General features: G+C 40.2%; 6 protein-coding genes across 8 annotated transcripts in view; 3 read left to right on the top strand and 3 right to left on the bottom strand.

Annotated features, from left to right (window-relative positions):
• Nucleotides 1-600, top strand: part of gsg1l2b (gsg1-like 2b) — a 13,963-nt gene extending 13,363 nt beyond the window's left edge. Inside the window, exon 5 of the mRNA XM_014972185.2 lies at nucleotides 1-600. This exon is cut by the window's left edge and continues 334 nt beyond it. The gene's annotated coding sequence lies outside the window, so the exon portion shown is untranslated.
• Nucleotides 601-3,459: 2,859 nt separating this feature from the next.
• On the bottom strand, nucleotides 3,460-19,512 carry hs3st3l (heparan sulfate (glucosamine) 3-O-sulfotransferase 3-like). The gene is made up of 3 exons (XM_014972184.2): nucleotides 18,464-19,512; nucleotides 6,731-6,960; nucleotides 3,460-5,955 (listed from the first exon to the last, which is right to left on the bottom strand). Exons 1-3 carry the CDS (start codon nucleotides 18,928-18,930, stop codon nucleotides 5,567-5,569), a joined length of 1,086 nt encoding a protein of 361 aa, XP_014827670.1. The 5' UTR covers nucleotides 18,931-19,512; the 3' UTR covers nucleotides 3,460-5,566.
• Nucleotides 19,513-45,566: 26,054 nt separating this feature from the next.
• dhrs7cb (dehydrogenase/reductase (SDR family) member 7Cb) lies at nucleotides 45,567-54,601 on the bottom strand. The gene is made up of 7 exons (XM_014972187.2): nucleotides 54,212-54,601; nucleotides 51,945-52,101; nucleotides 50,497-50,609; nucleotides 49,207-49,417; nucleotides 49,015-49,107; nucleotides 47,508-47,669; nucleotides 45,567-47,412 (listed from the first exon to the last, which is right to left on the bottom strand). Exons 2-7 carry the CDS (start codon nucleotides 52,096-52,098, stop codon nucleotides 47,204-47,206), a joined length of 942 nt encoding a protein of 313 aa, XP_014827673.1. The 5' UTR covers nucleotides 52,099-52,101; nucleotides 54,212-54,601; the 3' UTR covers nucleotides 45,567-47,203.
• A 390-nt stretch (nucleotides 54,602-54,991) lies between these two features.
• Nucleotides 54,992-110,369, top strand: mpripb (myosin phosphatase Rho interacting protein b). Of its 3 annotated transcripts, none has more exons than XM_088000918.1 (24): nucleotides 54,992-56,284; nucleotides 67,187-67,264; nucleotides 67,448-67,513; nucleotides 76,068-76,219; nucleotides 76,304-76,388; nucleotides 76,477-76,648; nucleotides 77,137-77,569; nucleotides 86,458-86,584; nucleotides 87,603-87,707; nucleotides 91,068-91,124; nucleotides 91,502-91,570; nucleotides 91,667-91,756; nucleotides 91,926-92,035; nucleotides 93,472-94,024; nucleotides 95,314-95,451; nucleotides 97,846-100,410; nucleotides 103,852-103,999; nucleotides 104,111-104,228; nucleotides 106,070-106,229; nucleotides 106,311-106,424; nucleotides 106,808-106,894; nucleotides 106,998-107,160; nucleotides 107,238-107,323; nucleotides 109,438-110,369. In XM_088000918.1, exons 1-24 carry the CDS (start codon nucleotides 56,162-56,164, stop codon nucleotides 109,507-109,509), a joined length of 5,871 nt encoding a protein of 1,956 aa, XP_087857044.1. In that variant the 5' UTR covers nucleotides 54,992-56,161; the 3' UTR covers nucleotides 109,510-110,369. The 3 variants fall into 3 exon arrangements, with proteins under 3 accessions (XP_087857044.1, XP_087857045.1, XP_087857046.1); XM_088000919.1 differs by having other exon boundaries at nucleotides 55,058-56,284; nucleotides 97,846-97,905; XM_088000920.1 differs by lacking the exon at nucleotides 97,846-100,410 and having other exon boundaries at nucleotides 55,061-56,284.
• Nucleotides 110,370-112,143: 1,774 nt separating this feature from the next.
• LOC106932094 (uncharacterized) lies at nucleotides 112,144-123,635 on the top strand. The gene is made up of 6 exons (XM_088016488.1): nucleotides 112,144-112,449; nucleotides 113,814-116,335; nucleotides 117,847-117,940; nucleotides 118,926-118,975; nucleotides 119,079-119,149; nucleotides 120,938-123,635. Exons 2-5 carry the CDS (start codon nucleotides 113,819-113,821, stop codon nucleotides 119,124-119,126), a joined length of 2,709 nt encoding a protein of 902 aa, XP_087872614.1. The 5' UTR covers nucleotides 112,144-112,449; nucleotides 113,814-113,818; the 3' UTR covers nucleotides 119,127-119,149; nucleotides 120,938-123,635.
• Nucleotides 123,636-126,745: 3,110 nt separating this feature from the next.
• Nucleotides 126,746-130,843, bottom strand: bsk146 (brain specific kinase 146). Its single transcript, XM_015010616.2, has 4 exons — nucleotides 130,637-130,843; nucleotides 130,357-130,559; nucleotides 129,522-129,713; nucleotides 126,746-129,441 (listed from the first exon to the last, which is right to left on the bottom strand). Exons 1-4 carry the CDS (start codon nucleotides 130,806-130,808, stop codon nucleotides 128,686-128,688), a joined length of 1,323 nt encoding a protein of 440 aa, XP_014866102.2. The 5' UTR covers nucleotides 130,809-130,843; the 3' UTR covers nucleotides 126,746-128,685.
• Nucleotides 130,844-144,179: the final 13,336 nt, after the last annotated feature.

Below are 144,179 nucleotides of genomic sequence, written 5' to 3'. Positions count from 1 at the left end.
GTTACGCTCTGCGTGGTACAGTGTGAATACTGTAAAAAGGCTAGCTGAAAGTTTAAACTTTTCTTTTCCTCCACACGACTTTATACGATCGACTTCCTGCTCTGCTTTGCTCTCTGCCAGCTCTTAAGATATGAAGATGGATGCTTATCATGCTGATTCTGCTGGTTTGAATGAAGGTTTAGATGGTAGGTCCAACCGTCTGGTCAACCTGAATTTAACCTTGGCGCTAATCCAAGGTAGCCACTGTGGGACCAATGGGTCTGTGTGGATTTCACCAGCAGCGTAGACTGTGTTATTTCCTTGTATTAAAACATCAGCTCTGTTTTTCAATGTATGCTTTGAGATGCTGTATTTTCTAATGTATGTGGAACATAAAACAGTTGAGAGTCGATACAAATTTGTACCAAATTCTTGGCAGTTCCCAGGATCGCACAGATGCTTTAATTTTTTTTCTTTTTGTTCCCCGCTTTGTAAATCTGCTTTACCAAGCAGACTTTACTGAACTTGGTGTCAACGTGAAGCACAGCAACAAAATGAATCTATTCTGAATCTTCAAGACGGCAACACAGGGTAAGGGGTGCACCCCAAGTCCTTTTAAAAATAAACAGTTGAGTCATAAATTAAACAATAAGTTAGAGTTTTTTAAATATGGATGTATAACCTTTATTTGAGAGTCGAACTTGGATTGTCTTTGTTTTTTATTCACTTTAGCTTCCTAGGGAAGTGAATACTCATGCTAACTAGCAAAAAAACTAGCTGGCTAACATGTACCTTGATGACTATTGTTTATGCTTTTTTGTCTCAAAAGACCAACTTATGTTCAAAGTTTCTATATTTTCCATGCAATTTGACATATGAAAACAAATTGATAGTTAATTTTTTTTTTATTATGAGCAATCAGTATCTTCCCTCCTAGATAGAGTCTGAAAAGTCAATCAGTGCTTTGAAAAAGTGTCTGCCCAATTACACATTTCTTTTGTTTTCATCACAATCAGATGTTTTAGGTGATGGATCAAATGTTAATATCACGCAAGGTTAATCAGAGATGGATAAATAATTTTAAAAATGGAAAAATACAATTTAAACCAGTCTGACCATATGTGAGGCTGTGATTGACCCAAGACATCGTGGCAAAAGTTCTGGCTCATAAATCCACAGAACAATTTCCCATAAGCCTTTGGCATCGTCGAGATTCTTTGGAGAGCAAATGTGAGAGAGCATTTGTGTTCTTTTGAGCCAGGACTTGTTTTGTTTTACATTAGAAACCTTCTGGATGAGTAACTGAAGCGTTGTCAGAGTAATTTTGAACGACCTGCCTTTCCTGCGAAAGTTTACCTGTGTTCCAGGATTTCTCCATTTGCTGTTCCAAAGCCTCATCTATGGCTTTATTACTGACTTTCTGATGTGTTTTAAATGTTTCTACATCAGAGCATAATTGTTGCTTTTTGGGAGCTTTTGTCCTACTTCATGCTGTCAGACTGGTTGGATTTAAGTGATTTATGGATTCCTCAGATCAAGCAGTAATGAATTTGGTTCATTTGGCTCAAATGAACCAAATTCAGTCGTCTGAAACAAAAAAAAGTTGCACCAAACTGGTTGGTTTGGATAGCATTTTCCCCTAGCAAATGAACATTTACTTTTTTTGTTTTTTGATGAGCTGAAACTTTGAAGTTCGATAAAGTAGCAAAACAGAAGAACTCTGTAAAAGGGCAAACACCTTTTTAACGTCACTGTATCTAAGCTGTCTGGAACGCAACATAAATCTGGTTGAACCTTTTGACAAGTTGCTGAGTTCTTCATATCACTTTTCATTAGTGATGTACCTCTACTAAGCATTGTTGCTAAGAAGCAAAACGACTTCTGCAATATGGCTTAATAACTGTCACGTTATGGCACGAAAGTCATGTGAAGGAACAAATTGGATGAAAGATCTACGAATGAACTGACTTGATCACCATCCCAGTAAATGCAACATAATTTAAAGCAAGCACATTCAATAGTTTGGACACCTGACTGATCATTGAACTTTTCCGATCGATGAAACACTGTGAGTCCGTGACTCTTCACAACTGTAGATGCCGATTGCTGACTCTTCTTGCAGCAACTTACTTAACGTATATCTGAGAAACTAAACACTGCCTTCTTTTCAAATGAACCAAATTCAGTCGTCTGAAACAAAAAAAAGAGTTGCACCCGACAGGCTGTGGACTGAGGAGGCATAAGCAATTTCCAAGAAGTGAACTGAAAGACTCTGCTCTTTCACTCTCTGAGGCACGAGAAGCTGGATTAAAGAGAAGCTGCGAGGATGTGGATGGGATGCCTAAAGGAAACGCTGAGTGCCTTTACATCCAGAAGCATCCCTCTGATCACACAGCATGCTGAACAAGGGCAAAGCCGTTTCTCTGCCTAACCCCGATTCCAAAGCAACGGGTAGCCATCCGTGCAAATTGCCAAAACTTTTCCTCTGGAGAAATGCGCCTCTTTCTAAGCTTTCTGTTTGTACTTTCACATTATGTCGATGATGCAGAACTTGATACTTCTAGTCTAGAAGCATTTTAAGTGCATTTTGACTTAATTTTTTGTGTAACGTCAATGACTTTCCAACGTATTCAGCCTAAGATTCAATTATTTTTCCGCAAGCTGGGTTTATAAGGCTAGAGCATGAATCTTTTGTCTTTATTTGTGTTTCATATCTTACAGTATTTAAAGACTCTTTGTGTGGTGTCTCTTTGTTATACTTTTGTGTGTGATTATTTGCAAGCTATTATAATATAATTGAGAATATTTATGAACAGATTTTTTTGAAAGATAAATGGGGAAAAAAAGCATATATCTTAATAAAGAATGTAATTTCATGTTTGAAACAGTTTTTTCCAGACGTTGAATTTAAAGACCACAAGGTGGCAGTGTTGCCTTTGTATTGGTCGTGAGCAATTCCCCACCACGAAGAAGCAAAATTGTATCAAGTCAGTTAGAATCAAACAACATACGCTAAATCGAGTAAGTCCCGAAATTAACATCTTTATTTACATTTTTAAGGCGAGCATCAGGCTTTTTATATTATTTTAGTAGGATTTTATGGACTCATTCAACTGAGGTTCAGAGACTTAGACTACTGTTTCTAGATTTCCTGATTTTTTTTGTCTAATGTAAATGTTTCAGATATCCAAATAAATTAAATAGACAGAACCAAATTATTTCATTTTTGACCAACCTGGCCCTGCATGAAAATAAAACTGCGGTTCTCATTAGATATTATTTAACTGTAATGAACCACATATTTTATTAGTGTTTCATAGCCACAGATTAATTCGTGAGCATAAATACCCATAAATAGGACCTGTCTGACATCGAGTAAACTAAAAAACTCAAAAGAGCAACACAAAGGCGCCCCAAAAACACAGTTTGTTTTTAAGGCTTTCTAACCCCAACAAACCACAGAGAGGTCCATAAAGCGTCTTTGCTTAAAAATATTTTTATTTTTTTCCTGTTGGACAACAACTAGTGCAAAATACATGCAAACTGAAAACGGGAAACCGTGTAAGCGGACGAGGAAGGCTCGGTCCAAACACCGGTTGGCTAGTTAGCTAACTAGCTAGCAGCACGCCGAACTTGCCGGTGTTGATGTTCGGTTTTCTACCCCGCTGCCCTCCGCCGGTCCGTTTGCTTTGCTCAAAGCGGAACACAGCAGGCTGGTTCCGCACTCGCTAACCTAAGCAAAGCATACAAATGAGCCAAGTGATCCATACCAGTTCCCACTACATCCATTTAACCACATTCATTATTCAAGGATACAAAAGCACTCAGTCAAATCTGAGCTCATACACATATTCCCTCACTCCGCCCCGCCTGCCCCTCGACTCTGCTGCTTGCCGCATGAAAGATTCATTCCTACCTTTTTGGAAACAATGCGTGCAGGACATTTTTTCAATATGTACGCCCGATTGCCCTTAAATTCTGAGTCTGGGGAGGAAACGTGGGGAGAAATAAAGGGTCTAGAAACGAAAATGTGTTTGTTGTCAGTGTTCCTACACAGCCTTGAGAAGTCTGGAAAAATGTGGAACATGTCAGGTTTGGATAGATAGTGAAAGAAGAAATGAAGTGAGAAAATTATTGATTTTCCAGACATTTTTCCTTCTTCTAATGTCTAAAGACAAAAAGACACATTGATTCAAATTAAATGGCTGTGCTTCATCTTTGATTTGCTGCCTAACGCCTTGATTTCAGCTTTGCTGTTTGACTTAATGACTGAATCCATACTCATTCAGAAATAATGAGGGGCCATTTCACTACATGTTTGTTCTTCACAGCTTCAATTCAGGCAAAACTGGCCATGACAGCAGAAAAATAAAAAGACTAAACTGTTTTTTTTGTTGTTTTTTTCAAAAGTAACGGATCCAAAGCTCACAAATTGTCTTTAAAAGAACCTGCTTAAGTCTAGGACAGGGGTCTGCAACCTTTAGAGTCTACAGAGGCATTTATTTTCGACATAGCGCTCACTTAGAACTCCAAACGTTACATGACTTCTTGAAAAAGACAACTTATAATTTTATACTAAAGAAAGTGTGTTAAAAGATTCAACATTTTATTTCTTTAAAGTTTTCAAATAATAAAAAACGTCATTTTCCAAAAAGAGGATAAATAAATTTTCTTCTATAGGATGTTGTTATTTGTGGGGAAAAAAAGAAGCAAATTTTCAAACTTATTACAAGAAAAATTGATTAAACAAATATATGTTACTGGTACTAGTGAAAATTCAATGCAGTTATTCCATGAAAAACTTAAAACTTGCAGTTGCTGTTACATCTGTAGTTAAAAACATTAGCCGAGTTATTGTGGAGCCGTACGTTGCCGACCCCCGTTCTAGAATATTCCATTACTAATCTGACATGTCCAAGATTTAAAGACTTTCGAATCTTCAAAAGCAGAGAAATGGTCCAAATTCACACTCTGAAAACCAAAAGCCATGTCCTGTTTTGTTTTTCAGAATCAAAATCAGAAGAATTTTATTGTCAATGTCGGAAAGACAAAATTGCAGTTCCAGTTCCAGTGATTTTGATGAAACTTTTTTTTTTGAAAAACCTACAGCTGACAAGAATAGGCTGGTTTAAAGTAAATAATTTAAAAATGAAATATAAAACTGCATGACTAAAATTTGAGTCCTGAAACGTGTGGAATATTTAGGGGACAACGTGTAGGGACCCTGAGTTCTTCACTTCCTTGTACGACTACAACTGATTGTGAGTCAGACCCTAAAAGCCGTTCAGCTTTCCCCCGCTTGGCGTAAAACCGCATCTTACAGCCACCACGGTCTCACTGCATCTTCCTCAAAAGCACAAAGAGTCTACCACTGACATATAAAGATGTCAACACGACTGATTGATCCAGACGGAACATATTGACACTGGGATTTCGGAGTGCAGTCTGCTGAGATGCTGCCTGGCTGTCTGAAGACATTGTTGACTCTGTTTTGCGCTCTGCGAGTCGTTTCGTCTGCCTCCGTCAGGCAGTAGATTTGCGCCGGACCAGCGTTAACAGAGGCGTCTCGTTCCATGCAGGTTACGGATCAGTGCCATCCGAAGTTTTGCCCCGCGAGCTGGTAGAAGCGCTGGTTGTGAGGCTTGTAGAAATCCCTCAGTTTCTGGATCACCTCTGGGTCTATGGAGACGTGTGTCCTCCCTTTTGTCTTACCCAGACAGTGGGGTTTACTGCTGCCCTCTGGCTTCTTTAGGCAGGGAAATCCTTTTGTTTTGTTGAAGTAGAAGTGCTTGTCTGTGACTATCCTCTGCAGGCCCAGAAAGTCCTGGACTTTGCCCAGTTCTCCAGCCGGGTCAGAGATGAGCCTCTCCCCGCTGACCAGATGGATCTGATTCCTGGGGAACCAAGCCAGCCAACGCTCCATGTGTTGTGCATAGAGGCCGATCCACAGTGGGCTCCACAGAGAGTCAATCTGACCTAGAGATACAGGTAGGGAGAAAAGGGATTGGTTATTATGTGGAAATGTTTTTAGGTTGGGGTCTGGACACGGAAACATTCGGTTCTAGTCAACGGTGTGGCCAAGGTCAAAGTATTTGACTTCTACAATTGCTCCCAGGCAAACTAATCCAGACAGTATTAAATGATTCAGAGTGTAAAATGAAGGTGTTGAAAATGTTGGATTCAATATACAACCATGGAGTGGTCTTGTACTTTGCAATATAGTAGCTTCTTTTGGTAGCATTCTAAGGACCTGTTAGCGTTATATCCAGGGATCGTAAGAAGATTTGACTTAATAAACAGCATGGATTGACCTTAAGTTTTTTTTTTTAATGTGGTTTTCGTGAAAGTTTATGAGCATTCATAGCTGACTTGGATCAGATAAATATGTTTGCATCTTCATTTTTCTATGGATAAAAAGTTCGTAATGCTAATTCTAAAGACAGCTAATGGTTAACTGAGTAGAGAGACAGACACCTAGTTGGATGCATGTGAGCTTCTTGACAATGAGTGATCCTCCTGTAGATGTTACAATTTTGTTGATACTGTTGAAATTTTAGTTTTTTTATACAAACACGCAAAAAATATCAAACAGTCTCTGATTTTTGGTTGCTTTGAGTACACGAGAACTCAAAGTGATGGATGATTTCTCAGGTGATTTCATTTACTTCACATCACCTCCAGAACATACCATGGTCAAAGCTAAGGTCTTGGTAATACTTTTAATGATGAAATGTAATTTCCCAAAGCGTACCTGTGGTGCGGTTCTTGAAAGCCAGGCTCTCAAAGGACGGGATGCCGGGGGTCTTGGAGATGATCTGCGTATAATCTGATATGGCTCGCGTCACAGGGTCGCGAACGACCACTATCAGCTTCACATCCTGCGACATGGCATGGACCCGCGCTGGCGTGTCCACTGTGACGAAGTACCGGGGCGTCTTCTCCATGACTATTTGCCCATCAAGGGCTTTGGGCATCATACTTCTGGAGGTAGAAGACAAAATAATTTAGGTTAGACGACTGCTTTCAAAAGCCTGTACACCCACCTCCACTAAAATAACAGGTTTTTGAAACCAAAGGGTTGAGAAAATTAAGAATTTCAATATAACATTTTGTTTAGCATGTTAGTGTTTTTGCTAACTTAGCTTCCCCTAAATTATTTTATCTTAACGCTAATTTACTTAGCTGTCTTGTAAATTTTCAGCTGAGTAAAGTTTGACATCTGTGTTGAAGTTTTGGTTATTGACTATTAATAATTCTTCGGTCATTTAGTCTGGATATGTTCAAATCGAAGTCTCGAGTTTCCCACAACTTTAAGATGTGTTCCTGGTCTTGAATGACATGGCTGAATTACTTCCTAAACATGCAGTGAAGCTCTCCAAAGTCTTCCTAATGACCTAATTACTTAACTCAGTTTAAAGTTTGAGTCAAGCAATTAGGCTTTCTGAACGAAGCCAACTAGGAAAAATCAGTTAGCAAAATACCTTCAAACTGAAACCATGAGTGAAATGTCTGTTCCAGAAAGCAAATCTGGCACTGTTGAGGGTGATATACAATGTAGCAACACTAGTATTACTGACACATAATGAGTATCAGCGTTGTTGAATTTAGCCTATTAGCATTAGCTTCCACTAAATAGCATGTTTTTATCATTAGTGGAGCTAATGTTTATGAGCAGTGCGTTCAGGTTAGTGCTACTATCTTTTTAGTTTTTGTTCCTGATGAATACCTCTGCATATTATTTATGTCAATTTATTTACACAAATTTTACATTAACATTGTAAAGGTTAATATAAAATTAACATTTACATTAACAATGTAAATGTTAATGTAAAATTAACATTTTCAAATTAAACGTGAATTTTGCAAGGGCAAAAAATTTCACATTTGCCCTTGTATTTTGAAATAAAGCATAGCACTATTAAATCTGGCTTTACCTCATTTGATTAAGTTATATTTACCATCTCACAGAACCGGAGTGTGGATAAAGATGATACAAGTTTTTTCTGTTGTAAATTTGTTCAGTATGTAGTAATATCCTTAGTCAACAGTGAGATCACCCTCTTGTCAGAGCGTACACCCATCCCCACGCACACGCACACACGGTCTGCCTCATACAAGCCCACACCCCATTATTCACTCTGACATTCATCATACAAAACACATGACAGCATGAGCCGTGACAGGGCATCATAACCCTGACCGACATCCAGATGAAAGCAGCGCAACACAAATACAAAGAGTCTCTCCCTGATCCCGTCCAGCGCTGCGCTCCTCTGTCTCCACGCCAAAGCCCAGCAGATGGGATTCATTTAGCAGTAAATGACTCCAGAGGCCCTGCAGGACCGGCTGGAGGCTCGGGGACATCTGCCAGCACACCTGCCATACACCTGGTCGGCCGGCCGAACACGCACAAGTCTGATTCAGCATCTCAGCTCGTACGAACGGTAGGCCCGCCTTACATAACCTGGACTGCTGGATGTAGCTTTCAAACCTTTTCCAAAGAAGTCGTTTGAACAATATTGCAGAGAATGGGCAAAAATTTTATTCTTGGAAGATTTTTAAGGCAAAAACCAACAATGACAAAATAAAACATTTCACATAAGCCAAAAAAAAAAAAAAAAACATCTTCATGGTCATTAAGTCTTAACTTACTTCTTACTTTATTTAACTCTGTCCATCCCATTGTATCTGGGGTAAAACTAGCCCAGCATTTAGGAAAAGAGCATCAAACTGAATTTTAATAATGATGGTTGTCGTGTGATAGTCTGTTGCTGTTTAGCCTCTTTATTACCTGGAGTAATCCAGGTAATAAAGATGACCTGGATCATCTTTATTACCTGGATAATAGGTAATAAATTTCTGAATGCTACAGAAATTCATGCTAATTTCTGTAGCATGAATTTCTGCTACAGAAATTCATGGTTCTGTAGCAGAACCATGAATTTTGTTCTGCTACAGAAAATTCTTTTGACTTCAGGAAAACGATCCAGAACACAACAGGAAGTCCACAGAATGGCTCGCAATGACTACTATGGAGTGGTATAGTCAAAGTCTGGAGATGCTGTGACATAAATTCAGACAGGCTTTTGTTTTTTTTGTCATGTTTGAAAAACCTCCAGGGAGACGCAATTAGAACAATTCAGCCCAGGGAAGCACCACTAGTTATTAAGTTTAGGGGGGGAAATTACTTTTTTCCAACGTAGAAATGTGTTGGTTTGAATAATTTTTCAGGTTATTTTTGTCTGACTGAGGGGAAAACATTTTCCACAGCATTGTAAATGATTTAGTAAGGGCGTTTTTCATGTCCTCTACTGGCAGATTTGCTCTAACAAAGCTAAAAAAAATAAGACGAGGTCATAAAACTGCGCTGATGTTAGGATTCAGTGTGTGACCCTGTGACATTTTTTTTTTTTGCAGGAATCTTTGGTTTTTGTCACTTTGTCCTACTTTGATTTAAAAAAAAACACAGTACTGTTTTACATATTTGAAAGAAAAAGTTTTCAATGAGTATTGAATGTGGCATTAATAAAAGAAGGACAAGCAGAGAGCACACACACACACGCACACGCACACACGCACACACACAGCTGATAAGAGCCATGACAGGAAGCTCTAGCAGCGTTCTGCTGTTGGCTCAGGTTTCAGGTGCTCCTGAAACATAAACCTCCCATCAATATCTTCTCCCTTCAAATCTGACAAACACTCACACACACACACGCATGCACGCACACAGCGATTCCATTTGATCAGATGAGTGTGAGGCAGTTTTCACTGCCGCTTAGCCTGAAGACTTCCCTTTTAACTCTAATAACCCAGAGCAGGAGGAGCCACGCAGTCTGTTACACACACACACACACACACACACCCACACACACACATACACAAAGACCTGGCATGTGCAAGGTATACACACACACACACACACACACACACAATGCAAAAACACAAATATACATTCATTATTCACTCATTAGTCAATTGCTCACTATCTTCCCTTGGCTCTCCCCGTGGACCCATTTCTAGTGGACACACACACACACATAACGAGAGGCATTTTTTAAAATCACACACAGACAATCGGCAGACTTAAGAGGTGGGTGTGATGGAGTTTTACCACAGCCTTTAAAGGGAGCCCGTCTGCGTGTGTTTATGTATATGTGTGTGTGTGTGTGTGTCTCAGATCTGTGAGTGTTTCAAATGAAAGGGGTGGATGACTGATGAAGGAATGATGGCAGTGGACGCAAACGCGCCTCCATTAGCAATCTGTTTGCGAACAGCCTCAGAGCCGAGAGCCCCCATACCATTACCTAAGCACAAAGAGATAATTACCGCCCCCCTAAGAGCACCATCAAAAGAAAATGTCTCTTATAAATATGTTTCTGCTATGAGCTTAGCTCACGCAGGCCGCGCTAATTGACGGACAAAATAGCCGTTAGCTTGTCGAGCAACAAAAACGCGTCTCCCACTCCAAGCTTGAGGACACGTCTGTGACTTCAAATCCATTCAAATGAAAACACTGTGTTGCGTAACGTTTACTCAGCAACACAATGCAGTTTGTTATTCGTGTGTCGGCTGCGTGTCACCGGAGCAGCTCCTAAAATCACCTGCCTTGTGGGTGGCTTTGCAGCGCCTTAGCAAAAACATTCATAACATACTCTTGTTCGCCTACAGCCATAAACTTCCAACGTGTTTCATTATGATCTTACGTCATATACCATCAAAAAGGAACACAATAAATATGACACTTCACTCAGAAGAGGGTAAAAATTTGCAAAATAAAAACTAGTAGCATATTTTTTTTTAATTAAAAATGACTGTGTAGGTTGCTATGTTGTTGTTGATTTCTCAAAATGACTAAGCAGAATTTAATTATATTTTATCAGTATTGAATGAGCAATCGATTCTCCCCAACGGGAACTTTAATTGCCCTACACTTCCGCCCCAGGAATTGCCACACAATCATTATTAAATCAATAGTTTTTACTTAAGGTAGAAGTTTTTAAAATCTACTCGGTTATATGAATTGTCACTTTGTTGGCATACTTTTTTTTCACACAGCTGAAAACACAACATTACCCGATACAGGAGGTGATGAAACACAAAATGTCAGTTTAACATCAGATCTTGTGGTTTTGCCACAGCAGTGACCTCTCCTGGACTTCGTCTGTAAAGTAGGAGGTAAAGCCTCCGCTGTGTTTCGGCCAACACACTAGCAGATCATCTGGAGGCACCATGTGTCAGAGAAAGTCAACTCCCAAAACAGGGCAGCCAAATTAATTGGCAGTTTAAATTCCAGCTTCAGCCCCATCTCCGTGCTCCTCGTTTACTGCTTAGTGCGAGATCAAACGTACAACATGATGGGCAGAGGGATTATCCAGCAGCTTACATTAAGCCTCTGCTTGCCTTTGAGGAACCTCTCTTTTTGTCGTTCATTTTCCAATATCGCGGCGAACCTCCCTTGTGAGTTACCTCGAGCCGGCCAAGGCCACGGGCTATTGATCCTGCGGGGTGGGGGTCCCGAGTGTAGTCGTGGAGCTGGGTGGGATTACATATGTTTATACTGGGAGCGTTATGATGGGGCGTATGAAGCGAGGAGGTGTTAGTGATGATGGAGGTGTAGCGGCGGCGGGGGCTCAGCTGGGACCGGAGAGTGGCAGGTGGAGGCTGAGGTTAGCCAGATCCCTCCGGAGCCCCATCAGTGGCATGCTGTGTCATGTGATGTGTGCCGCATCTGCATCTGTTAAAAAATGTGAAGCAATTACTTTGTCCATCACTAAGTCCGTTAGGGCGTAGTTGGAGGCGGGTGTGGGATTCAGTTTATCGCCGATATCTGTGTCAGGAATGAAATAGCAGCCAATCAAATTACATTTATTCTCCACACCCGACCGCTGGTTTCTGAGCAGATTATGAGATTTGCGTTTGTTTCCTTTTTTTCATACATTTGCATGAGTGTGTGTTACGGGGAGAACCACTCATCCGTTTCCTCTGTATGGGGGACTATTAAGGAATCAGTCCATTGTGGCTGTGCCCTGTCCACTTCCAGGAGACATCCATCATACAGGGGCCCCCAATATACACCCCCACACCCTGCACTTTTGGTTTCCAAAGCCCCAGGGGAGGGCCTTAATGAGGGCTGGATAGCTCCACCCGTCTGGGCCTTATGGTGATCACCATCAGTACAGTACAGTGACACGGCGAGTAGCTAGCACCTGAACCCCAGCACGGACATAAGTGATAGTCTACGCGACATCACATCTGTCGCTTGATCACCTAGAGGATTAACAACGCTTTGAGGTACGCATTGGCAAGAGGTCCCACGTCATACCATCAGAAAATGCTTTCGCACTGGCCGCTAGTAATTTATTTACTAGCAGATTTGTAATCTTCTCCGATTTGGACGCTAATTACAATCTATTGTTCAAGCACAAGAACACAAGAATGTGTTTTGCGTAGCAGAACAAGGTCGTCAACATATAGGTGTGATTTTTAGATCTCACAGGAGGATCTATGGAAATGTTCCACTAGAGCAACTGAATTTGAAAAGAAGAAAAAATCAGCTCAGATTTTTTTACATACACATATAGAGCATATAGAGATATAGAGATAAACCAGGCCCACAAATAATACCAACAAACCCCAGGCCAAAGAAAGTAAATGAGTGTTTTTTTTACAAGATTATATTTCATTGTGACTTCTTTCAAGTAACACAGTAAGTCAAATCTGTGCCTGTACCTCAGAGTCAATAATGTATTGATAAATGGTGTTGTGCCATAAGAGCAGAAACAGTAGCCTGCATGTCTATAGAGCGTAAATCATTCTCCCTAATGTGAAGTGTCCTGAAGAAAAGGTAAACCAAACACCTTCGCACACAACTTGCAAGCGGGTTTGTACAGGTATCTTTGATTTACATATTTGTACAGAGCCTGAATCAAACCCTAGCCATAACCCATGTTAAATCCAAACCTAACCCCTAACCCGGATCAAAGACACGATCTCCTTCCACACGACATGCTCTTGGTCCCCCTGAAGACTACCGGTCCTCACAAAGTCGATGATTGTTACAGCCAAGGTTCTAATGATGTACAAACACTGGAAGACAGACAAACACACACTTATGCAGAGGGCCAGCTCTGATGACAGTCCCCCAGGTTGAAGCAAAGGTCAGCAGAGATGTGTGAGATTGAGGTAACACACACTTCACCTTTCTCACCCCCAGCTCACCCAAGCCTTATCTCGTCTTCCTCCGTTTTATTGACCTTTTTTCTCCTCAGTCACCCGTCATGTCACCTCCGGTCAGGAAGCACTCATAAGCAAGAAGCGAATTTCCACCTGAGTTTCAGTGAATTCCTGTGTAGCTGCGCGAAGGTAAAAGGCTGTGTGTAATATGAGCCCTTTGGGCCCATGCAAGGGAGCCAGGGCGGTTATGCCAACGTAGGATAAAGCTTCCTCCTAATTGTAACAGAAGCTGAGCTGACCAAAGCTAACCACCCTAATGCTGAAGTCACCCCAAGGTCAGCACGAGGAGATAACACAATCGATCCCAGACAGAAAGGGGAAGAAGGAAACTTCCAGTGCATCTCGGGGGCCGTCGCAGTGCTCCTTTCAGATTAGATCTGGGCTTCCAGTGCCATTAGTGGATCTTTGTCGGGGGCTCTGATCTCAATTGCCCCGGTGGAAGCCAAATGTTATTTTACTCTCAAAGAAAAGAAGAGTGATTCAGGGAAAGATACACTGCTGCTGGTCCTCTTTAAATTAAAGCAATGGGGTTTGCGAGATAATCTACTGGCACACAGAATTTAATGACTCAGTTTGTGGTACAGCTGAACTTCAGTTGACCTTTTTATCTGTGCCGCCTTGAGAAATCATGTTTATGTCTCGGAATGTTCACTTTTATATTCATAGTTTGTCATAATTGATATACAAGCAAAATTAATGAGTACGTTTACTTCTACGTGTCAAAAATCCAGTCATTTGGTGCCATTTGGCTTTGGTAAAAAGCCATAATCCATTTCGCCCCTTAGCGCTCGACTCTTGTATTTGTTTTAGTTGCATTTGCAGAATGCCCTGCACTATGGTCCGCTTCCTGCTTCTAGAGCAGGAAGCAGGTCTGCTTCAAAGCAGACTAAATGTGGATGCATTTGGTCTCCGGTCCAAATGCATCCACATATGCATTTGAACTGCGCCAGAGTTCACTTCAAAAGTTCACTTTTTTGGTTGGCGTCAGAGTTTGATTACGCATTCACAGCTTCCCAAATGAACGGAACTTTCTAGACAAATGAATTAAAGTGGGCTAAACAGAGCTACTTTTAATTCACTCTTAGAAATTTTGGTATTATTAGACATTTTGTGAGACTTTCAATGGTGTTTCATCCAGATTAAACTCCAAGCACTTACTTTGAGTAAGTGCTTGGAGTTTAATCTGGAGTTTAATCATAATGAAACACATTATGATTATTGACCGAAGCTTTCTGCTACCTACAGAGCAAATATCATATTGATACCCCTTGTATTTTCTGAGTTAGAGTTCATAGTTTGGGACCTGGTAATGGCAATTCTCAGCATTCATCCATTTTGTCAACATTTTTGACTAAGTTTTGTGCCTTTAATATTATATTTTCAAAATACTGAGTAGGACAGGAATGTCCTCTCTTCGTTCTGATTAAAAAAAAGAAAGATGTCAACCTTACAGGTTAGTCCTGATTATTATTCTTATTTTTTTCCCCTTTGGATTATTCCTGTCATGTTCTTTTAGCAGTGTTTTGGTTTTCTTATTCATTCTCATTAGTTTAATTTTCTGCTACTTAGGTTTGCTGTTCATTCCCTTCTTTAGTAAGTGTTATGTTTTTCTTAGAGTTATGCTTCTTGTGTATTTGTACTTATTTTCTTAATATTGTGATCAGGCCTGTTTCTCAGTTTGGCTTTTGAAGATCCACCATGACACCTTAGGTGGGATGTTTGCATTGACTGAAAGTTTTCAATCCTCAATAGTTTTCCTATACATGTTGTGAAGACTTGATTTTTTTTTTCTTTCCTTCTACTTCTGCCTATTACTCATATTTCTGCAGTTGAACTAAAAAAAAAACTAATGTAATATTCAGCAGTAACATTCAGTGTACAGTTTTTACACTTCATTTTTTTAGAAAATGCAAATATCTATAGTTTCCATTTCACTTATTTTTAGTATTAGTGTTAAAAACGTTCTATGTTTAGTGTTGTTTTGTTGTTTTTTTTTATAACCTCAGAAACAAAGATGTGTGTCCTTTGTCTGCCAGTGTGTTCAGGGCGTGGGCCTCGTGTTATGAAGTGATGTGAACACATCATTAACTCTCAGCGCAAAGTGACCCAGAGTCAGAGGTCAATTGACAGAGCTGACAGTGATGTCAAGTGGTTCAACACACAGCGAGGCCCATCTGGTCTGAGGGAGAGACGGGACAATCTGCTGTCACATGCGCGCAGTACCCTCTGATTTTGGGGGCATTTCAACAAAGTGTTGCTATACTGGTATTGTTTAGAGTCTCATAAAATATATTTACTTCTGGTAGCTTCTGTGGCAACCAAAGCAAGGAAGGTCTGTCTATTTTCTATATGATATGGCATTTAAAAAGCAGAATACATCAGCAGCCCCAGATTATCACTTTACCAAAGCCATGAAATGTTAGGATGTAACTAAAGGCATAACGTATAAGAAGTTCCACACACTACCAGTCAGACCGTACATCGTTTTCCCAAAAGGAAAAATAACTGAGCTTTTGTTTTCTTTCTGCTCAGCAGTGGGGTTGTTTGGCCTTGAATCTCTCCTCTTAATGAGACATTTGCTCAGTTTATTTCTTGTTTTACAACCATGAACACAGACTTTAACTGAAGGTGGTGTTTTCAGTTGTTGCTCTTGGAGTAGTTTTGGTAGAGGCCGGCCACTCCTGGGAAGATTCACCCATGTTCCATGTTTTCTTTGCATGCGGTTGGCTGCTGGCTCTCACCGTGTGTCGCTGGAGTCCCAAAGCCATGGGAATGACTTCAGCTTCAACTTTGCTGCTTATCTTTTCTTGAATGTCTTTATGTGACAATGTCTTGGCTTTTTTTGTCAGCTTTCAGCCTGCTTAAAGTCTGCAGTAATCAAGCCTGCTTGGCTGATCGATTAGTTTTTACCCTAAGGGCCTGGTTGGTTTAATTAGCTTGTTTTTCCCTTAATAAGTGAACTTATTTATTATGGGTTTTTTTTTAGTAATAATCTGAAACTTTCATGATTTTATGTGTTTCGTTTAGGGCCAGGTTGAGCCCTGTATTAACATATACGCTGACGATAACTTGATTTCTCTAGGCTACATCAAGATTGTGAGCCAAAAATGTTGATTTGTTGGAAGATTAACTTCAACTTCAAGTCTTGGATACTGAAAGTTAAGAAGATTAAAATATGATAAATAAAAAGGTCTTGATGTTTTTTTTAATCTTTTCTGAAAAGGTTTCTTATAAGACCAGGATTATTTCTTTATGGGACCCTCATGGTTTGCCATTTTGCTCTTTTCTGCTCCCATTTAAAACCCCTGAGCAAACCATTAACCAACGCAAATCAGTTTTTCCCTCTCTCTCTCTGTGCGTCTGAACATAAATTACATCGTATTTCCACTTAATGTGGTTCTGGTCCTATTTTGGACCAGATGGCTTTTATGAACCCTGCTCAAACCAAAATATCTCCAAACGACCTTCCTCTGGTAGAAAATCATTTTTGAGCTATGCAACCACATTTCCATGCAGTAGAGTAGATTGGAGAACGTTTCTGTAAGCTCTGGTTGTCAAATTTCTTATAAACATACCCTGGAAAGTGTAGAAATGAGTGTGCGGTTGTTGGCGAAACGTCCAGTGGCAGGCGGCTTGATTTCAGTCCAGAAAAGTTATACCTGAGAGGACGAAGAGGCAAAAAAAACCGGCACCCTTTTATAACAGAACCGTTCCAAACTTTTAGCTTAGACGACTGTCCTGATGGGCTTTGTTCAAATAAATATTTTCTTACTATTTTAATTTGAAAGAGAAGTCAGCATCTTAAGATTTTCCGCATGGCATCTTTAAAATCTTTGTACAGTTATCCCGAGTCTAGCGGCATGAAATCCTCCAGTCCACACAGTTGTAAAAACTTTAATAAAGCACTTAAATCTGAGGAAAACATTTTTATATCCCCCTTACTATCTCAAACAGAACTGAGTCTCCATGTGTGCCTTTTCGATGATTTCCAAGTTTTCATTGAGCAGGCCGAAAGAAGAGCCACATGACAACAGTAACATCTGGCTCCTGCTTCAAAGATGATTACTCTGCTACTCTTGGAGAACTCATCCAACAGGCCTGACTCCATGGCTCTCTGTCTCTCCATACTGTACAAACAGGCGCAGACCGCCCAGCAGGCACACACACACACACACACGCACACACACACACTATCTCAGGCACAGATTGGCAAAGCTGCCAGATGGTGGAGTCTCCATGTCACCTAAACCACAATGAAAGAACTGCAGATAATGTAAGGGTATGTGTTTCCACAGGAGAAAGAGGGGAAAATTTAGAATAGGGAAACGAAAAGTGCCCAAACCTTGATTAAACCTCATGTAACACTACAGATATTTTAATTAGTTTTAGTTGTGATGCTAGCAAAGGTCAGCCATCCCACTCCCCACCACACAGCTTTTATTTATTTATTTATTTATTTATTTATTTATCTTTTTTGATTGTCTTTTGAGTCCTAAAATGATGGAACAGACAATAAGGTTAAAAGTTAGTACACTATTTTAAAAATCATAGTCGCAGAGTTTTGTTTGTTCTAAGTCGCCATTTTCTAGCATATCTGATCAGCTAATTCTACACTTGAAAACTAGAATTTACAGACTGTAAGCAATTAAAAAAACATACGCAATTCTATGATTGAAAATCAGAATGTTCAAGTATAGGAAACATATACTATACTTGAGTATACTAGAGCAATAATTTAGCTATCCGTAAGGAATAACAGCTAGCAAAGGTACGTAATAACAGTTAGCTAACAGTGATGCTAGCAAAGGTCGGCCAGTTCCCACCCCCCACCACACAAATTTTATTTATTTATTTATTTATCATTGTTTGATTGTGTCGTGGGTCCTATAGCTCTAGCTGTTGTTTCTAGCAGTTTTTATTGGTCCTTAGCAATAACCATCCCAAGGTGGATATACTACAAACTATAAATATATATATATATATATATATATATATATTTGAACACACTTACATGAATCACCTGAAAGACTGCTACAACTTTTTGTTTACTCAAGATTAAATCTGCCGCCCCTATCCGTCAGCCACTTAAATAAAATAATAAATCCTAGATATACCTCTAGGTTCTAGTCTAATGTTTTTTATAGATGAAAAAGTGCACTACAAACCTTTTTTTAAAAAACATATATACCGTACATAAAAACTTAATAAGAGAACGGCTGAGTTGGATTCCGGTGTTGCGCGTGCATACCTGTACCAGTCCAGCCCGCGTGCGTAATGCCGATCAAAGAAGTGCGGCTCGGACCCCAGAGCGCGGATGTCCGGGTGGAGCCGCAGGAACTCCAGCAGTGCCCTCGTGCCGCCCTTCTTCACCCCGATGATGAGAGCCTGGGGCAGCCTGCGCGCGGCCGTCCACTCCTTCCCCGAGCTGTTGGTCTCCGGCGCGGGGTGGCCGCTTCCCAGCGCGTCGCTTCCGTTCCCCTCCTGCCGCCATCCCGACGCCCTCGCGAGGAAGTCGCGCGCGGACGGCTTGATTTCAGAGTTCTCCGCGAGTTCCGACTCGCAGCCTCCAGTGAGAAGGTAGACCAGGGAGAAGCAGATGATGCTCAGAGAGGAGGCGATGGTGAGCCGGTGGAAGAGCCGCCGCAGGTCGGTGTTCGGGGGGTGGAGGTGATGCTGGCTGAAGTGGTGGTGGTGGCGGTGGTAAAAGGCTGCCATCCCTCGGCTGTCAGTGCCACATGGCCGGCCATTCTACCGCGAAGTTCAGCTCACATCCTAACTCCTGGAGAGGCTCTCTGTCATTGCGCTCAGCTGCTCTCTACCTCCTTCATTTTGTGCGTCTGGAGCGCACCGAGCAGTCCCCCTTTTCTCCCTCCTTCCTGTCGTTTACTCAGCCCCAAAAAGTAATTCAGCCAGACTATTTTTTTTCTTTTTTTGCAATCACTTACTTGCCAAGATGAGAGAAAATGAAACCGTGATATCCGAGCTGCGCTGCCGCGTCTTTGCACTTCGCGGGATTACTCTTGTCTCATCTCACGAAGATCCGCATCCAGGCATCTCTCTATCATTCTCTTTCGCTCTCTCTCTCTCTGCCTCCTCCTGTCTTTCAGTCTGCCTCTTCTTCCTCTCCTCCCGGTTTCATTGGGGGGTCATGGCCCGAGGCGAGTTTAATTCCATTATTATAATATCAGGCAGTCCTCCGACTGAATGAACCGAGTGCGTAAACCCGCTCACATGTTCTTTTGTCGCGCTCGTCTAATGTGACTTTCAGAGCTTTGCAAACATATAACATGCCAACTCAAAAACAAACAAACACAAACTCCGATATATTTCACTGAAATTGCATCAAAAAAGTGGCGCATGATCTGGGTTTCAAAATGTGGCACCTCTTCATCTCTCCACGAGAACTTTGGATTCTCAAATGGATGCAGGTATGCACTTTGACTAGGCAGGTCTAGCACATGAATTTGCTGCAGAGCTTCCTCCAAAGCATGTTTATGTACCACCACCACCATGTTAGATTGGGCTAAATAGCTAATCATTGCACAAAAACAGATAATGGAATGGTTTAGATCAGAGCTGCATGCCTGTCAGAATGGATTAGTCAGAGTTAGGGAAGTTACCACAACTCCCAAGCTATGGAATATAGCCCAAAAATGAGTGAATTCCCAGAAAAAAAAAACACTTAACTGAAATTGCTCATGTAATGTAGCTTATCTTATCTCCATGCTTGTATATAAAACTAAAACTGACTTGTTTTAAGTTGTTTGCTTTGTGTCAAAAAAATTGTGTCAAACAAATAATTCAGGTCATTTTTCAAAAAATAAGAAAACAAAAAATTTATTGCCCAACATGCAATAACATAGCATCCCTTCATGTGCAAATTGTCAGTATTTTTTGTACAGATTTGCTTTAGTTGGGACTGATTCTAAAGCATGAAGAAAGATGCTCTGAGTCCATCTTTCTTGAAGCAAATGGCCTTTTTATAGACTCTGTGTACACCAGTTAACAATTAATCAATTTTTGAATTGGTTGACAATCATTTTAAGAATCGATTAATCACAATTAATTCGATTAATCACAATTAATTTGATTAATCACAATTAATTTGATTGATCGTTTGAGCATTAGTTTAATTTGATATTATAATTAGTGGTTATAAAGTGAGGAAGAGTGAAAACATCTTTGCAAGACTCTGCCAGTGCCTAAAACTCTGACATTTGTGCCTCTTTAAAGCCAACGCAGTGCCAATGCATATGATAGATGGCCACATAAACACCTGTGTTTATGTGGCCTTATTGGTTTAAGGTTATTAGTGCCATTTGGACTTGGGCTTATCGCATACAGCTGACACTCTGCACTCTAAGACCTATGGCATAATTGGCTTAGTAATCAGTCAGTATTAGGCTCTGCAGTCCACCTGCCAATTGTCTTCTAATCCTGACCTCAGACCACCCTCTGCATGCGCCCACGTTAAGTAATCATTAACAAAAGTCTCCAAACTTCATCAGCAAAAAGGCATTCGACACTTTTTCTCTTGTTGTGGCAAGGAAATAAAGGCAAGTTGGTCAAGTTTGCTGATTTAAATCCAGGTAAAAGGTTTGTATACATATGATGAGTGTTTGCTTTAGCACCTGCACCAGGAGAGGAGCAATGCAATCCTCTGATAGGGGAGCCATATCTGCAATGTTGCCTTTTATTATTGCAGAGTGTGGAGCTAAGGTGAGGGTAATAGCTCATAGGAGACTCATTAGTTCTCCAACACTGACACACACACACACACACACACACACACACACGCACTTTATGTTCCATTTGGCCTACCCCTGTCATTATCCCGGTGCAGATGTGACCCGTGCTGTAAAACCACTGCATTGTCCTGCGGTGAGTAAACAGATCCGCCACTCATTTTCTAAAAATAAAAAATAAAACAAAAGAAACAACTAATATAAACTAATATATCGCTCTGTGTTATTTGGCCTCTCCTCCTTTTTGCTGCTGAGGCAGAAACAAACCGCCGTCACAAACTATGAGCTTTATTCGTAATGTGGTACATTTACATAATGTTGCAATCAATTTCTTGACAATGAAGTCGAATTTGCATCTTATACGAGCGTGCTTCACATACCTAAGTTAAGAGAAAAAGAAAATATTTTGTGGTCTGAACATGTGAATATTTAAATATGTCAACATCAAAAAAAGAAAAGAGCAGGCACTCCTAAATGGAGGTTGGATCTCTACTGTGAGGGGATGGGTTAGGGTAAATGAGCTCCAATCCAATTCAATACTATTACATTTAGAGATGATTCATTGCAGCGTGTTTTGCTGCGGTAGTCAAAAAAAGAAATGAAATCTACTAGTCTTTCCTTAATAAATGGAATTAGTGTTTTGTTGGCACTTTGCACTGGGCTTTTAGTCGAAACTTCAAATCCTGATCAAGGTATTTTACAATGTTAAGTGTAAAAGTCCTGGAATATTCTCACTTGTAGTTGGTTTACTGACTGGGATTTTTATGTCAACTATGCCACACAGCCAACTATGACCTGTATCATCTGATGCTGCCTTCTCGGTGTGTTCAGATTTAGTTTCAAACAAAGTTTATAAAGTAGGAGAATGACTTTTTTTCTGTTTTCTACACACAATATACAGCAATATGATACAAAATGTAGCATATGTTGCATCAGAACAGAAAGAAAACACGCTAACATTAGGCTAGCATTTAAGCTAACTGCTCTGCGATAGCATGAGTAACAGAACAAACTGTAGAAATAAGGCTACGTTCACACAGCTCAATCCTGATTTATTTATTTATTTTTTGCTCAATTTTTTTGCCTGGTGGTTTTTACTACTAATTAAATGTGACCCAAATCAGACTTCTGCGTGAAAGTTTTACCCCAAAGTGAATCACAAGTGCAGAAGAAGAATGGCAACGTTTCCTTCTCAACAATTGCGGACTAAGGCACAGTGAGGAAAAACAGCAGTAGTTTTTCTCCATTGTGAACACCAGGGGTCATGTGCTGTAACCCAGGGTCATAAGGGCAAAACATAGATGCACAGAGCATTTGTAAATAATGAGAGCTGACAAAAAGAATCAACTTTAAATTTGATTTGTTGGCTGTAGCAAACCTTATGGACAAACAACTTTTAACAGACTCCAGCAAGTATTTCTGGAGACTTTTCATCCATTCTTGTTACTTTTCTTGTTTTGCTATGTTTCTTGTTTCAACCAAAAACAAAACAGAAAACGTGGTTCCCACCAATAGCTTGTGTCCTTTTCCCCCTACAATGTGACATTTATGACTTTCCAACTTTCTTCCGTTACAGCTATAGATTGCTCTTCCAATTATTTGCAGTTTATTTTACTCCCCAGCCTCCCTCCATGGATCATCGGGCAAGGTCATCAGGTGAGGCTGTGTGTCTTTTGTCTGCAGTGGCCCAGCAGATTGTTCCGTGATGAAGTGGTCGTCTATAAAAGCGTGACCCCCCGGGGTCAGGGCCAGAGCGGAGACGGTGATTCATTATCCAACATGGAGGCGAGGAGGGGTGTGTGTTTGGGTGGGTGACGGTGCAAGATGATTAATAAACTCCTGCATCACAATGTGTGAAATGAAGAGCTTTGAAAGTATCCAGCCTGTCAAATGTGAGGATGAGTCACATGACGGTTCTGATTTCCGTTTCCGCAGGTTTTTCCAGTTTGTGTCGTCAGTTTTTAGTCGTAGAAGTCGTGGCACGTTTGGAGCTACTTACGAGCCGACAGATTTGTCAGCTGGCTTGACTGAATCCTTCATGCCTGCCTGTGGTGACAATCTAATTAGAGTTAAATAAATGGGATATATAATCAGGCTTAAATTACAGCCATTCGTCACTCAGTGGAGGACCTTACACCTGTGAGCCGGTCGCGGTCGCAAACTAAAGAAACACGCCTGACTCTGTCATAAATCTCAACACAAAGAGATGAAATCAACACATCCAAGTAGCATTACTGAAAACGTTATGAGATTCCTCTGTCATTCTAATCAGATAAAAGCTCATGCTGCCGTTTGATAAAGCTTTCCTTCTTTGGGAACATGTAAAATTAGAACAAAAATCAAAAGGTAGAAGATACCTAAGCCTATCCAAAGGTTGTGTGAGTGCATCATCGGGTTCCTACGCAACAGGATCACTGAGGTGAGCTCCACAAACAAAACAGAAAGGCTAATAAACGGACAAACATTCGGAGTTGGGCTGGTTGTTGAAATAATGGATGGGAAATGGTTCAGTTTCCCCAAGAAGGAGACACGCCTGTTCGGCCAAAGTTCACCGAAAGCACCAGGAGTCTGTTCAGGGGTTTGTTTCCTGTCTCGTTTGCAGCAGGATTTGAACAGAAACTGCTGAAAAACAGTGTTTAAGATACTGTTAATAAGCCACAAGAACACTGTCTATCAATACTTCTGCTGTGCAAATCTGTTTTTATATAAGAAAGGTTGCTTGCACTGTAAATTCTGTCTGATTTTTTTTTAAATTACTTTGAACACGCAAAGAAAAACTTTGATTACTTGCCTCTGCAAAGAAAGTACCTCCTTGACTCAGAGAAAAACTTTTTTTTTTTCTTTGGAAACGCTACAACATTTTCCCATGAGATACTTGAATGGTCTAATCAACAAATTAAAGGGAAAGTGTTATGTATTTTCCAGGCACATGTTGCATTTTAATAGCACAATCAAGTAACTATGTTAATTTTAGCTGTTGTAAAAATGCTACATCTATTTAAAAAATATGACTTAAAAGAAATTTGCCTTTGTAGTTTAATATCTCTGTCAATTTAAAAACTCCTGCTCTTTCTGAAACTCCGACTCCTCAGCAAGTTATCGTACCGTCGCTCAAATATCACTGTTTTTTTTTTTTACCAGCCTGAGAAGTAGCATCTCAGGTAAGTATTGGAGATAGTTATCTGAGATGTAGCTCGTATAATGAGCTCGGCAGATGTGCCGTTTCCCCATGTGTTTGCTAATTGCTGCTGGCTAGTCTGAAGGAGCTGAGTGGGGGAGTTTGCAGGAGAGGGCCGCTCTGTGAGGCGGAAACATGGCCCAACCAGGCGTTTTACACAGCTGAACGGTTGCCATGGGAAACTAAAGGATTTCTCAAACATGCATGAAAGAATCAGAGCAACACTCCAGGTATGTTTGATGAGTAAATAACATTACAACGTGATGCAAAGGTCAAAAATAGTCGATTTGTACATACCACTACCCCTTTAAGAAAAGCATCCCATGTGTCACTGTGGTCATGGTGATCTGATCAGTGTACCTCCTTCTAATTGCTGTGTATTTTGTCTTTGATAGATTAAATGTGACTTAATGTGGCTGATTTCTTTCAGCAATTGCTTTCTTTTGGCCAATCTTCCATCCAGAGAGACTAATTACCGTCCAGTTGGCAGATTTTGCAGCTCCTTCACAGTCTTCATAGACCCTCTCAGAGGGCCATATTTTGGTTTGTTTGTAGTTAATATCTCAAGCCTGGAGCCTAATTAGTCTACGACATAAACGAACAAAAATCACATTTCTCTATTTATGAAGGGTCAACTGTAAATCATTTTGAGGCGACTCCTCTAGGTGGCCCCTCATCTGGACCTGTCACAAAGCAGGTGAGGAATTGGCATCTAAGCAGCTGTCCTGTGATTTGTCTCGACGTGCTGTTTGTTCTCCCCGGTTCGGAGGCCCGCTGGGTCGCGGAGTCCTGCCAGAGCCACACCCTCATCAGAGCGCCGCACCTGCTGCTCGCCCAGCGCCGTCCCCACCTGTCATTGACCCACATGCCGGCCAGGAGCGTGCACTGCGCAGCCGCGAAGAGAGGGCGAGCGCGAGTGAGCGTGCGCGTGCGTTTGACCCACAGGGCGCGCGGGGATCAGAGGTAGGTGCCAGATCAGATCAGATCTCTCCTAGAAAGGATAAGCTCTACTTATGCTGCTCTTGGAGGTGTGTGTTTGTGTGTGTGTTCATTTCTTTTGTGCGCCCCCTTCCCTCCTCAGGGCTTTTCTCGCGTATGTGCTTTTGGTTTTAATGAGCAACGTGCTCGTTTGACCCTCTTCCTGTTGTAGTCGCAATGAGGTTATTGTGAGGCATGAAATGCGGGTCGTGGTCTGCTGGGTCGAGTAGCTCTTTCAATTAGGAAAGTCTGTAGGTTATGACGAGTTTTATTAGTGAGCTTTTTCAGGCGTACAGGGAATCAGTCCTTCATGTTGACGGTAGTGAGGCAACAAGCAGCAGCCTTAGTCAGAGTTCATCTTCATGTGGCATAACAACAAACTTAAGTGCATTTGAATGGGATTTTATGTGAGAACCAACACAAAGTAGCTAATAATTCTGAAAATGAATACATAAAATGATGCACGCTTTAAATTAGTTTTCCACTTCATCACGAAATGTAAACAAAAATGGAGTAGTTAGATTTTAGCAGCTGTCAAAAGACCACAAGCCACTTCTGCCGCTAGCTAGCCTCTCGTGTTTGTTTTGGTTGTATTCACCCAGAATGCCCCTGTGCTATAGTCCACTTCCTGTTTTTGGAATGCATTCAAACTGCACCCGAGTTCATTTCAACTGAACTGAGACCTATAGGGTTTTAGACGCTCAGAGTTCGATTATGCATTCTCGCTTCCCAAAATGAACCGGACTTTCTAACAAATAAACTAGAGTTTGATTAAAGCGAACCAAACGGAAGGGGTGTGAATGCACTCTTAGCTTTAGCATCCTGGAAGAACACCTCTGTATTTTGCTAAATAAAGATGATAGGGGAGTCTATGGACAACTTCCACAGATGCTCCTTAAAAATGAATAACTATTCCTTTAATGGACAACGATGTTCTTCATGTGTGATAAAATTCCCTGCCAGCTTTGCTAACTTGAACCACCATTCAACCACATGTTCCTCGAACGGCTCTTGACACAGACAGCTTCCTCTCTCCCAGACCTCACCCTGACCCGTTAACCTGTTTGCATCTGACTGCTCCGAGTCTTCCTCAGCGGTCAGAGCGCTGCCAGGCCTCCTGCAGGACTCTAAAATAGCAAGGAGGGTTTAATGTGCCGACTAGGCCGACCCTAATCTCCCTTAATGCCCTGCTGCAGGTGCTAACGCTGCTATCAGCATAGCTGCATCTTCACTACAGCAGAGTGGGGCTAATCAGCAAAGCCATGCCCTTTAACCTCTTTTAAAAAGCAAGATTAACGCGTTGGATTGGGATGAAGGTGTTTTCCATACGGAATGATGAACAACATTCCTCAGTTTAGCGGCCGGAGTTGGCCCGCAGCTGCCGCCCGCCTCTCCCTTTTTTATCGACAGAAGTGTTCCTCTATGGATCCTAATGGAATAATAATGAATTGTAATTGCAAAGAGCTCCCTCTCTCTTGCTGAGTCTTGATGCACTTCTTTTTTTTTTTTTTTTTTTTGCTTGCTATTGACCGGTCTGCAGTGAGCTGAAGCATGAAACACCCCCGCGCTCCATATCGATTTGGCCTCCCAAACGAGAATGTATTTTTGCTGCCATTAAAACGTATTATTACACACACGCATGAACGAGTGCTAACGCGCACATCCAATGGCACGTCTAACCGCTGGACTCTAATCGCCCGAGACAACAGGTTAATGTCCCGGCACTGCGATGGGGAGAGAGTGCGTCCGATAAAGTACAACAGAGGCCCGATCAAAGGAGGAGGGGAGAGATTAGGACTACCTGCTGGAAGGCCTGTCCTCAATTCCACAGGCTTCTAAACACATCTGCTGGCATTGTTTAACATCCCTGTTGTACAGAGAGGCGGATTACCACTCACCACCCCCCCGGTTTGCTTCCCCAGTGGCGGAGGGGGAAGACTGTGCAGCAACATGGACCTTATCCCAGATAAATCTGTTATCTGGAGGTTTCTGTCAGGAGATTAAAGATGGGGAGGGAGAATAGCAATATGGGAATAATCCCATCCAGTTTCAAGTTTCACCTTTTTCTAAAACCTGCTGCCAGAATACAGTTTGAAACCAGGCAAAAAAAAAAAAAACATTAATCCTGACCACCACTCAGAGGGTTTCGTTTGGGATTATTCTACCTTCTGCCCATCCATGACAAATGTTAAGTGTAGTTCTCTTTATCACATCTGCTCCGTTTATTTAGGCCAGTCTCTTTTTTTTCATCCAGTCTTTCTTAAAAAACCTAATGAAAAGGATTTGGTGCGAAATGCGTTGGAATGAGTACGAAATTTCATCGCCCGTTGATCATAACAGGCATCGTCTTCAGTCAGAGGCTTCTTCACAGTCACTGCAATACAGACTGCTAAAGGAGATCCTTCCTGGCAACAGCCATCAGCATCTACCACAACTAGGGCTGTTGTAAACGAATATTTTAGTAATCGAGTAATCTATCGATTATTCTTACGATTAATCGAGTAATCGGATAAAAAAAATTATAAAATGAAATATTGGTAAATCTGGCATAATACCGGTGTTACTATCAGATATCAATATCAGTCCAATTTTTCATATTTGGCATCCCTAACAGTTGCTTTTTTGTAGTTTAGAAAACTAACCTGTAACAATAATAGCTCACTTTCTAAGTTAACCAGAAGAAAAGTTATAGAAAAATCTGAAATTATATTGAATTTAATAACAAAGAGGCAGGCTCACAAATATGCTTATAAAAATGTCTACAATCCAGCTTTTAGTTTATGTATTCATCTTCAGTGAGTTTAATAGATTAATTAAACTCACCTTGCCACCTAACCTGTCACGCTTTGGGTTTGAAAATACGGGAAATGCCGCCTGGAGTGGGAGGAGAGGGCGAATGAACGAACGTAAGATGGGGTGGAGGGGAGGAAATAGACCAGCGGACTGACGAACCGTTAGACCGGGGGACGAACACGGGGGAAGCAATACGGGATATTTACACACCTTCACTGGTCACACTCAGAAACTCATCTACCAGCCATGTACGATGCGCTCCGCCACCCGTTTCTTCAGACCGGGATATGAAATTTATTGTGCGGTTCGTCGGTAAAGCTACATTTACACGGTAAGCATCAGCTACTCAGCCGCCCGCCCTGTTCAGTCTATCCGCTCACCTCAGCGCTCTTCCCGCCGTTCGCTTTCAACCAGCAGCCCCGGAGGAGAAATGCTGCCGTACTCCAGGCATTCCCCCAGTCATTTTAAGGATGCTTATTGGTTCCCCAAAAACGATAAAAAGTCGGGCATTATCATCAATCAATAAAATCCCCACGGGCCAATCTTGAAGATTGGACTTTATGCCGCTGAGACTTAGCTTTTGTCAACAACTCAGAGGCGGAAGTGAGAGCTCCGCGCAACGCAAATGAAGTCCCGGCCGGAACACGGTGCGCTAACTAATAAAACATAAATTAACGAAGCTTGAGGCAGGTAAATTTTCCTCGAGGAATTTTAGTAATCGAGGTACTCGAATCATTCGAGGAATCGTTTCAGCCCTAACCACAACTCTTTGAAGAATCTTGGTTGATACAAATTACAACAACATTTAATTTCCCTTTGGGATCCATGAAGCATTTTTGAATATGATTTTGAATTAAAACTCATTACATAGATTCATGACACACAGATAGATATATGTACATCTTTTTTTTTTTGCCAATTCAAATTATGATGCTGCATAATAAATTAAAGTTGACAAATAAAACCACTAGAAAAAAAACCTAGTGGTTTATTAACTAGCTAATAAACTAACTACTCTACTGAGAAGTTTTATAGTTTCCGCCAGAGAGGACTGGAATCTTGACTTGGGAACTTTAGGAAGCACAGAAAAGTCCAATAGTCATGGAAATAGGATCTAAGAGAGAACTTGGGCGACTGGAGATTGTCTGGCAGTTTTTTTAATTAATGCAGCAGCCTAATGAGGGGAGGAAGCTCAGGTGCAAAGACAGCTGCCTGCTGAGCCAAACCCTACGAGGAGTGATCAGTGGAGAGGAAAAAACACCAGAGTCGCTGTGTTTCCATTGCAAATGTGCTCAAAACATTGTCAATATTATGCTAATGTAGAAAAAACACAATTTTGCAATTGCTGTGTTTCCATCAAAGGAGAAACACAATTAAAAACATGTGAATAACTTTATTCACTTGACAACTTGTTGAAAAACGCCGCGCCATCATCGTCCAACTTCCTGTCGTTGTTTTCTTCGTGGTTTGCACCAGTGGCATCGTCCAGTTGTTGATCGTGCTAAAAAAAGTGTTTCCATTGCAGTTTTGTGAAATACATTAATGTTAATATGGTCAAAAAAACTCCCCATCCTCTCCCCAACGCTTTCAGCGAAAAACAAATTTGTTTTTTTGAATTGGCATTTTCATTAAATTAATTTATTTTGAAAATGTCAAATTGTGCAATAGCATGGTAAATAGAAACGCAGATAGTATGACACCATATTAGAGCCGTTGCAGATGCCATTAAGGGAAGGAGTAAATTTCCACCAAAAAAACTCAGAAATTTTGAGTGTAATCTCCAAAATTTGAGGAAAAAACAAGGACATTTCTGAGCTCCAAAAGTAAAAAAAAAAAAAAAAAAATTGCAAGTAAAAAAGTTTTCAAAAGTCTGTAATTTTTGACTTTTGAAACTCAGAAATTTCCACATTTTTTTTCTAAAAAATTTCTGAGATTATTCTCAAAATTGTGACTTTTTTGGCAAAAATGTACCTTTCCTTTCTATCTATCATGGCCCCATTATGCCGTCGTTCAGCTAGTGACACCTTAGCATTGGCGCTGCTGCAGGGAGTGGGTCAGGAGATCAGAATGTGGTTCTGCTGCGGTGCAGTGGATGCCCAGGTTGCTCTGATATCAGTCCTCTGTTGTCTCTGGTGTCTCTCATCTTCCTCTTGGCAGAACACCACCGGCCCTCAAAGCAGGTTTAGTTCATGCTAGTTTGCTGACTAGTGCAACACAGTGATACTACGGGTAATAAAGCAGGTATTTATATACACTGGCCGTGTGGCCAGGTGCCAAGACCTGCTGCTTCAATCTGGTTCAGGAGTGGTTGCCATGGTGATAACCCATGTTCTGGCTGTGTGTCTGTGTGTGTGCCGACTCTTAAAACTCAAAATCTTCAGCTGCAGTCCATACTTGGTGCATCTCCACCAAAATCTAGAAACAGATTTTTTGGCTGCAGTTCTGCTGCTGGTTGAGTTTTTTTATGACGTTTTTTCTTACACTCAACTTTCGTTGGATACAATATTTTGTAAACCAGCAACTTGTGGTTTACTCTCATAGGACCACAACACTATTTCTGTTTAAAAAAAATTTTTCAACTGAAACTGGAGACAAATTTCACGAGGCCATCCCAATTGTTTCTCCTGATTCTTTTACTACTTGATTGGTGATGTTTTTGATATTTATCAAACGGCTTTCTATCTTCTATTAACATTTTCCCCCCAACACTAGGTAAAACTGAAGGAAAAACTCTGTGTCGATCCACTCATAGCAGGAAACTGGGCAGCCAGTCCCTGAGCGAATCTTCGTAGAACGCACTTACAAAAGACGAGGCTGCCTAAAAACGCAAAACTGAGCCTGAACAACTAGTTTAAAATTCCTCTTTATCTCATAGTTTTCAAATTAATTAGGACAGTCTTTCTCTTTCTCAATGTCACATGCTGTTTTTATTTTAATTTTATTTTAATTATGTAAAGCAGTTTGAAATGTCTTGCAGCTGAAATGTGCTATACAAATAAAATGTGATTGATTGATTGATTGACAGGTTGTCTTTCTTTTTTAGACTTTTTGTTTGGTTTGTGAATTTCTTTTGTTTAGTTAATTGGTTGTAAAGAAATATTCATTTATATCCAATTTCCGACTCCATTGGTTATTATCTCATATTGATTGCCATCTTTCATTCAGCCAAAATCTAATCTTGAAAAATATATGAATGTCAATATGCTGCCCAATATTATATCATGGTAATGAAAAGGATTCACTCTTCTGATTTAAAACTAATTCATTTATGTGCATTAAAATAATTTGATATGTCTACTGACGGTAATGTCTAACTGCTGTGTCCAACCAAAGTCTCAAATTAGGTTCTTCTCCTAACGAGACCTCTTCATTAACCCTTCATCAGTATCATTTTTTATTATAGCTCCAGGTATTTTACAGTATTCCCCAGTGCTGACTGAGTAGTGTCAATGCCAACCTAAATGTCGCTCACATCCCCCCCAAACCACCATCATCCCCCTCTGTCCACCATCCCCCCTTCCTGACAGCACCAAGTAGCCGGAGACTGATCACCCAGTTCATTTCGCCGGCCCCTTTGGGGTTTCCCTCTCGTTGGCCCATGTAGGACACATATGGAGACGCAAACACACACATGCGTTCAGTTTGGAATCATTCATGGCCGTGTCAATTTTGATTTATAGTTGCTTTGTTTTTGATCAATTGCACAGGCCCAGCATTCGGAGCTGAACAGCCCTGGGGCTTACAGCAAATGAGAGGTATGATTACAGATGTGTTCACACATTAAAACCTTGTGAAACAATGTGAAAAAAAATGTAGAAGTACACCCTGCATAGCCCTGAATGCATCATAGTCGATCATAATATTATTTTAAACAGGCTTCATTATGTTGTAGACCAGAAAAGAATGGCACAAGGTTGGTGTAGATCTTATTTGTCTAAAACATTACAGCTCATGTTTGAATATTCACCAGAATCAGTTCTGGAGTTCCACACGGTTCAGTGCTTGGGTCAGTTTTCTTTATTTATTTTATACAACCCCTTGAGCTTGTCTATATATGTCTGTATTACAAAGAAAAATATGATCTGGATTTTATACAAAAATAAAAATCTGAACTATATCCATTCATGTGTACTTACTCTTATAACTCTCATCGCAATAAATTGCCTTCAAAAGTCACTGAGTTAGCAACATAAACTCGTCTGTGTGTACTTGAATTTTAACATAAATTTAGGTATTCTCTAAACAGCATAAAGGAAGACAGTAAACATGTCAGAGAACAAGCTGTGAACAACTTAATAGCAAAGTTAGGTGATAAAACAATATCCCAATATTTGAAGGTTGACCATTCAACCCATCTCACTGCAAAAGCAGAAAATCTTACCTTGTATTTTTTTGGTCTAGTTTCCAGTGCAAATGTCTTTCTACTCTTGGGAAAGACAAAACTAACATAAGAGTCTCTCTTCAGCATGACATATGAGCTTGTTTTAAGCAAATCATTCCTTAATATTAATTAAAATGTACTAGTCCACTGGCAGATAATTTCACTTAAAACATGGGAAAATAATCTGCCAGTGGAAGTAATACTTTTCCATCAGTAACAAGGAATTATTGACTTAAAAAAAGCTAATATTTCTAGATACAAAAAAACTACTTTTAAGTTATTTTTGCCTTATTTCAAGAGTACTGAGATATTTGCACTAGAAACTAAACCAAATAATACTTGGTAAGATAAAATCTGTCAGCATGGTTAGTGTAGCCACTGTTTTAATGAAAGGAACGACAGTTTGTCACAGATCGACATGTTAAGGATAAAACCAAGCAGCCATGTACAACCAAGATAATGTTCCACATTAAATAATAATAATAAAAAAAATCTGTAATATGCTTTTTCCAGGTGGCATCGTTGAGAATCTATGGCAGAAACTGGAGCTTCTGTAATATTGGCGCCGCATGTTGAGAGCTCTTCCAATGACAACGCGAGCAGCCGAGTCTGGGACCAGCTGAACTTTATTGACAGATTTGTGTGTTGGACCAGAGAGAAGAGAATTGGCTCTTAAAATACAATGCCATAATCAATATGAGAAGTAACAAGAGCACAGATTAGAGTGGCTGTGCTGATGTCCCGTAAGTGAGATCTGAAGTGCGCAAGTGAAAATAAGTGGACTGCTAATATGTTGCTGGGATGATGATTAAAACATCTTGAGTCTGTATGCATTTGAATCACAAAAAAGAAAAAGAAAAAGAAAACATCTCACTGCATTCGGTTTAGATTGAACAAATCTGTTAAAAGTGATCAAACGATAGAAATGCAGTAGTAGGTTTTGGAAGAATTATTCGGAGCAGCAATTACAAATACGGTAAACACCCATGATTATGAGAGAGCTGTGTTTTTGTTTTGACGAGCTTCGTAGCAACACCCACAAAAACAAGCTGGATGTCCTCGAAGTGCTGGCCACTATCATAATTCTGTGCAGGCAGCAGCGGCTCTGCAGCGAGTCCTGGTGGTGTCTGACGTGTCTTGGTAACGTGGTGGGACTGCTCCCACCCGCCGCCCAGCGAAACAAATGGCAGGAAGACTCCCATGGAAGAGAGGCGTTGCTTTAACGAGTCACTCTGGTCATGAAGAACATAGAAGGTGTCTGTTTTCTCACGGCGGTACTCTCCTCTGAAAATGTGTTTAACTTACTCATCTCTGTATGAAGATACAAGTTCACCCAGAGAAGAATGAAGACATCTTATTTCAGCACACATTTTAATATAAAATTGCATAAGTTACTTCAGTGGGTGTAATGGAAAAAACTCCAAGTACACGACCCTGGGGAACGCCACCATTAAGGGTCATGATTGGAAATGGTTCAACTGAATCCGACCGAGTACGATGCAAGATTGTGGTTAATAGTTTACTTAGACTTATTTTAAATGTGTCATAAAATTTTTTGAATTTATTTTTACCAGATCTCTTTTAGTCCAATACAGACTCGGCAAATAAATAATTGATTAGTAGAACTGCATTGAAAATGTTGAAGAAGTGAACTTAAAGTAGAAACAGTTGTCCCATTTTGAACGTGTTTAGGAATTCTAGTCTGAGAAACCGACTCTGATGAGGGCTTTTCATTAAACCCCAAAGGTCCAGATTTTATGTGACACCCTGTCGACATCTAATTATACCGTGAAAACAATCCCGTCTTGTAATCAGTTTAAACATGATGGACAGCTTTACACGTCTTTTGTTCGGTAGTTTGCATATGTGTGAGTGTGTCCCCCCTGGTCTCGTCTTGTGTATATTCCCACTGAGACAGAAGCCCATCTGACTAAGCCGGGACATATGCTGCTCTCATGTAATGGGCCCCCAAATACAGACACAAGTGTCTGTACAGAGCAAGCTGACGAATCCTGGGATCATTTGAACTTTTTATTAGCACACACAGAGGAACAGAAACGGCACTTTTCATGTTGACCAGTGCAGCTAACTTCACTGTGGCGTTACTTACTTTACAAATTACACCCAGTTTAAAACCATGTCACAATGTTAAAAGAAGCAACCTAACATCCTTGTGTTATATGACCTGAATGCCTGCGTCTTAAAACCGGCACAATGTAATCAGATCTAGGCAGACGTCGTGACATTGAGCCACAAAGTGCATGCGAGTTCAGAAAATGGTTTATCTAGTGAACTGTGTTTGGGGTTTAGCGAGAACTGGAAGCAGGAAGTGATGGCGCAGCACTGCCAAGAGAGTTGTAATGACTTAGCTGGAGGAGTGTCAGAGGCGGTGTGAGTGTGATGGGGTCACAGCCCTGGCATGAGGATAATCCTGCTTCAAATTATCAATGACCGAGTCATGGTAGTGCACACATTGTAGCAGGATCATCACCCAGTGGGGAATCACAGCTCCCTTCCCTCTCTTTCTGTGTAAACAAACTCCTGAAATACATCGGGTTTTAATTTTATTAAATCAGATTTGTTTATCAACAAAATGTAGAATCATTTTTTACTGCTTAAAGTAGTTGGTACATTTCTTGAATTAATAGAATTGATCAATAAAAGCCAGAAAAGTGACCTGATACTGAACCTGATGTAAATCATGTATTCATAATGGATATAATACATTGGATGTTTAACATTTTTACTATTATAGCGAAGGAAAAACCTTTTAGGATGTTATATCTAATGTAGGTGGCATATGTGTGTAAACCTTATTGACATGTTTTGTTGTTGCAGAGAACCCAAAAAAAATCCAGAAATGGCAACATGAGAATGGATGAATCATATGGATGAAGATTTATTTTATATTACTTAATAAATGCAAAACAAAACTAACTAAATGCTGAGAAGGTGATTGAGGGAAACAATCAGGTGAGTGTAACAAGCAGAGTGTTTGTCAGCTGAGTGGAGACCATAACTGGTTAAAATGACTAAAAATACTGAAAACAGGAATGATTACAGACAATAAACCATGAAATAAGTAAACAACAGAGATAATTAAAAACAAGACATTTTAAAACCAAAGAATAAGTAAAAATCCTATAATAATTATAACACAATGATTAAATTTCTAACTCTATAAAAACATCAACCATAAGTAAACTGGCTACAATTTATTTTCATACCCATTATGGTTGGGCTTTGGACATTGGTAATATGGCTCAACACCCAGGGTGCCATTCTGTCCAGGGTAAAAAGTTATCAGTCAGTTTCACCAGAATGGGTTTTTAATTGCCCTTTGTGATCTCCAGTGAATGAAGATTAGAGATTTTAAGAAAATATGATAATTAGTGTTAAATTTAAGGTTTCTTTTTTTTTTAAAATCATGATCTTCATTGTATTTAAACAAGCCATATTTATCTGAACTGGATAGTTCTAACCTGGATGGAGGTTCTCTAAAGCACACATAGGTCTAAAACTTATTTATCTTTAATGGGGGTTTTTGCTGTGGGATGCAGCATGAAAGACATGCTGTTGTATTTAGGTTTTAAAACCTGGAACATTTAATTCTAGAGTGATTAAAAAAATAAACAGTTATAGGTAGTGAAACATACTTGTGAAAACAAAAACATAGTTAAAACTTATTTGCCTCCTCATTATATGTGCAGAGGGACAGGTTCACCTGAAAAGAACATCACCGTTCATTGGTCAACAGACTCAGTGGACTGCTTCCAAGTCCATCACTGGGACAAAAGACTATTCACACACACACACACACACACACACACACACACACACACACACACACACACACACACACATTTGCGTGGCTATCTTTGTGGGGGCTTTCCATTGACTTCATTCATTTCTACAGACTAAACCTTACGCTTATCCTAACCCTATCCATCACATACCTAACCCTAACCAAAACTCAATTCACACCTTAGTCCTAAATCTAACCCCTGACCCAAAAACAGGGTTTCCCCTTGTGGGGACCAGGCAGTGGGTCCCCACGACCCAGTATGTCTCAGGAAGATCATCCCCGCTAGGTATTACAAAGAAACACGCACACTGGGTCAACAACTGAGAATCACTAATTGACATTTTTGGACATCATGAGACAAACCAAGGACAGGAAAAAATAAAATAAAATACAGAACTGAACGTCTAATTACTAATAAAGTGACTTCTGAAGGTTGCATTGTTGAGTTTTTTTTTTTTTTTTTTTTTTAAGAAGTCCTGGAATAATTGTAGAAAGGTTCAAAGGGTCCCTGTGCAAGACACAATAAACTACTACTTAAAACAGTCCTGCTATTATCTACGCATGATAATACTCCCACAGAGACCAAAGCTGTCGGCCATTATCCGAGTTGAACAGAGGCGATCACAGCCAGCAGGTCCTCCATTGATCGTGGAAGTCCCCGGAGCCGACGCAGCTCCTGTTAATGCCTCTGAGGTAACCACTGGCAACGCCCCAATCAGGTCTGGCCACAGTCCTAAATTGATCAAATAATAATTGTGCTAATCCAGTGGCATCTAATGTCCTTTCTTACATAGCAGGACACAGCACTGACTCAACCACAGTTCAAGCTATGGGTCTTATGAAGCTTTTTCTTCCTTTCACATTTCTGAGCATTTTCCTCTGAACAGTGGATCTGGAACAAACATCCAAAACACACAGAGTTCCTTTAAATCAAGGCTTTAGAGTCACCTTCGACCCATAATCACTGGAATATTGACCAGCATATTTGATAAGCATCAATGATTTTCTCGTCAAAATGTAATGTTTGTTACTGGTTTCTCCATTGGTGACTACATGTTTTTGTTTTATGTGTTTTCATGATTTAAAGCACTTTGAACTGCATTGTTACTGAAACGTGCTACATAAATAACCTCAACTGATTGACCTTGACCTTTAAACACAACCAAAGTTTAAAGTTTAATGGCATCACAAAATTAATAAACTTCCACCGTTGCTCTTTCTACTTTCTAATGGACACAAATCAGTCTCTAGATGTACAAAACATACTCTGAAAGACAAAAACAAAAGTTTGAATATCTTTCCGTGACAAAGTCGGGTTCTGACTACAGGCGCCGCGTCACTTTCCACATTTTCCACCCGTACCTTGTGACTGGCGCACAGAGATTACCCAACATGCCCTCCATTCACAAATCCAAAATAGCCCTTCCTTACAGCCGGCCGAACACAGCCAATCAAGAGACCAGCAGAATCGCAACAGTTACCAGCCGCTCCTTTCAGAACTACTGATCCGAGACCTGTTAGCATCCACTCCCACAATCGCACACTGGACCTTTCAGCGAGGACATAAAGAAAATGCTGTGAGCCCCACACAACAGAACAAAACGTCTCCTTAGCGAATAATTAGGATTCCTGCCTTCTATACCTTTTTTCTTTCGCCCTGTGTCTCTCTGAAATCCCCCGAAACCTAAGCTGAAGTTTAAGGTGAAGATGTGAAGAGGTGCAATTGCAAAAAACAAACAAAAAAAGCACCTGAGGCTTTGATTAGGCCGAATAAATCTGCAGGAGTTAGGGGCAAGCGACAGTGTGTAAATTGGATATGACACGCAATCTGGGTGCCATAAAAGCCGTTTCACCTTCCGTCCTGATGAGGTGCTCCGGTGAAGACTTGTTTTACGGATGCAATTTTGCCTTAATGTTTCCCCTGCCAGCACTAAGCCGCTGTGTTGCGCTCGGCAACCTGAACAGGGGCCCCTTGTTATCGACAACCTTTATCAGTTCCCAGTATATTACGCGCTCCTCGTCTCGGGGATGGATCGCGCGGTTTCTGAACGCATCTATTTCACAATGTAAGCTTCAGCCGGCTTTGTGGATTACAAATTTTTCAATTTCCCAGAGGAGAATGGATGTCTTTGTGCAACAGATTTATTTATTTATTTTTACTCGTTTAGTCTCTAAATTGAAACTTTTATAAGCAGTGTCAAGTGGGTTGTTTCAAGGAGACGCTGCGTCTCGTTTTTTTTGTGTGTGTGTTTAAATGTTATGTAAGGCAGCACACATGTGCCACCTGATGGGCAGGTTATACATGCAGAACAGACTTTTGTTTCTGTGTGGCTGTAAATACATGCAGGTACAACAATGAGATGCTGGTTTTTTGTATATTTTTTCTTTTTGGAAGGATGTGCAGCTTCAGGTTCTGTGCAGAATTCAGTTTTATTTGAAAGTACGAGCTTTTGACCAAAACAGCTCTGGATATGAAGGCTAAACAGAAAAAAAAATACTTAAAAACCTGGATGTTATCCAGAATTAGATAAAAAGAAAACAGATTCTGTATTTCTGAAGCTGTTCTTATGCTGACAGGTGAACCTCTGCCACAGTTTAAACTCGTGTTCAGCTTCTGACAAGCCTGATTAGAGCGAGGGTGTCAAAACTTTTGTCACGTGGACCAAAAGTATTCATGGGCCAAAAAACAACATCATTTTTAGAAACTAAAGTCACCAAAATGTGATTTTTTTTTTCACCTACTCAACAACTAAAGTAATCATGAACTATTTTAATTAAAGTTTTTGTTGGAACGGGAACGTGGATCCAAAACATCGAATAGTTTTTGCATGTTTTCCTTATTAAATGAAAGGCCTTCATGTTTGCTTTTTGTTTTGGGCTTGAAAAACTTTTTATTTATTTATTTTTTTTTTATATAAAAACGGGATGTAGATCAGTCTTTATTTTAAAACACTTGCTGTGTTTAGTCAAGTTGTGTGTGTGCAAGATGTAGACGTGGTCCTATTTACCATGAACATATATAGGAAACCAGAAAACTTGGAAAACATAATCAATTTATAAGTAGATGTTAAATTAGAAATTGTAGTTTGGTCCTAATCAAATCTTTTTTATTCATGGATTGTTGATGGGGGCCCTCACAAAATCACTCCAGGGGCCGCAAATGGTCCCCTGTCCCTGCTTTGAACACCCTAGCTCAGGGGTGTCAAACTCCAGTCCTCAAGGGCCACTGTCCTGCAACTTTTAGATGTGCCTCTGCTGCACCACACCTGAAAAGAATAATTAGGTCATTAGCAAGGCTCAGGAGAACCGATCTACACAGGGAGGAGGTAATTAAGCCATTTCATTCCACTGTTTTTTACCTGTGGCACATCTAAACACTGCAGGACAGCGGCCCTTGAGGACTGGAGTTTGACACCCCTGCCCTAGCTGCAGAGGATTCTGGTGTATTCATCTTCATCTGACTTTCCATCTATTCTGACCAGCTTTCTTGTCCTAGCTATTCCCCACAGCATGCTGCCGCCACCACCAAGCTTCACTGAGGTAATAGTAGATTCAGAGTGATGTGCAGTGTCAGTCTTGTACATTTTTTTTTTTCTCAGTCATCTTTTTTTTTTTCTTTTATGAAGGTCATAAAAGAAAACGTATTACTTCTTGGTCGTTCCTTTACTCAGAAGTTGAATTCAAAGTGTGTAGTTGGACAAAAGCAAGTGAAAAAGTCCCTGCAGGTCGCATTTCTTGTTGGCGAAATTCACGTTTCTCAAAAACTTCTCAAAAAAGTTTTCTATGCCTTGCATAGAAAACTTAGATATTTAGTCTCTGTGAAAGAGAAAATCTTTTGTCAGAAACAACAACAGCGAATTCCACCGTAAGCAGCCGGTTAAATCACAAAAAGTCCTTTTGGAGGCAGCCTAGTACCCAATAGAATGACCCAGTCAAAGTTCAGAGCTAATTTCAGCTGGCCTGAAAGCAGGTGTGCCGGTCATTCTAGATGAGCAAATGACCTCTCAGGCATGGCTCCTCCTGACGACGGCAGCCACGCTCCGCACACGCAAGCTAATTCCGCATTGTGTGGCGACTCTCTATGAAGAGTCACTTATTTTCTGAGGAAAAATCCAATTAAGTCATTTGAAAAGCTTCTGCCACTCTTCAAGCCTCCACCTGTTGTGGTTTCGGTGGCCTGAGCGTTGCCGAGAGGATGAGGACCTGATCCGGGGTCAGGGCACCCGGCGACTGCAGGCTTTAGAGGCCTCTTTTTGCCTGGGTGCCCCTTCTGTTTCATTAGCCAGCCCTCCTCCTGTTGTCACCCCGCTCTAATTAAGATGAGGTTCAGGAGAGGGCATGAGCCTCACGTTGGGGGCGGGGAACGATGGCGCTGTTTATTTGATTGTTCTGTACGTCCCGGTTCATCTTCCCGGCAGGGGCGTCGCCAGGTACCCCTGAAATCTGATTGGCCGCCCCCACCAGAAATCTCAACCAGTTTGTTAGTTTTAGTTTGTTTATTCAATTTAAAACACTCAGTCATACACATAATAATAATAATAATAATAATAATAATAATAATAATAGTTGTTGTTGTTGCAGTCAATCAACACTCCAACTATAAATCAAAAGAAATTCAAAACAAAGTCAAGTAAAAATAGTTCATGTGTTGCATGAATCAAAAAAGGCGAAAGGGCCTAAATTTACATATCTGTTACACATAAACTATTTCCACACTTCATAGTTTTAGTGTAAGAAAAAGTAACAGAATACACAGAATCACCAATTAAATCCAGACAAGAGAAGAAAAAGAAGAAACAAAATAAAATCAGAAAGATTAAAAAGTCAGTAAATCGTCATCAGTCGTGTTTCAAATACTCATTTCAGCGTTTTGTCCACACTGACGATCGATGACAGAAATGCTCTTTTTGTTCTTTAACAACGGCCACTGTTGATTATTTTAAAAAATAATAATTAATGAGACATCACACATTAACTTACATTTACATGTAAATACATGAGATTATAGCCAAGTGACTAATTCCCATCTCTAAGTTGATGGCAGGTTGATGATGTTAAGTAATAATAGGGAAAATCAGCCTCAGATTACTGGGGAAAAAATCTCTTCATGAAGTGGCAAGAGGGGTATTTAAACAGTTGTTTGCAATTTGTAGTCTGTAACGGTTCAATAATTTTGGCTCTTGAGTTGATTAGCTGCATAGTGTTAGCATAGCTGCATTAAAAATAGAGTTGTATACAGTTAAGCTATGGTAAGCTAAACAAGCTAATCGTTTAGCTCCCTAATCCACTGCAACAAACAAATCTACTGCATAGTTTCCGCTTACTGAGCAGATCCATGTGTTTTGTTTGGTTAAATAAATAGTTTGTCATTCAAGTTTTGACCCATTTTTAATTGTAATTTAAAACTGCAGTGCATTTAGTTGAAATTGTAATTTTAGCGTGCTCCCTTTGTACAGTTTGTGCCCCTGTCAAAAACAACAACAAAAAATAAACAAATGTAGACACGGCCCTGATTCCCGGAAAGGCGGCATTCCTGTCATGCAGCTCCTGTATAAAAGCACCAGACCTAATGACCCCTCCCTAATTGCACAGTGTCAATATTGTTGCATTTAGATTCCCACAGCTCTCATATAATATGCACAGGGAGGAGATGGCTCATCAGAACTCAATACCTCGATGCTCAGCAAGGTGGCCGTGGCCCACCAGCACCGATATCGCATTGCACTGTGTCAACCTGCTTCAGGTTTCATAGTCGTTTGTGATTTTCACTTTTTGTTGTTATTTTGTTGATTTTCTGTGATGGAGGCAGCAGCTAGAAGAACAAAATACTCTGAATGTAGTTATGTGGGACACGTTTAGCACATTTCTGAAACACACGTTTTCGTACGATCACTTTACTCTGATTGTTTAGCACGGATGATAGTTTTGAATTATGCAGCAGGACGACAGTCCAGACAGATGCACACACCAAGCTCACCTTTTAATGGCTAAAAAAGAAAAACAAAATAAGAGTTTTAGAGTCTAGTCAAAGTCTTGAGTTATATCCTCATGAGATGATGTGGCATGACTTTAAACATGGGAGAAAACCCTCCAACTTTTCTTCTTCAGCAAAGAAGAAAAGTTGATTTAAGAGAGAAATATTCACTAGCTTTGGGAAGCTTTTTATCTCTTAATAAAGAAATGATGTTGAATTTATTGCTTTAAAGCTGCTTTTTGTATTTGGTCAGATTGTCTGTGTTTCATTTTTTAACATTTCTTTGATTATCTAAAACAAGAAAATGACACATAAAACAAAAAAGAAAGAAATTGTTAGTGGGTAAGTAGCCTTGTTTTCATAAGAGCATTGCAGGGGTTAATTAAATAGTGTTTTCTTAAACCAAATTAACATTTTTGTGACTGTAAGTAAAGATAAAACTCCATGTTTGCCTTAGCGCTGCTTAGTCCTACTAATTGGTCCTGATTACGAGATTCTTTTGCAATGACCAAGAAATGAGTTCTTTCCGTTTGAGTGGTTAAAAATCAGTCTGGGCTATAAGAAAAGCAATAAGGCAACACATTGACCAAATGGCTGACATTGGACATTGACATTAGCACCACTGTATTGACAGACAATGGGCAGACAATCGATGGAGAGCCTCAAACTTTATTAACATCTCCTACAGGGCAGCGGACATTTTTTTTACACTCAAAGACAGATCCGTCATGAAGACTAAAAAAAACTACTCTAAGCTCTGCACTCAAATTAATCCTATTCCATTTCTTTTGGTACAGAAGTTCAGCATTTGAGCTTATTTTCATACAAGTATATTTTTTCTATATATTTTTTAGTACTTTTGCTTACAAATTTAACTGTCAAAGCTGATTTAAATCTCTATAGTTACATAAGTGCGTGTTTAGGACCCTCTCTATCTTAAGGTCATTAGAAACATTAGTGTGTTTTGTGTCCAAAAGAAATAAAACCAAAGGATTAAATGTGAAAGCTTATAAAATCCAGCTGGCAGCGCAGTTTTATTCTCCCAAATGCGTTTATTGTGGTAAAGGGAGATATTTTAAGTAAAGGAACGTGAGACATGCCGGATCCGTGATTTGCAAGGATTTGTGAGAGATTAAGGAAAAGTTTCCTTTAAGATTGAATATGTGTAATCTTTACAGCAGATTTAGGGATTAGGAAGACTTCTGCAACTAAAAAAAAAAAAATCACGATGACATGTGATGCTGTGATTATTCCTTGACAGAACCGTTTAATCTCACGCAGAGTCTAGGATGTTAACTTTGTCAACTTTTTTTAGTTTAGTTTGCAGTGTGCAGAGTATCTGAAGGATTTCATACGATGAAGGAACTCGTACTTTGTTTAAGAATAGCTTAGAAGGCAAATATGGTTTTTGTCCAAAGTGTTTGCCCTTACAAGCACATTTTATGGTTAGATTTTGCTCATGTCTACACAGTAAATGCTGGGATAGTCAGGAAGAAGAGCTGTGTGGACTCAGGAACTTTTCACTAGAGTGTCATTTCAGGAACTTTTCACTAGAGTGTCATTTTGTATTTTGGATCACGTTCTTTCTGTCACAATCCATACGTCGTTACCTTAGACGAGAGCTGGGAACGCAGACAGAACAGTAAAATGAGAGAGTGAGCCTTTTTCTTCACCCTGGCATCACCTCCCAGTTTACTATAAAACCATTTATCTATCTCCCATTGCTTGTGACCAAGACACCAAGATACACAAATTTTGACTTTGGCCAGAAAACAACCGTCGACTAAGAAGAGGCGATCCGCCAGGACATGGATGTAGAAGTGTTGCATTAAATTCTCAGAAATGGTAAATGGCTTGTACTTGTTTAGAGCTTTATCAAGTCCAGAGGACCTCAAAGTGCTTCACACTGGGCCCTCTGGCCACCACCAGCAGGTAAGGCAGGTGAAGTGTCTTGCCCAAGGACATATCGACTAAGAGAGACTGTGGGTAACCCACTGATTATGGCACAAACTCCTACCATGGTCCTGATATGTCTGCTTCTATGCGTTACTCCAAATCTGTAGCTCCTCTAGCCATTAAGATAAGTAATTGCAACGTTTGTTAGACTTTACCATCTGAACCCAGCAATCCTGCTCAGATCAGCATATCACACCTGTCAGACTTCTTTGCCCCACCCACATCCAACTTTGTACCATTATGGGCTTTCCAAACTGCACATTGTCTAGACAACAGTCCACAAAGGTCTATAAATCCACCACCTGACATAATTTCCATTAAAAGTTCTCCAAAAGATTTAGGGAGTTAAATGGACGTCTTAAGCATGTGGGCGGACTAATAAACTGTTAGCTTTCCAATGTTAGGAAAAGGTTAAAATGACCTTAATCACGTCACGCAAAATGATTTAAACGTCCAGAAAGTGCAGGCTAAATGAAATAGAAGAGAACAAGTTTTTATTTATACGTTGCAAGCAGGGATACTAATATCCAAAGCAATAAGAAGGGATTGACAAAGGAGACATTATACTAATGCTCATTGGAGCAGTAAAGCCTGCCTCCATCCAATATTTTAAAGCAAGAGGCGGCCCCTCTGGTGTTGTAACTGAAAGCTTAGGGAATCATTACCATGGCCTCTCCATAACCTCAATAAGTCAGGTTAGTGTCAATAACCTGGCCTTTAAAAATTGATAAGGGTGATCACTTTGCTCACAGTGAGACAATTTCAGAGCAGCAGACGTTCCCATTTATAAGTCACGTCTTGCATTTAGTAAGCATCAACCCTGGATATCACTTCAGGACAATCATCTTCCTGATGTTTGGGCTTTATCTACATATTACTCACCAAAGAGCGCAGACAGATGATTGAGAGAAACTATTAGGCTTAGATCATTCGCTAATACTGCTGCACACCTCAGTGCTTTGGTGTTTGATTTACCTTCAAGCAGAAATAAATCTGACAGTTCCATGGCTCGCATGATACGGGCGCGCTCTTCAACTATCAGCGAAGTCTTGTTAAACAATAAGTCATACGTGGGGGCAGACTGGTGCCCCATCATCTCACACGCAGCGTGATGATGGTGACATATGGAAATGTGTCTGATCAAAATGCCAATTTGGAGAATCCGGAAGAGTTCTTTAATTTTTTTTTTTCCTGTTTGACACATGGAAATGTCACAGAGCTGCATTTATTCATGTGGACATTAGAGGAGCATTCCTGTCCCGAGGACCCCGGGGACAAAAGAGGTGATCCCCTGAGGAGAGTGACCTGGAGGACACATTCGCGCTTACCAGCTGGACTAGATACCAACCCCCCACTCTCATAGCCCTAAACTCACATACATGAGCAGCAGAAAACTCCCCGATTGGACCTGCTGAATTTACTTTACATTCAAAGATGACCATGGTTTGTGACATGTGTCAGCTTTAAAGATCGAATGTGTTTTTACAGGGAATGTATTTATTTTTAATTCAGATCTTGAGGAAAAAATAGATGACAGTAGGTTATAACTAAAAACAATCGAAATATTTATTCAGTTTTATTTATATATTTCCCAGTGCAGGATAAAAAGAAACACTCCAGTACAAGGCAAAGGAAGAAGAGGAAAACCTTCCCCCTCAAAAAACATGCAGAACTGTCATGAGTGCTGCTGCCATCTTGTGGACATGTCTGTGAATTACAAGATTTTTCTGAAAGTAGTACTAATAATAATGCAATTTTAAGTTAATACATGAAGAAAATTAAATATTTAATTTTCCAACAGAATTCATATTTGCAATTTAACCAATTTGATTCCAAAATCAAAGGAAGACGCTCGTATGTCTTATTCTGTTGCCTGCAGCATTTGTGATGTTTGTATTAAAGTTTGTCCAATCCAGATGATTCTGTTCCAGCCATTTTGAGTATATATAATTTTTTTAATTTTCAGGTCATGTCTTCATTTGTACTCACTGACCTTTTATCTTTTACCTAACAATTTTGCTTTCAAAAGTAGAAAGGAAAGTAATCACAAAACAGACCATTTCTTATCGCACATTCAGATAAAAGTAATGTAACTTCAATAAAGATAAAGACACTTGCAGGCCACTGAAATTCTTATTTTTAAAAAATTATCTGCTCAATAATTAGCTAAATGTTTATCACTGAAAAAAGACTGATTTTTTGTGGAAAAGAGGTCTGTAAATTATCCTAGATCCAGAACACAAAAAGGGTCAGGCATATAGTGTCAAATTTGGATTTTTTTTGTTTGACATTTAAGGTTAATGGTGGAGAAAATTATTTTTGTTGTATCTACTTTAAGAAGATTGTTAGAAAATATCCCTCTTACCAAAATCACAAGGAATCTTTTATCTCTTCACCGCCTGTTTTGACTCCCAGACACTCCAATGGTAACATTATCACCTCGCACATGATGCCACCGCTCAGGCTTTGCTGATTCCTTCTGGCTGCTTTACTTGGTTGTTCTTGTTTGTTCAAGTAAGTCAGTAAATCTCACCAGTTGATAATTGTTCTGGATACATCACATTCTCAGAGGAAATAAGAAAATTGTAAGACTGAAAGCAACAAACTTCATTTGTACATTTAAGTTAAGTTTTCTCACTCTCATGAGCAAAATATTTTCAGTTGTATACCCTCCTTGTTGCCATGACGCCACACAGGTTTTTTCTGTTAAGTTCCAAGAAAGTTCTAGAAAGTTTAGTTGTCAATGAAGATCTTGTAAGATCTCATAATGTTGTCTTTGTTTTTATAAATGATGATTGCTATTGCAGACTTAAATTAAAAATGACAATCAAATAGTTTAACATAAAAATTACTTGCTCAGTCATAAAAGTTATTAGGTTCAAACAACTCTTTGGTTGCCTTTGAAGTAGATGTTGGTCTCTTTTACCAATCTTTACTGCATAATCCACCATGCTGAGTCAAACCCAAGGTTTGGATCATTCAATGAGCATCGCAAAGTAATATAAAATTAATCCAAATTAATTTGTCCTTTTCAACCCAGTAGTTTTTAATGTATTCACTCAATTGTCTGTCAAAATTAATCCATAATTCTGAAAGCGTCAGGCAGTAACATAAAACGGCGTGAAACTCTCAAGACCAACAATATTTTGCTTGATTTCACATCTACCCCCGTCTTCTTTTACTGCATCGGCTCTGCCAACACGGAGTCCTTCACTCCGGCCGCCAGCACAGCGAAGAGAAAGGGAGGAAAGAGGGAACGGAGGTAGAGGGCCACCCTGGGGATGGGGTGGGCCAGCACAACCTCCTTCCTTTTCCTGTTCACCGTCTCCAGAATCTCATTGGCCAGGACCGAAGGCCTCACACCGTGGGTGAGCTGTCTGGCGATATCTTTGGGGGAACAGACCAATCGAGACTCATCCCAAGAGTAATGTAAATGTAATGCAAACATCTGCATCATGCCTTTTGGTTTGCGTCATACTCACAATCAGTTATGACGTTTTGCTTTGGAGCTGGCTCCACGGCGGGTGGCGGCTCGGAGGCGTTGATGAAGGTGTGGCTGACGGTACTGACAACAATCCCATACTCCTCCACTTCTGCCCTTAGGCAGTCGAAGAAGGCCTGCGCCGCGTGCTTGGAGGCCGCATCTGTCAGCAGACAAAACACATGTAGCAACCCAAGCTTGTCTGCAGAGTCTCATTCCATTCATTACACACCGCATTCTTTGTGTAATTGTTTTTTGCCTCATCGGTGGAAGCCCTCAGGTCTAGGGCTCTGGTTACGAGACACACAGTAACTAAATGCTACGAATGAGGAAGTGACGGCACTTAAAATCTAATCGACTCTGGTTGGACTGAGAGCAACCTGGAGATTTTTCAGAGTGTAAACAAATTATTATAGAGCAAAAGATTATGTTTTATTATTATTCTGCTGTATTCTGATTTATTTACAGCAATGAAAAGAAACTAAAGACAGAACAAAGAATGGTTTTGGCTGTAGGAAGTAACGAAAGGTCCTGGCCTTCATTACCTTTTTCATGCATTTTTACAATCTGTAATGTAATAATTAGCCGACATTATTTACCCGCCTGAAGGAAAGCCATGAAAAAAAGCAACAAAAAAAAAACAAAAACATTTTATTAGCATCAGAGTTCTTGTCACAGTATAGAAGCAGTGGACCAGAATGAGAGACATTTCCTGAAGGGTGAGTGACTTCAGAGGACCCTGGAATTAGCTAGATAACTTATAAAAAGCAGTGTTGTCTTTCTAAACTCCAAGGGTGTTCCATTTTTGTCTTTGTAGTCAGGGAAAAAAAATCTAATGGTCATATAAGTGATCCTTTTAAAATAATAACTTTCAAACTTTGGTATACCATGATGTAATAAGCCACCTCATAACTAGCTAGCGATGCAGAGCTAGTTAGCATCCCTAAGTAGGTAGGTAGGTAGGTAGGTAGGTAGGTAGGTAGGTAGATAGATAGATAGATAGATAGATAGATAGATAGATAGATAGATAGATAGATAGATAGATAGATAGATAGATAGATAGATAGATAGATAGATAGATAGATAGATAGATAGATAGATAGATACTTTAATACCTTGTAAATCAATGTTTAAAACCGTCTCTACAAGCTTTGCAAATCCAGATATTGATTTTGTTTATTTGCTTTGTTGACTTCGCATGTTGGCACACAGCTACTGTCAAACAGATTGGGAATTATTCAGATCTTGCCACAGACTTTCCCACAGTAACATCCCAGCTCAGGATGATGCTGCAATCGCCATGTTCCATTGTCTGTAGGGTAATGCACAGGGTTCCTTTTATGCCTACAAATAGTATTTTCCAAGTATTCCAAAAAAGTTCAAGTTTGGTCTCATCTAATCTGAGTGAAATGTCTCCCACCATTTGTGTCACAGGTGAAAATGTGTGCCTCAGATGTAAACTCTGACTTATTTCAGTCTGGAGCCGAAACCTTTAGCTGACAACTTACACGAGCCTCTGAATGGGATCGCCAGTCGGCCCTGGATGCTGTTGACCAGTATAATGTGTCCTGATCTTCTTGACATCATCGCCGGAAGAACACCTGCCACGATTTACAGTTGAGATAAAGCCAGTCTACAAGCCACAGTTAAAACTGATTAAACCCAACCTGAAGCTGGATTTGTAACGGCATGCCGCTCACCTTTGGCGAGGCTGCTCGGACCAAAGTAGTTGATGTCCATGATGTTTCTGTCCAGCTCCAGAGAGACGCTGTGGACGGGGGCTTTCAGCTTCATGCTGCTGTTGCAGATCAGCACATCCACGTAGCCATAGCACTCCATGACCTCAGCCACCACATCCTCCATGCTGTCCATGTCACTGAAATCCAGGATCACTAGCTTTGGGGCGAATGTCTAAGTGGAAACAAGTGGCACTTTGTAAGGTATGGATAATTGATTGTGAGTCTAAAAGATGAAAATGCAGGGTATTTATTAAAAAAACAAATACCCCACAAAAATATTTTGTAATAGATAACACACGTTCCTAGAATAAATGATTTATTCCAATTCTGCACGAATACAGAATGAAACTTGGATCGCATGCACAGAAGGACAGGAAAGGATAACCGAGCTATCAGAAAAGAAAACATCCTTTATGATAAACCGATACTGATTGGCTCTGTGTCGCCCGCACAGCTATCTAAACTTTCTCTGGCCATACGCTCCATGTGCAGTGGTGTGTGTAAGCGAAGAGACAGATGAGGACAGCATGCTGTCAGACAGGATATCCTTCCATTGTGTTGAGCAGAGGAAGTGTTTATCTGAGAGGCGGCGACAGAAGGAGTTTCTGATCAAAACAAGAACGGACTCTGATATCCATGGGCCGTTTGCGGAGCTGTCACACACCTTACAGAAAGCCAGCAGTACACTGGGGTCTGCTGGAGGTCGCAAAAGGTAGACCCAACGGCCCAAAACATCCAGCCAACGCTACTTTGAAGGTTTAAGTCAAAGCATATCTATGGATTAGAAGTGCCCACATAAGATTCAGATCTAAATTTAATTTGAAAATTTGTGGTAAGACTGGAAAAACAATGTCTCATTTTCTTTTTGCTTTGTGTTGGTTTACCACATTAAGTCTCAATAAGATCTTTTGAGGTTTGTGGTTGCTAATTCAATTAAGTCGCATTTATCCATTCACCCATTCACCCATTGCATACCCATTTCTTCCTGTAAGTGTGGGCGTGGAGTGGTGAGCAGACTGGTGCCTATCTCCAGAAGTCATTGGGCGAGAAGCGGAGTACACCCTGGACGGGTTGCTAGTCCGTCACAGGGCAGCACACAGATTTGGCGCTCATGCTGCCCTGGGTAGCTTCCCATATGGACTGTACCAATCAAATGGCTCAGTACAGTTAAAAAGGAGCATGATTCATCTTAAGAACCTGAAGTGACACACTTTCTGGCATGTACCGTTGGTCCTCGTTTCATTTCCTCACCTCTCTTGGATCAGAGGCAGTAGTCAGAGAGTCATACAGGGATTCCAGCTTATCCCAGGTAGTTCCACCCAGGATGAGTCTGGCACCGGCCTTATGGAAGAGATGGGCACATTCTGATGAACACAACAAGAACATGCTATTTAGACAAATATATCTGCAAAAAAGAACAATTGCTGACTGCCTTAGCTAAACTTGATGGCATTTCAACAAGGATTACATCTAACGGAGTGTCTAAAAACCAATCATGAAAACAAATATCTGTGTTTTCTGTGAAATTGAAACAAACATTCTTTTTCAAAATGTAGATATTTATTATTCCTACTGAAAGAAAACAAAACTAGAAAAGAATTAGCCTGGAAATTAGCATAGCGCAGCATCCAGGTAGTTACAAACTAAATTGTTTGAACATTTATCCATATGACAAAATACAAAGAAAAAATTTTATATTTACTTTTGTGCTAATATAAGGAACAATTTTTAAGTTTGAATCAATTGAATGCTAATAAAAGCTTAGCATAAGAGTATCCATTGTCGATATGATTTAATTTAGACAGACCAATTGACCTAATAGTTATGATTTTGGACTGTTGGGGGTTTGGGGAAGCTGGAGTGCCCTGGGAAAACCCACGAATGCTTGGGGAGAAGATGGAAATTTCAAGCAGTAAAAACTCCAGGTCAGGATTCAAACTCGGAGCCTTCTTTTTGCAAGGCAACAGTGCTACCAAGTCCTGCACCATGTCTTGCCTTCCCTTAGCATAAAACTGGAAAAAAGGAGAAATTATTCAGTTTTTTTCACCTTCCTCTATCAAGGAAAAACCCTTAAGCACCAAGTCTGGCTTCCAAAAAGACATAATTTGGTACACATGCGGACCAGCTCTGGTTGTGCATGTGATTCGATTTACAAGGAGCTGGCACATCTGAAACGAGAACAGGAAAGGAGTAAGTGGAGGTCTTATGAGTGGAAAGAAAGTGTTATCGGGTAGTTGCCAGAGCATCTGAAGTCAATAAGAACAGCAACTGGAGATCAGCAGAGACGAAAGATTCCTGATAGATGAAATAGACATTTCATGGAAATGTGACATTAGCTCAATGTTGAAAACAACGGATGTTTTAAGGCAACTGCATGACCTAGCAGGCCAAATAGTGTTGTAGAGAGTTCATCTCACGGTCTGGGCAACCAGACAGCTTCACCCAAACTTGCAAAGCAACTGCTCTCAAACACAGTCAAGTCCTGGAAACGGTAATTGACGTGACTACAATACGATCCTTTACAAGTGATTTTGTTGTGTGCCGAGCCTGGCAACACGATTGCTCCATTCATAATTCCATGACTAAACATACGGTGTCATGTCTCTGATATCAATTCATTGAATCTGTGACAGTGCGTTGCAACTGGCAGAAATACATTTTCGTAGGACTTAAGTGAGGTCAAGTATTTTGAACAGTACCAGCTCCCGCTCCTGAGACGGCATCGGTGATCACCACGACTTTGTTGCGCACTAAGGTCTTGGACATGAACTGTAAGACCTCGTTGTAGATGTAGTACACCCCTGCTGCCACGACTATTAGCAGGGGCAACACCATCACCGAGGGGATGCCCATGTTCTGCAGAGAAGAAAACAGGAGTCAGTGAAGGAGACTCCAGTTTGTTGGTCAAGTCAAACACATAGTCAGCTACTGACACAAAAAGCAAGTCTGAATTCAACTGCTACTAGGACAACCCAATCATCAAAGTTTGCTCTTTATCTTGAACTTTATGAACCCTTGTGAGTCAGAGAAAGCACACTGATACAGAAATGGAGGCTCTTTGTTTGCTGCTGTAAATTAGTGTGAGTCGACATTGGATTGCATCAAATCAGTGGACCTTTGAAAAGCATTTGAGGAATTGTGCAATCCAGGCACTGACACTGTCTGGAGATACGCTGGACTCCACTGACTCACCTGTATTTCATGTGTCCATCAAAATCCCTGTTTTAGGAAAACCAGTGTGTGAGATAGTTCCTTGCCAGATTGTTTGACTCTGGTCGCAGTGTCTAAGGAGATTCTTCCCCCTTCTTCTGTACAATCATAAAACTTAGATTCCTGTCTCTTTATGTCTTCTTGGAAGTCTACCTTTTTCTCCCTTTGCATCCCTGCTGAGTGACTACCTGTCCTTATAGTGTCTGCCTGGTAACCTTCCTTTGAGTAGTCACTTGAAACTCAGACTGGTCTTAGAATTTGAACCTCCCCAGCATTAGTCACCTGGCTGATCATTCCTGGGTCATAGGTCCTGGGTACACTTAATCACATTCTTCAAGCAATCCCCAATACTTTCATTGTTGACAATGTTTAGTCTCTGCTTAAACTCACTTAGTTAATTGTCCCTAAGAACTGTAGATTGATGGAAATGTTCTTTATTGTCTCTTGGGGAAATTCAGGATGCAACTGTGCACTTCAACTTTATTTTCACTTGTTCAAACACTCCACAATAATATACCTGTAATCTCTTTTTCTGTTTGTTGTAAATTTTCTCTGGGAGAGTCCAATACAAATTTATGGTTTTGAAAACTGGTCAACATGATAAAGGCGATCAGCAACGTCTCGTTTTGCTGATTTATAATGGTGGTAGTAGTTCAAAAGTGCCTGTTAGCTTGACACTAGGTCAACAGGCTGAGTTAGCAAGATATGAAACTAGTTTGTTTAACTTGGTTCTTTATGTATTTTTATTTAATTTAGAAATTCATTTGAGAGAAAACAGTCACCAGTGCTGTCCTTATGTCTTACCTACAGGAACTTGCAAAAGTATTAACAGGCTTTAATAGAAATGTATGCCACACTTTTCACAATGTACATGATTTTCAAAACCATGAATTGTTTTGCACTATTTTGTGTTTGTCTATCACATATAATAAGGACATTAATGTAAAGCGGTGGGACAAAGTGTATAAAATGTTCACTTTGTATGTTCGACCAAGAATACATTTGCTTACAACCTAACCTTACTTCTGATATTCTCACATTAGCAAACAGGGAAACTGAGGCTATAAAACGGCTCATGTGTGTCGGCTCAGGGCTATAAAGGGTAGGATATTTAGGTCATCTCCCAGTTTAGGGAACTGACACATTTGCATTTCAAAGCAGCTTTTGGTCACTTCAGGAAGCAGAAGACGGCATCGTCATGACAACATACATGACTCTTCTGCTGGTATTTAAAAAGCTTTGTTTATAAAATCCCAAATTTAACATATTTGTTTTCTAACTGGGTGATTTTGAACTAGGTTATAATGCATTGGGTGAATGCATTTGCATTTTCTCTTTGTGTTCTTGACTAAACTTGCAACAAACATGTTCAACTTCCATGAGGGTTTGCATTTGGACTTCTCGGTAATATAGTTTCCATGTGAAATGAGGTGAACGGCTAAATATATTCTGGACTTGGAGGCTCCACAGACTGTCATCTTTGGAACACTGTCATAGGACACCCTAAAGGCCACAGCCGGAGAGATTCATGTTTAAATGTCCAACCTTTCCCGTCCAATCTAACAAGTGGAAACAGGTTAAGATAAAGGTTAATCCACACTGAAATCTCCTGATCGCTCCAGAGATCCAGTTCCCTGCTTAGCTCCCTGTTTGGACTGACACATGATTAAGGTTAGTCGGCTTGTGCATGCACAACTATAGCAACCAACCGACAGACACAAAGACCTGTAATCTGTGTTATTATTGGTTCACTTACAGCATGGACAGGGAGCTAATCCTTCAGCAGGACTGGCTGGCTGTTGTTCTTTTATGGATTGAGTCGCGTAAATGAGGCCCTTCTCTTCCCCCTCGCCCATTCATACGGTACCGCTCCTCTCTGTGTCTGATTAAGTGCTCTACAGTGGACCCCCCACACACCCCCTTGCTTATAATAGCCTCCCCTTGAGTCAGGCAATAATACACACGCATGCAGTGTACAGTATCTGAAGTATGCCCTCTTGGTGCCAGCTTGAAGAGAGGAGGCACAAGTTTGGGTGTCAGCTCCACTCCTTGCTTGGGGTATTAAGAAGTTGGTTAAAAAAAACTAAAGACTCTGGGATTCAAAATAAAAATAATTAAAAATAAATTAATAAAATCCTTGATTTTCCTTGCGTCTAAATGTACATATTTATATTTAATCATTTGAAATATTTCCATAAATAAATTACATTTTTTTTTTTTCCTGCTGAGTCATTTTGGTTTCTGGTTAATGATTACAACAAATTCTTAAAATGTGATTAATAGGCTCACTCCATTATAACTAGTTATTATGACTAAGGAGTTAACTGATAACAGTGAACATACACACGTCAAAGCTTGATGAAACATTGTTTAAAACAAGCAAATCCAAATAATACTTAAACAGCAACTTGGTTTTTAAATACCACTTCAGTAACCATACACAGCTAAAACCACATATTAACTTTTTTCTTCTCATTGGCAAAATTTAATATAAAAGTATGAACAAATCAAACATGGTAAAAGCACAGAAAGTTTGCTTAAGACTGCATCAAGTTTGTCCTAAAATATAGCAAAGAAACAAATTTTAACATAGTTATTTCATAGCGTATGGCTGCCCACTTTGTTCACATATGAACCAGTTTACATTTTCCTGAAATCCATAAATGTGATCAACTTTATCACATTAAATCCAAATAAAATACACATTTACGGAGATAATGTGATTAATTTGATTTAACACATCGGAATATTTCAGTGACATTGCTCCGGCTGTAGGTGGCAGCAGTGTGCAGTTATCGCGAGATCCCTTGGAATTCCCGGAGCTTGTGTGTGTTCACCTCTCCTCTCCTCCTCGCTCCACTGGGAAAGAAGAAAATAAACCCGCTGCTGCTACAAGGAGGCTAGTTATGGAACCGAACCTTTAAATACTCGTTTTTCTCCGTTATGACTGGCTAAGAAGTGGTTTGTCCGCGTGCAGTGTTTTTACCCGAGAGGAAAACATTTTAACATTTGGACCTTCAAACCCTCGGCGTTATAAAAAATAGGAAAAAAAGTAAAGTTGAAGAAGCGAACCCGAAGAGGATTTCAGCAGCGTTGTATCAGCTTGCTAGCCTCCACCGCTAACCGGGGGCTAAGGAGCACTGGATGAACTTCGCATGGAGCGACTGCTGCTGATGGGTCTGGAGTTTTCTGCCTGACTGTAAGCCTTTCTTTGGGTTTGGAGCTCACGGAACGCCGCTTTGGTGAATGGACTCTACCCGTCTGCTGTTCACGGGCAGCAATTGCGCGAATGCCGCTATTGTGGTTTTCGCCATCCCGCTATTAAGCTTGAGATCCACTGGGAAGCTAACAGGATATTAGCCTCCTTCTCCCCTCTTCTCTTTGTGGTTGCAGGCCAGGGACTGGAAAGCATTCATCACTGAGCTGGGTGCTGGGAATGCTGGCTTGATGGCAGCTAATTATTTATCCGGAAAGCAGCAACTGGATACAGTTTAAGCGGCGAAAAGGAAACGTTTGTTGCGGATGCTGAAGTCCCGAAACTGCGTTTGTTACTTGAAAATGCGTCGGAGCGCTGGAGCTTATTCCAACTCGGGATAAGGGGGGGTGGGACACACAGGAGAACAGCGGGATTACAACTTCAAGGTCTTTGGGAAATTAAGCTAACCCCAGTTCGTATTTTGTTTTTTTCAATAAGTGTTAAAATATAATGTCTGCCGCGAAGGAAAATACTTGTAGGAAATTCCAAGCGAACTTCTTCAATAAAAGTAAATGTCAAAACTGCTTCAAACCGAGGGAGCTGCATCTGCTGACCGACCAGGACCTGACCCAGGTAAGCCAGTTAAAACCCAATTCAGCATTTTAGTTTGTTTATTTTTTAATGGACACTAGTTCAAGGTATACAATCCCAAAAAACTCGACTGAGTTGCTCTACAGTCAGTACGGAATATTTTAATAAAAACACAGCTTGTGATGTGAGAAAACCGTATTCGCGAAAACACACAAAAAAATGCGATTTTACTGCTTTTCGGTATTTTAGCCACTTCAACATCGGGGCAGTTATGCTTGGAATCCCAGGTCTTTGACCAGACAAACCTGAACTGGGGTGTTTTCTTTTTTTACAATAATTACAGAGTTCACATGAAACTATGATTAATGGAAAGAAACACAAAGGGACATTTTTGAAGTGCATCCCTATTTGTTTTAACTAAGCTTTAGATTTCCTGATTTTTATATAAAAAGATAAAAGAACCCCACTTAAAATATTTGTCTGACTAATTTCTGACACGAGTAATCCTTCATTATGTTGAGTGAAGATGAAGTCACGCTTTGTGAGTGAGCGAGCAGTCATTCCTTTTTTTTGTTACAAAATGGAAAAAAGGTTTTATTACAATTATATATTAGCGGATAACTAAGTCTTCTTCACATTGTTATCACTACTACACTGAAGAGTGTTATGTCTGCAAAAAAAAGTGACAGTGCTTGGGTGTCCGTGGTGCATTGACTGGCTGGAAAAAAGGCTAGGACTTTTTAGTTTTTGACCAATGATAACAGACAAATCCAACCACCAACCAATTTCCACTTTTATCTGTACATCTCTTGGGAATGTTACTCCTCCTTTTTTTATCAGAGCAAACCAAATGTTTCACAAATCACAAGTTTTGTAAAAAAAAAAAAAAAAAAAAAAAATGCTAACCAGATTTGATATCTAACATTTTAGATCTCTCTGCATACTCTAGCTTCCTCCCACAGCCTGAAAACATCACGGTTAGGTTAGTTGTTCTCTCTAAATTCTCCTTGAACGTGAGTGTATCTGTGCATAGTCGTTTTCCCTTTGAATCTCTATATGTTTCCCTATGGAAATGTTAGATTTCTCAACTAGATTACTCCTTAAAGTCCCTAGAATACCGTTTTTACTCAAGCTCCAATTTTCCATGTTGTGTGAGCAGATTTAAGTCCAGATGTTTTAAGAAATAAAATGGACTGGACAGCTACACCCTTGTAGCTTTAAGAAAAGGTAAACAGAAGAAGTGTTGATCGGTGGGATGTGAAGGTTGAGTTCATCAACAGGATGTCATTACAGGCAATCGACTTTGTGTGTGTGATGCAATCAGCATGCTTCAGAGTGTTTGCTGTGTGGTAATGAGGATAGAGTTTGGGCTAAGTGTTTATTTAGGCAAAAGTTTAAAAAAAATTATAATTATTTTCCCCCTTGTTCACTGCAACCAGCCAGCTTTCCTTGATGGATTGTGCGATCTGAAGCTGTTTGGTTTGTTGGGAGGTAAAACTCTGTTCATCTGTGATGTGTGTTTGGAGCGTTCCTCTCTCGGATCATTAGTTTACTCTGATATATCCTGTAATCGATGCCAGATGGGCCCTTGAACACGTCGTAAAAAAAAAAAAAAAAATCAAACGTCAGCGTCCTGCTATTGCAATTTGCGCATCTCTTAACCCCTCAAACGCAGACTGGATGGAGGGGCTCGCGGTTACATCACTTCCTCTAATCCCCCTTTGACCCTGTGCAACGGCGTCTCCTGCGAAGGAGTTTGTTCCTCCCTCCGTCGACGTTGCCAGGATTTTTCTGAAAACGCTCCCAGATTGCCACCAATCCCAGCAGTCTGCGGGGAGCCGCCGCCGCACAAGGAAGTTTCTGTGAGCCTTCCATCTGGACAAACTTCAAACCAGTTAGCGGCACCAGACCCTGTTACGTAACACAGTGTAAGCAGGATGCGGCTCCAGAGCCTCGGTTAACAGATCGAAGGTGAGGCGTAGGGGATTTGTAAAGAAAAACAAAAAAAAAAGGCACAACCCAGTTCAGAAGAGATGAACCCGACAACCCCCGGTGAAAGAAAGCTCCTCTAGATCTCCCTAATGCAGTTAGGGCATCATGAATAGGTGATTTAGCTAAGTGAATTTCAGTCCTAAATTAAATGTGAGTTAATCAGAGCTGCAGTTTGCTTTGAAACGGAGAGGAAAGTTGCGCAAAAGAGGACAGTGACCGGCAGAAACAGCCCTTCTCTGTTCAGCAGGAGAATAAAAGGTGGGTTGAGGAAGAGGAGGAGGAGGGGGGAGGGGCGGCTCCTGCTGCCTGAGAGAATTTCCTTTATTACAGACAGTGTGCTCCACAAGGAGTTTTACCCCCCTCCACACCCCTCTCCGTCTGTTGCCACGGTTTTTCTCTCTGTCACACAAATCGTTTGTTCCCACTGTGTTGGGAGATCGGGCCCGTTGGGGGACGAGGGGGCGGTGTGGGGGGCAAATCCCACCGTCCGTCTAGCAGAGAAGACCGGAGGAAGGACAGTGATGGAGGACGCCGGAAGGCCGAGGTTAACGCAAACGTGGGAGAAACGGAGATACGATGGGGATGGAGGAGTGGGAGCAGGAAAGACGGGAAGTGTGTGGTCGAAGGGAAAAGCAGGATCGTTTTCCATCGGCTGGTTAATCCCATCGTTCCAGCTCACTTCCCCATAATCATATAAACGGTTGAGTGGAAATAAGGCTTTCTGTTTCATTTATGCCAATAATCTTACACAGTTTGTTCGTTCTTATGTGTTTTTAGAAGCTTTAAAACGGCTTATACTAATCAGGCATTATTATGACTCCTTACTGGAAACCTGCAACATTTTTATTTATTTTTTTATCTTGGCATCTACCAGTGGGCAGGATGTTCTGTGTGGGTTAGGAGGAGGGCAAATGGGGTAATGTAAGCACTGGCATCTTAGTGCCAGATACCATGGCGCACCTTCGAGGGTCAAGCAGAGTTCACGCCTCCAAGCCAAACTGGATCCAACGCTCTATTAGACAGATGGTTTAAAGGGGTTTTTTTATGCTTAGTAGGCAGTTGAGTTGTTCTCACTGATCCAATTAAATAATGCAGGAATCCTCTGCATTCTGGAAAAATAAAACCAGCTTCACTTGCTAAAGCCAAGACAAATTGTCTGGAATATGTAGACTTTTCGTAAAAGCCTAAAAACAACTTGTATTCAGGAACAGGTGAAGTTTGCAAGTGAGGGAGCGTTTTGTTTTTTAAGGATTAGTGTGATCATTATGGAGGTTCTTGGATCATGGGTAAGCTTGGATTCCCTTTGTGTGAATCAACTTTCTTCTATCAGATCCACTCAGAGCTCACTGGCTTTAGATTGCTTACTTATGATGAAACAGCAATCCCTCCAGGAAGCTGTGATCGCAGCTATCAACGCAAACATTCGCAAATCATCACAACGTTTCCGTAAAGCCGACCAATCACCTTCACGTTTTCTGTATTTCCTTCTCTTTTGACCAATCACAGCAACTTGGCTGAATTTTGACCAATCCTCTCAGCCCCCTATGAATTTAACTTCCTGTTTCAATTTGTGAAACAGGAGGTTGATCATTTTACATCCCTTGCTGGTTAACTAATGCCAGGAATAAACCAAATCCTCTTAAGTTCTTGTACAGAAGTTGTGTTCATGGTTGCTTTCCACATATTTAAAATAAATCTTTATTGTTACAATAGAAAAGAGCAAACAGTCACGGAGGAGACCAAAGGCCAGCAGCAGGACGATGATGCTGGGTCTTCAACTTAATGGGAAACAGAGAAGTAATGGGAAGGTGATGTGCAGCAATATCAACTTTTGTAAGAACATATTGCAGCAAAAATAATCTAAAGAAAATGTGAAACTTTTTGAAAACGGTGCTGCGAAATCAGTCATTTTAGGCAGCAACAATCACAATACAAACCCAGAGGAAGTGAAAGAGGCGAGTCATTATTTCTCATGAAGACGATTCTGCAGCTCCACGGCAAAAGTTTCTCCACAGCTATATCGATTAACCTGTCATTCACAGGTTGTCATTCACAGACACGAGAGGACCCAAATTTGGGTCCTCTCGTGAATGACAGGTTAACAAACACATATGCGTCTGTTTGTCTGTTCTCCTTCTGCTCAGAAGTAGAGATAAAATTTGGCAGCCACTCTTTAATTTGTGGCTCATTAACCGGCCGTTTTTCTTCCTCGAGATTTCAGACATTAAGTCATGGTGAGAACATCTAATGCGACTCCTCGTATTAGGAAATGGAATGAAGCGTATTCAGTTTCTGTTGGGTGCCTTTTTTTTACAGAGCACTTCTTTTAGGTAATGGTTCTTTCATAAAATCAGCATAATCCAGATTATTGAGGTTCAGCTTGGAAATACACATTTTCAAGCATTTCAGCACAAATCGTAGAAATCCAGTTGCAGCCAAAAGTGTGGCAAAATCAGCCTTTTTTTGGGGGGGTGTTGGCAGTTTAATCAGAGCTAGTGCTAGCTCTCACAATTTCCTGTCCAGAGAAAAGAAATGGAGAGGAGGAGGATTCATCAAAGAAAATAACTTTGCACCACTCTCCTGCAGTTCATCCTTGTTTTCCCAAAGACATTCAGTTTGTCCTCAGTGTTTTTGTTGGACAGAAGTAACTTCTTGGCTTCTCCTCAGAATCAGCTTTATTGGCCAAATTTGTGCACACAAGCAAGGAAGTTGACTTTGGTTATTCTTTGCTCTCAAGAAAGACATTTGAAATGTACATTTATGAAAAAGATTCCTAAAAATATTGTTTTTCCATAAATATACATAATGTTTTTGTTATGATGCATATTATCAGGACGCAGAATAGTGAGGTTTGTTGAGTATTGGTGACATTCAGGTCGGATGAATGCGACCTGAGCGTTTGGTCACATTTGAATCAGATACATAGAGGATACCCAAGTGACCTGGGTCGCATTCGCAAAGAATCCGACCGGTGTTGTTCAGACTGTCATGAAAAGATCAGATACAGGTCGCATTACGTCAAAAAATAAAAAATAAAAAAATCGGAATTGGGTCACTTACGGGTGTAGTGTGAACGCAGCCTAAGTTAGCGCTTTAGGATTTAGCTAAATGTTTTTAAAGTTAGCTAAAGCACTAAACCAAAAAATTTACTCTGCTGTTGGCGAATTAGCAGAAGAGTGCCCACCACTACTTCTGATCTATTGCATTGTCCACTAATCTTAGGTGAGTTAAAGACTGTTGTTCTTTTGGCCACATGAAGGACTGCTGTGTCCATTTGTGCATTCGGTGAGTTAATCAGCAGGCACTCAGCCTCTCAGCTGAAACGCATGCAAACCTGGCAACCAAGTTAAGCATTTTCTGCGCTCGTCTCTGTGATTTCTCTTTCATCAGTAAGAGCTGTCACATTTCACTGCGCAGACTGAAGTAGGAGTATGTTCAGACTGGCACAGCTCCTCCATAGTTATTAAAGTGATTGAAGGTCTCTACCGGAAATACTTTAAGTGTTTTATAAAGACAGTAGTTATGTAGCAGTCATCTAAAAGCTGAAAGAATTTGTCAACAACTGAATGTGTTCTCGTTTATTCCTCAAAGTCTGGGAATGTGCTTACCGGCAACCATTTTTAGCATCCAGCTGATGCAAAAATAAAACACATTTACAAATCATTACATAAATTCCCAAAGCATTGTTTCTCATTTCATGTTTCTGCAACATACTTCTTGTGATGCTCTGCTTCCTCGCCAATGGAGGTTTTGTAGAAACCAAATGCAGGCTGAGCTCTTACCAGGGCTCCTATGCAATCTGGAAAAGTATAGGATTAGATTGACGTGTTTTCTAAGTCTAGATAAGTATGAAAAAGAAAAGTTTGGATTTCCAGACTTTATTTCCTGTGTCATTATCTTGATGAGAGGTTTTCAATTCTCTGTAGGACCTACTGTCCTACGTGTTTTAGGTGATTACAAAATATAGAAGCCGGGGTTCTTGAGGTTCTCCTAAAAAATTAATTTAAGGAGTTTTTTTGTATACTTGATAATCCAGTAGACTCTGTTAAATTGGGGACCAAAGGTGAAACATTTGTTCCATTTCTAGCTGGTGTGGCTCGTTTTCACGCTGCACTGTCAAATGAACCAAAACCTCTTAAAAACATGCTCACCCCCTCAGCTGTTGTGGCGCTGAACCATGAACTACTGAAGGAAACATTAAACCTCAGAAGAAGACATGAACGGAACTTCCTTCTTCTCAAAATGTAAACAAAAATGGAGTAGCGTCAGATTTTAACTATCGTAGGAAATATCTCATCGTTGGTAAAAGACCAAGAGACATTTCTTTTGCTAGCGCTAAATATGCACAATTGTTTTGGTTGTACTTACCCAGAATGCCCTGTGCAGTAGCCCATTTCGTGCTTGGATTTCACATGTGCATTTAAACCGCACCAGAGTTCACTCCGACTGAATCTCGGCTTAGGTTTGTAGGTGGACCACAGTCTGATTGATCATTCACACCTCCTCAAACGAATCGGACTTTCTGGGCAAACAAACTAGCGTTTGATTAAAGCGGGCTAAACAGGGCTGGTGTGAATGATGCACCAAAATACCAAAAATGTTGATGAGAATGCATTTGGATTTTAGAAGCGCTGTTTAAAAAAAAAAAAAATTTATATAAAATGAATACATGTGATTATTCCAGTGTTGCTGATTCTAGTATATTTGTTGGTGGAAGGAAGTTCTCCCATCCGTGTCTGAGACGCTGCTTCTGATACTTGTTGTTTGGTCTACTATCACTGATTGCTTTGGGTCAGTTAGCGCATTCATACCTATTCCATCTTCTTTTTTTTTATCTTCAAATAAATCAAAGGGTTTTTGCTAATAAGTTCCTCGGTCTAATAATAGATGACAAAATCAGTTGGAAACCTCATATTAAACATTTACAGAGTAAACTCAGTAGAAGTATATCCATATTGGCTAGAGCTAGACATGTATTGAATGTTAAATCACTTCATATTCTATATAACTCTCTGATTTTACCATATCTATCATATTGCTGTGAAGGGTGGGGAGTTAATTACAAGAGCTCTTTACATCCGGTAACCGTCCTACAGAAACGAGCCATTAGAATCATCCATAATGTCGGTTATTATGAGCATACAAACCCACTCTTCATAAAATCCAGAATTCTCAAATTTGACGAGCTTGTAGAATTTAAAATGGCTCAGTTTATGTTCAAAGTATCTAAAAAGTTGTTACCTGAGCACATACAGAGCACGTTTTCTGAAAGAGAAGGGGGGTATAACTTAAGGGGTCACTCAAACTTCAAGATCCGCAATTTTAGAACAACAAGAAAAAGCTTCTGTATTTCAATTAAAGGTGTAAAGTTATGGAACAAGCTACATGAAGATTTAAAACAAAGCAATAGTTTAACACAATTCAAAAGAAAGTACAAAGAGGTAATTTTCAATAGATACACATATGGGTGACAGAAAGCAATAAGGTGTGTATTGCAGATAACTTGGTGTAAGGGTTTAGAAAGACAAACCAGCATAAAATGGGAAAATGTATAGGTAAATATTAGTAACTGTTACTTCTGACTGCCACTTTGATTTTGATTTTTTTAATGACAGTAGGACTCTAAAGTTTCAAGTGTTTAGGGGGTAGGAGTTTATAAGTTCTCACTTCTTCCTACCCCATTTTGAGCATGATATGTTAACTGAAACAAAAAAATCTGTATTTTCTCTTCTTTCTTATGCACTTCTTGTTACTGTGCACTATTTTATTTTTATATTTGTATCATGTTCGAATAAAATTTCATTTCATTTCATTTCATTTCATTTCAATCATTTTGCATCAGAAAGATCTGATATGAGTTGTGTTTTTATTTCAAGGCTGTAGCTGTAAGTGTCTCTCGGTGGGCCTCATAGGGCCCATTCCAGCTTTTGGACAGCAAATGCCTCAACTATGTTCGCGAACTGATTATATCTTGTTGTTCAGCTCTATGGCATTTGACACCCTATCTAGTGTTTATCTCATGATAACGCGACCGAGCCTCTGCTTCCTGTTTACGCCGCGCACACACTCAGTGTCCCGGAGGGGTCAGGTGATCGAAATGGAGTGGATCTGGTTTGAACCACAAGAGAAACACTGCTTTAGTGTTCAGTGCTGAATCCTCCTTCTTTCTGGAACTGGATGCTTTCTAATACTCCCCCCGACACACACACGCACACACACCTCCAAATAATCTCTTCAGGCTTCATGACATCAGGGCAAGGTTGAGATAGTTTATCATGCTTTGTAGTGCTCCCAAACTCTTGATTTATGAGCTTCACAGCATGCAGTCTCTCCAAAATACCCCTTTCTTCTTCTTTTTCTTTTTTTTTAATAAGTTCAGCTCATTAAGCGTTCCTTAATAGACACGCTGCTACAAGTTGAACCTGGCACGTATGGATTTACTGCAGGCATGCAGTGACAGGGAACGACGCGGCCAGCAGCAGAAATCCCAGACTTCAAATTGCATCCTGCTGCCTTCCAGCTGGTTCATCTGGGTTGGGCTTGTAGCGAGTTAGCGCTAACATGAGAGCAAGACTGCTAATGGTTAGCTGGTAATCCCACTCTATGGGAGAGGACATGCGTCTGAGTCGCTCTGTACTTCTGCGTGTTTTTATTGGGATTTTATGTGATGGACCAACACAAAGCATTGCATAATTGTGAAAAGGAAGAAAACAGATGGATTTATTTTTTTGTGTGTGTTCATCTACTTTGTAGCTGCAAACATTTTATTTGCATATGTAGCTCAGATTTGACTTGGTGGACGTCAGTTTAAGACTCACTATAGATTCTCAGTTGAGTTTAGGTCTATAGGCTTTGACTAGGCCATTAGAGTAAATTAGTATGTAGAAAATAAGTCAGTAACAAAATACATCACGATAGACATGCGATCAATATCAATAGATAGAACAACTGATTGTTCAAGAATTTCACTGAACTTTGATTCAGAACTGCACAGAATTCTGGGTGATGTAGGCAGTGGAAAGACTTTATCCGTTCAACCTCTCACGGCCAGCTAAGGAAATGTGAGTTGCATCAACTAAATCACTCGGGCTTTGGTTACCTAGCAACAACCTGTTGAGTAACTTGTGTTTACCTGGCAACAACCTACTGAGTGACGGCAGCAGTTTCATGTTTTGCCATTGTGCCTCATAACTGCTTAAAAATAAACAACAACAACAAAATGAAAACTGGATAAAATAGGGAAGGTCATGGCTCCAGTTTGTCAGTATTTCAGATATTTAAAACAAAAAACTAATCAATAATTATTGATGTCAACCGATATGAACGCTTACATGGTGATAGGTTTTTAAGCCATATCGTCTACCCCTAATCCAAGCTGGATTAGGACACCAAAAAGTTTGATGTCCAAACTTTTTGGCCAAAAGTGGCAAATTTAAACACTGGTGACCCACAAAATTCATTAAATTAAAAAGTGAAAAATATGTTGTGATTTAGTTTTACCTGCTCAACAATAATAATTTTTGAAAAATAAGATTAAGTATCCAAAACGTTTCATTTGGGGCGTTGCCGTATTATAAGAAGAACAGATATTTACCACATTTTATCGGTCGTCAGTTTTTTTATATTTTGTTGGCCAAATTTTCACCATTTTTGACTTGTGGCCAAACAAAATAATATCAAGGCCAACTTGGTCTAAACCAACCATTCCAGTGTTTATCTCTGGTTATATGTTCAATGTGAACCTCTGACAGGGTCTCATCTAGAATTACTCTTGCGTTTAGCTCCATCCATCTTCCCATCATCTCTGATCTGCTTCCCGGTGCTTGTTGAAGAAAAGTATCCACACAGCATGATGCCAACACAAGCATGCTTCACTGTGGGGATGGTGCGTTAGTTTTCCACCACCCGCAGTGTTTTTATGTTGGTCAAAAGGTTCACTCTTGCTTTCTTCTTGCCACCCTTTGATAAATCCAAGTTTGAGGAGTAATGGTTGTCATGTCAACGGATTCTCTCACGTCAGCCGTGGATGGCCCCCATTATTGTTTTTGTTAATTTTGGGGGTTTTGGAGTAAACGCTGTTGAAACTATATTACACACAAATGTATTTATTTAATGTCAAATGGGGCAGGAAAACCACTAGAGCTGGGTGGTATGGCTAATTGTTTCATACCAGATCTGATTTCCTATTTTAATTGATTTTGATTGATTTCTTTCTTTTTTTTTTTTTTTTTCTGAAAAAGAAATTGAAATGACAGAAAACATTTCCAAAAAGTGTCTTCTATTTCAGTCGTCCCTTCTATGAAGGCCAGTCTACAGGGCATTTAGTTTAATTGGAAGAATTAAACAAAATCAGCAGAATTAAAAACACAATTTTACTTGAACATCTCAGAATTATGTGAAAAAATTGTTTTAATAAGAAATTAACTTTTCTTTTATAAAATTGCTTCTTCCTTTGCCTACTACTACATCTTTTTTTGGCAACATTTATGCTTGTATTACGTCTGCTGCAGTCTTGTAACGACTTTATTTGCGTGAAAATGAAATCATTGGTTGACTGTTTATATTTCGTCGACTTGAATTCAAAGACCAAATAAATAGAAGCTGCAAAACACTCTTGTCAACCAAGATGGCTGCCCTGAACATGACATCACTCGTTGGTGGAAAACAAAATCCAGATTTTCCAAAAAATAAATATTCAAATCAAAAATTTGATTGATTAAAATCTATGTCCTACATGAAAAGTCTGATCACAGACCAGATGTTTAGAACCTGGTTGTGTGCGAACGCTTGCACCATAGCAACAGAGGAACATCTGGATCCTAAAAGGCTTCCTTCAATTAAATTCAACCAGAGTCTTTCTTACTCAGCCTCCCCAAAGCTCACATTCTGCCTCAGCTTTAATAATTATCTAAATTACCCTTCTTTCCCTTTTTTTTTTTTTTTTTAAAACAGGCCAAGCCTATTTATGCTGGATGGCTGTGCTTGGCTCCTGAGGGAACGGACTTTGACAATCCGATGCAGAGATCCCGGGTGAGTACGCCTACACGGACTCCTCTGCAGACGTTTCTTCAGCTCTGTGGTGGAGTTCCTCACAATCTGAAATTAAGAAATGAAAGCAAATGCTTTCGGATATTGTTTTCTTTTGCTCCACGGACGAAGGACAATAGGTCTGTTCTTTGGGCTGCTCTGAAGAAATGTGTGTTGTGCTTTCAGAAATGGCAGCGGAGATTCTTCGTGCTGTACGAACATGGCTGCCTGCGCTTCGCCTTGGACGAGTCGGTGAGTGGAAACTCCTCCCACTTTGGGTTTGTTGAAGCATCAAGCTGGCTCAAGCTTTGGGTTGTTGATTCTCTACGGTGATGATATCAAAGTGGAAGGTAAAGGTTTTTTTACTCACATTTCAAGACATCAGAAAAGGTAGAAACGCTGAATCCTAAAGATCGTTGAATGTTTTCTGTCTTTGACTAATCGATTGCAAATAATTATTTAATACATTGAAGATGCATCTCGTTACTGTTGCAGATGTCTATTGCTTGGGATTAAACTTTTCTTATATCACTTGAATCAGTTTTACAAACACTATCATACTGAGAGACATTTTTTTTTGTTTTATAAGTTATTCTTTGATTTTACATTGTTTGAACACAGAAGAATACAACACATTCAACTACTTGCCTGGTAAAAATATTTACATCTATTTTTCTTTATAAATTGTCTATTTTCTGTCCATTTGTGATTCTTATAGTTTTAACCTGTATGTCAGTTTCTGCATACCGTACTGACAGACATTTTAAAACCACTCTACAGCACAACTTGGACTCTGTTTTTAAACTTGGACAGCAAAAGAAAAATCTTCTGTAACCACTGGATGATTATTTAAAAGATTTCTGTTTCATTATTTGCTTAGTTTTTGCTCACATGTTTACATTTTCAAGTTTCAAACAATTAAAGACAAGATGGAAGAGTCCGTGTGGAGTGGTCAGAGGTTTTCCACCACCTGAAAATCCAATATGGCTACCTTCTTTACAAAACTTGGTGACCCCTGACGTACAGTGTTGCCAGTATGAGCCTAGGGAGGCAGGAATAGTTGGATATGGTTAGGATATATAATTTTTTTAAAATTTATATTGTAATTTAACATTTTAGATATAGATCAAGTTTTATCCTCTAAAATGTTGGTTAGAAAAGCATAAATTGCCTTGGAAGTAAAAGTATGAGAAAGAACTGCTGTGATTTTTATGTTGGTTGTTTCAGAAGATTGATATTTTATCTCTTATTTATTAATTTTACTGTGAAACCAGAGGAATCTGAACTTGAGGCTAAAGCTAATTGCCAGTCTGGTTTATTAGAATGCTGTCATCTTGTTTGCATTGGGTGGTTTTCCTTGAAGCCTGTAACTTTTTAGAGTGGAAGTGGTGGTTGAGAAACGCAACACTGACCGCAACTTTTTTGTTGTTAAATTTTTAAATACCTTGTTGAAAACTGTGCTGCTCCGACATGTTTAGCATTGAGATGCTATTTTAAGCTTGATTAGCTTTGTTGATAGGCTAACTCCTTTTAGCACAACTTGAACAAAGCAATAGTCTTTTCCAGATCAGATTGTTTGTTGAAACAAAAGTTAACCAGCAGTGTACCAAGAAAACCGTTTGCAGTTCTCGCTTGTGCGACAGATTTACGGAGGTACAAGAAACGCGCAAATATTAAGGGTCCGCCCAAAACTTTTATATGTAACAAATGTTGTCAAAATTTTTAACGCATTAAAAAAATCTATATAAATAATTCATAAGAATTAACATGCTAAAGTCCCGTCGCTTTTTGCTGCTGTTCTAAACTGACCATTTTGAGTTTGACTCCTGTTTTACTGTCTGTGGCCTCATATAGATTTGGCCCAAATGAAATTCCCTCGAGACTCATCGACTGCTTGGAGGATATCAACTGTTTTTAACCTTGCAAAAGAAAGTCTTTAGCATCGTTTCTGAGAGAAATCACAGCAGCAAAACAAATGCAGCACGCTAAAAAGGTCGTGGAAAAGTGTCCGGTTCTCCTTGGCAGCAGTATAATAGATTTCTCTGTTTAGAATTGTTAAAAAAGATACGAGATGAATGTGAGAACATCTTGCCAAGTATATTTGGGTGGCTGACGGAGTACCAGGGTGGCCCGCTTTAAGTAAACACAGTGTGGGGAATTTTTGGACTCATAACAATGCTTTCCAGCTCCATTCACTGTTGTTCGCCTTCAGTTCTTTTTCTTTTTTTTGTTTTTTTTGTTTTGTTTTCAGCAGAAGATGTGTTTGGTCGACTCTGTAGAGGATGCATGTAGCTGATTGGTACGCGTTTGTGCCACGGACAACAAACAGCGCGGCTGCTGGAAGCACCGTGGGCTTAATGAGACTCCCACCCGACTCGGCTGTCTTGCTTCCAATCACTCTGATGAAGCCGATATTTCGGCTGGCGTCACGGCGACGCAACCGCGCCTCTCCATCTCCACCGTAGAAAGTTTAGAGAAACACACTCCGCCACATCAGCAGGGGCTTGAAATGTGCGAGCTCAGTGGAAACTGCTTGTTAACCTCAGTGGTGCTGCAGAATAGGAATAATTTCACCTCAAACTTGTTAAACATGCTGGTGAGAGCAGTAGCTGAGGTCAAGGCCTGTAATCACTGCAGCGCTGGCGAGGGCAGGAACACACTCGGAGAGGAAAGTCAGCTTCTGTTTGCGGTGCTGGTGTGTGTCGCCGAGGGAATGCGACATGGGTGACCAAACCCATACCGGCCGATCTGACTGGAGATTAGGTCTGCTTGCGCGGGGCCACACACTTCCAGCTAGCCTGCCAGAAACACACAGATACCTGCTACTGTGTGCCTGCCCTTAGCTTCGTATTTGTGTCTGTAAGAGGCAGTAGCTTCGTATCATCTTTGCCTTGAAGTTGCTATGGCGACTCTCTCCTTCTCTGTCGCCAGAGATGACGGTGACAATGGGAGGAAACTTCGGAAAATACCGTGTGCGTGCTTCCAACTTGTAATGTGTTTCCAGTGACACCCAGGCTGGTGTGCAGTTGTGTTTTCCTCTCATTGTAACGACGATTTCCAAAACTGTCCAACACATTGTCTGTCGGTCTTTTCATCTGCTCCCCACAGCAGGAAATGCGGGTCAGGAAAATGGCCTCTTTGTGCTCCAGACCCCTCAGATTAAACCTTTCCGAAGCGTCAGCGTCGATCCCCAACCTGTTCACACTCCTGATCTCATTGATGTGGCTAACCCAACGACCTTAAGTTATTAGGGGAGGACAGCGAAGGTGTTGTTGAGATGGAAGTGTCCCACAGAAGCCATATCCAGACAGATTGATCTTTTTGTTACTCAGAACACATCAGGTTGACTTTTCAAAGCTCCTATCTAGAATTAAAAGCAGCTGATGAGCTAAAAACAACCTCTAGAAAGTGTTCTAGTAATGGGAACCAGAGATTCATGATATACAGGTCCTTCTAAAAATGATAAAAATTAAACTGTCATATATTTTAAATTTATTGCACACCAACTGAAATATTTCAGGTCTTTTATTGTTTTAATACTGATGATTTTGGCATACAGCTCATGAAAACCCAAAATTCCTATCTCAAAAAATTAGCATATCATGAAAAGGTTCTCTGAACAAGCAATTAACCTCATCATCTGAATCAACGAAGTAACTCTAAACACCTACAAAAGATTCCTGAGGATTTTAAAAACTCCCAGCCTGGTTCATTACTCAAACCGCAATCATGGTTAAGACTGCCGACCTGACTGCTGTGCAGAAGGCCATCATTGATGCCCTCAAGCAAGAGGTTAAGACACAGAAAGAAATTTCTGAACGAATAGGCTGTTCCCAGAGTGCTGTATCGAGGCACCTCAGTGGGAAGTCAGTAGGAAGGAAAAAGTGTGGCAGAAAACGCTGCTCAACGAGAAGAGGTGACCGGACCCTGAGGAAGATTGTGGAGAAGGGCCGATTCCAGACCTTGGGGGACCTGCGGAAGCAGTGGACCGAGTCTGGAGTAGAAACATCCAGAGCCACTGTGCACAGGCGTGTGTAGGAAAGGGGCTACAGGTCCCTCATTCCCCAGGTCAAGCCACTTTTGAACCAGAAACAGCGGCAGAAGCGCCTGACCTGGGCTACAGAGAAGCAGCACTGGACTGTTGCTGTTGCTCTTATTATTAGCAGAATTAGCTTCATTGTACTTGAAAGGACCGTTCGGTCCTCTACTGATGCTTTAACCCTCTGAATCCATGGAGCAATGACGTCTCTCGCTATTTTTCGCCGATTAGGCAGCAGTCTATTTGAAACTCTTGCCCCACATAACTAAAGTATTTTCACCACAAAAAGAGGGGAAAGATGGTCTTCCATCTAAAGCAGCATTCCTCCTGCTATGCCCTTATTTGGTGAACAGCAGCGTGCTTGCAGCCCCGGCACCAGAGAGCTGCGGGGAAAGGGAGCGTTAGCCCCTGAAACCCACAGAGGAAAAGTCAGCTGTGCCCCAGACCCAGACATTCCTCACGAACGGCCCGCCAGAGCGGATGGCGATCCACAACGCTCCTGATATCACAACAGCAGAGGTTTAGCGAGCTCTTTGCGTCTGAGTGAAATGATGGCCAAAGGAGAGCGGCCTGAAGCTTTAGGCTGGAACGGTCAATGACATTGAGGACGGGCTAAAGGAGAAAGTCTTTAATCTACAGCAGGTTTTTTTGTTTGTTTTTTTTGGTCATTTTTAACCTTTCCATTCACAAGTCAAAAAAAGAAAAGAAAATTGACAATGCTGAAAACAAAAACAAAATGAGAAAAGCAAAAGACAAAAACAGCCCAGAAGTAAATATTTAAATTCCTGTCAATGGACCGAAAACAGTGTAGCTAGAAACACATTTTCACTTTTTAATGTATAACATCATCAAAATCAAAACGGCATATTTGTTCCTGTATATTTTCCTTAAACATATCTCCAGGGAATTCCAGCAAAGACTGTAAACACTCGTAAGAAAAACCATCATGATCTAACATTGTTGTATTTGTTTAGCAAATTATTTTTTATAGCTTTTTTTTATTTAAAGATTGAAAAACACATTTTTAAGTCCTCCAAACAATTATTCCACACCTGAATCCTTCTAACTTAAGTCAACAGTGTGACATGTAAAGTCAAAATTTGAAAATATTGCTTGATAGTAATGCATTACTGGAAGATTAGAAAATAAATACCTGAACATCGACTACAAAGTCTTAAAGACTTAAATAAATAAACAATGCTTAGCCTGGTGAAGGCACAAGTAAAGCCTGGTGGCCCACCAGGCTTATAATACACTAAAGGGACACCCTGTAATTTACTATTTTTCTCTTTCTACTGGTTCAGTCTGATACATTGGACTTAACCAGTTTTTTTGAAGGACGATTTTGTTTACAGAGATTTCATAATTCATTTCATTTGTTGTTTCTGTTGTTTTGTTTATTTAGGATATTAAACTGTCTTCCAGTTAAATGTTGATTAGAATTTAAAGTTTATTGAAATCTTGAAAATGATGTCTAAACAACGATATTATCATATATCGCAATAACTTCTGGCACAATTTATCCTGAAATCGCGTTAGTTATGGACATGTTAGCTTAAAAATTAAACATCCGTTCTACCAACCGGCCTCTAGTGAGAATAACTCTCATCGGATGCTGTTTTTTTCTTAAGGCTCTTGGTCTTAAGGCAGCTGGGTTCTGTTTCCTCGGTTTTGATGGATGAAGCTGTTTTGAGGATCCTGCTGCTTAGAAAACAGCAGTTTCCTCTCCACAGCCTGCTGAGGTAAACTTCAGCCTGTAAAAGCCTCCTGGAGGATTTATATCATTTATGGAGTGGATGCACTCCACTTACTTTCAAACTCTTTTATTGTCCACAAGAGTTTTATTGTTCCTTCGGTAACTTTATTATTTAGTCGTCTCCTGTATTTTTAGCGGTTATTTTCATTTAGCGAAGCCTCCAATGGAAGGCCCTGAGATCTCCACGAGGACACTCTTTCCTTCAATATCATCTCCTTGCAGAGTTATAAATAGCCCCCCTTGTGGACTGCAGACACAACAGGAAGATGTAGAACTGGCCCAGTTGCGGAGAAAATGAGAACCAGGACGAACAATTTAGCGTTTGAGCGCTCGTCTTGGCCGACGCGTCTCCCTTTGTTTTGGTGCCAGTAGCGGAGAGCTGTTTCCAAGCAACGATTTTCTCCTGAACTGACAGTCAGCCGGGATCAGATGGACGGCAGGAATTCAGGCTCCACCTCACAGCAACAACTAAGATAGCAAAGTCTGCTTCGTCTCAGGCAGTTGACATTTCTGAAGCCCAGCGCTCGCTGCATCCAACTTGTCTCCATTAAATACAGGAAATCCTTGAAATGTTTTAATTTGAGGCCTTGTTGCAGACGGCAAACTTTTGGAGATCATTTTACCGTCAGGATTAGGCAAAGATGTATGCAGTACAACCTTGAGCAGAGACGCCACCGCTGCTACAATAATCACAATTTTCCTTGAGAGGTTGAAGAAGGAAAAACAGAAGATACTTCAAATCACAACTTTTCAGATAAAATTTATTGTTTCTGCTAGGAGGCCAATTTGAAATAATGTATGGGTTCTTGTTTAGTCATTTGTTGAATCAGATACACACACTGATGTACTTCTATCAGTCCAAGGAAGCAGTGGGGATTTATTGTATCATTTGTCGTGATAAATTTCACACAATTCTGATTAATCGTTGCCCCGATAAATTTCAATTAATAACGTTTGAAACCCACAAAACTCTCTGTATCGTCAGGATTGCTATATTTACTGTTTTCTCAATGGAAGTATTAATAAATATAAATTTGAAAATATGATTAAATTTGGTTACCTGTGCATTTTATGATTAAAAATCACATTTCTTTTTATGTCCTAAAGAAAAGCATTATAAATGAGAATGCATTTTGAGAGACTGCAAACATTTGACACCCAGTATGAAGTAGCTGGTTTGCAGTTTGCTCTACCTGCCACTTTTTCCTGTTTTCCCCGTCTAAACGGAGTGATTATTATTTTGGGAAAATACAATTTTGATTTCAGACATCATAGTCTGTTTTAATTATTTGTTTCTTTTGGGTGTTTTAAAAGTTTTCCAGTTCCGATGTTGAATGTTCTTTCTAATTTTTTTATCTTTGTGTGGGTATGCTTGCATTACTAAATCTTTATTATTATTACATTAGCTGAAAATAGTTTCAAAATGGCAATACTATCTATCGTTTATCGCAGTAATGTTTTTTAGACAATTCATCATCTGGCGAAATTTATCATGCCTAATTACTTGTCTTTTCCTAACTTTAACCCAAACTTCATTCACACTATACTTCTAAACATAACTAGTAGAGCGTATCTGTGTGTATTATATACACACAGATGCATACTTTTTACATAAGCTTCACAGCACACAGTGTGACGTCGCCTCAGCTCTTCATGTGAGAAAATAACCACGCAATATATTTTAAACTCTGATCCTTAAAGAGAAACTGGAAACGGCTCAAATTAGAGACTGGAAAACATCCGACATACCTGTGATCAGTCTAAACTTTCAGCTAATAAATTTAGCCATTTTATTTCCCATAAAGGGCCAGTTTAAAGTAGCTCTTTATGTTCTGCAAGGAGCCACACAGAACACCGACTGTCTCTTATTTATCCTCATAAATCGGCACCAGAATGAACTAAATGTGTGGTTGTTTTATCCTTGAATAGTCTCTGGATGTCAGAAACTGCACCAGTTTTATTTTTTGGGGGGTTTTGTCTTTCTGATTTGGGTTGCGCTCTGGATTCTTTTCTAATAGGGGAAATTCTTCCACAGCATCTGAACACTCTTTACTGTGACGTTTTGTGATTTCCTTATTTGGCAGCTCTTGTGGGTTTGCGCTCCGATCTTAATAAAGCTGGATCTTTGCTCTGTGGCCTTAAAAGGAGCTGGAAGCAGCACCTGTCTAACATCAGTCTGATAAGAGAGTAACGAGAATCTGAGTGGATGCTCAGAAGACACAAAATGTTTTATCTGTAGATGCTTTGATTCTTCTCACACACAGAACAGCTTTACTCTGGAATCCTGAGTAAGCAGTAAGCCTGTCACAATAAGCAATAAATCAATTAATCACTTTATTAAAATGATAATTATCGTTAAAGAAATGCTACCCTTTAATATTAATGTTGAAAAGCCAGCATTTTGAAAAATGCTACAAACATTTGACATTCAGTACAAAGTAGTTCGTTTGAACTTTTTCAGTTTTTTTTTATGTCAAAGCTGAATGATTATTTTTGAAACACAGCTTTGGTAACATACTTCATAATTAATGTAAATTACTACAGTTTTGGTTATTTTGCTAATTTATTTTGGATATTTAAAATGTTTTCCACTGTTAAATATTCTTTAGTCAATTTTTGTGATCTTTGAAGGGGTGTACTTGCATTAATATTCCTTTATTATTATTATTATGGTCTCAAAATGACAATATTATTGATTATCGCAATAATTCCTGGGACAATGTATCGTCTAGCAGAATTTATCGAGTCTTTTCCCCCCATTTTCTCTGAACATATTCTACGGCAGAGAGATGTTTGTTCACCACATCGAACAGTTTAAAACAATTTGGAATAAGGTAGCAGAGATATCTGTGTTTAGTCCAGCCACCATCCAAACATGGACATTTGAAAACAAACCAGAACCGTCCCTTTTCAAATTGTTCCCACATGTACCTGTTTCTCTTTCTCTCGTTGCTTCTGTCGTCCATGTTGTTGTACGCGGCTCTAAAGGTGTCATGCTGTGTCTCCTCCAGCCCAGCACGCTGCCTCAGGGCACAGTGAACATGAACCTCTGCACGGACGTCATCGACGCAGAGCCCAAGACGGGCCAGAAGAACTCTCTGTGCATCGTCACACCTGAGCAGGAGTACTTCATCAGAGGGGAGAATAAAGAGATCATCAACGGGTAGCGTCTCCTGCTGGGTTTCTCATTTAGTTGGTAGGATGGTAACAGGGAAGCATCTGGTGACTTCGCTTTGATTTCCTGTAGGTGGAGTGAACAGCTGATCGTCTACCCCCGAACTAACAAACAGAACCAGAAGAAGAAACGAAAAGTAGAGCCCACCACCTCCCAGGTAGAGTTTTCACACGATGTGACCAGCCAGCGAGTCACAGTCCGTTTCCTGGTTTAAACTGTTTTTCCCTGTGCTTGTCGATGTCCAGGAGCCAGGTCCAGCCAAGGTGGCCGTGACCGGTTCAGGAATCCCCGAAGCTGACAAGTCTCCTGACTCGAGCTCCATCATCTGGCAGGAAGAGCTGAACCAGCGGGAGGCCGAGAGCGCAGCGGCCTGGGCCGGCGCCGACCAACCGCTGGGCTCGCCGCTGCCCTCCGCAGGTTAGCTTGGGTTTTTTTTTACTTTGTCAGACTTCATTGATTTTATTGATTAATATTTTCTGGAGTCCCAGGTAACTGTTCAAAAGTTAAATATCAATTGATATTTAATTAACTGAATTTGAATCAGTTTTATTAACCAGAGCAATTTGGGAGTCTCAGAACAATCTGTGAAACTTTGGAAATATTCCAGTTTCTAGGTTAGAGAGAAATTAGAGGATAGAGAATTTGTATTTTCAGATTTTATTTTCTGTTCCATTGATTAAAAGTGGTAACTGCTCATTACCTTTTCATATGACGGTTTAAACATGTACATCTGGAATATCAGCAGTACATTAAAACCTAAACTTTTGTATTTTAACTTTAAAATTGTCTAAAAAGGACCAAGCAACTTTGGAAATTTGAGTTTTTCCTTGAAACACTCGTCTCATGCAGACACTGTGAACTCTTCATCATGGCCTTTCTCAGTCTCTGCTCTCCTTCATCACCAGGTGACTGTGTGCCTGTGGGTCAGGGCTCTGATGCCGGGTCTGTGAACGGTGACGAAGTGGACCGTGGCGGCCTGCCGCTGCACGGCTCAGCCCCCCATCCCTCCGTTGGCCCCCTCTCTCCGACGGGCTCCTGCTCCAGCTTGGGAGGCGTCCCGCGTTGCCAGTCTCCGGCGCCCAGTGACCCTTTTCCCTCCGGCAGCTCCCTGCTCTCAAACGGCTCCCACATCAGCGGCTCGGTCAGCTCCCTGGACTCGGACGCCAGCGGCAGCACGGTCACCAGCACCGACAGCCACCCGGCGGGCCACAGGGGCGGCCACCACGACGCACCGCGCTCCCGGCGGCTGGAGGCAGAGGCTAGAAAGGCAGAGAAGAGGAGCCGATTCAGGAGCCCCGACAGGCAGGAGAGAGAGGCCGTCCTCAGTCCCGAGAGAAGGTCCGTCGTCACTCTTTCCTTTAGAGATCTAATTTTCAATATTTTTTTCACTTGTTTATTTTATGTCTTTCTGGTGATCTGGCAGTCCTTTGTGGTAATCGGGTTTCCTCATATTATCTGTCTTTAAGGGACATAGTACTATTTTATATTACAATCAAGTCACCATGTTACCTTCAGTTATAAAATGCTGTGTATGTCAAGTATGACTTACTTTAGAAGAAATTTGACTTTGTAATTTATCGCTTTGATATTGGGCTTCTGTCTCTTTAAAAACTCCTGCTCTTTCTGAAACTCCGCCTCCAGGAAGTCATCACAACATCGCTTCTTTATTAATGTTTTAACAACGTTTTTACCATTGGTGTTTTGAGAAGTAGCTCAGCAGATGTTCCACCAGGTGCTTGCTAATTGCTTCTGGCTAGTCTGAAGGAACTGAGGTGAGTTGAGGAGGAGCTTGAGGGCAGAGCTAGGCCCCCCAAGACGTTTTGCACAGCTTGAACGGTTGCCACGGGAAATTAAAGGTTTTCTCAAACATGCATGAAAGAATCAACTTAGTTGATTTTACATAATACTACCCCTTTAATTTATACAATGACGTTTCAGTTAATATGACTTAGAAACAGCTGATTGAATGAGGTGATTCAGCTTTAACTGGTTGAGCATAAAACAAAATGGTTTTGATCAGAACTGGGATCCAATAGAAACCATCTGATACCACTGTTTTCCTCTGATCAGCAGTTCATTTTGTTAAATCCCAAAGCATATAATTTTTGACCAAAGTTGCATCCTCACAGGGAAAATTCATGAATGAAGGAACTAAACGAGCAGACAGGTGATTCTGAGAGGTGATGTAAGACTCGGTCTCCGTGCCCTCAAGTGAAGCCTCTAATCTGTCTCCGGTTTAAACCGCTGAACCGGGTTAGCGGACGGCTTTCTCAGAATCTTGGCTCTGTTCTGCTGACGCCGGTCTGAAAATACTTGAGCTACTGGCTTATCCTTATAAAGGCATGTCTGTACGCAGAGCAGACACACACGAGGCTTTGATGTTTTCCGACACACTCAAGAAATTGATGTGGTTTTAATGGGAGACGAGCGAAAAGGCTGCATTTCATCAAATTAAGACATGTTGACTTAAAAGAGTGATCTCTTCGTATCACTTTCCTTCGTTCCATTGCTTCTCACTCAGACTGAATAAACACCCGGGTTCGTCACTGGGCTTTCGGTGATCTGCATCTCGGTTCCCCACGCACCAGAGAGCAGAACATTTCTAACAAATCCAGTAGCAAGAGGGCGGCGTGACAGGAAGGGGGTCTCTCTTCCCTCTCTTCCTGTGCCATTTAGATCCCTGCACTTGTACCGGGCTCGAAAGGAAAAAAAAGAGGTGGAGTCCAGCAGAAATGTGCAACTTGAGTGGTCAGTGTTTGCCAGTGAAGATGTAGGTGGACACACATCTACTTTTTCTGCACTGGTGGTAGACAAGAAGGTGCCTTGCGGTTTAAGATTTTAGGCTCTTATGTACAGACATGGCCCACTTTTCCTTGTTTTAAGAAATGCAACAATGTTGAGGTTTAAATTTACATTTTTTAAACATGGCATGTCTGGTGATGCGGCTCAGAACTGTTGTCTGACAGATTTACTTTCACAAGCATATCTTTAAAATTTTGTTAGAAATTGTTTTGGTTTTATTTCAAATGTGATGGACACTGAGACAGAAAAGAAAAGGAGAATGGTGAAAGAAAAGATTTAAAGGGAGATGAGATAAGAAGCTTAGAGAGAATACAACACCTTACAAGTCTGCTTCTATACCTGCAAAAAGAGAGAAAAACAAACCAGACAAACTGGAGTAACAAACATGCATATTAGGGCTATGCCAAAAAAATAGATTTATATAAGTGTCGGGATTCTAATTTACAGTTTTAAAATTGATTTTAAAATGTCTCAATCAGTTTTAAAGACAATAAATCAAATCCGCTGTCTGCCAGAGTTCATTTTGTAACTCGGGGCATTATGACATTGCCAGCCATGCGCAAAGCACCAAAACAAAGAGGAAAAAAAAACAACAAAAATGAAAGAGAGAGGGATTCGACAAACTCTTATCTTCATTAAAGGCAAATGTTTGGACGTTTTTTTTATCGAATTCCCTGGAAAACCTAGCTTGACATGCGCTTCACGGTGTGCACGGTTGGCAAAAATGAAGATGGAAATGAACGGAGCCAAGCTACATTTGAGCCACACTGTTACTGGTCAGGAGTTTATTAATATGTTTTATGCAGAAATGCTCTCGGCCAAAGCAAAGTTGATATTTTGCTTCACCTAGTCCACTTCCACCGTCTGGTTTTTACATCCGCAATCGACATAAATACCGAACGTTTGTGACGCTGTCAGAAATTACATACTATTTTTACAATTCTTCACTAAATAACTGCCAAAAAAAACAAAATCCTCCAGAATCCAAACACCAAGAAAAGCATCAAAACAACATAGACAAATTCTGCTGTCCTGTTATATTTTAGTCTGCAAAACAAAGAGAGTAATGGTGTGGAAACTCAGCATCTTTTCAAAGGTCAGCATGTTAGACTTTAGTGGTTCTTCATTTGTACATAAATCTCTGTCAGAATCAAACAATACATGAATGGTATAGATAACATTATTACAGCTAAGAATGTTCCAAGACGTTGGGTCGGTCAGAAACTAAAAGCCTGATTTTTTAATTTTTTTATTTTTTTATTTTTTTTTCCCCATGACGCTCCATACCAAGTCCTGCAAGGTCTGCATTGAATCTGTCACTGAGGGATGAATATCAAGTTTGCTGTTTTCAGTTTCGATGCGGTCCTTTTATAAATGCGCAGTGTGACAAAGGAAACAATTTATCTCCTTGAAGCCATGGAGCTGTTGATTCAACATGAAAACTTCACTTTAGCCTTTTAAGTTCCCATATTTTTCCTGTCTGAATCAAACCCATCTTTCTGGACTCTTACTTACTTACACAATCAATCAACTTCAATGTGGTTGAGATTTTCATTTTCCCATCTTGCGGTTGATGCTTAAAAAAACAAACAAACAAAACAAAACAAAAGGAAGTCAATTGGTGGGCGTTAGACCTCTCTCTGCTCCCCTCTCATTTATTCCCATTTAAGGACAACAGCTCCAGCCTTCGAGGCCCCCGCCCCCGAATAAGGGCAACATGTAGGCTAGAGTTATACAGTATTTCCCACTGGCTTTAACCGCCTTCCTCTCTGAAATGTAGATCGCTGTCACTGAACAAAAGGCCCGTGTGGGCGAGTGTCCGAACATTAAGCGCACTGTGTCACAGATTGAGGACGATTGCAGATGTGAGAGTGGGCTGTTCTTTGATTCACTGATTGTTCCTGTGAGATGGATCGGCACTGCGGCCCTTCGCCAAAAGGCCTGCTTCAGTGTGTCCAGATGCTGATCACATATTGGGAGTCAGAAATGGTATTTACCATTTAACAGCCAGCAGAAGCTGTAAACAAGTTATTTTAAAAGTGTAGGAATTTGACTTTTTCTATCATATCTGCCTTTTAAAGCCTTCGATCAGTTCCACTGCTGGATCTTTTGAATTATGTCAGTAACTAGGAACTCCCATGTTGATTTAACAAGCGGGACCAGGGACGAAATGTTCCTCTTTTCTCTTCGGTCTTTTTATTTTGACGCGCGCTGCATTTGTTTTATTGCTTTACTAAAGACTGTGGAAGTATGTGGCACTCATTACTCACAAACGGACCTGGGCTTTTACATAATATGTTGTGGTGCAGCTTAACAATGGTTTGTTTTGTTTAACTCTGCCACCTCAGCCAAGGTTCTGAGCAACTGGCTGCTAAAACTCCAGCCACAGATTTACAAATATCTCATCCCTCTGCATGCAGGTTTAATCTCACTGGCACAGCCTCATCAACGGCCACATTTGTTTTTTCCTCCGACTGGAGTTGAACTGTGTTTGTATAGATTTAATGTTAAGATCTTTGGTTTATATGATTTTCAGAGTAATCTGGACCAGTACCTATAATGTTAGTAGTTGGGGCCTGCTATAGCAATGCATAGCCAGGCACCTATTGTTCTACACCTCAAATTTTATTTTGGAGCCCTCTATATCTGCTGTTAACGTGGATTGCTACAAATCAACAGGTGATTAGATCATTCGCACAGCTGCTATAAACTCATTGCATCTCCTACATGCATATAGTCTAGTGGTGGCAAAAGCAACAACAACAAAAAAACTAGCATGCTTTGGACTTGAGATGGAGTACATGAACACATATTGATGACGTGCTTTGATTAAACTAATTTATCTTTGGTGTAATTCCAGTACTGAAAAATTAACTTTATACCAGGTGAGTCTTTGTCACCTGAGAATGTGAACCTGTACTGGGCTGATTCTGTGCCTTCAAATAATTTTAACAGCTCCTGGAGAAGTTTCATAACTTATAAGGAACAGGTCTGAAACAAACTGTGTGTTACACTCAAGAGAGAGATTCCTTTGATGTATCAACGAGTGATGTCATCACTGCTGATGTCATTGTTACCATAGGAACTGAACATTGTAATGGTGCATCCACACCAAATACATTTTGAGGGTCAGGCGAGTCTGGTTTACATTCAAAGTCTATGTGGAGCGTCCAACGTTGCGCTAGACGCTCTAAAGGCGCCGCAACTTCCCTCGACGCGCCTCCACATAGACTTTAAATGTAAACCAGATGCGCCTGACGGTCAAAACGCATTTGGTGAACGCACCATTATATGTCCAGTGTCTTATCGGGTCCATCATATTAGGACCAAAGCCTGGTCCTAATATGATGGATTCATTGCTTTGGGTCAGGGGTAATGTTTAGAGGTAAAATGCAAATTAAGTTTTAGTTAATGTTTGGGTTAGGCAAAATCGCAGCTACTAATATGAAGGGAAATCAATGCAAAGTTCTAATATGGGTCGAAATAGTTTTGACAAACCTGTATAGAATTTTGTTTTCTAAATCATTCTATAAATGATAATAATGTTAGGTTGTTTTTCTGCTAATTGCATAGATGCAGTACACTAGTAGTCTAATGCAGTGTTTCCCAACCCTGGTCCTCAAGGCACACTGCCCTGCATGTTTTAGGTATTTCCTTCCTTCAGCCCAGCTGATTTCAGTCGATTACTGATTAACAGGCGTTTGTTGAACTGCAATCAGCTGAATCAGGCACATTAAAGCAGGGAAACCTCTAAAATATGTAGGACAGTGTGCCTTGTGGACCAGGGTTGGGAATCACTGGTCTAATGTGTTGAATGTGACACATTCAACGCATTAAAAATCAATCAGAACCAAAAGTCTGCCTTTTGGTTCTGATTGGTCGTTTCTGGACAGCAGCAGAGCCAGATGAATTTTCACAGATTCTCTGTTTCATATTTTACTGTCATGGATGGATGAATATTTGTTTAGGCTAACAAATATTCATCCATCCATCGTCTAACACACTTATCCTTGCACACACACATTCATACCTTGGGACAATTTAGAGAGACCAATTCATCAATTAATTTTTGAGAATTTTTACATGCTTATAGGAAGGTTTTAATAATGTTTCTTCTGCTGTTTTGAACTCTGAAACTGATCTTGTTTTTTCTCCATTGATTTTGGAGTCAGGGATTGTATTTGCGTCGAGGCTTGTGTCTGTTTTTATTTCCTAAATTTGTGTAAAGCCTCAAATTTACATAATGCCCAGTGTTGGCAAAACCTGGGTTTGAATAGTGATCTAGGTTAGTGCCACCTGGGTGTGGGTCGGTGTAAAGGCCGCGCCGGGCTTAGATTGGCCTTCATTCCATTGCCAGCATGAAGGCCCTCCATGCAACCAGTGGAGTTTGGTCGCATGGATGTCCGGCTTTCCTCAGACCTCCATGTTTGATTGGAGGTCCATCTTCCTTCATACCTCCCTGATTGATTGGAGGTCCATCTTTCCTCGGACCTCCCTGGTTGATTGAAGTTCTGTCTTTCTTCAGACCTCCCTGGTTGACTGGAGGTCCATCTTTCTTCAGACCTCCCTGGTTGACTGGAGGTCCATCTTTCTTCAGACCTCCCTGATTGATTGAAGGTCCGTCTGTCCTCGGACCTCCCTGGTTGACTGGAGGTCTGTCTTTCCTTGGTCTCCTCTGTTTGTCGGGAGCCTTTAGTTTGCAGGGGGACCTCTGGTTGGGTGGAGACTCTCTGATGGTTGTTTTCCAGAGCAAGCTTCAACTTCTCCTTCAGGTCCGCAACCTGACCCTGCAGAGATTTTACAGTTTCCTCCTGCTTTTTGAATTTGGAAGCTTGCTCCGAGAAACTTTTGAGCTGCTCCTCGTATTTAAGTCTCACTCTATATTCTTCAATCATTACGTCTATGAGACCTTTATTGCGGGAGGCATATTTTTCAGCCTCCCACTTGAAGTGCTCCAGCTGTTGAAGAACAGTCTTGTCGGCTGTAACTTTAGAAGAGCTAATAACCTGTTCACGTTTGACTTGCAGTTGACGTTCTTTTTCCAACAGTTTTTGCAGTTTCTTGATCTCCTCCTGCTGGGATTTGACTTGAGCCTGGTATGAAATCCTTTGGTCTCTTTCCTCATGGAGATCAAAAATTGAACTCTGCAGTTCTGTTTTGAGATCATCAACCTGCTTAGTCAGATCTCTGACGTGTTGGTTTGTCTCTTCCACTAAGGAGGTGATCTTGAAGTCAGCAGATGGAGATGTTTCCCGCTTGACTTCCAATGATCTTGGAATCTCCAAGTCACTGGAAGGACTTGATTCCCCCTGGATCTCTGCTGACTGATCTTCCGACTCAATGGAAGATGAATCAACAGATTCAACAAAATCGCTGTCGTCTTCTAAAGGGAAAACGATAGCGTCGTAGTCAACTTGGATGTTGAGCTCCATCATTTCGACCCATGAAAGCTCTGCTGGAAAAGCTTCATGTTCACATCCAATCTGTTGTTGCTTCATGTTTAAACTCTGGTAAATTCTTGCTTCTTTGAAAGGCGTGAGAAATCGATATCTCGCTCTTTCCGATAAACTTCGAACGTGCTCTGAAGAGTGATCTGCCGCAATAGAACTGTGGAACAGGTCTGAGAAAACGCTGTCTGAGAGCTACATTCAAGAGAGAGATTCCCTTGTGATATCATAGAGTGATGACATCAATATTGATGTCATTGGAACTGAACATTCTATTCACCTTATTCCTGGGAGGCTTATGGGGAAACGATTATGGGTCTTCCGGCGCCCACCGGAAATAGCAGTATTTCATTGTAATTTATAGGATTTTTGGCCAGTCTATATTCATGATAGACTGGCCAATTATACATAATGTATAATACATTATACATTAATATTGTATAATGTATTAACATTAGTACAAACATTAATGCATTTCACTGCTCCCCATTAGCATTAGCCTTTTCCCTAAAAATAGCTTTTGGATATTTTTCTTATTTATTAGTCACGCTTAGTATACTGAATGGTGAAAGTAAATATAAGACAATATGCTAGTGATGTCCCACATACTATTGAGAGCATTTAGGCTAATGTTAGCAATTTGTCTCATTTTAAATTGTGCACTCATTTTAACATGCAGAATGGTGTAAGTCCATGTTACTCAACATTGCAGCTTACTTTAGCATTGATGCTAATTTGTAGCATCAGAATGCTGGGTTCCAACCGATGGGCACACTTTGGCAGGCCCCGTTTAAATTTCTTCTGAAATTTTCTAGTTCAGACCCGTCGTCGTTCACCTTTGTGAGTCAACGGTCAGTAAGGTTTCTGACCTTTAAACTCCCCTATGGATACCACTTTTACCAAGTGTCTGGCTTACTGTTGAAACATGAACAACTGAGGCAAGTGAGGCGTGCCACGTTTTTAAATGTCGCTCATGGTTTTCTCGTGACCTTCTCGTGAAGTTTCGTCAATTTGATCTTTGTCAGCCAGCCTCTCCTATGAAGGTTCGCAACCTCCATAGGAAAACCTTCATGTTTTTCTCTTGTAAATTATGGCTGTCAATGTGGTTAACTGGAGACCTAAAGTGGTACAAACGACTCAGAACGCCAAAGCCTTGATTCTCAACCGTTGGCATTGAATTTCTTTAGCGTCGGACAGAATGTGTTTTCCTTTGAGATCTTTTGTCCTCCTTCATGCTGTTAGACAAGTTTCTGTTTGAGTGATTTATTGATTCCCCCAGTCATATGGTAATCAGACCTGTGTGTGACTATTGAAATTGATTATGGCTAATTGTTCCCAGTGAATTCACGATCTAACAACGGGGGACAATTTTTTTTCACTTAGAGCCATGTTGGTTCTGGGACTTGGCCGCATTGTCATAAAGCATCTCTAATTGTCATTGTTTTAACAATCTGTTAGATTTCTTTTTCTTTCTTTTACTAAGGCTTCACATTATATTGCTGAGTATTACAATCATGATATTGAAAATGATAAACCCATATTTTCCTTTTCAATTAACCATTTATTTACCAACAAGCAGGTATGGGCGTTTATCGTATCGTTTATCATTTATCGTGATGAATTTATTATTTTGAATTTCAATTTAAAACTCACCAAAATTATCCATGTTGTCTGAATTGCTATATTATTTCTCCACCTTGTTCAATGTGCGTATGAACACATCTAAAATATGATTAAATGCAGTTACTGTGTGCAGCTTAGTGAAATAAATCACACTTCTTTATGTGCCAAAGAATAGTGTGTTAGAAATGGGAGTGTTTTCCAAGAGCTGTATCAGTTTTTGTGGGGCTATGATTGCTGCTAAAGAGAAGTAATAAATATCTTTGTGACAATAGTATCACAAAATGTTGTTATTGCGATAAAACTTAGTCCATATTACCCACCCAAACTTACAACTGTGTGCTTGTGTGTTTTCAGTCGCTCCGGTGTTATTGAGAAGCTGGAGGCCTTGGAACTGGAGAATCCCGAGAAAATGGAGGTGGAGGAGACGGAGAGGAGTCGAGTGAGACAGGGCCGCAGCGAGCGCAGACGGTTCTTCAGAGAGGTAACAGCAGATCCACCAGCAGGCCGAGGTTTACGATGTAAAGGGTTAAAGAGCTTCCTTCCAGGACTGCTTCTACTCTACTTCTCCTCTTCTGCTTCCCATCTTTTCCATCGCTCATTGTTTTGCTTTCAGGTCAGAGGTCAGCAGCTAGCGCTGTATTTATTTCGAGTTTCCATTCTTCGTTGAGATCTCCCCCAGTGATTACGTTTCCCTTTTCCCATCCCGGACCTCTGTGCCGACTTAGAAAGCTGACTCAAGCAGCACGGAGATCCAGCACAGTAATGCTGATTGTCTTGGCCCCGGATCTCTGTTAGTCACGAACCAATGAAAGCGACACAAACAAACACAGATAAAGCTGTGTGGACTGCTGGCGTTGCTGACTAATGCACACAAGTAATTCTGAGTTCTCACAAGGATCCAGATGAGCTGACTTGGTTGTTTTTACTCCCACCATGCATCTGTGATTTTGTTTCTGGTTTCTACGCACCTCTGAGGGCAGTGATTGTGACAGCAGTGATCAATATGTTCTGGAGGCGGGTCTTTAGCTCAGTGGGTGGAGCTTGTCCCTTCCACATGTGGATTGATTAATAGTATTAAGTCTAGAAATATTTAAGAAAACATTTGAGACTCATAACAGCAGCTGTGTTTCGATTACAGATGGAATTTCACAATCGTGGTGTTTCCATTAAATAAAATTATACGTGAATAAGTTTTATGCACATATGAGAAAATTATTAAAAAACATCCCAAGTCGCTTCCTGTGATCTTCTTTCTCATCTTTTCCACCAGTAGCAACATCCGCTTGCTGACTATGTGATGAGAAAAGTGTTTCCATACAGTTTTGCAAAATAAACCAAAAGGTTTTATATAACAGAGTTGTTTTTCGAAGTCGACGTGTTTTCAAAATGTCAACTTGCTCGATCGTATAGCGAATGGAAACTCAGCTGCTGTTTACTTGCCATTTAATTGTTGAATTACAGCGCCGTGAAACAAACCCTGTTATCTGTTTGCTGTTTAGGAGCAGAGGCAGGACAATGACGAAGGCCTGGACTTTCCCTCCAGCCTGCCCCCTCTGAGGAGAGCCAAGTCTTTGGATCGAAGGACCACGGAGTCCGTCATGACGGTGAGGATCCTGCTCAGCTCTGGAGTCTCATCTGGCTCTGTTGCGTCGTTTGCAGCTGTGTGAATTAGTCATTATTTAAACTTTCCCATAATATAAACAAGTTGACTCGCTGAAAGCTGGGACTCATGGGGGAAATCCACTTCCCTCGTTGTTTATTCGTTTTATTAGCCCTATTTATAGGTATGTTTTAGGTAATGTCTGTCTTATGTGGCTGGACCACAATTAAACACTGGTGTTTGTTTGTTGTGTATGTAGGTGGCCTCAATATAATCCCAGTCAAAACATTTTTAAATAATTCCCGATGAGACCTAACTACATTACATGTTGTTGTGCTGACCAGCTGATGCCTTTTACTTGTTTTCTTTGAGGTTTGACCTAAAAAAAAAAAAAAAAGTTGACAATTATATTTAATTTATTGAAGTAACTTTTAAATTTTTGACTAATTCATTAGCTTATGTTGTTTCTCTTAATGTCCTGCATCATAAAGTTGAGAGAGAGTCTTAAAAACTCTTGAATTTGACGCTACTGAAACTACAATTGCATTAAGAGAGACTGTATTGGCTGCTGCAGCTGCTAATCATACAATTAACTGCAACTGAATTGAAATGTACAACGAGTCGAATTATCAACGATTTACATCAAAACAGAAATTAAACATGCTAGCGTTAACCTAGCATGTTAGCGCTCCCTATTGAAAAGTTGTCCACAGTAGCAACATGTGATTGTTTTGAAGGCCGTATGTTGTTGGTGTTGAAACAAGTTTTCAAGCTGTTCCTGTCAGAAAGTGATGGCAGCTTTTTAAGTGAGTTATCCTGGGTTAGAGGAACATGTCGAGGTTGATCTGCAGAAACTTTCAGGAAAAACGCGCAGAAAAGAGAGCAGTTACAAAAAAAATTTTAAATGTACGTCTGAAATCTAAAAATGCTTATAACCACCTATTTTAATAGTTCAAACACCAAAAATGCCTCAATATGTGCTAATACACTGAGTGGAAGCTTGCTGCCATGGTTTTCCTCACCTCTGCTCTTTAGGTCACAGCCAATCAGCACCAAGGCAAATGAATGTAACTCCCGGATTGGCTACTTTGCAAAACCTTTTTCTAGTAGCATTGTGGCGTCACAAGCTGTGTTTTGCTGTGAATATTTTTGATAAGCTCCATGAAAAAAATCTACAAATAGGGCAAATTCTCTGCAAATGATTTGGAGTTAACCTTCCACAGCAGATTCTGTGAAAAGGCTCAGATCCACTGGTCTAATACTGGTTGAACATATGACAGTATTTTATTGTACGGTACTTTAAAGTTACACTTTAGGGCAGAGAATTGAGTCAGTCGATGTTCTTTAGTGACTTTGATTGATATTAGGGACAAAACCCTCGATAGCGACGTCTTGTTTGACCCGACCTCACCTTTGGCTATTTATGTAAATAGCCCAAAACTGAAATAACCTGATCTTCTGGTTTCTCTCTTGCTTCTGGGTTGATTCCCATCTCCTCTTGAAAAGATTTCCAGTTCTCGACCTTGTTTTCAGTACATCAGTCTGCTGCCCGCTACTACTGTTCTACTGAAAGAAGCTTCAAAGTCCTGCAAGGCCATGAGCGATTTTTTTTTATGCAACACATTCTTTTTTTAGCACATTACATTGTTGACGGCTGGAAACCGCTTGTTTCCGAGCAGCATACAGATTTTATTTTCCATTTAATGCCTAGTGACTAATAAATGAGCAGGTTTGGATTTGCTCTGATTAAGAACTGCAAGCAGGACTCTGGTTCCCGTACGTCTGCGCTCTGTCCGAGACAAAGCCTCCCCTGTTCTGCTGTGTCCTGCTAAGCTGCAGGATCCAGGGTCAGCAGCAGTGCCAGGGCCTCAGCAGAGCGGAGAGAGAGGTCGCTGGGTTGTTGTTGTTTGGGCTGAGAGGCCAGAACTGGTTAGGAAACGAGAATCAAACCTTGAGAAATATCTCGGCGGGTATTAACCTCTGGTTTCTTTTTACCCAGGAAGTGTAAAGTTTAGGTAACTGAGTCATTTCTGACATTCCCCCCACCCGCTAACCTGTGTGTGTCGGTACCAGGGTGGGGTTGTTGTTGGCCACGCCTCCCCTCTGCAGGGCGCAGCGCCACCCATTCTGTACCCTCTCCTTCTGTCCAGGTTACACCGCTCTTTATAATCCATGTGTGGCGGTTTTCAAAGATGCATGCGACCGTTTCACTCCGCTGCCTGTGTTTGTGAGGGGAAAAAAAAAAAGACAATATCACATCTTGGCACTGCTTCCTGTGGTCACCAGTTAAATGGATGTGTGTGTTGTTGTTCCCACGGTTTGGACTCGCAGCGCACCACTGCAGGCCCGAGCACTGAGCCACACTCATGGCGGAAGCTGTCCCTGTTCAGTGGGCGACAATTCAGCAACCTGGGCAGCGAAGCTGTCCGTCCCACTGATGGGGGCTCAGCTTCCCCACACAGCTTACCGACTGGGAGAGTGTTGTGTGTCATTTATGGTGCTTTGTAAAAGTATTCACACCCCTTTATCTTTTTTTTTTTTAATGTCATGTTGAAGCCACAAATTTCTGTATTTTGTTTCGAGTCTAAAGACGGAGAAATAAAACTTTAGAGCCTCAAATGTTGCTTGACGCTTTTGAAAAGAGAAGCTACATTTCTGCTATAGGAATTTTGTTTATTTCAGTTTTTAGCTTTTGAAATGAAGAAAAATGTGAAACTTTGCAAAGACGGGTCAAATTTTCTTCTGTTGGATGTTGGTATTTGTGGAAAATATTTTAAAAAATCAGTTTTTAAAATCTAAAGACAAAAAAATAGATCTTCTGTTGTGAAAATTCAATGGAATTACTCTGACAAAAGAAGAAGTAGTACTGAAAACCTCCGTTTGTTTTTATATCTGTATTTAATAACATTAGTCGGTAAATGTTGGTAATTTACCAACTAAGTTGGTAAATTTACCAATTGGTAAGTTACCAACTGATTTACCAATTCCACTAATTTATTGTAGAATTGTAGAAGGTCCAGTTGTTCTTAATTGGACTTTCTACAATTAAGAACAATTGTAGAAGGTCCAAAGAGCCACTTCCGTCTTCGTAGCCACAGATTGCCGTTGACTGAAATAGATTCTGAGCTGCTTTTTGATGCTCTATCATATAAAATACATATATTTTTGTGGTTGTACTTTGACAAAACGTAAAAGTTTAAGGGGTGTGAATACCTTAGTGAAGAACTGTGTCATTTCAATCAATTTTAGAGGGTAAGTAGCAATAAATTAATGCTTTAGCGCTGTCCTTCAGATTGCCCTGGTCAGATCGAATGTTCTTTGTTGCTCATTTGTTTTTCTCTGTGCTGCTTGTTTCCTTGTTTAGCCGGATTTGCTTAACTTCAAGAAAGGCTGGATGGTGAAGTTGGATGAGCAAGGCCAGGTACTGAAAGTCACCAATGAATAACAAAATGAAATTTTTTAAAAATCTGTGGGAAATCAGCGTTTTAGGCTCATAGAAAGCAAAATGAGTCCAAACGGGATCCAAACTAAAGCGCTCCAGTGTCCGTGGCTTTCTGTGGCCTTCACAGAGCTGCAGCCTCGCTTTCATCTTCCACCTTCAATGGACTTAAAAGACGAGGGTGGAGCGCGGCGGCTTTAAATGATTCGCTAGATGATGTAAATAGAAGCAAACTGCTGCCGCCGCCATGTAGAGCAGGTTTTGACTGCTGGGGTTTTCCAGGATTTTATATGAATGACCTTTTTTTAAATTGTGTCTGTGGACTTTGTGGCAAAACATTTCTATTTTCTTTAATTTAGTGGAAGAAATACTGGTTCGTCTTGACGGATCACAGCCTGAGATACTATAAAGACTCGATTGCAGAGGAGGTGAGCTCGTTTGATTCATGCTGTCACTACTTTCTTATTTGTTATGCTCTCTTTTTGTAATATTGGTCTGTAAATCTTTTTATTTTCTCCTGTCAGGCCTCTGACTTGGACGGTGAAATTGACCTGTCCACCTGTTACAATGTAACTGAATACCAGGCTCAGCGCAACTACGGCTTTCAAATTCATGTAAGACGCTTTGAAAGCTTTTGTTCTCCTGTGATATCCACTGCTAAAGATATCTGAAGTTTTTACAAATGTTACATCACAGACCACTAAGCTGGATGAAGCAGATTTGTTGAGCAAACTACCTGAATGTTTGTGGATTTCTGCTGATCCTGTGGTGATCCGTGTTCAGACCCAGGAAGGAGTTCACACTCTGTCAGCCATGACGGCAGGCATACGCAGGAACTGGATCCAGGCAGTCATGAAGAACGTGAGACCTTCCACCGCCCCGGATGTGGCCAGGTCAGTACCAGCTGGGCCAGTTTGGGTGTATTTCTGAGTAAAGGTTCTGTTTGGCTGAACAAAATCAGCTGAACAGCAAAAACCTGGTGCTCAAAGTTGTGGGAAATGTCTAGTTTCCATGGAGACACATCAGGTGTTCATTTGTAAAGTTGCTGTATTTTCTCCTTTTTGACCTCTGTCTGTGATTCATTATGTTTCATTCTACAATGTTGGAAATGTTATTCTAAGGGTGTTCATTGTTGAATAGAAACATGCAGATGTAAGGGCCAGAAAATGTTTAGAGCTCCTGATTATAACACTGAAGATGGAATCCAGCTTTGAAAGTTAGCAGCCTCAGTTTTGTTTCAAATATGGCTGACATGTCTGTACAATGAAGTAAATGCTGCAGATATAAACTCTTTATTAGATGGTTTGTATTCCATTATATAGTGTTGTTGGTGTCTATATTATCGTAGCTAGCTGCAACAATTAACAAGAGTCGCTGGTCGGCCGACTCTCAACCACAATTATGAAATGTCTTCATTGTCAGATCTGAGATCAAACTTCCGAAACCAATCAAACGCAGAGAAATCGAGGTCAAATAAAACCAGCATTAGTGGTGGGCAGCCTCAAAGCACTAATCATGAACATTAGTTTTGTTAAAGCTAAAAAACTACCACGGTTTTTAGTGAAAGCTAATGCAGAAGCGCTAAATTCAACCATGTTGATACCCACCATGACGTGTTACAACATGTCATATCGCCCTCTACAGGGTCATATTTGTTATTGCATGCCTTCCTGTATGGTTGCACTTCAGGAAGTTATTAAGAACAGACATTTAACTCATGGTCATTGAGTTTTGCTAACTCTGTTGCTAATTTAGCCTAATTGCAGACGGTAGGGCTTTTGTCTGACTGGACATGAGAAGATGATGTAGAACTACAGCGATGCATTCTGAGTACAAAATAAACGTCATTTGCTGCATTCATAACGGGTGGAGAACAGGAAGAGAGGACTGCAGCGTAAACAGTCTTCACCCACTTCAAAATAAGAGCATTAATATAAACATCTAGCTACTTGAATAGTCCATGACCAAAATTTTACAAACAAAGTAAATTGGTGCTCCAGAAATTTTTCCAGAAAAATGTATTTAGGTGAAGCTATGTGTGGTAAATGTTAGCAAAAGTGCTAAGCGAAAAATTAGCTTCGTAGTCAGCGGATTTGTTGGAGTGTACCCACCTCTGGTCAAAGATTTAGAAGAGCTTGAAATCTAAAAGTCGATACTGGGAAGAAATAATGCTGCTTAGACCTGCACTCACTATGTAACAGGAAACAGGAAGTCCTTGCCATATCTGTTTAGCTTTAGTCTGAGTTAGTCTTCTGCGTTCGTACCAGAGGTGGTAGCCTGAATCCAAGTTAGCACAGTGGGGTTAACGTTTGATTTTCCTGCTTCTCAGCTCAACAGAAGATCACGGCTCCTTCTCGGCATTGGAGGGTCTCGTCAGACCAGACGTAGCTCAGGACTCGCCCTCCTCCGAGGCGTCCTCAGTGGAGAGGGAATCTGCTCCGGGAGCCATCAAAAGCCGAGCACGAGAGCGGAGGCGAGAGGGCCGCTCGAAGACGTTCGACTGGGCAGAGTTCAGGCCCATCGCGCAGGCGCTGGCTCAGCAGCGGGCGCAGGAGGCCGAGAGCCTCCAGGCCGACCCGGATCGCAGCAGGCGGAGGGAGGAGAGGAGGAAGAGATACGAGTGCGCCGCCGGCCCCGAGCACGCGTTTGCCACTGACGGAGGGAGGATAGACTGCGAGGGCGGGGACGGAGTCATGCACACAGACTCGGTCAGTACCACGTGTTTGGAGAAGCAGCAGCGCGTGGAGGAGGTGATCGAGGAGCACTGGCGACAGGTGGAGAAGACGCCCATCCGGGAGGAGCGGAGGGTCCCGCTGCCCACCTCGGCGCAGTCCGGGGAGACCACAGAGCTGGAGAAACTACTGGACAGTTACAAGCAGGGGGTACGTTTATCTGGATTAGCTTTGTTGTCATGGCTACATCGGCTGCAGAATCAACCAGACAGATTAGTTTGGTTTCATCCATTTCTTACAGGTGTTGCCCTCTGAGGCCTTTGGCAATGTAAAAGTATGTTTTACATTTTGTCACATTGCAGCTTAAAACTTTAATGCATTTAATATTTTTCACGTGATAAAGCAACACATTGTTCATAAGCATGAAGGGAAAAATTTGTAATCTTCAAACTTTTTAAACAAATGAAATTCTGAAAAATGTAGCTTGCATTAGTTTTCCATCAACTTTACATAAAGAATAAAATTTACTGTTAGCATCCACCTTCAAAAGGCACCAAATTAGCAGATAGAGATCATCTTTGTGTAATTTAGTGTCATAAACTGTTCTCTGAAGGAAAGTTTAACAATAGAGTTAAATTTAAGCATCTCACAGAGCTTTGTTCAATCCATCATCTGGAAACTGAGTACAGAACGACTCCAAACCCTCCAAGACAGGATTGTCCACCTGAAATTAATGTTAGAAAATTTCAGTCTAAAGCTGGCAGAAACATGCAAATAAATGGCACGGTTTTCCTATTTTTATTTGTGAATAAACTGAAAACTATTAATCATTTTCTTCCTTTTAACAATTATGTTGCATTGTGTTGATCTACTATGCAACACAATGCATTGTAGTTTAAAGTTTCCGTTTGCAAAATGTGTAAGAAAAGCTTAATATTTATTGTCTTTATGAAAACTTTTTAGCAACCATCTCCCTTTGAGTTTTTGGTTTCTTGAGCATCAAAAATGGGCACCAATGGAGAACTAAGATAACTTTCCAATTATTTTTGCACATTTTAAAAGAGCTTAAATGTCTTGGCTAAGGTCAAACAGAGGCTATGGTGTGCAAGGTAAACACTGGATGACAAACCAAGTCTTCTGGTTTTGACTGTTTTGATTACACTCTGTAGGAGCAGCTTTGTCTGACACTCTTCCACCTCCTTCATTTAAAGGCTTCAGCCATCTAAGAACATGGACAAAGTAGTAAAGCTGTAAACAAGTCTGAAGCTCAGCCTCGGTTATGACAAAAACAGAGGAAAGTCGGGGTGTGGCTGTGCATTGTGTGGTTTTATAGCCGATTTTAAAATAGATTAAAGTTGGTATACCACCCAGTCCTGTTAGGTCATTGTGTAATTTCCACAACAAAAGAAGAGCTGAGAATGTGCGACTGAGGTCTAGCTAATCTGGTGACAAACCGAATAACCAGTGCATATGTGTTTTACTCTCTCCTGCTGGTGCAGATAGAGAACCTGAAGGCCCAGTTGGAGAGCTGTCACCAGCAGCTACTTGACTCAAACAAGCACAAGCAGGAGCTGGAGCTCCAGCTGAGAATCGCTCTGGAGCGAGAGCAGGACATCCGCTCCGGTTACATCTCCCCGGTGAGTTAGCGGCGCTGCACTACGCGGCTTCATCGCATTCAGTCAGCTCTGCCGCAGCAGCAGGTTCAAGAGTTCAGTAGCTTCCACTTCATTTTGTAACATCCTTTGCATGTCGTGTTAATGTAATAAAACCAAACAAACTGACATCAAAACTGCAGATTCTCCTGGTATGAGGCCTTGCATGAGTTCATTGCATGTGTCAAACAGTAAAATAATGTTTCTACGCCGGCTTTCTACTAGTTAATTACCTGCTCTCTGCGTTCTGTCTGTCCTGGTTTTTTGAACTCATTCTACTCGTTTCAGAAATGCATCGAGTTTGGCGCAAAAGACCATAGCGTGCTAGCTGCTAATGTGACTTGCAGAGGATTATTTCACTCTAATGTGAAGCACAGGGACAATGAATTTTCCTGAATTGCTTTCACAGGTTTAGGATTTGTACACGTAGGTGTGAAAAACCAGCAACTTTTAAGTTTGCTTATAGAGGCAAAAACTACCAACAAATTTGTGAATTTGAGTCCTTGTCTCCATAGCCTTGTGTATTGGAAGTTAGCACAATTATCCCTGATATGGTGACTAAAACAGTAGTCTCCATCTGTATTTTCAGCAGATCTTAAACTTTAACCTTTAAAAATGCTGCCATTGTTTCCAAATCTGACATGTTTCAACACCGACGGAAGTTTAACAGACAGATATTTAATGAGGAGCGGCAAAAGCAAATGAGGTGGATTAGCAGCAACTAATCCACCTCATGATGATGTCATCCAGACACGCTACTGTAAGGCATTGTCACTCTGGATATTGAGCTGTTAACATGTCATGACATGGGGTCATTACAGGGCAGCATTGTCTTCAGTCGGAGACCTACTTAGAGTTGTTGAAAAACTGACTGACACCGGAGATCCGTCCTCCCAACAGCATCGTCATCCTCCACTGTTTGAAGATACTTGGATGATATGAGTTATGACAACATTTAATTTCCCTTTGGGATAAACGAAGTATTTTTTAATTTAAGGCCTGCGTTCAGCCTTCCTGCTAAACTTGGTTCCAGTCAACTCACTTCTTTGCCAATTCGATAAGACATTCCTAAAGCGGCTACAAATTACTACATGACGCAACACAAAAAGTCAGGAAACAAGAAGAACGTCCAAAGTGAGAAACGGTGAAGATGCAAAATGAGTGATCTAAAGTAGGAACCTCAGTTTGAAGCTGCTGATCCCTTTTTATAGAAGGCAGTTTCCTTTTTCTGTGCTTCCTTTGGTTTCATTTATAAGGCTTGTTCCATCAGCATGACCTTCCTCGCCTAAGTGTGTTGTGGAAGTGGAAGCTGTTGGCAGGTAGATGGTTACGCAGTCTAGTGGAAAATCAGATAATTCCAGTCACCAGCCAAAATATCACTGCATCTCAATTTGAAAACGGCAACAAAAAAAACTCAAAATGAGTACTAAGAGAAAATGTTGCCCTTTGTTTTAAGTATACAAGCCTTCCTCCCTTTTATTACTTCTGACAATTGTTTCTCGATTTTATCCCGATAAAGTGGTGACCGCACATGTATAGTCGCATAAACTTCAGCACTTTTTTTTTTTAATTTGACCTTTTCTCTTTTCACCATCTACATTTCAGATATATTTGTTTAAAATGCTAATGTGTACTTATGAGTTGTACTTGGAGTGAAATATCCTTTGTAAAGATCATTGACATGTTGATTCAGACTGAAAATAACGTTTTGTATTCTAATACTTGGCATGGATGCCAGATTCATATCTTCCATTAATTTATGCATATATCATCTTTCTGTTAACATTTTTTCTGTTGAGCTACATTAATACGTTGAGATAAATGTGTCATGTTGGATTTCTGTTTGTTGATGTCTAGATGATATTGGACTGTTTTTAATGATTCTACCATATTTAAGACTGAAGCCCCAATGCCATCTTTGTGTTATTTTTGTGTTTGTAATCTATTGTAAAATACACCAGAAGAATGAACATTTAGCTGGAGGATCCAATTTGCTGTCTTATCAGAAAAGAATTGCACCGGTTCTAGGAATATACCTGAAAAGGACCTTGTATGCCTTCTGCTCTTGGAACTAATACTGCATTACTTACAACATGAAGTAACAAATAACCATTTAACAAGCATGCTTTGTTTTGATTAACTAACCGCAGACATTTGTTTTTCTTCCATTTCGCATTTTGTTTGTACAATTAATTTGAAAGAAAATTTGAATTAGAATGGAATTCCTTTTTATTTGGTATGAATATGTGGAAATGGGAATATAACATTTGTTTTTAAAGTGACAGCAAAATGATTGGTAGATATAACGCTGACAATTATTAGCAAGCTTTTTGTCTCCCCTGCTGTGTGTTAACCGACTGTCTGGTCCCCTTTTCCAAGCTGGAGCACCCTTTGGGTCTGGAGGCTGATGTGACGCCTCAGACGAAGAGGCCCGAACCGGTTAGTTCCCAAGCACAGAGTTTAACAAAGAAGTACCAGGAGACCAAAGAGCTCCTGAAGCTGCAAGAGCTGAAAAAGCGCAACATGCAGGCACAGCTTGGCCTTTCGCTTTCTCACTCCTCCATCAAGGAGCCTAACCTTTCTGATCAAACGCCACCGATGCCGGAAGGCGCTGCCACTGAACTCATCCAAAAACGAGTTAGTTTCTTGCTCGAGGACAGTTCAGATGCGATTCAGGAACTCGAAGATCTCCTGACCGAGGAACCTCTGACTCTGAAGGAGCTCGGAAGAGTGTTGAAACTCCACAGCATTGCTCAAAGTACCGGAGGAAAACACGAACTTCAGAAGCTCCTGGAGGCTTGGCAGTGCCAGCAGGAGATTGAAAACGAAACTTTTAAGAAGAGTTTGGCCAGAGCAGGAGAGAGCATACGAGAATACGAAGAGCGTCTTCTAACCATGGAGGATATGATGGAGAAAGTTCAGAAGCACAATTTTGAAAACCTCAAAGGCCCCTACAGTTCTTTGTCCAAACTGGACCACCATTCAGAGACGAGTGATGTGACAATTGCTTCACTCTCTCAGAGGGTCGAACTTCTAACAGGAGAAAACGGCGCCTTAAAACAACGATGTCAAGAGATAGTAAACCAGCTAACTGAAGCCGATAGAGAAATAGACCGACTAAAAGCTGAGCTTGTTAGCCAGCAGGGTGGAAAACAACATCATCTAGTCGTAGAGGAGCTGAAAAGACTGAAGGCCGAACTGGCTGAAAATCAAGCTAGCGCTATAGACCGCGAGTATTACGAGAGAGAGCTTAACGAGAAGTCTTTGAGGCTCCATGAAGCGTTAGTTACGTTGGAGGAACTAGGCAACACCCTTAAAGACACGGAGAAGAAGCTCCAGCTGAAAGAGGCCACACTAAGAGGTCTGGGCTTCCAGGCAGACTACGAGGATGAGGAATTACACCCAGAAGAGGAACATCTCAGAGACCTACTTGAATCTTCTCAAGCTAAGGTGCTTGAGGCCGAGAGAAGTCTCCGAAATACAGAGCAGCGCTGTATAGAGTTGGAAGCCCGAAACAATGAACTAGTTGCACTAAATCAGGAAATTGAGCAAGCTAGCAGAGAGAAGCTAGAAGTAGCAGAAAATGAGGCGAAGATGCTGCGAGAGAGATTAGAAACGATGCGTAGAGATGAAGAGAATGTTGGTGAGGGTGAAAATGTAGAAGACAAGCAGGTTGATGATGGACTATTCAAGCAAGTGATAACCGAGTTGAAGATGAGGTCTGAGGCATTAGATAAAGTCGTAGAGATGTTAGCAAAGGTAGATACTGATGTAGAAAAGATGCTTGGTCTTTTAAGAAGCACTTTATTTGGTTCTTGTAAGGAAGAACCTCTTTGCATTGGTGGAAAGGAGATGAGGTCAGTGCTGGAGTGGGAGTTCTGGAGCCAAGTGTTGAGCAGTACCAAGTTAGAACCTGAAGAAGGCAAACAGATTAGTGAGTCTGAGCTGCTCCAGCAGATAAAGGCAGAGAAAAGCCTTCAGCTGCTGGGGAAGGCAGAGACTGAAATGCCAATGGATTTCACAAAAATGTACAGCTGGCTTGATGATGAAACATACGCTGTGATTCTTAGACAGTTAATAGAAACTTTGGAGGGAAGATCCCATGATTTGAAGCAGATTGCTTCCAGTCTGGAACAGAACAAAGACCAGAAACTTCTCTCTTTTGGTCTAACAAGCTTTGGTCTTGGACAGACACAGTCTTCTAGGTATCTTTTAGATTCTCTCAAGGAAGCTTGCCTGTCGTATTTGATTGTTAGGCTTAAAGTACAGCATGAAATAGAGAGTCAACAGAATAAGACTGTAGTGCAGACGGGGAGCTTGAATTGTCCAAATTGCCCTAAGCTGAAAGAAACTGCTAGTGACCTCCAGTCCAAACTGGAAGATCTTCAGAATCAGCTTTCTCTGGCCTCTCTGAAACTTTCAGAAGCACCACAAACTTTGATCCAGATTGAAGGAGAGCCCATAGATTCTGTGGATAAAGCCATTGAACTTCAGGACTTGGTGGCGAGGCACAGGAAGGAGTTACGAGATATCAAAAACAACTACGAGAAGGAGCTGGAAAAACTAAGGCAGGAAGTAAAAAAAGCCAATGAAACGATCCGCCTTCATTCAGAGGAAAATATTAAAGAGATGGACTCATTGACGAACTTCATGGAGAACCTGAAAAATAAGCATGAGGATGAAAAGAGGAGACTCCTTGAGAGGTTTGAGCGGGAAATGGAAGAGCTGAGGAGCATGCTGAGCCCAGAGAGCCGAGAGAAGAACGAAATTGATGAGCACACACCGCCGCAGGAAGCCTCGGCCCAAACGTCAACCCTGCGGGAACGCATCCAGGAGCTGATGAGCCAAGTTTCAGTCATGGCCGAAGAGATGAGGCGACGGGATGAGCAGGGTGACACAAACACCCTGCGGCTGAAATACGAGAGAGACCTGGAAAACCTTAAGGTGGAAGCGCTCCTTGTCCTTGCCGTCCTACCGTCTGTGATGCCTTGTTTTCCTTTGTGGCATTCCCAGATCCCATTCCTTCCCCAACCTAACTCCCTTCCCTAACCCCGATCACTGTTCTTTGGCTTTGTGCCGTAAACCACGTTTCCTCTGTGTTGCATGAAAACTAACCTCCCGTAGGGTTCATGTGACTATTCCTTCAGCTTTAGCTGTAGAGCTACCAGTAGCTGATAAACTCTAGCAACCAAAGAAAAGTTACGCACATGAGCCCACATTTATGTTTTTGCATGAGTTTTATTATTCATGTTTCCACAATCCAAAGTTACTCTTTTAAACTTACAAAGTTGCAAACAGCTTAAAAATTGCTTCTTCTTTTTCTTAGATGAATATTGGCTGTAATGAAATATATGTGTTCAGTTGTTGAATCCCTCTGCTTTTCCATACTAACAATTTAACTTGATGTGCCGCTTTTGCTCAGTGACGAAGATGCTGTTTTCAAGTATTTGACAAAGTAATCTTAACTCGGTCTACTTGCTAGCTCTTTCTGGAACTCTGGTGCATTCAGAGCTCTCTATAGATGGTATTCAGCTCATTTCTCATTATTTTGTCCAATTTATGTTCAGTGTTTTTATAGGACTGTTTTCTCCCTTGATAAAAAAAATGAATTGGTCTAAATATTAGAAACCATTTGCCATTGGAGCCATGGAGACAGCTAGAAAGTTGACTGATTATTTTGCCAATCAACTTGAGAATTTCATTTGACTCTAAAGTCGGAACTTGGTCACACCCAATCTGCTGTGTTGAGATTGCAAGTCAGAGACAAGCTCAGTTCTTCTGCTTATTGATAAGTTTGGGTTACTGTAAGCAGCACGAGCCACTAAGAATGGCTCATTCAGAAGTACATTTCTATGTGTACTACAGATTTATAGAGATATACTCTCTCAAAAGTGCAAGTAGTGCACTGTCTGACAAGTGTTTATTGGGGTTATTTTCAAGCTTATCTGGCGGCCAAACAGATTTTAAGGTCAGTATTAATTAGTGAATGCTTCACTCTCTAAGTTGGACTTTTGGGAGCGCTCAATTTCATTTTTATCAACTTGGAAGTTCCGACTTCTGCGTACAAATGGAAGGTGCCAGTGCTTTTTATGTTACATTAGAAGGTCACTGTACCCTGTTACTTATTTTTTGGAAATTACTTTTCAATTATTATGTAAAACTGATATGTTGTTTTTAATAAGGGTTGCACATGGAGCAAAAATTTACTTAAGGCACTTTTTACTCCAAAGACAGCATTTCCCAACATGTCTCTTGCTCCAACCTTCACAATCCATTTCACAACAGAAAGCCTAGACCTCTCTGTCTGACTAGAACGTCAGAGGATCACTGATTTATTTTAATAGCCTCACTCACATACATAAGTTTCCCAGCTTTTTCTTTTTTCCACTAAAATCGAAGCAGAGGACTGGGTGGTTCACAGTAGTAACTGCTCATCTATGGTCTTTGTTTGCATTTCATAACAAAAACACCATTCAAATCCCTATTGGCTATTGAGGATGTGCTGAACTTGGTGAAACATTATTGTAACTAACCTAAAGCTCTCTTCTCTTGCACTTTTCTTTTTAAATTTCAACGAATAAATGTACAGGGAAAAAATAAAACATGGACAGTTGAAAACAGGGTATAAACAAATAAGGCAATCATAGAACATATAAATTATGTTGTCAAAATTAAATTGGTGCTCGAGGGTTGTAGTCTTTCAAGGGCAGATGCAATTTGAATCAAAGTTAGCACTTTAGCATTAGCTTCCACCAAATACCACAAGCTAGTGCTTTAGTGTCAGCAGAGCTAATGTTTATGATTAGTGCTTTAGGGTTAGCACTGCTAACTTTTTAGTTAGCAACAACCACCACTGTCTGTGGAAAACGATACCGCAAAAACCACGCAGACAATTTTTTTAAAGTAATTTGAAACTAGAAAAACGGATTTACTAAATAAACTAGTAAATCCATCTCCTTTCCTACTTTAGCTTAAAAAACTTGCAAAGCAGATAATTTGGAAAGAATTTTAGTGTTTCACTTGAAATAGTAATAACTTTGCTCATACTAAAATACGGTATTTGATTTAAAAAAAAAATATTAACAAGTTTAAAACCCCTTTAAGTTAGGAAATGATGTGCAGCTGAACAGCAGAAGTGGCGTTGTACTACTAAGATACTCATTGAATGGTAGCCTTGAGTAAATCTGCCAAAGTATTTGCACATAAATTTAAATTGCAAATGGGTTACATGACCCAACTGCTTTTATACTGTTAGTTTTTTTAAAATATCTGTAACAGAAGAGCAGCATTTATTGCATCTGCTGCTAAAATATTGCATTTTGATGACGACAGTTATGATTGTGTTATATGTATCATTATTTCCAGTTTGATAAACAAGAATTTATGGTAGAAAACAGCTGAATTTGCTGCTGTTTTGAGCATAATATTGTATCTTTTTGCTCTTTCTGTTCCATATTAAGTAACACAAGTATGAAGAGCTACTATTAGGGCATTAGTCAGGCTATCTGCTCAGGTAGTCAGCTTTAGACAAACACAGCTGTTTCATTTCTATACTTTTAAAATGTTATCGTGCTATGAAAATTTTCAAGCACGGGTTTTACATTTTTATTTTTAAAATGGTATAAAAACATAAAATTATTGCAGTCGTAGACTTGCCGTGTGTAGCAACACGTGGGGGAGGGACCGATTGCATGACTTTGCCCCATTCATTTCAATAACATTGGACAATGCAATTAAAATAAATTTGGATCTTCTCTAAACACCAAACAAATGAGCTCACAGGCTTCTGAAGCAGCTGCTCGTTCGGATGTCGCAGCAGGAAGTTTACACTAGCTCCGTGTTGGTGGGGGACTTTTCCACTTCTCCCTCGGCCCCTGGGTTTGTCCCCCCAGGGAGAAGGCTACTCCTGTGAAAATCCAGCAGACCTCCATTCCTCACGTTTGCTTCTTGTTTGTATTTGTTCAAAATTACACGCAAGAGATGTAATTTCGGCCTTGCTGATATCTTGTCAGTCGTAGCCTGACATTCTGCCAAAGATCCAATCAGTCAGAAAGTTTAGGACTTTGTTGACTGGAGCTAGGATTTTCTTCACATTTGATGGAACAGGAAGTGGCAGCTCTTCATCCATTCGCCCTCCTCTCTGACCGTCTGTGGCTTTCTTCTACGTATTGTGCTTCCTGCCGTTCCTCCTAACCCTCTCTGTCCTCAAACATGCTACACTTGCACACGGTTGCAAGGCTCTAACGTATTGATTAAAGTTATTATTGTTTATTGGTTTAAACATAAAGGATGAATGTTTTTTCCTCCCGTCCTCCTCAGCCGATAATGATCTGCTGCTCCTCTGCAGATGACCCGTTGCTCACTGTGAGCCTTGTTTTCTTACAGGCCACCTGTGAGAGAGGCTTTGCCGCCATGGAAGAGTCCCATCAGAAGGTGATCGAAGAGCTCCAGAGGAAACACCAGAGAGAGTTGGAGAACCTGAAGGAGGAGAAGGAGAGGCTGTTGGAGGAGGAAACGGCCGCAACAATCGCTGGTAAAAGGAGAAAAAAAGAAAACTACCTTTCAATGAAGTCTGATGAGTTCCAGAGAAATCTCCACGAACTGCCACTGAAGCTTTTCTTCTCGTTTCTGCCGGTTATCTAAGCTATCGAAGCAATGAAAAACGCTCACCGGACGGAGCTGGAGAAGGAGCTGGAGAAGGCACGCAAGGCCAGCAGCAACGCCGAGAACGCCGACATGGAGGAGATCCGCAGACAGCACGAGTGAGTCCTCTGCTCTGGAGCTGGGATTACATTCATCGGAAAGAAAAAGCAGGGAGTCCGCGCATCTTTAAAAAGTCTGAAATTCATCTCTCCGAGTCCTTGAAATGTCTTAAATTCCTTAAAGTTGGTCTTAAATGCATTAATCACAGGTCTTAAATTTTGTTGTGGCAGGATTATTTAATCTTGTATATTCTATTGGGATGAAACGACTAATCGTGATTAATCAACTAATTAAATAATCGTCAATTTAGTAATCGATTAATCGCTAACTAAAGTATACAGACTCAGAAAAATCTAATAAAAACAGATTCAGAGCAGTAATTAAGAAAAACTATTGTTTATTTGCATCTCCTGTGTTTGAATACTTTATTTAAAAAAAAGGCTTAATTGGCTAAATGGAAATGAAACCAATTTTAATCGTCAGAATAATCAATTACTAAAATAATTGGTAGTTTCAACCCTAATATTCTATGTAGTTTTCTTCTTTCTTGTGGGATTTTACTGTTTCTCAAAATTTTGAGATTCCAGATTGGAGGTGGTGTATTTAGCAACTTTTCAGTCAAAATCTGAACCTGCAGGTCTTTTAAAAATCAGTGATTGGCCAGAAAACTGCAATCAGTGCACCTCTAGAAAAAAACTATATTAATAGGACTGGGGTTCATTTTGCAAAGCTGCAGCTGTCTAAATGTATACAGATTTCCTCGTCTCAGTGCTTCAGTCTTTTTGGCCTGAGGCATCTTTGCGTCATTTCTCCTAAAATAGATTCACTTTCAACACATCAAATGATTAAAAACAAACCCATTTTAAAGCACAGCTGTGTGTATAAAGCGATCTCGGATCCGTCAGGCTGAGCTGTGCTGACACAGCTGTCACCTCTGATGCTTTTCCAGGTTTTAAGACCTGCTGATTTATCCTGATCAGTGCATATTTCACTCACGGCTTGTGTGAACATGCATGGAGGTTCCGTGTGTTCGCTTCACCTGCCTGTCTTCAGCACTGTGAGCAGTTTACAGGCCACCAGAATTAAAAGGTCAGAGGATCGAAACCAGAAGGATTCGCACACCTCAACGGTTTAATGTTGCAGCCACAAATCACGATGGATTTTATTGGAATTTCACCACGCTGTTTTGACCTGAGATTAAATTATTTAGTCTATTTACTGAAGGCAGTTGTTTTCACTAGATTTCTTTTATGTTGGAGAGTCAGACTGAAATAGGATGAATACAAATTAAAACATGTCAGATGTTCATTTTTCTTGCTCTAAAGTGTGACTCAGTGGCCGTTTGTGGTTCTTGAATTATTACAAAATGGTATAAATTTTGCCGTCCAGCACATAGAGCCGGTGCAGATGGACATTTTTGGTAATTGTTTTAACTTTAGATTTCCATGGCCAGTTTCTGTCTTTTTAAACGAAACGTATCAAGTAAAACACAAGGAATATTTCTTTTATTTGCCTTTTTCTTATTTCAGTAACTCGTCCAGCGACACTTTTTACCCACTTGGCCACATTCGTCTCCTACACTTCTCTAAACACACAGAAGGTTTTTAGAAGAAAATTCACGTTTTTGTTTTTTTTTTTTAAAAACAGCAAAGTTAGACATAATGGATTCCCATCACACACACTGCTGGATTACTGCAACTAGTAACAAGAAGTACATGAAAATCCATTTGCTCCAACACACGAGACCCCAATAAAATCCACTGAAGCCTGTGACAAAACTTTTAAAAACATTAGATAGGTCCGAATACTTCTCGCAGGCTGAGGTGTCGCGTTTCAAGCGATTTTCTGAACGTGCGACGTGGACGGCAAACGCATTATCAGGCTTGGCGATGTGTTCCAGGGAGGAGCTGTGTTCCTTCCAGCGGGAGATCGAGGTGTTGTCGGAGCAGTATTCCCAGAAGTGCCTGGAGAACGCCCACCTGGCCCAGGCTCTGGAGGCCGAGAGGCAGGCCCTCAGGCAGTGTCAGAGGGAGAACCAGGAGCTCAACGCACACAACCAGGTGCGCACACACACACACAGTCTACACCCTCACACTTTCTGCTGGACTCTGTCTTGATCTCCTTCTCTGCATCACATTTAGGAGCTGAACAACCGACTGGCTGCAGAGATCACCAAGATGCGCTCCATGACGTCTGAGGACGGAGCCGGAGATCCAAACACCACGATCCAGGGGAAGGAGCTATATGAGTTGGAGGTAACCACTGCAGCGCATAAAATCACACCACGAAGGACTGGTTTTAGGATTCTAAAACCAGTTTGCACCAGTGAAGTTTGGCGGCGGCAGCCGTTTCCCCTCAGGAGCCTTTCAATCATGAGAGCAACTAGTTTAGTTTATTTTGCACAGTTAAAATAGAGGTTGGCCCTGACTGTTACGATGGCACAGTTTAGCTGGTGGATAAATTGTCCCAGTAATTATTATTATTGCGATATTATGGTTGTTCTGAATCTATTTTCAAGTAGAGTTGTAATATTGTCATCAAACATTCTGCAGTGACATGACGACTAACCCTCTTTATTAATAGATTTACACATGTTCCTTCAAATCCAGCCCATGTTCTTTCCTCATGGTTTCCTCAGGTGATGCTGCGGGTGAAGGAGTCTGAGGTCCAATACCTGAAGCAGGAAATCAACTCCCTCAAAGACGAACTCCAGGCCGCCCAAAGAGTAACGTCAACTCCTTCGCGGCTTCGCCTCGGCGACTGCCAACGATTCCCAGTCGCGCCTCCAAAAGCGCTCTGCTTGTCTAAGCGAAATGTTGTGCTTGCAGGACAAGAAGTATGCGACAGATAAGTACAAGGACATCTACACAGAGCTGAGCATCGTGAAGGCCAAGGCAGAGCGGGACCTCGGAAGGCTCCGGGAGCAGCTGCAGCTGGCGCACGAGGCGCTCGGCGAGCCGTCGCTTGAGGACTTGGAGCGAGGAGGATACGGTACGCCGGCCGCCGCCTCGAAACGGCCCGCCGTCCGACCGCCAATCTAATTCGGTTTCTGACCATTCTCGTGACAGATATCATGAAGTCCAAAAGCAACCCCGACATCCTGAAGATGGCAGCGGCGGCAGCCAAGCGCTCGGAGCGAACCCTGAGGTCAAAGGTGGGTCAGAAAGAAACGATTCGTGTTTGCAGCAGCCGTGCAGTCCGCGAGAGCTCCCGCTGAACGGCAAAACCACATGGCTGTGATGAGAGGCAGCAACACTTTGACAGCAGACAGAGCAATCCGGCTTTCCATCGTTAAGGCCTGAGATGCACGTTCCAGTTATTTGCTGCCCTCTGCAGGTTGCCTGAAAAGTTGCATGCAACAGCGCATTCCCCCAGCTGTGTTTTATCGATATCCAGGGCCTTTACTGAATGGATTTTATTTGATAGACCAACACAAAGTAGTGCATAATTGAAGTGGAAGGAAAATTATGGTTTTAATGTTTTTTAATGAATAAAATCTGTTTTACTAGTCAATTAAAATTTTGGGTTTTTGAAAAATCTGAGTTATTTTCCACCATCTTGTTTGGCAAAGTTTCTATTTATTTGGACTTTGAATCTGGCTACCATTTCTATAATAAAGTACTACAGCAATACTGTATAATAAAGTTGTACACTGAGTCAAAAATCATCTTATTAGAAGAATGAAGTTATAATTTTATGATAACCGCTACAGAAAAAATACCAATTTTTCTGTGTAATTTTACAGACACTAAAGTATTAAATCTTAGGGTAGGGTTAGCCCTCAGCATCAAATTATCTGCAGTAGGGCTTTGAAATGATCATGCAAACCATTTTGAAGAACAAACCTCACAGACTGAGCTGCTAACACCAGATGCTAACTTATCTAAGCTCTTTTTCTTAATTTTTTTCTCATAACTTCAAGACGTTTTCCTGATAAAATTCCTTCTTTATTCTGCTAATATTATGACTATATTCTCGTAATTAAACAAAACTTCTCATAGCCTGGCACTAATCCTCTGTTGAACAACTCACCGAAGGGACGATTGAAACAAAAGCCAATTTTTTATATTTTCTGCCATTTGTAAGTTTTTTTTTGTTTTGTTTGTTTTTTAGAAAAGAAAGCAAGGAGGAAAAAAATAGATTAAAATCAGATCTGGTTTGAAAACATCTCAGATTTTATTTTGAAGCTTTGCTGCCCAGCCCTCAAAAGTACCTAAGTAATAGAACCCAAACATACCCAATGCCATGTGTGGTGAAGTTTTAACACACACCACCCTGAACACGTTATCCTCACTGTGAGACACTTTAAAGCCTACAACGTGTTGGGGGTCAATTTTCTCTAGCAGAGACAGAAAATTCATGTCAGAGTTGATGGGAAGATGGAAGGAAGTAAATATATGGTGATAAAACGTATCACAGGCTCAAAGCGCCGACGTTCAACTTACAGCAGACTGACAGATATTCATGTGTTTAAAATGGCCTAGTCAAAGACCAGACCTAAATCAAAGTGAGAATATTAGTTCACATTGCTGAAATTCAAGAATTCTCTATAAAACTGGTAATTGAAGCCATGATGTTTCTACAAAAAACTGGCTCAAGAAAAAAATCTGATGTTTGTTAAATGTAAAAAAAAAACCAACAACCATATTTTCTTGTTTCTTATTCAGTTAAGCTCTAATTTGTCTTGGTCTTGCCCTGACATAAACACACATTTGTGGCTGCATCGTGGGAAAAAATAAAAATAAAAGTTCAAGGGGTGTGACTACTTTTCCTGTCTGTTATGACTCCATCTGAACTGCAATCTTGGGATTTTGTTGCAAATCAAACACCACTGCGGTCTAACACACACTTTTGCTGGTGTGTGTGTTTTGTTTTTTCCTCCCCTTCTGTCCTCAGTCTGTGAATCGAGACATGCCCTGGGACAGTTAGCAGAAGACGTGTGTAGGCCTACTTCTTCCTCTCCTTTAGGTAAACCAAAGCAGACACACCCACGGGTCGGTGTAACACACCCTGCTGTCTCCCACTCAAGATCTGACAACGATCTTTAGCTTATGATAAATTCCTCACATTTAGTTTTTTGTTTAAAGCCAGAAAACACTTAAGTAAAGCTAAGAAACATACCTGGATAGATTTAATCATAACTGGGTGACAACTGGATAATAGAGGAAAATCCCTTGCCTAACTTTTAAGTTTTTTTTTTGTTGTTTTTTTTTCCGCCTGGGAGACGTGTCCTAACGTCGAATATCTCTTTTGTTTGTTTCCCTCCAGAGTCTGAAGGAAGGGCTGACCGCGGAGCAGAGACTCCACCTGTTCGAAAACAAAGACGCGAAGGAGTTCTGACGAGCGACGCATCACGTCTGCCTGCCGTGCCGCATGTTTAGGAGCCCACTATATTTTTAGCTCTGCTACGACTTATTTAGAAACACTACACACTGGTCACTAAACACAGATCATATATGTTATTAAAGAAGACACGCTATGAAGTTTGAGTTTCATGTCTAGAGTTTGCATTCCATGCACTTCAGCTAACTGTGACGTTTTTGTATTATGTCTCCCCTCCCTCCAGCCTCTTCCTCCTATGTCTTTTTGTAAATAATGTTTTTAAAAAAGAGCATCTGCCATGCATACACTAAACTATGACTGTGTAAGCTACTGTTTTAACACTATAGACTGTTGCTAGCCAAAGACATTTAGCTGCAATGTTGACTGGCTTAAAACAAAAGCGTATATTGAGAAGTAACACCTGCATAACACAACTGATAGGAATGAGTCCAGTGTTCGGCCTGTTGTGACTCCTCTGCACCTTCTCCACACACATGCGTGTCGTAAACGAGCTTTGGAATGGGAGCGCTCATCCGTGTCGCCTGTCTTCCAAACTAACATCACGCAAACCTGATGTTCCTGGAAAGATAACGGTATTCTTATGGACAGATTCACTGACTATAATTTAAGTACGTAAATTAAAAGGTATGGGTTTTTTGTTTGTTTTCTCTCACAGCAGTCGTTGGTCCAGCTGTATAGGAGTTTCTCCAGTTGGTTTATGTTTGTAGTCTTGTTCGTGGCAGTCCCTTTGTATTTATTTAAATGGCTGGGATTTTTCTTTTACATTCCCATTCCTCTGTACTCTATTATTGTAAATATAAAGCAAATATACACCAACTGACTACAGGTTTATTAGCAATAAATATTTTTGCACCCTTTCTGGTTATGAAGTTTGCCGTTTTGCGTAGTGCACCTGAGATGTCTCGCCATTTTTCACGTTGCATCTCGCTAAAGATTTACAAGAGAATCTGAAAGTGCAAAGTTTTGCTAAATAAGACTTAAATGTAAATTAGTAATATCAATAATAATAAAAAAATAGCCCCTAATATTTTATGCCACATAGCTTGCTAAGCACAGTTTCCACTCAGTTTCTTGTGTACAATTTCTACTTAGTTTTACTTAAAGGTTTTTTACACTTCCACTTTGTCAGAAACTGAATGAATACAGTTAATAAAAACTGCATATACAGCAATCAAAATTACCAAATAAAAACACACTAAGATACATTCCCCTTGTCTGAAGGATGTAGAAAATTCAATTTAGACCTTCAAATGTATGCAGTTTCTGTGGTGACCTTGCTGCCCAATGAATGGTTGTGGTTCTTATTTTTTCCCCCCAGTTTTTTCTGTATTTATTTATTTTACACAAAAATTCACTACAGCATCAGGATAGTGTTAATATAACCCTGGGCACTTTCTTGTTGAGAGGGAATAATGGTTAATTTCTTGTACACTCAACTGGGTTCAAAGATGTTATGGAGGATGGTGAAAAAACAAAAATGGTATTTTGCTGTAATCCAGTGGACCATCATCAGGACATCAGCTCACAGTCACATGCTGGTAATGCCTCTACTGCCAATCCTTGGACACCCCAATGTCGGTAATGTAGCTCCTTAGCCATCCATTATCTTCCATGCGTATTAAAAAGGTTATTCCATATTGAACCTAACCCACCACCCTTGGTCACCCCAAAGAAACACACCATAGTAGTACATGGAGACAAAAATAAACACGTAATCCATGTTGGTGAATGGGAAAGTTCTGTACTGTAGCTTTGTTGTATACAAAACAGTAAAGCTTGAATTTGTAGACGTTGCTAAATCCATACAAGGTCAAAGTTATACACTCGTATCTGGTTTAATGTCCCACCTTTGATGGGCATCAACAAAACTTCTAATGTCTGGATATTTGTCATTTTCTTGGCAGAATGAGTTCATTTAAATTGGTTGGTAGCAAGAGAGACCTGCAACATGATTATTGCAATTATGCTTCATAGCTTGTACAAGCTAACTCTTGACCTTTACACTCATAGTTCCTTATCTTTGTGGACAAACAGCTTAGTGTGTTGTTTGACCATAACACTTTCTCTCTAGGTGGCTTCTGGCTTTTCATTTCCTTCAAGTTTCAAGGCATTAGCAAAAAAGTAGAAGCGTTTTTCTAGACCAGGAGCCTCGCAGTGTATGCTGATGTAAACTGCAGTTTATATCAGCATAGACTGCACTTTACAGTTAGTTAATGTGTTGTGCTTTAATAGCTCCTTAACAGCTTAACCAATTTTTGGGGTCATACAGAATGAAGTTAAATAAATGAAGATGGTTTAGTAATTTTTGTAAAACTACCGTGAAATTGTTTTCGTTTTGAGGGAAGTCTTTTTAAGATAGCATAGCATCTCTGAATTGATAAAAATCACATGTTGACATTAAATAAAGTCTAACTGAAAGTGACAGTAAGTGGAATGAAACTGATCACGATGCATCTCGGTTCCACAGATGAGTGTTAGCCGTTTCACTTGCTGCTTTATTTTGATCAGGCCGATCCAAAGGTAGGATTTTTTTTATTAAAAAACGTGGAAAAAGCTTAATCTTTATCGGCCAACAGTTATACATGACGTTTAAGGTGTTTCTAATCCGTAGTCGGACTACAGTTAACACCTGGACGATTACATAAACGGCGTATTTGAATTTAACGATTAATTGCGAGTAGATGTGATCGGTTTTAGAAACTTAGTGATTTATTTTGAAGGCTTTATCCGGAAGTCAGAGATTAGGTTCCAACATGACAGCGCTGCTATCAGAGTAGTGTGTTCCTGGAAAGTGAGTGGATATTTATTTAATTAAGGGCTTTTTTCTTTCCCAGCCCTATCAGAATTCATATGAAAGCGAGACGCTTTTGATGGAGACGCAGGCTGGGATGAAATCCTAACTGAATGTTTGAAAACGTAGAGATTTTCCCCGTCCGGGTAAGTTGTGATCAGAAGCGCAGCAGAGCCCGTACCCTCCGTCCTGTCTTTGTTTCACCCAGCCGGGCCTTTCCCCTATGCGGACCGTTCAAAGTAAACGGAATGCCAAACTCCATTACAAGTATTTGGTAGTTTAATAAAATGCGTGATGTCGCTTATTCTCGGATACATGTGAAGAAACGTTTAATGCACTTGGCATAAAAATAACGTATTCTTCTATTCGGAGTTAATTAAACATTATAAAGGGTGCTATTTGTGCTGAAAGATTTGATTTTATATTTGCGTTGGACGTTTTTTCCTCGTAAGAAGTTGGTGGTTGTCATAGAAGCTTGTCAGGAAGAAGCAATACTTTCAAGTACAAGTTAACATTTTATTGAAATATTTATATTATGGGGATAATAAACATAGCCGAAATGACGACAGAGGGTAGTGATTAAATGTGCGGGTATATTGCAAGTATTAAAGTTTAAGATTACGTTTTTTTACAGTGTTTCGTAGAAGCTATTAAATATCCCATGGAAATTGACACGAGGGGAGATTACCGCAGCTACACCGGGCCAGGCTAACTCGCTAGCTCTTGCTAAGCTAACTAGCCATCCTGACCTGTCAGTGTCGGTGGGGAAAAGTTCGCTGTTTGCCTTTAGACCCGTTTTTCTCATAAAATAACTTCTTAAAATCATTGACATGATAACCTAATCTAAAATGAAGCTAGAAGGTAAACTGTCGGTTATTTATTTTTTGTGTGTTCTTTACTAGAGGAATTAAAGCCAAGTACACGTCAGTTACCTAGCTTATGACAGCGGTGTGACTTCAAGGGTCGCGGTTTAACCGTTTTCTTTGTCCTAAAATAGTTGTGAAGATAAATATGTAGTTGCACCCTACGAAATGATGATTTAAAAGAGATAACTTTGTTTTTATTCGACATTTCCTGCGCAGGTCAGAGGTATTTCTCACAGTTGCGGTTAGAGATTTAAAATGTACTCGAGTTTCATTGTCAACTCAGGGGTTTTTCACTTTTCGTCGTAATCTTTCCTCATAATAATAATAGTTTCCCCGTTTTTATAGACATCTATAAAACGTCTATAAAATATCAGATATAGTTAAAGTAATATTTTAGTTTAACTATATCACCAGTTTAGTTTTTATTAATCATCTGAAAATCTGAAATATGACAGTGATTTGAGAAAGTTTTATTTGTTTTGGAAAATGGACTAGCTGTCATTTGTGTTATATAATCCCTCTAGTGTGGTTAAAAATAAATAAATAAAATGAATGAAAAGTCCAACATCACTATGACATCCATGCCGATGCAATTGTACGTTTCATTTATGTAAATATAATAAACTCCTTTCCATCTATTGCAGTTGTTATGGAGCAGCCACCTGGGACCTTGGATGAGCTACAGCATCAAGGTGCCTCTTCCCCCACTCGCTCCAGTGTAATAGACTTGACCAGGAAAGATGATGAACACCTCCTGACATCACCATCTCTGGATGCCTTGCAGAGGCTCAAGGGCTCTGGCTGGAGCCCGAACTCTGGATCTGCCATCCCCGGGTTACAGTTGTCAGAGACTGGCTCCTCAGATGTCACAGTTCGACCAGGGGATCAAATTCAGCCAGACAATGCCTTATCCCACACTACAGTCACCCTGTCCTACGTGAGCAGGTCTCACGTCTTCTCCACTCACAGCTCTCCTCCGTACAGTGTGTCGCCCATCAGCAAGTCTTCCTTCCACCCTCAACGCAACACTGACAATGGGTTTGAGGAGACCAGCTATGCACTGAACCAGCATTTCCTAGAACAGGACAAGGAGCCTGTTAATCTTGTCACACATGCAGAACCGTTCCCCTCGCTTTCTCAACCTCAAGTGGGACCAGAGGATAATGCTAGAGAATACAACGCGAAAGAGCCTCCAAAGTTTAATGGAGAAGCCATTTCCAGTGATGGACATGAGAAAAAGGTACTGGCAGAAGAGAAACACAGCATTCTTTCTGAAAGTAGAAATTGTGTAGAGAACGGTCAGTATGATGGTTGGTCAGAAATTCTCCAGGATGAGATCAGAGGGACATCCGATGTGCTTTTCATTGGGGCTAAGAAACAGGACCAAGAGGTCTCCAAAAGCGGCAGTTCCACAGATGTGCGTTCAGTGAACAGGGAATACAAGAGCCCTTTGGAGGATCCCGTCTCCCCACCCTCTACCTCAGTAGACGATGTGGAGGATGTGTTCCTGCTTCCTCAGGCCTCCAGCTCACCCAGCGCAGATGACTTTTATTTAGAGGCTGCCAACGATGCTGTGTGTTCAGACAGAACCACTCGGGCAAGCTCTGCGGTCAACGATGGCCCAACGAGGTTAGAGTCACGTGATGAGAGTAAATCCCATAGACGGAAGGGTGTTTTGGAGCCTTTGATTAACTTGACTGATGATTCCTGTCTGAATGCGGAGAACAAAGCCAGTTGTGCCATTCGTCACGTTAATGGGTGTGCAAATGTACTGGAGAGGACGATAAAAGAAAGGAAACTGCCCATGCGTTCTGGTAGAGGGACTCGACTGGAAGCAATAGTCATGAATATAAATTCATGTCGCTATAAAGTGTCCAGCAGCATACTCGCCAATAAGAAACCCAGTGCCTCTCAGCCAGTAACACACCCTTCTGCCTTGCCCAGATCCAAGAGGAAAGTGAAAGGCAAGGCAAAGACTGCATTCTCGCTGAGAACCGTCAAAAGAAAAGCTGTGAACTTGAAAAAAAATAAACCCAGTAGTGTCGACGCTCAAAGTTACAATGACTCTACCTCTGTTTCTGAATCTCTCAACAAGACTGAAACATCAGGCACACCTGCTAAAAGATCTCGATTTGTGAGACCAAGCAGAAAACCAGCACGGCCATCTCGGAGTAGGCCTGTGAAGTCCAAGACGAAACCCCCTTCTCAGTCAAGTGCCCAGTTCCCCACACATAAGAACTTGAAAGAGAAGCCAGAGTTGGTCACTGTCCCCGAACCCTCAGTGGAAGTTACTGCATCAAAGGTAGTGTCCATTCATCCACCACCAAAATCCCCAAAGAACAGCCAGGTTGACCCTAAAAGCAAAACATCATCTCCCACCAAGAAGACAAAGACACCCCCGAAACGGAGGCGAAAGAAACCCAGGTGCGGCCAACCTTCCTCCATGTTCTCCCCAAAAGAGCCTGAGATCAAGCTCAAGTACATCACCTACAAGGAAGAAAAGAAGGATGTCAGGTTGGACAGTTTCTCTCCATTTGTTCGTGTCAAGCGACAGCAGTCATCCCCTCCTCTCTGCACAATAGTGAACTACCCCGAGGATGTGAAGACGGAACCCAAGCATCAACAGCAAGCTCACTCCAGCCGCTTTGTCTCAGCCGTTGTACCCACCACTTCCTGTCTGTACCTGGGACGACTGTCCACGCACGGCCAACACCAGCGCGCTCTCGTCTGCTGCTTGTGCGGCCGCTCGGCCAACTCCATCGACTTGGGGGATCTCCACGGACCCTATTACCCCGAGGGGTACCGGCCGAACACCAAAGCACCGGCCAACGTGTCGGGTCTTAAAGAAGATGAGGAGGACTCCAGCTACTCCGACTCTTCCTCTAGCACTACGAGAGCCAGACGCTGGGCAGCTCCGCTAAAGCAGAAGGGCCTTCTGGGGAGCCGCAAGTGGTCCAGTGGTAGGATCAGCAGCCCCGCAGCCAAGCGGGCAAGATCGGATGGTGGTCTTGCGGATGCGGAGGACTGGTACAGCCCGCCTGTTCTCCCTGTGGAGCCATGCGAATATTGGCTCCATGAGGACTGTGGCATCTGGTCTGCGGGTGTGTTCCTTGTCAGGGGCAAAGTTTACGGGCTGGAGGAGGCCGTCAAGGTGGCCCAGGAGACGGTAAAGCTGCTCTTTTTAATGGAATGGCAATACAGTAGACATAGTTGTGGTTGATACCTAAGATGTGTTGTAAGCCACAGGAAACATGAATAAATTCAGGTCTTTCAAGTTTAAAAAGCCCACTGGAGAAACATTGGTGCTGACAAAAAACATCAATTCAATTGTCACTGTTTGTCTTTGCAACACTTATATCAATGGGAGGGTTTTTTTTAGGCTTGCTGAGGGTTGGAAACAGGGCTCCTTTGAGTTTGACCTGTACACGGTATAGATAATAGGCTAGTAGAGGAGAAATTAGGGATTAATGAGTTGAAACGCATCAAAGTTTGCTTCAGCTCTTCACTGATGTAAAAAAACAGTTCAGCCAGATTCTAATTTTTTCATCGACCAGCTTCCTGAAGAAAACTTTGATGTTCAAAGCGATGAATTATGGTCCTAAGAAATGGCTCCCTTCAGTCTGTGAATGCTTCTCTTTGGCTGACTGGAACATTGTTTTCCTGCGGTTCTAGTTTGGCTCTCTTGATGTTATTCCCACTCTTTTCAGCTGATCTCTTTCAGTTTGCACACAAACTTTTACTCCTGTTTCTGCCTGTTTTCTCCTCCATTGTTTTTGTTTGTTCACTTCCTGTTTTCAAGCCAAGGTTACTTTGTTTTCTGTCCTGATTCATTCATGCCTTCCCTCATGTCCACCTGGAGGTTTCTCTGTTACAACCAGGACATTTTGCTCTGTGTTTCGGACCCAACTATCTGGGAACAACCAAACTCTTTGTTGATTTGACTTCTTGAAATAGTTTTCAGACCCTATTTCAAGAAGCTAACCTCATTGGTTAATAATGAGGTTGTTTGTTAGCCAACCTCATTATGATCGCCACACTCTTTTTTTCCTATTGCAGGGTTCTTCCTCCACTTTGAGTGATTTAGTTTTATTTCTTCTACTGGATATGAAAAAAATTACCACTAGTAACAGTAATCTCTTTATTTTAGAATGTTCAACTATTATATTCCATATATCTGCAGTTTCTTTCTTTTGTTTCCCCAACAAAGCAACCAAACCTCTAAGAAGTATTTCCAGATGCTTTGAGGCTGTCATCACTTAGGCTGCGCTCACACAGCAGATCTTGATGCTTAATCCAGATTTTTTTTAATTTTTTTACTGAAATCAGATTTTTAAACCCGGCATCTTTGTGAACGGTTTACGCTGTGAGAAAAAAAAGTCAGATATTGGTCACATTTGCCTGCTGTGTGAACGTAGCGTAATGTTTTTAGTTTTGCGCAGCTTGTTGGCTTTTATCACTAAATACATGATGAACTTTCTGCAAGAGTAATCATCAAAGTCATGATGCTGGTGAGTTTATAGTAGATTTAGTCAGATTTGTAGTGTCAGGGCGTCGTAAACCTCATGAAAGTGACGAATCAGAGGCTTTAGAAATCAGAATGAGAAAAATTTTGCCCTACTTTCTCGACCTCCAGCCTATCTAACTCACCTGCTCGTCTTTGCACCTGTGTCTTTCCAGATGTGTTCGGCATGCCACAATCCAGGAGCAACTCTGGGTTGTTTCTTCAAAGGCTGTCCTAACAAATACCACTACAGGTGTGCTCTGGAGTCAGGTGAGGGCTCGTCGTTTGCATTTTTCGTTGCAGATACACTGCCTACTGCCTACCGAAAATATTCTCACCTTTACTTGCATGAAAACCACAAACCTCACTCGTATCTTGTATGATAGACTTGCACAAAACAGTGCTCACACAGCAGAAGAGGAAATTAAGTTTTCTTTTTTTTCTTTTTTTTTTTTTTTTTACAAATTTTGAGTCAAAATGTTTCAGCATTTACAGCCTCATGTAAAGCTTGTCAGATTTTCGTTCTTTTCCTATTTCTATATTTAACCCTGCATCATATTCCTTTAATTTCAGTTATTTTGTGTTGGTCTATCACAGAAAATACATGCGTGCAGTGAAATACATTGAGGTTTGTCGTCGTAACATCAGATAACATAAGGCCTGTTATGATAACAAATTTTGCTGGACAATAAATTGTCCCAGAAATTATTGCGATAAATGATAAAATTGTCATTTTGAGACCATTTTCAACTAATATAATAATTATAATAGCATAACATGCAAGTTTGCCCTCTTAAAGACTACTAAACTTTAATTTTGTACAGAACACTTAACACTGGAGTTAGTGGAAGACATTTTAAATATCCAAAATAAAACACAACAACCAAAAGCAGTAGATAAAAAGGAAACAAATACACACAACTGAAACCATGAATACAAATTGGAAATTGAGCTCATTTTAATTGATCATGCTACTAATTTCTTATTGCAACAGACTTAGTTACTACTAATCCATTTTGCAAAGTACTGTGTGTGTTTCGCTTTCCGAGTTGCTACCCAGTTGGATATGGACACACATGTACCAGAAACTGTAGCTGAGAGCGTGAAGCAGTGTGTGTGGAAGTAGCAGCTTTGTGAGGAGCTGTTGGCTGCAATAACTTCCGCCGAAGCCCGAAGTGGCACGTGTGGGTGGTTGAACCGTTCAGATGAATCAGCAGGACGTCTCTATAAAAACCTTCTCCTCTTGTTCCCGCAGACTGTGTGCTCGTCGAAGACAATTTCTCCATGAAGTGTAAGAAGCACAAGGTGAGCATCCAAGAAACCGCAAGTAACAAGCATGATGGGAAAAAAACTAAAATAAAACACAAGAGGTGAAGCTCAATGTATAACGTTGACGTTTTTTCACCAGAACAAAACGTTGAAAGCGCCTCCGGGGAGCCGATGGGACAACAGGTGACAGATTACATGAAACCTCATGAGGTAGGTGAGAGTTGTAGCCTGAAACATCATCGTTATTTCCCAAAACCAAAGCAAATTATATTGTCGGATATAATGTCACAAGGCATCCACTGATAATCAAACACGCAAGAATGTCTTAAGAAGAGGACGTATGTCTTCAAAAGAAAAGAAAATGAAAAAAATTGTGGATGAAAGGTTTTGTTGGCCGAATAAAACAAGGTGTGATCTCCAAATTGGGATTGCCTACATGAACACAAAAAGGACATTTTAAGGGTCTTGAAAGAGTATTTTTATTTGGAAACTTCTTGGTTTGTTTCTGCTAAGTAGGATGAACATTTTAGGAAATGATCTCACCTCTAGCTGAACGCCTCAGTTTTATCCGCATGCTTCATTTTTTCCCTCCTTTGCGTTATTTTTCCACAACAGCAGCAGACACCGAGCCCAGTACGGTTACAGCAGAGTTTAGGGAGAGCTCCTGTCTGGACGCATCATCATAAAACTGATTTGATCTGTTTTAGTATGAACACATTTTCCATGTTTTGATTCGTATTCTACACACATTTGTTCTTGTATGTCCACCCTAACCTCAACACTCCCCTCATTGACTGAAAGTGACTAACTAATGTAATTAATTTGTTATTTTGAGGTATTTTCACTTGGATTTTTTCTTTCTACCAAAGTTTGGTGTTTGGCAGAAAACCTGCTGCAAATACTGCCTCCTTGTGGTTTTGTTTCGCCATTTTTTTCAGGGTTTTTTTGTAAGAAGATTCCTACCTTTGACACTAAAATAAAATAGATCATATTTGTAGATAGGCAGTTGCTTTATGAACCCACATGCACCTCAAACTATTTGCATACTTTATTAATGAAACTAAAAGGGAGCAGCTCTAAGGTAGACGGTGTTGAGATCTGATGTTTCAGAAGTATCTGCATCAGCTGCCATGATTTACAAAAACTTCCATCTGTTTGTGGCAAATAGAGGTGAAATACAAGGAACACAATTCTGATCAAACCACATTCACACATTGGTGAGAAATGGTAATAATAAAATAAATTAAAGCCATGCATGCTTTTTCTTCAAATTTACAATTATTATGTACTTGTTTTTGTTGGTCTATGGCATAAAAGTCCCAGTCGCATACAGTTTAATTTGTGACCAAACTAGGTAAAAGGTCAAATATGTCAAAAGTGTTTTTTAAGCCATTCACTGTTAAAGATAGTCTTTCAGGGTTTCCTACAGTGTATTATAAGCCTGGCGGGCCACCAGGCTTTACTTGTGCCCCCACCAGGTTTAGCATTGCTTATTTTTTTTAAGTCTCTTTAAAATGTTTGCATTTTTTAAGACTTCCTAGTTGGTGTTCAGGTATTCATCTTCCAGTCTTTTAATAACACATGATCATCAAGATATATTTTCACATTTCCTGTCAACTTTAAACATTTTTGAACTTAAAAATACAACGGCTGCTGGATGAATGATTGGCCTAAAACCCAACCACCGGGCTGAGCAAGTTTTCTCGCAGAGCCCGATGCAAAGACATTTTTAGTCTTTTAAAAAATGTGTTTTCTAAAGTAATCCACCCCACATTAGTTGGCTGCTTATCACCACTGTGTGTGTGTGTGTGTGTGTGTGCGTGTGCGTGTGCGTGTGTGTGTGTGTGTGTGTGTGTGTGTGTGTGTGCGTGTGTGTGTGTGTGTGTTTGGCTGATAGCAGCAGTAACACTGTTCTCCCCACCAGTCGGCCCCTCGGAGGCTCAGTTTTAAAAAAAAATGCAGAAAGGCATCTTCACCATCACTCCTTTATTTTTACAGAATCCTGCAGGAATCCGCCAGTAACCATGACAACAGCGGACCAGGGTCACCCACCCCTGCTGCCCCTCATCGACTGACAGCTAGCACCCACAAACCTTACTGACTCCCTCTGCTCTTCAGAGTGACTGTTATACCCCTGAAACAACCTGTGGACTGCAGGAAATTACAGAGTAACATGCTGAATTTGTTGTTTTGTCTGGTTATTTATATGGGATTGTTCTTTCTTTTTTTTTTTTTTTTTTTTGCTTTTTTGTTGCTCAGATTGATATGAATAATAATCAAAGATATTTAATTTTTTAAAAAGATTTTCTAAGTATTTGATTATATTTGGTTTATTTATTCCTGAACTCTTACGGGCTTCTTCAGCTGTTTGTCAAAGAGGCTTAATTGTAATATGTGTTTGTGGCGGTGAGAGTGTGTGCATGTGTGTGTGCTTTTATTTTACTTTCCATTTGGAAAGTATCAGTTTAGCATTTTTAATATTCTTCAACAAGTCAAGGAGATTCTGATGAGTTTTATTCCAATATGGGACATAAATAAATGCGACTGAGTTAAGCTGCTGCGCTCACGCAACAAACTATCTGAGTAGGCATGGGCATTACAACCACAATATCACCATTTCCTGGTATTTACACTAAATACAAATAGAATACAATGGTCTAGTTTAATGCAGAAAAGCAACAATTGTTCCCGCTGGTTGCAAAATATCACATATTGATTGGTATCTTAACTTAAATGCATAAAATTGAGCAAACTGAAAAAATAGCCACTTACATGTTTGCTAGCTTCTTATGCTTTAAGCTAACATGCTGCTTTTAAAGGGACACTTCATATTTCCTTTCTTGCATTACAGTGTGTTTACATAAAGAAATCCTCAGAGCAATGAAAGGCTAACAGCTAGTAAGACGACTCCATGTTGTATGACGCTACGTTAGCGGGCGCTAAATGCCTGCAGAGCTCTGCTAACGCAGTTTGAGCGTAGCTGTGTGTTAGAAACAGTTGGGAAAATGGTGATAAAGTTAATGGTGACTCCTGTGAGGTTGTAGGTTTTAAAATATCAACTAGTTTGATAAAGTGTCCAATTCTCAAACTGCTAACACTAGTTTGTTAAACTTCCACTGCTTTTAGGATTTCTCAAACTTTCTAGAAACTTGTAGCATTATGACATCTGCTGTGTATATTCAATCATTATTGCTAATATTCTGACAAAATCTCTATTTGCTACAAGTGCTCTTGTAGCAACAGATGGGGGAGGGGCAGGGGCTTTTGATGCTAGATAAGCGTCTGCCCATGCCTACAGCAAGACATTGGACCATCAATAATAGTATTACGGGCTTTGCTAAATGATGCAGCACCGGTTGTAACTTCAGATGATTTTATTAACACAGTCCATCATTATGTGTGTGTACATGTGTGTGTTTGAATGTATGCCAACAGGAAGCACTCCAGTTCGGGCCCCGCAGCACTGTTCAGCTCTTTTCTCGTGGCTCTTTGATTGCTCTTTTCTCATCATCAAACTGTTGCTGATGATTTAGTTTGTTTGTTTTTATTTTTTTTGTGCAACTCCGAAGCACTTTGGCCTCCCTCACGTTAAGTTGGGATCGTTAGGGGAAAAAAAAAAAAGAACGTGCCCATGTGGTTTTCGCCGGCGCTGCCTTTTAAATTAGTCAGATTCCTGCGAGTCTCATAATAGTGGAGCGAGAATCCAGTGTGTGTGGTCCTTTTTGTTTCAGCTTCACTCCAACTCCACAGTCAGTCACTGACGGTCTTTTACAAAAGGTTTCTCGTAAAAGGCCGTCACTGAAATGTGTCCTAAAACACAGTATCTGGACCTGAACCCTTCTTAAAAAAGCCTTATCTGATCTACGGAGAGGGTCAAAAGTTTATCTGGGGTGCAGTGACAAATTAGTTCCCGAGTAAAGGCACCTGGCTTGCACTTTTTCCGTTTGTTTTTTTGTTTGTTTGTTTTTTCTGGTGACTTTATTTTTAGGAAGTCTGTGTGATCAGTGCTGGCACCTCTATGTACCACCGGGGGCAGCATGGAGTCGCCTGATTGTAACTGTCAGATTCTCCTTTCGGCTTTCGGTCACCAGCAGCATGAAGCATCTCAGAGGAATCAAAGTCTCACCTTTAAAAAAAAGAAAAACTTCCTGGCTGATCCTTTTGTGCCATCTCTGTCTTTTTAGTATTTTTCCCAGTTTGTTTTTATTGCAGTAAAGCAGTGAGCTTCCCGCAGGTTTGTCTGGAAGCTTCGGTGATTTGTACCAAATATACATTTCTGAATATGTTGTTTAAAAAACAAAACGTTTGCATTTAAAAAAAATAAATAAATATATATATATATGTGTTGCTCTCAGGGCTAAATCTCAGATATTGTAAAGATTTTGTGGTTTTTTTTCTACCTATTTTTATTTTATTTTTTCTAATGCTGTTACCGCAGTAACACATGGAGCAGGAGGAGGTTTTCTGCCTTTCCTGTCCCGGTACACACTAAACGTTACATTCCACTTCCTTTTCTTTTCCTCCGTCTGCCTCAATGCTGTGGTGATTTTGAGTTTAACATCAAAAGAAGACTGCCAACTTGTTGTTTTAATGTTGCCATGATCTGATTTTATTTTTTTGTACCATCTCGTTCACCTCTCGGGAGTATCGGAGGTCTCGTAATTGTCAGAATAAATATTTTGTTCAATCTTCTGGATTTTCTGTGTGATGTGTAGTAATACCATAAAGAGAAAAAAAAAGCAATATCTGAAAATGGCACTACTGATGCTGCTGCCACCACCATGTTTTACTCTTCAGGGTGATTTCCAATTTTGTTTTTCCTGCAGTACTTTGCTGCTTCAGGACAAGTCTTTCTAATTTAGGGAATCAAGAGGTTTACTTCATTCACATGAATCCAGATTGGTTCGGACGACGTTTTATTTTTCTCCTTGATGAATAAAATTCTCATTTTAAAACCTCTTGTTTGTTTACTCAGGTTAATTTTGTTAGGTAATCTGAAGTGTAATTGTTTGACATGCTGATGGACGTCATTTGGTTAAAAAAAAAAAAAAAAAAAAAAATTGAGAGAGCAGTGTTGAAATCAAGTCTACTCCTAAAGCAAACCCCTTAAAATTCAGCATCAAATGTCATGGAATGAAAAAAAGAAAAGACCAATTTCACTCCAACACATATTCTCATTTTATTGACTAAATCTCAGCTTACAGGAAGACGGTTGTTTGCAAAGACAAAAGTGGATAGGAGTTCTAGTGTTGTGATCATCTACTCATTAAAACTCTGCTAAAATAATGATGATGAGAAATGTCACCAAACAGACAATGGTATTTCATTACACACATATATCACATTATGGATGAAAGGACGAAGCAGCAATTACTGACTCAGACACTAGGAAACGAAAAGGGCCAAGTGGCTTCCACGAACTTGGAAATCTACTTTTGCTCACCGCAATAAGTTGATAAAAATATATATTGCCATTTTCACCTCAAGCACAAAAGTTTTTTGAAGCAAAGAAAAACAAGCAAGGGTGAAAGTAAATAAGTACCCAATTACTTACTCTGGTTCTGCTCATATATTGGCAGGTGATGCCTGTAATTCCCTACATTTCTTATCAAACCAACAAGATTACAGAGCTGTTCATTCTCAAATGAAACATCAACAAACAGAAAAGTTTGACATCAGTGATTCATTTGAACATTTGAACAAAAACAATATCCAGTTTGTGCATCCAGTTAACAAAAACATACGGAGTAAAACTTCCCGCTACATTTAACATACAGAGTATTGCTGGTGGGACTTGGATGATTAATGGATACTAAAACAGAATAATTACTACTAATGTCTTCTTCAATTTAACACATTCATGAATATACACACTAAATAAATAATAATTGAGAATACTCAATTGCCACATTAGTTAATGGGCAAAGCCTTAATTTAGAATCCAAATTTAGAATTTTAAATTTTAAAATCAACTTTATAAAGGGGTAAACTTCCATGAAGTTACTTTAATAATTTTAAAAATAAGTAAAATACTAGCAACTATTTTCTAGCAGAACTTTTGAAATAACTTCCTGTTTCCCTCTGTTTATTGTTGCATTCTTTAACTTAACACTGAACCACTAGAGTTATCTGTACTTCACATTTTTGTAAACTGTGCTGACACAAACGGAAAATCATGACAGCCACAAAGCTAACATCTCAGCAGAACCCAACATCGGAAGAAAGGGAGACGCCCATTCTAAACTATGAGGTTGTCACGTTAATATCATATTTAACATGATATTAACATGTTAAATATGTTAATATTTAACATGTTAACATTAACATGTTAAATATGATATTTAACATGTTAATGTTAAATATCATATTAATGTTAATGTTAACATGTTAACATTAACATGTTAAATATTATAGACCTTAAGGTCTATAATTTCGATTCTTTCTCTCGTGGTCCAAATGCAGGCACGAAATGTATCCTTGCTAGGACATTTCAAACTTCGCAATAACCTCCAGGTCAGAATTTCTGGAATATTCTCACGGGGTACAGAAATATCTGCTGCTGCCAAAACAACTTCACAATTTACTATTGGAACAACTTGGAGTCGAAATTTAAGTTAAAAAGAATCTAGCATAGCTAAAGCTATTAAGTGCTTATTGAACGGAACAGTCGACGTTTTTTGTCATTCGACTCAGGGTATGAGCTAGTGTTAGCGTACAGCTCGTCGCTTTCTAACAGTTGTTTTAAAACTGCATTACCTTAAAGGAAGCGATAGGTGGCGCGCCTTCATTTTCCACACCATGACCTCCTGCGTTTTACTTGGGCAGCCGCTTTATCTACCTGGTTACTTGTCATGGACCCATGCCTACGTTAAACAAATAAAAGTTTCAAATGCCTCTTATTGAAAAACCTACCAGGAGACACAGATACAATAATTACAACACCCATGTATCTAAATAGGAATATCCATTTTGAGTTACTTCCCTGACTTTTCAAACTTTGCAAAATAAACCCCAACAACTCAAAGACACCATTAACAGTATCTACCGGGTGCTTTAATTGCTCGATGAGCTCATGTACAGGTTTCATGCGGTCATGTGAATTTAGTGTGTAGCTCACAGCCAGCTGGAGAAAACAGCGGGGCTACAGTGTCTGCATCAGGACGGTCCTTTGTTCTGAATCAGAAGGCTGCTGATGAGGTCAGAGATGTCACAAGATGTTGTACTTAGCATACATACCCACTGATGATGAAAATGCACAATGTACTGGCTTTAGCTGGGTCTAGTTGTTCCTCAGTCGGGGGAGTATCCATGCTGAAGCTACTGACACTCACAAGATAAAGAAACATATCGTCGGCAGCGGCTACACTACATCTACGGGTTACTACAGTTTGGGGTTCGAGAAACACTGAGCAGGTTTTCACAAGAGAGCTTTTGTAGCACATACATGTTCATGCAGGTTAATGTGTGGAAAGCGATAGCCATTCCTACACATGATTTTAAGCCTTGGAAAATAGAATTTTTCTTGAGTTATTTTCTCATAGTCAAAAAAAAGGAATGGTTTGCTTTTTCTTTTCTCTTTTTTTTTTGCCATCATTCTAAATCGGATAAAAAATACAAAAAGTGGAAAGCTTCACTACCTCATCAAAGGCCATTTAGAAGAAAGCTCTTCAGATAAAACAGTAGTTTCTAATTACAGCCTCTCGCTCCAGTGCCCTCATGCTTATTTTTTTTTTAGCTGTTCTTTAAAGTGGTGAAATGATCACACAATAACACAAATATTTCACACAGAGTAAAAACTAATTACTGTTTTCTTTTTTTTAGTACCAGAATTTCTCAAGAGATCATAACACTGGTATTCAGTCTTGAATACAATGCAAGAAGGTGTGCTACTGCAAAAATAATCACATATTTCTTCAAAACCTTTTTCTTTAACAAGTGTAATTTTTTTTACTGTAAGTGTGAGCTAATCATGCAGTTATAAAGTTGGTGTTATTTTCTTTTCTGTTTTTTTTTTTCTTCCAAATTGAGCTAAGGTTGTTTCTTTTTAATCTACAGACAGTATTTAGATAGCAGTGTCAGAGGAAACACATGTTCGGTAAAAAATAAAACACAATGAAAACAAAAAGCATCGCTGACAGATTTTCCTGTGAAGCTTTAAAGACAAAAGAACTTCAGGAGTAAATATAAAAATAGACAGAGACATCATAGTCATTTTCTCTCACCTAAAGTTAGGCGAATAGTGTTAAATTTTTCTGGTAAAACATTAACACCGGTATCCTCATCAGTTGGGGTGTAACAGCATTTTGTGGTACGAAATCTCGTGATACTGAAATGTGTTGACATTTCTGTCATACACACACTTTCCTGTCTAGCTAATATGTGGGGCAGGATCGCCTGGTGAAACAGAGCTGAGTCCCTGATATGAAAACAAGTGCTTCAAGCTACATCTGGAAATTTTTTGCTAGGTTTTTATCCAAAGTAAGACAGAAAATAGTGTTGCGTTAACTGAGTCGACCACAAGGATTGCAAATTGGGCTGGATGATAACAGTCTGATAAATTAGCATTTGGAAGTTGACACCATGACTTAAATCATTTGTTGGTCTGTAATTTTGATAAGCTATAGGGAAATAAACCGCATATGAGGGGAAAACAAGACAAATGTATACTTTAAACCAACAGAAGCTAACAATGCTGAAGCTAGCATCTGATGGAAAACTTCCTATAGGCATCAAACTAAATATGTTTTTAGTATTTTAAGGAAGCACATTTGATCATTTCTAGCTATAAATTGAAAAAGACTGGACGAAATCTAAAATGTTAGTTTAGATTTAACTTGTGAAATTTGGCTACTGTGAATTAAGGGAAGCATGAACCCTAACAAATCCGAAATTAATAACTCTCACCTTAAATGGACATTTTTCAAAAACACAGTTTGTAGTTTGTGATTTTTGATTTGAACCCTTTGCACTATTTGTGAATCAAATCGCTGTGGTGAACTCAGTGTCACGTATCACGGTGTCTCATGAGCTGAACAAATCGTTACACCCCGACTTATTAGCCGACTGCAAGTGTTGCACAGGGAAGAAGAGTCGGAAGTCACTTAACAGTATTCACTAAAGTGGAAAAAAAGGAAAGCTACATTATAAAAAAAACAACAAAAAGAAATAAAATAGAAAAAAACTATTTTAGTCTTATACGATTAAATAAATAAATTGTATCTCAAAGCAAAATACACTTTTTTAAGATTCATACACACAAACCACAAACACACTGTCACATTTTTGTTACACATCGTCTCACTCCGTCAACCAGGGTGTTTCTTCGAGTTCTGTTTTAGTCTTCATCATAGAAACAAGTCCTTCATCGTTTCCTCACAGCTTATGAAGTCTTCCCTTGAATTATTTTTGCTGCAAGTATTGCTCTATAAAATACATTTTGGTTTTCTTTTCTGATGGTTTTAGTCACAGAGCTTCTCACTTTTTCTTTATATTCTCATGAAATGCATCTCAAAATGTCCCTGGATTGTAAACAAAGCCTCTCTTGATGACATCCAATCAAAGATCTTTCATTATGTGCCTTCAATCAAGATCTCCTAAGTCTTCAACGTGTCGACTTTCTTCCCGAGATGTAGAAAAGAGGATACACGTTAGTACTTTTAGTCTGGTCTTGTTTCAATGCATGCACAACTATTGCAGTTCGAGAGGTATGGAAGTGTGGGTTGAGTCAGTCGCAAAGTTCGCCATGCTCACACGCAGATCTCAATGGGTGTAGCCACTAGCAAGCGGCCGCCAGGGGAACCGTTTTCCCGTGGCATTCGGTCGTAGCTGTTGGTGGACGACACCGAGCTGTTAGTGGAGACAGACACGAAATGATGTCCTCCACCCGGGTCCATCATTGCTCCCTTGGCTCCGCCACCACCGCTGCCCCTTTCCACCACCATGGGAGACATTGGAGAGAGGGGCGAGAGCGGTGAACGAGGCGACAAAGTCTGCTGCTTCATCCTCTCCACCAGGAGCTCCTCATCTTCTTCCCCTGATGAAGAAGTAGAGATTGTACCTTCCATATCTCCTCGCACATTCCCTCCTCCTCCTCCTATGTTGCTCCCGCCAACCATCTCCGCGCTACCGCTGCCTCCTGCATTGCCATTGTTGTCATGCTCTGCATCCAGCATCCAGGAGTGGCTGAAATACCCGAACACCTCCTTAACGGAGCAGCGGTGGTCCTGCTCCACCGAGAGCAGGCGGCGGAACATTCGCAGCGCCTGCTCGGTGAAACGCCTCCACTGCGATGGCACCGTGTTCGTCCTCCTCCTCTGCCAGTGGATGAACTCTTGATAGAACGTATCGGTGGGAAGCGCTTTCTCCCAAGGGAAGTTGCCAGTCAGCATGCAGAAGAGCAGCACACCAAAGGCCCAGACATCGGTGCTGTAGTCCACACAGAAACCCTCCTGGCGGGAGGCATCGCAAAGCTCTGGGGCTGTGTATGGAATGGTGCCACTCACCTGGGGAGAAAACCCAACAGGTCAGAACCATGTCAGGGAAAAGAGCCCATAGCAACTGAGAAAACTCAACAGTGACTTACTCTTTTCACAGGCGAGCCAGCCCGACGGGTCATGCCAAAGTCTGAAAGTTTGACTTTGCGACACTCTCTGTCGAAAATGAGAATGTTTTCAGGCTTGATGTCCCTGTGGACGAGCTTCTTACAATGCAGATAATCCAAAGCGATGGCAACTTGATGCACGCAACGCTTCGCCACCGACTCAGGTAGACCAACCTGAAAGACCAGATGGAAGAAGAACATGTGACGTACAGTTAGGACTTTCCAACTTACAGCCATTAAGAAGGGCAGACAAAAGAGTTAGGATCCCTTCAAGTTCTAAGTCAAATGTAACATCAGACAATGCCATGAGGAAGAGAAATATTAAGAGTAGAGACATCAACGCTCTTGGGTTGACAAAATACCTGTAAGGCTTTACCGTTTTTTAGAAACAAGGTAATCTTCTTATTTATGCATGGGAAGATATTTAGAGCACAGACTGCAGTGACAGTTTGCATTTTTATCCAGTTGGTTCTGACAGTTGCTTCAAAACCAACAAATAATGGAGAATGACATAGTCATTGTTGAAGAAAAAACTAATGCTGATGGTACCACTTGCAATATGAAAGTACTGAGTCAGTCCATTCGTCATGTAGTGTCTTTTTTAATGAGTCAAAATGATAGGAGTCTATGTGGAAACAAAGACTATAACACCACAAGATCCTCGACTGTGTGAACTGAGGATGACTGAACCTGGATTATTTTTGAAGGGAAACTGCTTTGCTGTTATACTATTTTACTGGTTTTCCATGGTTAAATTATCGTTTTGGTGAATGTCGTGAATTAAGAAACAATCAGAATGGCAGCTATAAATCGGCACCTGTGGGGGAATGATGTCGAAGAGGTCTCCTGCCAAAGCGTACTCCTGGGCAAAGACGTAGTACTCGTCCGTCTCAAAGGCAATGCCGTACATGTTGATGATGAAGGGGCAGGGGGAGAGATATAGTGAGATGCTGTACTCCCGAAGGAACGATTTCAGCTTTGTCGTCTTCTTCTTCAGAAATTTCAGCGCCATTTTTGTACCTTTTGAGAAAAGAAAGATTGTGAATTCCTTGTCAAAGAAAGTGGCATAAAATGTGTGTATACACCAGGTCCCTCACCTCTGATCTTGTGGATCACAAGGTCCACCTTGCCGTAGGTGCCCTTCCCCAGCTCCCTGATCACCTCATAGTACTTGTTAACCTCCAGCCTCTCCAGGTTCTGAGCAGCGATCAGCTGCAGCTCGTCCAGGATGTCCACATTAGCTCGAGAAACCAGCGGAGAGGAACTCATGGTGGCGGCTGTTTCCAACGATGGACTGGGGTGAAGAAGTGTTGGTCAGTGAGGAGAGGCGAAGCAGCTAGCAGCTGGGGTCACTGTACAAAAACCAGACAGGGACGTGAATATTTAGTTTCATGTATTGATGGGAAGCATAGATTTTTTTCAGAATTTCAAAAACTAAAGACTTTCTTAGAGAAAAGAAAAGTTTTGTACAAAATCTGCTCATTCTTGCATTTAATTTTACAAATCAGAAAGAAAAGTAAATATATGAATAAAAACAGTTCGATGTTATAAAAAGACAGGTCTGAAAACATAAGACAATATATTAATGTATATATTAAACAAGGCATACAATTCTATACCATCAACATCTGTTTCAGCAAATAAGTCACATTTCCAGTTTATGATTCAATTTCTACTAATTTTCTAAAAAATAGAAAGAAGAGTTAAATATTTTTATATAATTAAGGTAAAATTTTAATTACAGAGTTATGAATTCAACTTAATATGAAAAAAATTGGACTATGTTTAATGAGAGAACAGGAGATTTGCCAAATTGTATTTAGTACTGAATCAGTTTCTAACACCATAATAGTAAGCATGAACAATAAGCCAGCAGAGCCTAAACTCCTTTATCCAAAAAGAACTGACTAAACCCAAACGCAGTTTAGACGTCTTTAGTGCTACAATTCTCTCCAAGCCTGTTAACTTGCAACACATCTGTGCTGTGAAAACAATCAACAGTAACATATTGGAGGCTCACCACCATCAACAACCTGTTCAGTTCCTTTTTGCACCTTTATTTCCACTGAAGATAGCTGAGAAATCTGTGAAACGTCCTGTTGGCAAGTGGTCATGGCTGAAATGATCATGTCTTTTCAGTTCCGTCCTTCTGTTCAGTGGATCAGCTGCAGCATCGCAGTGAATTTTCCTCATGTTCCAGGCTTCATCCTTTTAACTGTACCATAGTTTCTGACCGAACGCTACTGATTTTTTAGAGGAATCAAGTTGATTTGTTGGTCCAACACATTATGGATTTATGCCAAAAATACAGAACCACAATTAAAGTAGCTGGCGCTCCACAGTCATCGCTCAGAAAATCTGTGAAGAAACACATTTGGACACGGCTACCGTGAAATAGAAATGGGCTTGGTTTGTATAAACGCAACAAATTTTGAGGACAGTGTGTGAAATCATTTGCTTCTGTGGAGTTAAGGAAGATTGGGTTTATTTTGATGCTTTGTATAGTAAAGAACTACTGAATCTAAAGACAGGATTTCATCAGAACATCCCAAATGTGGCTATTAAATACTGATGTTTTGCAGAAATGCTGATAAAATCACCAGATATTACAGATTTGCTTTATTTGCTCTATTTATGAGAGAAATTTCAACAATAATTCCACAAATTTAAACATCTCACACCAGGAAACTTATCCATCTTCTTTTCTGCAATGTTCTGTGATATTCTTTATTCTAAAACTTTAAGACGGAAATATGATTAAGTTCTTTAAAAATGACAAAAAATTCCTGAAGTAGCTATTTATCAGAATTTTTAAGTTGTATTTTTTTTTTTTACATCTTTGGCTCTAAACAAGTCTTATATTGGTGGACTAAAGGCAAATATTGCTCTTAGAACTGTAAAGGTTGCAGACCCCTGGTCTATCACATAAAGTCTAATAAAATGCCCTTAAGGTTGTGGATGCAACATCAGAAAATAACTATTCTGCAAGGTACTGTGTGTCCTAAGAAGCGAAGTCTGCTGTTCTGTTATATGAAACGTGGTTTTCAGGGTGAGTGCTGCAGGACGGATATTTAAACCCCCCAGTCTGTCAGTCAGATCTGCAGTGTGGTCGTCACTGAAAATGCTAATTATCTGCAGTGAAGGCCTTAGTAATTCGAAAAGCTACTCACCATGGGTGGCTGCTGGGAGCTGAGTCACACATACACACAAAACAGCAAGCCAACAACAGTCAGCTCCAGCAGATCCATTTCCTACTGCAGTGTGATTATTCTTACCGATTGCTTTCTTTCTTTTCTCTCTCTCTCTCTCCTTTCTGAGGAGGCTGATCTGCCAAGTCCTGACCTACAGCCTATATAGATTCAGGCGCGTGTGGAGGAGACGCAGGAACACACATGCAGCCGAACACAGAACCATTACATAAGCTGCTCAGAGGAGTTGGATAGCTCTGATACTTGCAGCATTTCATTATCTTCAACACACTCCTTTGCCAATCTCCTCAGAAATCCATTTTACATCACACTTTCTTATGCTTTCCAGTTTTTGGGTGTCCAAAAAAGAAAAAAGAGCTTGCAAGCTTTCGTAACTCATGTCATGTGAAGCCGGCTCTCGTCATTCCCACCACAGGCCTTGATGTTTCTCGGTGGGGGTGTGATCTCCTTGAGCGATATGGACAGAGAGAGAGGTTGATGGCAGCAGGTGAGGAGGGATGAGTCAGTTTGGGTGATGCATGGCAGCACAGAGGGCCTGTACTCTCTCTTTGTCCCTGACACATGTGATAAACACACACACACACACACATTTAAAAGAGAGGCCAGGGAGTTGTGGGCACACTAGGCTATTTGTTTCTGTCATGGATCAGAACTGCTTACTTTATCTATATAGTATGTGTGTGTCCTGCTTGTATATGTGTCCATGTACTGAAACTGCGGATAGGATTATTATCTTGAGTACGTCCCCTTAAATCCCATAAATGTTATCAACATGTACATGGAGTATAAAGAGAAGTACACAAAATTAAAACAATGAAGTCACATTAACTTAGGGGAGGAAAATCTCCCTCTGTAATGACCTTGTTAAACATGAAAACTCTGCTGTGGGACTTGCTTGATTTGGAAATATCAGGAGCCTTTTGAAAAACTCAGTTAAATAAGCTACATTCTCCAGAAAATGCTTGCTCTTTTAGTAATGTAACTGTCCTAATAAAACACAGAAGATGCTCAAAATGTTAACTCTTTAATTTCTTCCTTTGCATTAAAATAGTTAAACCAGCTACAAGGTTTACCCCAGAAAACTTGCTTAGCCCGGTGGTTGGCCCATTGTGTGTTTGAGTTGAAATTTGTTTTCAGTTGACAGGAAATTGGAAAATATCACTTGGTAATTATGTGTTATTAAAAGATGGAAAGATTAATATCTTGAACACCAACTATATAAAGTCTTAAAAAATGCAAGCACTTAAAGAAAAAAAAATTAATAAATAAGCACTGCTTAGCCTGGTGGGGGCACAAGTAATAATACACTGGGGAAAATTATGCTAGCTAGAATTCACTCACTTTCTCACTCACTAAAAATGTCACATCACGGTGAGTTTTTTTCAGTACTTTTGGATTTTCCTTCAGCTTGGCTGTTGGGCAGAAGCAATGAAGATGGTAAATTCCTGTGCCTAACTAGGATTTCAAAGTTGTTAGAAAATTTATCTACACATTGCTTGGCAAAGAAAGCAGAAAAAAACTCAACTGCCTCGTAAAAATTTAGACACAAAGGGAAGCCACTAATGCCACCACCATCTGCTGCTGCAGGAGCACAGAAAGAGTTTTCCACATCTCCTCTGTGAATGTTTCCCAAGGTACAAAAATCTACTCTGTGTAGGGGTTTCAAGTACAAACTTTAACTAGTATAAGTCATTTCTATTTCCAAGGAGATGAGACAGCAATGATAGATCTTATCTTTGCCTCATTCTTTCGTACTTAAAATGAATTCAAATAAAAAATTTAATTGCCATCTGGAAAGTACTGCCTAATGATTTATTGGTTCATTAACATTTCATAAAATATCTTTTTTTTACTTTTTTGGGAACAAGTTTTATTGTTCACTTTTATGGAACTATAAAGTGAGCCATTTTAAAAAGACATCATTAAATCAAATCATACATTTTTGCTTCCCCTGTGAAATAAGGTTCTCTGGTTTCTGGTATTGGATTAAATAGATATTCAAATGTGTGTTTGGGTGTGTTTGTGTATATTTTCATCTGACTCACAATGGATTTAATCATCAGTGTGTGTGAGACTGCAGTCCCGCATCTATGTATACATTTGTGTCTGTTTTCTGTGCAAGTGGGGTCATTGTGCCTTAAAGTCCACAATGTTGCAGAGCCCAACAGGTTTATGGGGACGATAATGTTAGATCTTAAGAAAATAAATTTAAAATATGCTAGTTTTAAAACTTAACCACATGTACAATATTAGATAAAATTAATAATGTTTTAAATAAGAAATTATATCCATGGTTCAATCAGCGTATTCTCTTATGTAGGATATTTCTATTGAAACATTATACACTAAGTTGAATTAAAATAATTTAGCTTGTAGTTCTGTATAATTTAAAACACAGCTAACCTCAAAGTGGACTGAGCAGGCATTCACAGGGGGTCGTGGCTGTTTGTGTGAATTTAACCTTTTGACCATCTTGACAAGATTTAAACAGCTGGTGTAAAACTGAATGCATCATAGAATCTCTCCTAGTTGTTAACATGTCTTGATTGAAACAGCCTAAATATAGTTAGAAACTCCCTTCAATTTGTTTTCAAGATCAAACACCAGTTGTCACCTTTGTCTAAAAAAAAAGTGGAAGCGAAGCTTCTCCTCCACTGGCCTGAACTCATACTGTTTTATGGGTTGTCACAGATCAGTGTGAAAGCTGGAACTTCTCCTGATTCTTTCCCACACACACTAAAGGCAGATCAAAAGATTTAGCAGGCAGTCTGCTGTAGCTACAGGTAACCCAAAGATTAGTCCTATAACTTTTAAGAGGGTCCAAGACAGCTCCTGGTTGGATGAGCAAAGATACGCCTTATTTGAATAAATTAAAGAGAAGAATACGCCTTTACTATAAAAATTTGTGCACGTGAGGAACAAACTAGATTTGCCGTTGCAATTCTCCAGAGACGTCTTTGCTTTATGTTTGTCGTTTCCATCTTTTGTCCTTTTCCCTCTCTCAGGTAAATTCATGTGTTGTTTGTGCTTTGAGTTTTCTGATGTTTTGTGATGTGCTTTTATGGTGATAGTATGCATCTGTCTTGAATAAATGCTGATTATTGTGACGATGATACCTCTGTGAGATCTCAGTTCTTTGCTCACAGCATTTTTTAAAATCCAGGTATATGAGAGGATATAGCGAGTAAAAGATAATCCATCTTCTCTTAACAATCTCAAAAGTTTATCAGATGTTACTTAATTCTTTTAATTACTTTTATAATAAGACTGAACTAACTGTTAAGGAGCAAGCTGCACTGATATTCAGCAAACTGGGTATAACTAAAGCATTCTTTCATGACAACGTTGATTGAACCCATACTAGTAAAATGGACAATGCCTATAATAGCCCCATTGTTGACCATTCTTTTTAATAAAAATGGTTAATTATGTTTGCTTATGTCTAACCATGTTTTCCTACTCCTACTCAGTCCTTTATTTATCTTAAATGCATAACCACTTGCGTTGTAAGCAGGAATGCTCTGAGCAGAATTTTGAGACCAACTTGGGTTTTGACCCATCAATCCTTATTTTAGTCAATAATAATTTCTCTTTTAGAATATCTACAATATAATTAGATACGATACAAGAACAACATTTAAAATGATTTTTAGGCGTCCGCCTGTGAGTGATCACTGATTATTTATGTTAGGAACAGAAGCAGTTTCAATCCACTTTGTTCAGTATCATGTTTGTATATGCTAACAAGGTTTACTGAAAAAACAGTTTTTGTTGCAATTCTCTAAGGAATCTTGGCCCTACAGGTAACTGTAAAATTACAAAAAGTCTAAAAATATTTCAAGATCCAGCATATTCAATAATATATAGAAGCTGAATGCTCGAAAGGAAGTCAGAGGAACTCCAGTGCAATCTGTTCAGCCTTCCAAACCCTGAATAAACCTCATTCACATAGTGCAGAAAATACGCTTACATTGATATATCTCTGTTCTCACTCTGATTTAGTCACTGAATTCATCACTGATGCTAATGAAATCTTATTTTGAGTCTCAATCCTCTCTGTTGATGTATGATGTGAAAAATAAGAATCTTTAGGAATGAAACTGAAACTGTGTTTGGGAGTACATGTGATTTATCATTCTTTTGGACTCTTTTGCCTTTTACAAAGATTGTGGTTTCGTTTTTACTGAAATAAATAATTTAAATGTGCAACACTACCAGTCTCACAATATCATCCATCTGAGATTTAATGTACCAAATCAAGCCAGGGCCATTGAATGAAAACAGAACTAAAGGGAGGACGACTGTTGACAGAGGCCAAAACAATTAATCATGTTTTTTTTCCAAACTCTGGTTGTAATAAATATTTACTTGTGACTTTAAAACCATCAGAATTGTTTACTCCCATAAGGCTCAAAATTCAATGTCCTGGAAACAGAAACAAAATACATCATGTTCCTTTCAGCTGATCACAAATCCTCCCTGCCTCCCTCCTCCTCCTCTGTCCTCTGAGCTCCACACTGACACTCTGTGCCACCAGGTTTAAGGCTGTGTGAAAACAGTGCAGCAACTACAGGCCACAGCTGACTAAATCCCAGACTGCTTATGCAACCAGCGGGCATTGCTGACTGGCCAAGCATATTCTGCTGGCCAAGGCGATGATTGCCGCCACGTCCGCCTCCGCTCATGCAGCCGCACTGTCCTCCAACAATTACAGCAATGCCATCTTCATCCTCTTTTATGCATGTGGAGCATAAGTCCACATCATTTCCCTATACAGTGACAGAGATTTAGTCATTTGTCATCCGAAAGAAAATGCTGGCATGGTCAGAAGAAGTTGTTGACCACACATACACACAGAATCAAACTCTTTTTTTTGGTGTAAGACTAAGAAATTCGGCACTGACAGGCACCAGACAGTATGAGGGAAAAATAATGAGAAAGGAGAGGCAGGGACTGCGGGACGTTATGACAAGGACCACTGAGCAGCAAAGAGGAGATAACGAGAATACCTTCAGCTAGCAACACCTGCGTATACAATAGCAGATGTAGGGGATTTATAGCAACATTCAAAGCTAAGAGTGTCAAGTTTCAGTTTGGTTCTTGTAAGCCTACAATTAAAAATCTGATTAAGTGTGGTGTGCAATTTGTATTCAGCACATTCAAATTTCTTAGGAAATATATGTGAACAAACAGTACCAATAAAGCTCAGGGGACACAACAAATGGCTCAGGGATGAAGTTATGGAGAGGGTATATACAGGGTTAGCCTATAAAGTGATATCTCAAGCTTTTAACATGTCAGTGCTCCATTCAATCCATCAAAACTAGCAAAAACAAGCCATCCCCGTAAATATATATATATATATATACTGAAAAAAAATGTTGGCAATAAAGACATTTATCAAGTCCATATTATTAATATTATTGTATATTTTTACCTGTTTTATGCTTCAGTTGGTTTTTGCATTAAAAAAGCTGCAATAACGTCTTCTGCAAAGAACACCCGAATCTGCCAGAGCTCACAAATCAAGTTAAATGACCCAGTTGTGCCTGCTCACAGCGGTCATATTAAAAATGCAGTTGCAGGTGCTGCAACCTTAAAGTTAGAGAAGCATAAAAATGTGACACATGGAAAATAAATCTGGGCTCGGATACATCTTCTTATGTGATTAAAGTAATTTGTGAAACCTTTATTAATTGAAATAAGAGTTATTTGTGTGTGTGTGTGTGTGTGTGTGTGTGTGTGTGTGTGTGTGTGTGTGTGTGTGTGTGTGTGTGTGTGTGTGTGTGTGTGTGTGTGTGTGTGCGTGCGTGTGCGTAACCACCACAAGTTATTGGATTCCAGCTGCTGGGGTCTTTCACTGATAAATAAAGAGTAAAAATAAATTCAACTGAATCTTATTTACAGATATATATCACCAAATCCAGGCAGATTACAAGCCATGCCTATATGAAAATGTATATGTATTTTAAATCCAGTGAACATTGCAGTGTGCCACAGTAGAGATGAGAAATCCCTTTCACCAGAAAGAGACCAATAGCAGAAGCAGACTCAGCATGAGAGGCCATCTGCCTCAACTGGTTGGGGGTCGAGGGGACATTTAGGAATTCTTCAAGGCCTAAAGTCCCCTTCAAATGACGGGTCACTTTCCACACAATAATATATCATAATACCAGAAATTCCAGTCATTAGTCATATAAGACTACGGAATTCAAAAGTGGCCAAAAATAATAACGACGAAATAGAGTGCATTTCATATAGCAATAGGTTGTCCAGTGTTTACTACAAAGAGGAAGAAGGAATGATGCAATATGGATTTTTAAAAAGTGTTTTTGAAAGGAAACATAACTTCTGCACCTCAGCTCAGCTGCATGACTAAGTTGATTGTAAATTACTGTTTGTGTCACTAGGTGTCACTGTGTAGTAATTCTACAGTCAAATTCAGTTTTGTTGGCCAAGTTTAAGCACACAAGCAAGGAATTTTACTTTGGTTTTACATCTTGTGGACATATCGACATTTAACTATAAATGTATGGAGTTTACAAATTTGCTTTTCTAAAAGTGCTGTTTGTAAAGGTATATTCCAGACTTTATCATATTAGACAGTGTTGTAAAAATAAGTATCAGAAGTTGAATTTTAAATGTACCATATGTCAAATTGCAGTAATCATTACAATATCAAAGTGTGAAATTTCACATTTGCATTTTAATAATATTTTGGCCTGTTGGATAAAACTTTTACTTAACTCATTGCAAACCCTTGATATATATTTTTAGCAGCTGAGATGCTAAAGTTAATAAAGTGTCATGGAACATTGTGATAAACAAAAAAATGGGGTAAATGGAGGGTTTAACATGATCACCTTTGTCAGAACAATGTTTTTCTGATATTTCGCCACCTCTGTATTGAACCTCTGTATTGAGACGCTGGAGATTTCTCCCTGTATTGAACCCTGTTCAATACAGGTATGGTACAAAGCACTTCGTGCTTTGTACCATTATCAAAATCATAATTTTGATAATGATAATGATCAAAATTATCATTTTGATAATTTCTTGATCAGAACCACAATGTGCTACTTGAGATTGGACAGGGACAGTCATAATCAGCAAACATTGTGCATCTCATGAAGACCCACTTTTCTCTCTTCTCAGTGAGCCTATTTATCGACCCATTGGACCTGAATTAAATTTGCAATTGAATTCCCCAGAGTCTTTGCACTAATGCATTGCTCTCACCACAAGTCTTAATCAATGGATGCCTAACCGTAAACCACGCAACAATGTAATTCTACTTCAACTCAAAAACAAAATCTAATCTTTTAGATATAGGCAGTCCTCAAAAGTTGGTGCTTCATTAGGGTTTCAGACCCCACGGTTACATAAAGGCAAACACACATACACACACATTTTTCAAATAAATACCTGAGTCATAGTGTTGAGTAAGCCCCGAAAGGTTAAATAGTGTTCCTACTAAATCCTGGATTGTGACATGTTCTGATTCTTCAGCTGGTTGTGAAGACATTTACCACGTTATCAGTCCGATGAGGACAAATGACAGGCGAAGCTACCACCACAACTGGACTCTCACTGGCAAAGTCGTTGTTTAGCCCCAGACTGTTCATGTAACCCACATTGGAAGCTACGACTCATCGTGCTGGAGTGTTTGTAGATGTGCAGCGAGTCGACTTCAGTGTGAAATAAAGGACAAGGTCTTCTCTGACCAGCAGACACACGCAAACAACCAGGCACCCTCCTCCAATTGGTTTGCAGCAGGATATTTACCTAGATTTTTATTTATAAAAAAAAAAAAATCATTTTAGCAGATTTACTAAATAATCATGAAAAGATCCAAAATAGCCAAACTTCTGGTCAAAATTAATTGAATTTTACTTTTTTAATACTTGAACTACCAAACAGTAAGTTAACCACGAAGTGCTTTGTACAGGAGTTATATCTTTCTTTTTTTTTTCGACTGGATATTTTCATTGTTCACTAAAATTCTAAAACTCAAATCACTAAACTCAATAAGCCTACAATGAAAAGAGATTTATAGATAGTTAAAAATTTATAAAATATTTATTGTATTTATAAAAACACAGCTGTTAAGAATTACTGTCAACGAGTCACTTGTCTGGTGAAAAAAGAGGCGAGTGCTTTCATCCTGAAACTGCGTTTGAAGCTCTTGTTTTGAAGCAAGATAAGAAGTAGTTCCTCTGTTTGCTTTGGTGTCTCAACACAGTCGGGTAATAAGGACATGTAAAGGCACACTGGGTTACAAAAACACGAAAAATGCCACATCACTCTTAAATTGTTTCTCACTTCAGAATTTTGGCTACAAAAGAGAAAATATTGGAATAATTCACCATAATTGAGATCGACTCCCGGGCACTAAAGGCCAGCATTTGGTTTAAAATCTAAAACACTGCTCAGACATGAATTATTCTACACTGACAAGAGATTTTTAAAAAAAACAAAGTTTTAGATTTATAAACCTTTATGCCTTCATTAAAACACAAGAAATAGTATTTCGAATCTCTTTTTTTTTTTTTACATTAATGTGAAAGCATAAAACCCACACAATAGAGCGACTAGTCAAAACTAAAGGATTTTATTTTACCCCTGACTACAGATTCTTAAATCTTAGTTTTCCAAAAAATGCTGCTAAAATCTCCACTGTTGTTCTCCTGTACCCAATATCAGATCTAGGTTTACCACTCCACTCCTCATCCTTTAGTGAAAAAAATTTAATCTGCCAGTATTCAAACATGCAGAAGCTCAGTCTCCAAAGACAAACTAAAATCGGTATTTTATTTTCTTTCTGTTACAAAATGGACTAAAATCTGCATCCTCTCTTAGAAGCAGAGTGCTGTGCTGCAGCCACACAAGATGTAAACACTGTGTTCAGGTGGCGTTTCACAGCCATCATCAGTATTCTGGGAGCCAGTGTTGTGTTGCATCTTAGTCTGCTCAGAGTTAGAGGAAAATCACAAGCACTTTACAGCGCTTGAAAGAATAGGAAAGAAACGCACATGCAGAAAGACGCTGCAGACACACGACAACCCCCCCAACCCCCTCTATGCGTTATCCAAAATGACAGAACAGATCACAAGAGTGGAAAGCAGCGCTGTGATCAATAAAAACATTCAAAATATTAAAGACTCACATTAATCAGCATGCAGGAGCGGGGAGCGCTTTGTTTATAACGTGAATCAGTGCTGGTGTGCTCAGAGGTGATGGGTGAGTTAAAGCACAGTAGGACATGATGCCGCTGTCTGCACTGTGGAGGTCGGGGTGCAGGTGAGGAGACGCTGGAGATTTCTCCCAATACTCACCCTTCAGTGGGTTCCCATTTGGAGGCTGTAGTGTCCACTCTGTCCACGCAGACTCATAATAATAAAAAAACAGGCAGGTCGATGAGAGCGCATACTACAGGTAGGTGAACCCTGACCGACGCGTCCAGCCAGAAGCCTCCGCAGAGCAGTGTGTCGCTGCTGGATGTGGATCCGAGCATCCGGCTCCCTCCCTGCGGCTCTGCGTCCTATTGTCTCCGCATCGCTCTGATCTCCAGGTTGGGAGGAGAGGAGACGAGATGAAGACGGCGCGAGGAAGGGATGGGGAGAGGGAAAGCCCTCCCCCTCCTCGAGGCTCCGGCCAATCACAGCGCTGCTCCGCTGGGAGCCGCCGCTGAACGCTGTCTCCGTACAGACTATGCTGCCTTCGTGGGTAATCGGAAATATCAACAGTGCACGCAAATGCGATAAATACAACAAAATAGAATAAAATAAAGTAAAAATAAACGAACAGCTAAATTAATAGTAGAAGTATATTTACAGGTGCGTCCTAGTAAATTAAAAATATTAATAAAAAAAATTCATTTACGTAAATTTGTATATATTTTATAGATTTGTTCCAGCTGAGTTAGAATAGAATAGAAATAGTCTTTGTTGTCCCACAGTGGGAAAATGCAGGTGACAGGAGTATCAAGATATTGTCTTAAAATAATGGCCTAAGTATTTTTTTATTTATTTTTTTTGGCCAAAAACGATTTTGTTTGCTTGTTTTTTTTTTTTTTTACCTAAATATTTTTTTTGGCAAAAAAGAGGTGGAGATTCTTGAAAAACAAAATAATAAAAATAAAATAAATAAATCACTTTTGACAAACAAACAAACAAACAAACAAAACTTACACAAAAAACAATGAATTAATTACTAATAATATAAGCCAATGCAAGAGTTTCACTATTATTAATTACGACCAAAAGCTAATTGAAACCCTAAATTTTATCTTGTAAAATAAATATATTGCACAAAACCACTAAAACTGTACTTTAGAAGATAAATGTTATGTTATAAACATCCTCTTCAACGAAGATAAACTAAATAAGAAATGTCTAAAGAAGCTGTATCTGAAAATATTAATGGAAAGTTGAGTGGAAGAAACAACTGTACAAACAATAGGAATAACTGCAGAATTTGAAGAAAGACACAAGACATTGATTGCAGCAGAATTTCAAGATTCAGCGTAAAGCATCAGAATCAATTTAATGGGGCTCAGGAGACATTGGTACCTACCAGCAGCAGTCATTGAGCAAACAGCATACAACACTCTAGACAGGTCAGTTTAATTGAACATGAGATTTAACTGTTTGCATCCTGTCCTGTAAAGTGTACAGTGAGTCTGGCTTCCATTCAGTGTCAGCAGAAAACTGTTTGTAATTTGTAAATTTTTGGTGGCGTTTGAGTATTTTCTAATTATATACATCAAAAATATATCAAAACTCGCTATCTAAAAAAAAACTAAGTTGGCATTTAGCCGTTAAGTACATGTGTAAAGGATAAACATTGGAAGGGACAAAATGAGATAGAAGGGGGGGGAATGACTATTAAACAATGTTCACATAATAAGATAATTATTCATAATGGTTCATATAAGTTTTCTGATAACCACGTAAAAGAACGGAATATTTCAAGGTCCGAGATGTCCTCACAAGTCAAAAGATTCACACTGAAAGTGATGCTGCTTACGAATACAGAAGATCAAAAATGACCAAAAGCTTGAGATTAGGAACCTAGTTCTACCAGAAAGGCAAATGTACAAGCCCCACTTAAACGCAGCACTGGTCCAGAACAAAAGGGCAGCTGTGCAGTGCACTTCTAATCTAAATGTAGCCTTAATGAAAACAATGCAGTAGTCGTTTTTTAGTGATCCAGTGGCGCTGAGTGAATGTGAGATACTGTCCTGGACTGTTAGGATCTGCTCCTGCAGGTCCAGACGTGCAGTGATGCAAAATGTCCTCCCATTGATTCAATTAGAACAGGCTCCAGCGGTCGATCCATCGGAGGAAACAGCTCCATAAATCATGGCGAGGTGATTATTAGTGGAAACTTGTCTCTCCCCATAGGATGTTTTCTACGATCTGTCCTGTAT

Source organism: Poecilia mexicana, unplaced genomic scaffold (genome assembly GCF_051168715.1).
Source record: "Poecilia mexicana isolate PSO_F unplaced genomic scaffold, ASM5116871v1 scaffold_19, whole genome shotgun sequence".
In the NCBI taxonomy this organism is placed as follows: Eukaryota; Metazoa; Chordata; class Actinopteri; order Cyprinodontiformes; family Poeciliidae; genus Poecilia; species Poecilia mexicana.
The sequence above is the reverse complement of the archived record's forward strand: the minus strand, read 5'-3'. Positions and strand labels throughout refer to the sequence as shown.

Coding starts and splice junctions, on each gene's coding strand:
- bsk146 (XM_015010616.2), bottom strand. CDS start 130,808: ATGAGTTCCTCTCCGCTGGTTTCTCGAGCTAATGTGGACATCCTGGAC. Junction 129,714..130,356: donor TCGACATCATTCCCCCACAG/GTGCCGATTTAT, acceptor CTGGTCTTTCAG/GTTGGTCTACCTGAGTCGGT. Junction 129,442..129,521: donor CTGGCTCGCCTGTGAAAAGA/GTAAGTCACTGT, acceptor TTTTCTCCCCAG/GTGAGTGGCACCATTCCATA.
- hs3st3l (XM_014972184.2), bottom strand. CDS start 18,930: ATGGCAGCCTTTTACCACCGCCACCACCACCACTTCAGCCAGCATCAC. Junction 6,961..18,463: donor CGCGGGCTGGACTGGTACAG/GTATGCACGCGC, acceptor TTCTACCTCCAG/AAGTATGATGCCCAAAGCCC. Junction 5,956..6,730: donor TTTCAAGAACCGCACCACAG/GTACGCTTTGGG, acceptor CTGTATCTCTAG/GTCAGATTGACTCTCTGTGG.
- dhrs7cb (XM_014972187.2), bottom strand. CDS start 52,098: ATGGGCATCCCCTCGGTGATGGTGTTGCCCCTGCTAATAGTCGTGGCA. Junction 49,418..50,496: donor CTGCCTCTGATCCAAGAGAG/GTGAGGAAATGA, acceptor GTTTCCACTTAG/ACATTCGCCCCAAAGCTAGT. Junction 49,108..49,206: donor TCCGAGCAGCCTCGCCAAAG/GTGAGCGGCATG, acceptor AAATCGTGGCAG/GTGTTCTTCCGGCGATGATG.
- mpripb (XM_088000918.1), top strand. CDS start 56,162: ATGTCTGCCGCGAAGGAAAATACTTGTAGGAAATTCCAAGCGAACTTC. Junction 76,220..76,303: donor AATAAAGAGATCATCAACGG/GTAGCGTCTCCT, acceptor GATTTCCTGTAG/GTGGAGTGAACAGCTGATCG. Junction 94,025..95,313: donor TGGACAGTTACAAGCAGGGG/GTACGTTTATCT, acceptor CTGCTGGTGCAG/ATAGAGAACCTGAAGGCCCA.
- LOC106932094 (XM_088016488.1), top strand. CDS start 113,819: ATGGAGCAGCCACCTGGGACCTTGGATGAGCTACAGCATCAAGGTGCC. Junction 117,941..118,925: donor CAGGTGTGCTCTGGAGTCAG/GTGAGGGCTCGT, acceptor TTGTTCCCGCAG/ACTGTGTGCTCGTCGAAGAC. Junction 118,976..119,078: donor TGAAGTGTAAGAAGCACAAG/GTGAGCATCCAA, acceptor TTTTTTCACCAG/AACAAAACGTTGAAAGCGCC.